This window comes from Takifugu rubripes, chromosome 10 (assembly GCF_901000725.2).
Source record: "Takifugu rubripes chromosome 10, fTakRub1.2, whole genome shotgun sequence".
NCBI lineage: Eukaryota > Metazoa > Chordata > Actinopteri > Tetraodontiformes > Tetraodontidae > Takifugu > Takifugu rubripes.
In genome coordinates this window covers 4660717-4762218 of record NC_042294.1, presented here as the reverse complement: position 1 = coordinate 4762218, position 101502 = coordinate 4660717, and the positions used below count along the sequence as shown (strand labels likewise).

The 101502-nt window shown below is 42.3% G+C and overlaps 2 protein-coding genes across 2 annotated transcripts; one reads left to right on the top strand and one right to left on the bottom strand.

Annotated features, from left to right (window-relative positions):
* Positions 1-6347: 6347 nt before the first annotated feature.
* Positions 6348-13132, bottom strand: pex2 (peroxisomal biogenesis factor 2). Its single transcript, XM_011607824.2, has 2 exons — positions 13018-13132; positions 6348-7818 (listed from the first exon to the last, which is right to left on the bottom strand). Exons 1-2 carry the CDS (start codon positions 13019-13021, stop codon positions 6854-6856), a joined length of 969 nt encoding a protein of 322 aa, XP_011606126.2. The 5' UTR covers positions 13022-13132; the 3' UTR covers positions 6348-6853.
* Positions 13133-13244: 112 nt separating this feature from the next.
* On the top strand, positions 13245-89004 carry LOC105416987 (trichohyalin-like). Its single transcript, XM_011607835.2, has 23 exons — positions 13245-13707; positions 15349-15498; positions 30258-30335; positions 43417-43536; positions 54557-54634; positions 54842-54991; positions 55586-55666; positions 56564-56731; positions 58817-59065; positions 59152-59382; positions 60450-60551; positions 60701-60777; positions 61072-61216; positions 62249-62486; positions 67605-67689; positions 69617-69728; positions 78970-79079; positions 79149-79223; positions 79835-79928; positions 80006-80046; positions 84119-84221; positions 87302-87518; positions 88556-89004. The coding sequence occupies exons 1-23, from the start codon at positions 13678-13680 to the stop codon at positions 88579-88581; spliced, it is 2760 nt and encodes a 919-aa protein (XP_011606137.2). The 5' UTR covers positions 13245-13677; the 3' UTR covers positions 88582-89004.
* The last annotated feature ends 12498 nt before the right edge of the window (positions 89005-101502 follow it).

Here is a 101502-nt window from a genome sequence, read left to right as displayed (position 1 = left end):
ATGTCTGTGGATATTTTTGTGGTCTTCCTACACAGCCACGTTCCTTTGTGATTCCATGTGGCCTGTTTTGGTGTAATGACAATCTACTTCCTCCCACTGCGTGGCATCCCCCCCCCAACCCGCATGTCACATTCAAATGCAGCCATGTGCAGGTGATGTACTCGGGAAATGCTGTACTGTAATTGTGTCGCTCGGTCTTCCTGCGGTGAGGCAGACGCTTGCTGCCCGTCTGTCTGACTTCAATGCACCGGAATTACCAGCAGAAGGGAGGGAAAAGAGATGGGGTACCATTAAAATGCAAAATCACCACTGTGGCGTAGTGCGGCACCTCACTCCCTCACTACTTCTTTGAGGCAGCCATCTTATGATGGAACGAGTGTGTGTTTGATGGCGTGTGAGGCCCTGTGTGTGTGTGTGTGTGTGTGTGTGTGTGTGTGTGCGTGTGTGTGTGTGTGTGTGTGCGCGTACATCTATACTATATGTCTGTGTTTGATAGAGTGTAGAGTCGAGCTGCAGTAATGTGAGATGGCGAGGGGTTGGCAGGTGTATGTGTGTGTGTTTGTGTGTGTGTGTGTGAGTGTGTGTGGCAGGGGTGATAAATCAGAACAAGGTAAAGGCTTTTTAATGCAGCGGACCCCTCTTCCAGCCTCCATCTTCTGTCAGGGCTCAGTAAAAGATGAGAGTCCCCTGGGGAAGAGCACTAGCCCGCAGCATAGCAAGACAACGCCGTGGGTCACACACTTAAATGCACACAGGAGCCCAACACCTAGCCACCGACTAGGACTTGTGAATGAGTGAATACATGAATAACTCTCTCTACTGAATGCATGAATATATAAATAAAACTTTCCACAGGAGCTGCACTTATTGATGACCACCCCCTCTCAAAATAAATGTGCTTTTCAAATGATTTCCAAACGAATTCCTAAATGATTTATGGCTAGTGATATTGCATTTATATCAGAGAAAATATTTTTCCACAAAAAAAGAAAAAAAAATCAGAATAGATATTTGGTTCATTTCCACCCATGCTCCTAAGGTCAACCAGAGTCTCTTGTCGATGATATGCCTCGAGTCTTGAAGCAGTGCCGAGTTTTAGGGGGCCGGATATGAAAAATATGTGGAATTTGCCAACATCTGACAATGCTTAGCCGCCAATATAGCTCCTGTCTGATAGAAAAATGTGTTTTGAATTGCAGAAACTTTCTTTTTTTCTCAGAGAACCATTTTTTTTCCAATGTGAGGATCCTATAGAAATAAGGACTGATATAACTATTGAATTTTGCCAGGAGATTGTTGTGGATGTTGCAGAGACATCTCCGGCAGCATCGCCTAGAGGACAAGCGTAAACATTTTAGAACATCATACTCGACAACAGACCAAGAATGTCTGTCAAGGCCCAATAGAGTAACGGCTGATACACTGGTGAAGAGGATGAAAGCAGACGCTATAAAAATGATTTTAAAAAAGTGGATTTTAGGCGCATTTTACTTTTGGGTAAAAAAAACCCCTCAAAATATGCAAAAGATGTCATGTGTCAGCAGACATGTTAAATATAATATAAAATATTCTACATGACATGTATATCTACTGTCATATATAGATTTGTTTGCCTTTTTTGTTGGGTTCTACAGGAATATTTCACCTGGTTCCACCAATTCTCCAGCATCCGAATCGGACCTCATCAGGTTGCGCCATCCTTGATGATTAGCTGAGGTCTAGGTGCACGTTTGTGCGTGCTCATAATGCTTTCAAGTGCATGTGCCTGTGTGCAAATGTGGGGTTGAGCAGGTTAATGTTAGTTGACACTGATCTCCTGGAGGAGATGAGGGTAGCATTGAAACCTTCATTGCAGGTATCCATGGCAACAATGCAAATAAACACACACACCCTTACCCCAGCTTGGGCCATCTCCTAAAGACTCCAAGATATACAAATATACATTATTATTATTACTATCCCGTGGTCACATAGTTAACAGGTTCAGGCTTTTTGCGCCTTTTCATTGTTGCCTACGTCATTTAAGAATTCCTCCCGTTACCTTGGTTAGGGAGGAATTTCATATTATCTCCATGCTGGGTTAATTCTCCTCTCCTGACCCACATGAGGACGCTTCACTGAAAATATTTTAGTTGCTATAACCATAAAGGTGTTGCTGTTTCACATGCACCCATCCTCATCTATGCTCTGCATATATTGTATGTCTGTTTTTTTGTTTTTTTTGGTGTAGGGAAGGGATGTAATTCTAGTGAGAGTGACAGGGGACTATCAAATATTTATGTCACTTTACATGCGGGCCTGCTTGTATATGATTACCTGTGTGAATTAAGGGCCTTGTAGTTGCATTGATTGACATATGATAGGGTAAAAAGTTCAAACTGCACGATCTTCCTCTGCTGTTGCTGACAGCTAATCAGACCTTTAGCAACAAATATCCATTCATGGAAATCGATGTAATATACAATAAAGTCTACTATTTTTTGTAATCTTCGTATCATTATCAATACAAATGAACATTTTAATATACATACATACATACATACATACATACATACATACATACATACACACACGCACACACACACACACACATACACACACACACATATACATACATACATATACATGTACATACATACACACACACACACACACACACACACACACACACACACACACACACACACATATATATATTAGTTCCAAATCGATAATAAAATGTATAAAATGGTTATTAAAATTTCACTTCTCCTTACATATCTTATGTTTGCCCAGTTATTTATGAATATGAATATTCTACCACAAGGTGGGTTTGAGCATGCTTCCTTTTTCATCTCTTTGAGGGGAAATAGCAGTAACCACATTGTGTCCTGTTCCACATTCCTGGACAAGCAGAGGTTCAATCACATTTGCAGAACTTATCAAAATGTTCAAAGAGCTCAGCTGGTGCCTTAAGCCTCAGGAAATTCACTGGGACATCTGGAGGGATGTGTGCAGATCATTGCTCATTTAGTTTGTTCAGGGCATCAACAGGAAGGACTGAGAGGACTAAACGCACGCGAAAGTCAGAGCATGCACATACGCGCACACACACCAACGGCTTTGGAACGTTCTACAGGCGCGCCACAGTGCACCTGTGTATAATCTCTTCTGATGCCCTCTGGTTATTGGGCCAATCCCCTTGCTATTCCTCACTGGGCTCATCCAGCGGGAGGACCAGCCGGGTGAAGGTTGCGTCCGACTCTTCAGCCCTATCCCAGGGGTTAGACGATGTGAATACCAGAAGTTGAACAGTTGTGTTTTTATTTGTCGTAGTCAAATACCTCACTTGTTTCAGTTCAATAACAGTCTGGGAAAAGTCTTCAGATCAGACAGTCATAATGTCTTTAATAAAAAAGAAACTTTAAAGTAAATAGATTCAGATGCTGGATATAATACCTAATATTGTGCTTATACAAATCTCCCCTGACATGTGGGACGGTATGAAGGAGTGCTCTCTGGATATCTTTGTACCTGAGGTGGAGTAGGTGGATGCAGCCTACATTGAAACTTTTTAAAGTTATACAGTGGCATAACCTTTATTGACAATGCAAGCCTTTTTGTCTATTTTCCCTACCCTAAGAGCAGCCCTTCCAAAACACAAGTACAGGTAAATGTATGGCTCCTGTATTATCCTGGGCCTTGTGAACAATGAAAGCAAAAGCTGAATTCTATAAACTGCCAAATGAGCGTGGCTTGGCCGCTCTAGCGGCGTCAAATATAACCAGACAAAACCTCAACAGCGTGATAAAAGCTCAGGAAATTACTTCCTTATTTTAGATGTGATTGATTGCTTCCCTGACCTGTTAGACCGAAGAGGTGGTTAAGAGGCGAGGCAGACTAACATAATTGGGCCCGATGGTATCCAAAGCCCGGCAGGTGTTGCAAGAACTCTCATAACGCAGGTACCCGAAGCGGCTGTAGCCTTCAACTTGACTACACTCAGGATTTCACTACCTTCCAGGAATACTAGCGTTTCATGTTTGGCAAGTCTTTTATTGAATTTATGAAATATGAGAGATACTTGTAACTCCTGCTGACATATTGGACATGCCAGGAGAAAAAAGAATACACGGTAGAGTCTGCAGTGTCAACAAATAAATTGTGTACTTTTGTTTCATCTTGTCCTGGCACAAGAAAGAATGTCATTCCCTCCTTAAAAGCAATGTCAGTTGTTGGAAATATCTCAGCATTTTAAAAAGAGGCCCAATGCCCTCACCTGCAGAAAAACAGGTAACAGGGTCATGCTATGTAAAAAATGGAATCTTAGGCGGATTTTTGCTGGAGCGCAAAGGCACAGGAATTTGCACTCTGTAATTTCATTAGCGATGCACTGGGCTTCTACGAGTCCTTCTAGCTGCTTCAAATGAAGAGGTAAAAGCCAGGCATAAGCTTAAATGACAACAATTTCTGAGAGAGAAATATTCATGTGCAAATCAGAGCTATTGTACTATCCTTATTATTATCTGGAGGCTGAGGGCTCTTACCAATTAAAGAATACCACAGATGGATTATTCAACAAGCATGCACACAAACCAACCTACAATAGGTAATGTAAAGTACCTAGTATTACAGAGCCCAGAGAAGAGCTTTTTACTTTAAAAACTATTTAATCAGGAAAATCAACGCCTTACATCAAAGAAATGGAGATGAGGGACAGGAGGATAAAGAGGCTCATCAAAAAAGGAGATCTAGTTAAGGATTCAACGCCCTAATTCCCTTTCTCTTAAAACCTTCGTCAGAGGGGGCACGGGGCCAATTTGCTCCCTAAATGGCTGCGTGTGAATGTGCAGATTGCTTTGCATAGCCGCTGGGGAATCTGGGCTTCTTCCTCTTTTCTGTCTCCACACGAAGCCTGCGAATTAGAAAAGATCCAAAGACAGATAGGCTTAACGGGGCCCTAGCTAGCTTCCTTAAGTCCAGAGTTCTGTTCCAACTTTCAGCTAATTCAATCCATGGCCCAACTCAATTAATAGGCTTTAATGCACTGTCTCTTCTTTATCTTTTCTCTTTCCTGGGGACTGGGGACTTCATTTAAGAGTTGCATAGTAATATCTGCAAAAAGGATTGGATTTGTAAGTTTGTCAATGGTGATGTGTCACAGTGGCATTAAGGTTGATCTTATATTCATCTAAAGCTCAGGCATCTCTTTCATTATTCCTGCCAGGGAACATTACATACATTCATACAATGAAATGCATAAATATCGACAAATGCACACTGTATATGCAACGATATTTGACTCTTTAGTCAAAACGTCCTTGATATGAGGGAGGACCCCTATGTATGCCAAAACCAATCAAGATCTCCAGCTAACCCCACCTCTAGGTATATAGTTTTATTCCAACTAGGGGCTATTTCAATACGTCCATATGAGCCTTAAACCATGCAATTCATTATTTTTGGCCTTGGATTACCACCAAGGACTTATACTCTAAAGGCCTGCAGAGGTTCTCAGTGAAACGATCATATTGGTCAGAAAGGTGAATAATTTAAGCTCAAGCAGGAGGGCAACTCCGTATTCTTTCATAGAGACAAATATTTCACACTTTTCCTCTTTGCTCAACATTAACCTCATCTGAGTGCAAATGTGTGTACGTCTGTTTTGAGCCTGGAGATCAGAAGCCGGCTCTGTGCATTAGGCTTTCTATCACGCCTGCAGTTCCGATTGATCGGCTTGGCAATCAGCAATTAAGCCCTAGTGATCAGAGAGGGAGGTGGGAGGAGGGAATGAGAGATGGAGGTAGCCAGCATCCCCCTTCATTCCCACCCATATCCACTCGTCAGCCAAGGAAAGGCTTCACTCAGCTGGGGTGCATTTGGCCAGGGGCTGGGCTCACTTGTGGAGGTTAACTCCAGCATAAATAAGCATCTTTGGACTCATTACAGGGATTAGAGAGTAATTCGCCTGCGAGGAAGGAGATGACTGCCTGGGTTTTGGTACAGTTTACTACAGTCTTATAGGGGCGAGGGCCCAGGAGATTACAGAAAGAGAGAGACGGAAAGGCAGCAGAAGAGAGAAAGGCCAAGGGAAAAGAGGGGCTGGTTGTCAAGTGTGTGTCTGTGTATGTGATTCAATCCAAGCCCCCGGCTGCCCCCTTGATCTTCAGCATGTTGGGGTGCTGTGAAAATGGATAATGGGAGTCAGAACGACTGGGCCTGTCTACAGAGAAGTGTGCTGATTGTTATAACTTTCCCTCATCTCTTTCTCTCTTCTCCACTTAACGAGATAAACACCCAAGAGGTAGCACTCTATCAATTTTAATGATGTTGAAACACAATTTAGGCACAAAAAACACAACAAATGCTAATTTGGCCATGATGAGAGGCATCAGAAATTCCTCTCATTATTTATTCAGCTGACTTTCTGCATTTTTCATCAGAACAAATAATCCCATTTCAACAAATACACGCAGCAAATTCAGAGCATAAATCAACACAGACACTCATCAAATATATGCTCTGTGCGGTTCTCTGCAGTCCACTGCACCAAAGACAAATAGTTCTTTCCAAAGTCCAGCTGGAGAAAAGGAAGGGGGCAGAGGAGAGTCAATACAGAAGCACATACATTAAACATGGCAGGTCTATGTGTGTTCAGGAAAGACACAGACATAATAAAGAGCGAAGTCTGTTTATAAAGTCTTACAAGAAGACTATGTGATTCTTCCAAAAATGCTCAGAGGGACCGTTAAACACATGTTGACATATACTTTATTCCCAAATTAAAAAGGTTGGGCTTAATCAACAGTACATTGAATCATTCATCATATATTTCTATTTGTTTTGCCCCCCCATTTTTGACAAGTCCAGCACATCACTTCATCTCCACCTGTATCCTCAACGGTTCAGGCTGGCTGGCCTGCGCACCACATTTTGGACAGGTGAGGTAAGGCTCTGCAATGCTGTGGCTTTTGATGCAGTAGTAACAGAAAACATGGCGACATCCCACCATATGAGGCATGGTGGGCCACTCTCCGCACAAACCACACTCTTTCAAAAGCCCTTGTCCTTCTGGTGCTGCCTGTGTATCTGTCCTCACATCTCCAAAAACAAAAGAAGACACGATAGCCTTCAGTTGGCGCGTATTGATCAACGGTAACAGGAAAATGAGGAATTCAGAAAAGCCGTGCCACAGGAGCTCACGGTTCATATACTGGTATGTTTCATCCCGAACCACGTTGGGCTTGCTGAACACTGCCTGAGCTCCCACAATCCTTTCGGCCAAGAGCGGGTGCTGACCTTTCTTTAGGAACACAAAGAAGTTGATGAGACTTGCAATATGAGCAATGCTAGAAACAAGGTTGAAACATTTGCGGAGTCCTTGTGTGATTAAGCTGACGTCATGTTCAGACACAGACCCGCCGGCGCTCAAACCCAAGCACAGTAGCAAGCTGTGGGAACGTTCTTGAAACCAGCGGGCACCTACGTTAAGCAGCGCCAGACCCCATTTCTGTCTACGGGATAGAGGTCTGTAACGGGTCACTGAAGAAAGAAGGTTGTGGTAGCGCAGACTCAGTAAGGACTGGCCCACGGTAGTGCTGTTCGAGTACAGAGTGAACCTCCACACAAGCAACTGGAGCAAAGCTCTTAGCTCGGGCTCAGCTGGAGTCAGAAGACCTGGGCGGCAATTTTGAAAGCACTGGGAGAACTGGGTCCAAAGCAGCTGCTCAAGGGCTGAGTCTAGTTCAAGGGCATCCAGTTGGTTGATGCGCAGTACTGGAGTCTGGTCCGAACCAGAAAGCCCAGATGCCTCTGTTTTGTTTGCATTTCTTTCTAAACCTGTTGACAAATAGGGAAGAAAAAAAAGATTTTATTAAGTGTTCTAAGTATTTTCAGGTATAGGATGAAGCAAAAGCAAAAAACCAAATTAGCTAAGATTGCACTGGATAAAATTGATATGTTTAAAAAAAAATAATCAATTGATCACCTGCAGTCTAACTATTGAAGAACAAATAGTTTATGCTGAATAAAGCTCAGAAGGTGAGGGTGATTTTGTAGGAAAGGTTATTTTCTTTTTACATCGGAAAGGAAATCACTTTTCACGTGTAAATACCCATCCTTAATGCAACCTTTTAGCTGTGCAATGCAGTGGAGCGGGGGTGTCTTAGTTCTTTCCAATTTATAAATACACACAAACACCCACACACAGGAGGTGAAGCCTTGGGGCTCTTGGCGCCTGCTCCCTCTGGAGATAGGGGTGTGTACAAATCACATCACCAGGGATTAGGCTAACGGCATAGTCTCTGGTACACCGTAAACATCCACCAAGAGTGGAACAATTTTTCCTCACCCTAGAGTCAAGTCCATATTGGAGCTCGCCATTGTGAAGTCCGGACTACTTTGTGCTACAGTCCCCCCAGTTTTTATCTGGCCGTTCCTCACATGAAACGCTTAAGAAGTGGGGAGACTAACTAACACAAGGAGAGACAGAGCAAGAGGTGCACAGAGAAGAGGAGAGAGAGGGAGATAGATGGAGGGAGAGAGACGGAGAGGCCTTTTTCTGACAGTGGCTTTTGTGTCTTGCTGAACGGGATTTGTCACGAGGCTTTAAAAGAGATTTCAGCAGGGTAAATATGGCAGTTCTGACAGAAAGAGAGAGAATGATGGTCACTTCAGTCACTTTCAGAGGAACTTAGAAAAATTTTCTCATATGTGGTCACAATGTTTGAGTTTATTGTGACACACAGGACCCTATGTCGGTTGATGATGCTTAAATAGAGCCGGGATACACACTTCCACAAAGTTAGAATTAGCAAATGAATTAAAAAAAAGTATGAATTCACATTTAAGTAAGCATGTGTGACTAATGTCCTGAGCTGCATTTGAAATGCTGCCATGTTTAGCGATTAGAACCTTGCCAGTGATGGAAGTTGAGTTTGGATTAAAAAATAAAAATAAAAGAGAGGTCTGAATGAGTATGGTAACCAATAAACAGTTATCATCTGTGGTAGCTAAATCTTGAAGTTTTTTTCCTTGACAGGTATAAAAACACAGATTATGCCTGTGTGTGTGTGTGACTGCATTTATCAGGTAGCAGAGAAGAAGGCTTGATCTATGCAGAGCTTTAATATAGGAGTTAAATTAATCTATCGGCCCATAGTTCCACACACAAAGGCAGGTGGTGGAAATCCCTGTCACAGCAGCGGCACTCTCAGGAGAGTAAACCCAGCCGGGTCCAATATTCTTTTCAAAGCCTTTTATCGAGCAGTTTACAAGTTATGAATGAATATGTTTTATTTGGGGAAACACTGTATTGACAGCCACCTATCAATAGTAATGTGACTATTGTCAAGGGTCTGTCAATATTAATGTAATTATGATGTAGAGGGATCAGAGGGATGCCGGAGTCCGGGGCCAAGTAACATCTCCTGCCCACTGCCATATCAATAGCTGGGATTGCTATTGACAGCTTCCCTTCAGACTTGGAGCACTTGCCAAATATATAACAAGCAGAGAATTCAGTCAGTGCCAGGTTGCCTATAAAAATGATGCATTTGAATTTACAGGTTCGCCTTTTTTCCCCCCTGTGAGTAACTACTAATCAATGTTCTTTATGTAACATTTAAAACTCACAATCAAAGGCAGTGTGTTGTATAGCTGTGCATTTAAGTAGGCTACAGGAAATGGCATGACTGCGTTGCATGTAAAGGGGTGTTTTATTTCCACTGGTTCTTGGGTGGGTCAGACACAACATGCCTTCTCTTGGTGTAAATGACAAAAGAATAGAAGTAAAATGTAGGCAGATGAGGAATCAAAAGGAAAAACCCAAAAAGAATGACCCAAAAGTGTTTTTGCAACAAGAAATATCATTTTTGGAAGGAATATTAAAGGTTATTTTGAGTCAGATCACTTTCTTTAAGCTTAACTTTTTCTTTCCGTGGAGACAAACATGACTCAGGGCTGACAGCCATAGCTTCCAGACTGGAACAACAACAACAATATTCAAACTCACACTTCAATAGCATCAAAGGTTTTAAAAAAGGGAGGGGGGGTGCATGACCAGGGTTGTGAACGAGACATGAGGCAACAGAGGTATACGCTGCATCAGAGGAAGCCTTGCAGCTGCAGCAGGTCCTCTGCAAACTACAGTAGACAATGAGGCTTAATGACAGCTAGGATATGCAAAGATGGCTGTGCAAAAAGTCAAGCACATCAGAAACCTCATCATGAAGAGCTGAGCTGGAAGGTCTGAACATCATTCTACAGTCAAGGGGGGGAAAAAAGTAGAAACTGAGGGCACAGATAAAAATGAAATAGGATAGAAAGGGATACAGATAAGCTCAAACCTCTTCCAAGGAGCTGACCTTGGGACTGGCGGTCACAATAAAAGAGGAGGGAACAATCCTGGAGCATGCACGGCTCAACTGCAGCGTCCAGGGAATAGTCCATAGACAGGGGAAAGGCTAAATTTTCCCCTTGACCTTGATTTTGGCATCAAGGGATAGGATGATGGGTGTTTAGGGCAAGGGGCTACTGGGAAAGTGAAATACGTCAGGAGGATTGTGTGTTGCCATTTATTCGGGATACAAGTATTCTGAAGAGACACATACCTGTCAGATGTATGTCCACCAGTCTGGATTTAGCGGTGGCATGTGTTTGGCTTCAATACTTCAAATAACCGTAGTTATATAGTGTACTTGGCATAACATACTATTTGTTGAAATAACACATGAATATTCACTTTGCTTTCTTTGAGTCTTGTAGCATTAAATGGGTTTAAGATTGGTGAAGTGTGCAAGATTACAGTAGTACTATTTCTTTTCTCACTCATGTAAATTAATTTGCGTAAAAGGCCCGGTGAATAAAACCTATTTCTCTGAGCACTCCTGTCGTACTCCCATCCCCCCCCTCACTTTATTGCCCCGCTTTTCTCCAGGAAGGTGCGTGGGCCTATTAGCTACGGCCTGCTAATGTCCTCACTACGAAAACAGACGAGAATGTCAGATTTAAAACTTCGAAGAGAGTGATGTCATACAGCAGGACCGCAAGGCATTACAGGGATGCTAAGATTACCCAGGCGGCAACCAGACTAATTGTTATGAGTCCGTTTCATGAAAAATGAATGTGTGCAAATGCACAGAGGAGTCTTCGGGCTGTGTGTGTGTCACACACTAATGCTTTATCAAGGCTCTCCTGTTTCTCTAATCACCCAAGACTCCTTCAAGCCATGGGGCGAGGGCCAAGTTAATGCCTGAACACAGAAAATACGCATCACTCCATCTAATGCATGGAAAAAGGAAAAAAAAAAAGCAGTCTGCTTAATCTCGGTTTGCTCCGAAGGTAAATTATTTAACAGAATTAATTGATTTCATGAGTATGACAGTTCAGTATGCTAAGGCTGTGTGAGTAATAAGTACAAGGGTTTGGAGAAAAACAACTTAAAATGTAATGAAACATTTAGAGGACAGAGAGCCACAATGAATATGAAGGAAAACACAGAATTAATATTCTGCACCAAGGTTGTGTCTTTTTAAGGAGATCATCTGGGCCATAGTTCTTGTGGAAAACATTACTAAGCTACACAATATTTAATTAGCCTCCTCACCTCTCTTTATGTTGTAAAAAGCAGGTAAGTTAAATGATAAAACATTCTGCCACTTTTTAAATATTTGTGCAACTACTTTAAAATTGCAGTGGAATTACCTGATATGAAAGAAATGCGAAGGAAAAAGTTGCGCATTGTGGTCTTTGTGGCTTCACAATGTACCTGCTAAACCATCCAAATGTGATTCATGAGTGCAGTCCGTTTTTTAATTACATCAACTGTCATGTTTCTTCTTTATTGGTAGGTGTATTGTCAGTAGAAGACCTTCAGTACAGAATTATGTAAACATTTCTGAAACCAATTTATATCTGCTTCTTCAACAAAGTTGTTAAATGTTAAGTTTCAGAAACTACAACTAAGAAAATATTTTTAAACGTGTGTTTAATGCTTAAAAAAGCATTTTGACCATTTAATTAGTAAATTGAATATATTTCCTCATAAAAGAAAAAAAAAATCATTAGAATGTAAATGTTGAGATGTTAGATACCTAAATAGGTCTTGAACAAGGAAAAGCTAAAAAAATAAATAAATAAAAAGTTATTGTTAATATAAATTTGAGAAAAACTAAAAAAGTAATAGCATGATCATTGTCAGAGAATATATCTTCATCCAGAAATTTGGTCTGCTAAATAAATGCAGGAAGGTGAGATTTTATAAAGAGGCACAAAAAATGTCATGTTTTTAATTGCTAGCACTCATCTGGGAACTATTTAAATGACCTCATAACCCAGGAGTGATATCATAGCCCAATTTAAATTCAGTGAATACCTTAAAACACTCTCATTACACTAAGTGTTTAGCTCCAGAGAGTGCCTATTCTTCAATCTCGTGTAATCAGCCAACTGCTCAATATTCACTACTTAATGACACCATCTCCTTTTTTTTACCCCATGCCCATCAGTCTTTAGCAACAACAAAAGCCAAATCTGCTCCATTTTGATAATAAGGCAAGAGCATTATGTGATAATCACAGTGGGGATTAGGTTTGGAAGGGGTGTATGAGAACAGTGCAGTCAAAGCCACACGAAAAGAGAGATATATGCACGAGGCAGATAAGAGCAGTGGAGTGATGATTGGGGTGAGAAAAATAAAATCTCTTGAAAATCAATAAGATCAACTTTGCCTAGACTCTTGAGGCAGAGTGTTTTGATCTTTAGCACTGATTATTTGGGAAAATGGTGGAATTATTTTTAACCAGCTCCAGGAGGATCACACGCAGTCACGAAGTTAGGGAGTCAGAGTTGCATTTGACAAATGCATCATGCATTCTACACATCTATATACACCTGGCGTTATTTTACTGGTAAGATTAGGAGGTGATAGGCGTTGCTTCAAATACAAGATCGAATAGGATAGGAAAATAAAGTTAGACTTCACGTGAGAATATTACAGACATAATGTCACATCAATCAAAACAGCAACGTTATATTTACCCATTTCTTTTCACTGGGGACTGTGGATCTTTCTAACCAGTCCTGAGTGTCCATAACAGTGGAGTCTGAGAGGACCACGATGTATTTCCGGGTTGTGTAATCAAAGCCCGCCTCTTTCAGAAGATTCACCAATGAGATTAGCAAACGTCACACTTATGAGACGCTCAGTAGGATTTAGCCAATCAAGTGCAGCTACCATCAAGGCAGAGGTAGAGCCCAGAGGAAACCGCTGGCAATTATTACAATTGAATTTTATCCGTTGTTGAAACGTCACATAGCGACCACAATGTTTTGTAAATAAGCGATTACTTAAACTAAGTAACTGAGACCATGGTGCACACCGGTGTGCATTCAAAAAATACCAATCAAAAACAGCAGGTACTGGCAATATCGTATTGTGTTATGATTAGGCTTAGGAGTCCCTGCAGTCTCTGAATTGTGAGAAATGTGATCATAAGTCTTCCTTTTAAGATTACATCAGATATTACCACAAGCAGTCAGGAGAATACTAAAAGTTGCCTTTCGACAGAGGTGAGCTCTCGAATGTAGCACAGGGTTAGAGCCGAAATTAAAAAATTTAGGGATGCTGTGAGAAGTTTCAACAGGATAAGAAAGCTTCTAAATGAGTTCAACGAAGTTTATCGACAGAGGATAGCGTGTATGGAATCAACTCTGGAGGAACTATATCAGGTAAATGCTCTGAGATGTTGGATTTGGGTATCAGTCTCTGGAGGTGTGGGTTCGAATCCCACCGTTGCCATCGTATTTGTAAGGGAGTGTTTAAGTGTTAAGTTGGAGATAATAACATTGTCTCTAAAGAAACTGTGTTTAAATTCAAGCTACTCAAACTACCCGTAATAGAAGCAAAGTGTATTGCTTTTATAGCAGGGACCTGATTTGTAATAATAATTTAGATCAAGTTAACACTATAAATCATTATTAAAGAATCCATTTAAATGCAAAATGAATGCAAGATTTGTAGGTTCCATTTATTGTCATTAGGTTATCATTCATCCAATATAAACTGAAGCAGCATCCTGTCCATTCTGACTTGGGTATCAGAAGATGACCTCAGTCCTGTCAGATAAATGACAGGAGGAAGCAAAGGGGTGCTTTCATAAAGCCACAGCACTTGTAACAGGTGGCAAATTGCATTATGTTTCCATCTAAGCAGCAAGGATCAGGAACACAGATCCATGCTCATATTTAAAAAAGAGAGGTTTCTAATCATCAAGATTGTCATGTGACATCATTTAGGTTCAAAATGTTGCCTGTGTGAGATAGGTTGTGCATCAAAGCAAGTGTAACAAGATTTCAGAGATGGGTTTTGGTCAGCCAGCCCCAGTCGTGGGCCTCCTTAACAAGGTTATGTGTTAAGAATCCAGGAGCTTCCAAGTTCTAAAGGTTGATATAAGCAGTTAGTCATAAAGCTTGTCCTTTGAAAACAAAAGACCCATTCACCCTGAAGCCCTTGTATTTTTATAATGGTTCTAAATACATCTAAAAATGAAGATAACTTAAACTCATTTTGGAAAATATATCTGAAGGTACTTTAAACTTGTAAACTAGAAAGAGTAGAGAGGGAACTAGCACGTTATTTAGGATGGTCTATTTATTTTGAGTTGCACACCTTAAACCATGAAACCAACCCCAAGTGTTTGCTTAGATACTGTCACATCTTGCAGTTTATGAAGTTATTTTCCCTGCAGCTACGTATTAGTGTGATACTATGCATCGGTGGGCGGTATACGCCACTTGTTGACTTTTTGACTGTAGGGGACAGACATTTATGAACAAAGATGTACTGGGGCTCCTCAAGGCAACAGAATCATGACATTTACTTGCATTCCCCTCTTTTATCAAAGCAGCGATCACTGTATGGGTGTTCTGTCTCACCACCTGTAAAATAATCCCTGTATGGAAAAAAGGAAGATAAAAGGCTCAGCTGAAAGGATGTGAAAGTATGATGATGCATTATGACAGGTCTTGAGAATATTGGGATGTCCTCATTTTGCTAAAACAACTACATTTGTACTCATATGGGGTTTGAAAAAGCACCAGCTTCATCTCCATCACCTTGTATATATTGCATACACCCTTCCATATGCAATATATACTGTGTGATTGGCTTGAAATATTGATGTACTGTGCTGTATTCTGGTTAAGGATATCTTTTATACAGGTCTTTTTCTTGATAGAACAAATCTGCTCAGTGCTTTTGGTGAATTCTGTTGAGTTTTATTTGTTTTATTTTATTTATTTGACCCAATAAAGTAATTTTACTATTTGAACCATCTGACCCAGTGTAACATTGCTGTGTGATTATTGCAGAAGAAAGTGAATTTCCTGCTGCCATGTGTGAATGACCTTGTGGACCAGAACCAGGTGCTGGTTCAGACCATTGCTGATCTGCAGGTGGAAGCTGACGACAACGTGTCCCACGGGCTGGAGAAGCTACACAGCTCTGGCTCTGCTCTGCAAGTAAGATTTTACAGGCTGTTATGTTGTACAGCCTCATTTTCACATCAGTGCATTTTAAATTCATTTGCATCTCAACTAAGCTATTTTTGCTCCTTTTTGTTTGTTTTTACAAAATCTGGTTAAAAGGAGAACCATCCGCACACAGATGACTTGAGGTTCAATGTTGTCCTTTTCCCTTCTTTTGTGTCACCCTAAGCAGAATGTAGTATTTGAGTCCTATGGCTTTTGGACTGAAAGGAATGAAATCAGTATTCATACCGACTATGATAACTACCAGATAAATCCAGGAGCAGCTGTTGTTTAGACAGAATAATATCAAGAGAGGAGGTTACAGTCATCATTAGATGAACTTTGAAACACAAGGTATATGCAAACTGGTATAGGTTATAATGTCGTTGGCTCAGGTTCTTCCATTTTCTGGAGGATGTGAAGAAGTGTTGCATTTTCTTTGCGAGATGGAGATGGAAAATGGAGTGCAAAAATGCTTGATGGAATTTTTCTCCCTTTTTTTAGATTGTTTGAGCTCACTGCAGGACAATAAAGACATCATCATTACTTGATGTGGTGACCTTAAGGTATTGTTCCATTTTCAGTTATGTGCAGGCTTCCATCAATATTCACTCTTCTGAGTGGATGTGGCACACAGAGAAGTAATTATGGTCGATTATACATCAGTACTTATCGGCCATTATGTGGAAGGTCAGAGGGCGAGCTTTGTATGCTTTTTTCTGCACCGGTCACAAAGGTCTTGCTATGCTTTACATTACTTGAGTCAAAACTACATTTGTACATTTACAAATCTTATAGCTAATCTCAATGGTGATGTTTTAGTAGTATAAAAATAATGACGTTTAATAGAGGGACTGTATTTAGTTTTGTGCATTGATGAGACAGTATTGAGACCATCCAGTGTGGTTTTTCCCAAACCAATTTTTATAAAGAATAATCAATATTTGGAATTCAGTAAAACAAAAAAATCTTGGTGTAACTAATTAGCCTGCCGAGAAGTCTACAGACCTTCCCAATGGACAAAAAATGGGCAAATAAACTAACAAACGTGGGTGGGCACGAGTAGCCGAGTAGCTTAGCACTGGAAGTGTATTGAAATGCTAATCTCTAGAGAGCGTAGAAATGTTGTGTAGCATCTTTATATTGTCTTGAATTTGGGCAAGTAAAAAACTCTGATCCCAGCTATAAAAACAAAAATAGCATCCAGCCTTGCTGAAAGTGAAGTTATTCAAATGAGCTTTAAAAACATAATTTGCATCACTATCAGGCTTTTTCCGGAGTGTTCGAGTCTCCATTCTCGCCCATCTTTAACGACATTCTCTGTTACTTGTGTGTTTTAGGGACTCAATTGCTAAACAAATACAAACAAATGCACTACTTCACTCAAGAGTCTATTAGGATAGTCAGGGGACAACAGTGTATTTTCTACCCTGATGCCCATAATGTGAAATCCAATCAAATGAAGAGAGGAGCATTTAGAAGTACTTATGGACCATTCCACCATGTAAACAATGCAATAAGACCTGTAATAGGAGCTTGGCTACATCTGATTGAATCGTCCTGTACGGTATTGTTGATGTTTCAATGGGGTTGAACTGTAATGGACACTGAACAGAGTTTGTTCTGTGGACATAATGTCATGAAACCCAGGGCTTGTTTTCTCTGCTCTAGACTGGTGCAATTAGTTTGTTGTCAATTTACCATCCAGAGGCAGACGGGTGAAACGTTACTGACTTCACCAAACGCAACAGCTTAAGTAACCTGTAGCAAAAAACGGTAAAGCTCTGTAAGGGAGGATTTTTCTTGAGCGTGCTTTGACAAAGGTTTGATTTGAAACAATTTGGCAAACATCAAGCGAATGTTTGCGGTCTGAGCCATCTGAAGGTTCAGAAGCATCAGCAGCCTTCATCATGGTGGCATTATCATTGTCCTTGGAATTTGTTGGTTCGTAATAAACAACCGTTGAGGTTCCTCCTGTCGCCTACCTGTACTACTACTATACTACTTTCTGATCAGACTAGTTATATTGCTCTGCCCAGACAACCTTGCTTCACTCTGCCTCACCTGGGTTGTCCCTCTTATTCCCCTGTTTAAATGAAGAACTACTGCCTCTCAAAAAGATTATAGTGTTGCCCAATGAGAGTTGATGTATCACGGCTTTGTCAATGTGTCTTGTGTGTATAGATGTGCGACACAATAGCGCGAGCACAGAAGCATATGAACGATGCCATCATGTCATTCTGCATTACTTGAGCCATTCTAACAGGCTGCACATGGTGAAAAGTTGGACTGTAAATATGTAAAATCTCCTGATCTGAGCTCCAGGCTTTCTAAGAATAGCCCCCAATTAGTGAAATAAGTTTCTAAAAACAAAAAAATCAGTAGGTTCCAAATCTCATTATGGGGGGGAAGGGTCATTTTTTTCCTATTTCCTCATCTAATTTATTTCAACAGCTTGAGCCCAGAGAAAACTGAACAGCAAAGTGTAAATAATTAGTAGAAATGATTCTGATCACATGCATTTCATAACATTGACGTGACTTTTATGTAAGCTCAGAAAAGATCATCTTGGCCCATTGAACGCCCCCCACCCCTTCTTACTAATAAATCCCAAATGCTAATCATGTGTACATGTTTAACATAGTGATCTGGCCTAAATAGCTTTTTGAGTCGTTTAACACGGTTATGGGATCATGACTGTGTTGAAGATGTGTACTATTTTGTTTCTGCTGTGGATAAAAGTGGAAGTATCCTTGTGCTTGTTATTGCTCCTTGTTAATTGAAGAGAGGGATGACAGAATGTAATTTTTAGTTGGAAAGACGGAAATTCTAACAAGTAAAATTTATTATATGGATGCCTGAAATGTTTCCAACTGCAATGAAAGCCTCCTTTTGTATATGTGTGCATGTGTGTGTATGTGTGTGAGTATGCATTCATGATTATTTATGACATTCCCCTTGAAAGACAGAACTAGGGCTATTAAAATATGATGATTCAAGGACCAAATGAGTAATACAGCTTTATTTATTTAGACAATGAAGTGATCTGGACTTTGACCCTGTTGTCATGAAGTTGAATCCACAAAAAATGTCACTCCAGACCTGAATTACTACCTAAAGGGATTCTTAGGATCAAGTTAAGAAAGTAGACTTCACATCCAAAAATACTGGAGAGATGCTTTAATGTTGATTATCCTGCAAGATCATTTTAAAGCAGAATTGGTGTACTTTAGTTTTAACCTGGCTTAGCATAATAGCGAAAGTGTCACAAAAATGTTACAAAAAATGGAGGTAATCTCAAGAGAGACCTGGAAATGTGAATATAAGATTTCTGAAATAGGCTGTGTGTTGGGACGTAGGGCAAACCTCAATGTTTATAGCTTCTTGCTTTTGGAAATATACTGCAAATTACCTCCATTATCTCTTCTAGGTGCTGCAAAGTCCATACTTCTGCAATTAGGGACGCTTTTTTCATAAATACAATGTATCCAAAAATCCACATCTTATATGTTTTGAGGTTGCGGGTTTGAAATCTTGCACTCTGGAGAGAAATTGCCATGCGGCCATTTCAGAGCTGCGCCCTCCCACCGTTCTCTCATTCAGGATAACAGATGAACAACAGAACCTGAGCAGGCGTCCTTTTGACCGTTGATGCTTTGTCGTCTTAAACCATCTCTGATCCTCTGTAGCTGCCACCTGTTTGAGAAGTTTGAAGCTACAGTCAAATCTATTTTAAAAACATTCTGTGAACCCTGAAACCTGCAACATCCCCCATGCTCGCTATCTCTCTCCATCTCTCTCTCTCTCTTTCTTACAAACACTTGCTTGGAAGGGGTCACAAATGAGTGCAAAAGCAGAAGAGGTCACAGGGTCGTGATGCTTGATTATGCTAATGTTCTTGTTAATGACTTTGCTGTGAGTGATAATTGATTGTCTTCATTACCATATTAACTTCACTACCCCCCATCCCCATCACCACCATTCATCCCATCTCTCCACTCAGTAATGGATGCTCCCAATTGATCCTTCAAATAATGTACTAATTAGCTTAATTAAAATCAATACAGATGCCAATACGTTCAAGGATGCCGTCTCTATCAACAGGCAAACGATTCTTCAGATCAGGGGGCCGATCTGTTCACAGCGAGAGCGAGAAAAGAAAAGGGAAAGTATTTTGAAAAGAAGCAGACAAAAACAGACAACCTGGCAGAAAATTAGACTGCTGTCCTAAAATGGCAAAATGAATGAAGTACAGAGTAAAAACGAGAGCGGAGCAATGGCGAAGACACGGCGGCCTGAGAGAAGGAGGCTGAATAACCAAAGGAAGGCAAAGAGAGGGGACGCTAACTGAGAAAGAGAGGGTGAAAGAGGTTTCTAATGCTGATTTATGAGCGCTTGACTGTCATTAGCTGGAATAAATGGCTTGGAGGAGTGGCTGGAGCATTACTCCCTGTACAGGATACTAAGTGCATTGTAAGGTCAGCCATAAGGCCAAACTTACATATGTAGTGCTCTGCCCTTGTAAACCTTTGGGAATATATCAGCATCAGGATGGAACTCAAGGTAGTCTGTATGATACACTGGGTCGGCTGTGGGGCCTTCATCTAGACAGCAGGATTTTATTAATTTCCATTCAAAATTGTCACTCTGAAATGATTCACGTGTTGGTTATTATAAATGTGTATAATTTACACAAGTTATCAAACAGAAGCTTTCAGGTTTATATTGAAATAAACCAAAGTTGGGCATCAATAATATATAAAGGAGTGAGTGGTAAAAATGAGCAAAATTGCATTTTAAGTTATGCAACTTAAATTAAGTAATATAACTTCATTTAATTGCGCTGGTGTATGAATTTTATGAAATATGCTTGATGTGAAGTGACACCATCTTGGGATTTGTAGTTTCTAATCTTGTTTATTCCTATGTGCATCATTCCAAGCGATGAGGTGCTGTCAGCGGCATCTGAATCATGACCTCTGCATGCATGTGGAACATTTGGGATATTTGTTTATTTGCTTTACTGCCAAATGCACATCAGGGTAAAGACACAGCAGAGATGCTGTATTATCTAACTTTGAGAAGAAAAAAGGAAGGCACTGCGTAACATCATAGAGGGTCATTGAGTTCATCTTGATGTCATGTGACATCTTCAAGGCTCTTTTCCATGCTAACCCGTACATACATCTCTTGCCATTTACTTCAAGCGTAATCTGGACAAAATTAAAGTCCATATTTTTTTATACATCCTAATTGTAATCATGGAAGACATGACATAGTGGGAGAAGATGCTGATGTGTTGCTTCAAGTCACTGTCACCCTCGTCGAGTTCTCTAATCCCGTGACTCATACACTCACGTTCATGCTTTTGTTTTTTCCCTCCGCTCTTGCTTTCAGCTGACCGAGCTGCTGACAAAAGCTGTGGGAGAGGGGCCTGGAAAAAACACGAAATGATTGCATAAATGGACAGCTATTTTCAGATATCAAAGAAAGCGGAAAGAAGGAAATATAAAGTGGGGAGAGAAAGAGGGGGGCAAACGACTGTCCTGGGAAGAAATGAGAGATTGTGCTGTGAGATGGGTACAAATGAGAAAAAAGAACAGGAATGGAGCGGAGGACACAACCTAAATGTCCTGCTTAAAAGTCCATTCTTAGAACATCTGCTGCCGTTAAACAACCAAGAGACGTCATGTAAAAAGTGAGTAAAGATTCAGATTCAGATTCAGATTCAGGTCCTTTATTGTCCCACACGGGGAAATTTACAAGTAAAGGCACAGCACATGTACGTGCGCACACACACACACACGCACACACGCACACACACACACACGCACACGCACACACACACACACACACACACTTATATTTAACCTTTCCTGTAACCAGCCGGTTTACCCAGGTCATAACCTTTACAGGGCTCATTATCATAGATGGCAGGGCTTTTTATAAAGCTGAGACACTGGTGACACATTACTAACAAATCGCTCTCTCTCTGTCTCTCTCACTCTCTCTCTCTCTCTCTCTCTCTCTCTCACACACACACACACACACACACACACACACGCACACAGAAATATGAGACCTTACTCCAAACACCAAAGCCAGCCGCCTCTAAATTGCACCCACCACTCAGCCATACATTCCTAATCAGCTAATGTTGTTTCATTGCATATTATTAATTTGCTCCTGTTTCTGATTTATCTGAAGCTCTTTACATCACACCAACATTTTGTCTACTTTACAGTTCAGTGAGGTAAAGGGGAGAGGGAGCACGGGCCGTGCGCTTTTCATGTACTTAGGGGATTGCATCCCTAATGAATGGACCGGCTGTTTAGGCATACATAACACGGCCTACTACTCACCTTAATAATGCAAGCAGGTCGTAACTCCTGCTAACCCAAGGGTATTTAAGGCATGCACGCACACACAAACACACAGTGGACCTAAATCAGCCCCTGACCTCGATGCACGCCTGCTGTTCTTACTGTCATACCGAAACCAAACTGAACTGTGAATTACAGCGAGGGTCTTTTTGCGCATTTGTACTTAATTTTTCAGTAACTTCACGGTATGCAAGGTTGAAAAATTACTTTTCTTTAAAAAATAATTTGTTCTTTTTCACTTTTTGCACGTACTTCAATGCCTAGACGTGCTAGCTTTTTACTCTAAGCAGGACATAATTAAAACACCCACATCCCTAGACTTTAAACACACACAGGCACACTAAAGGCCTTGTGTTGACCTGTAAGTCATCGCTCTCAACATTGATTTCCTTTTCCCACGGTGACCTGTGTCACCACGGCGATAAAGTGGCCAGCATTTCCCCAGTTCTGCTGGGTCTCTCGGGCCTGGATTCAAATTTTTCCTTTTTCTGGAATTATATTCCAAAATTACCATAATACATAAGCTTGTTTGCAGAGGGTGTCCTTAACATGTATATCATATGTAAGCAAATATAGCAACAAATAAATAAACATGTTTTAGCATTATAATGTACCTGTCATCATAATCCTACTTATATTTAACAAATAACTGTTTATTTATTTATATATATATATATATATATATATATATATATATATATATATATAATTTTTTTCTTTTTTTTTTCTCTGTATTTGGCGAATACATCCTACTTAATGCTGAAGGGTTAATGGTGAAGTTAAAGAACTTGTTTCCTGAGCAGGAATCTTGCAATTCTTTCCCTACATTACATCAGGAGAAGCAACTGCCTCGTCAGTTTCATTTTGTAAAGGACTTTTATTCATAAAATTGCACAAATAACCTCGAAATCTAGTTCCAGGAAAAATCTCTCAGTGGGCATGGCTGAAAAAAGTGTGTTGCAGGTTGTTTACATGGTTATTTGATATGAAACACGGGGGTAAAAGACTATGTGGAAGGAGATTTGATTTGTGCATAGATCCTCTGTTGAGTCCAATCTCTGTGCTCATGTTGCGTCTTAATTGCTTGGCAATCTGCTGATTTAAAATCAAGATCGATCTTGAAGAAAGGCTTCCACCAACATTTTTGAATCAAATTAGATTGCAGTATTTAATTTTGTCTTACACGTGCTTACGGACGTGGCGTAACCTAATTGATTAGCTGCTGCATACCTCATGAGCAAACTAACAGAGCGATGTAGTCAATTAGACGGCTGCTAATTAGACAAATGACTTTGTGCGGCTTTTCATTTAGTGATGTATTTTAAACAATGTAATCTGAGTTCCAGCCATTGATTTTATGTTTAAAAACGCACAACAGGGCTTCCTAAACTGGAGCCAAGTATGTGGATTGCTCTCCAGTGGTCAGCTGCTGTATAGATGGTTCTATCTGCTGGTCCTAAATGATTCCTTTTAACATCATCACCAAGATCATCAAGTTGGAAATTCTGAGCTATCGCTTCAGCACCTCAGCCCCTTCGGGCCGACAGACTTTATCACATCTAAAACCCTTGACAAACTCATTTGCGACACGGAGAGCTTCCTCTATTAAGTGGTGATTTAATTAAAAGGTCGTGTCAGTATTTGCCGACTTGTTGGGGTCTGGGTCACGGGATCGGCAGCTCTGGCTCCCACCTTCATAAGAGGGTCTGACACTTAGAAATTGTAAACATATTGAATGTCCAACAATTTTTATTAACTTTTGTGTGCTTGACTGTTGCTTTCTGTATATGGAAGGATTTCTAAGTATCTAAAATTGCATTTTCTCTTAAATGTGTTGATAATGGAAGTTGATTATTTCTGTTAACGCAACAAAATAGATTTGTAGAACTGTGTGGTTCAACTGCTTTGTGTTAAAAGAAAAAATCCTCAAACCAACATCAAATGTTGCTAATTGTGAATGATATTTTTAAAGAGGTTGTTTTCAGTCTGTCTCAGATGTCTGGAATTCCTGTGCTAAGGCTTTTGCTGGATGAGCTTGTTGGGTCTGCAGCAAACATCCCATACAGGTATGAACATGGACGTCTCCTGACTGCTTTCTATCAACAAGGCAACTTATGTTGCCCCAGAAACTTTACCGTGAGATCACAATATATAAAACTTCTTTGTAGTAACTTTAAGCTAAGTCAGACACTCATCTGAGCTCCTCACTGGGTTCATAGATTCTGTTTCTCTTGAGGGAGTCGGAGCTCCTTTGGGAATTGCTGTAACACTGTTGTCCCCATGGCGATATGCAAATCCCTGTATGATATGATTCCTCACCCTGTGGCACCCAAATTACCTTAAAGTCGCGTTCCCTTTCCCATTTCAGACCCATATCTAAAGAAACAATTTAATTTCAAGTTTCCCAGATCTTTAAAGGAGTGAACGGGAACGCGTCCCATCTCATTTTCAGTCAGGAGCAGAAAGGTGATTTAAGTTACAAGTAAGCCAAGCCGGAATCGCTGGTCTCGCACAATGTGGCACAGATGAACGCCTGGCTGCGCCCATCCTGAGGACCACCCGGAAAGGTGTGATGGATCCACAGTCAGCTTAGGGATCAGGGGATTTGCATCACACCTTGAGCATTTTAAATGGCTGCATATGTGATAATAATGAAAAAAATGATCCTGGGTAAAAAAAAAAAAAAAAGTAAATGAAATGAGTAAATCAGGTCTTAGGAAATGAAAATGACAGACAAGTTGAATCAGTGGGAGAGTGTGTGTGTGCTTCTTGCCACCAGCGTCAACATTAAACACATCAGATTGAAGCCACCCTCCAGGGTAGCATCACTCAGCCAGGTGTGTGTGTGAGAGTGTGTGTAAGAGTGTGTGTTTACGGTAAAAGCTGACTTTCATCTACTTCTCCATTTCCGCATATATTTTTTTGTTTATCTACAGGTTTATTTATATATTTTTTGGCTCAGATAGTGTACACAACACACACACACACACTCTCTGATCCATCGATGTATTGATGTGTGAGTGGGTGTCAGTTTTCTTTTATTTTGTATTTTCCACCTCCCATTTTTAAAAATTATTTCCTCCCAGTATAATCTCCTGCAGAGATCCTTTTACACTGGAGTTAACTTGAGTGCTGTTTTTTTTTTTTTTCTGCCACCAGCAGTCAAATGCTGAGAAGTTAGTTAGGGGGGAAAAAGAGGGGAAAATCATTTGGGAAAGGCAGGAACTGAACTTATCTCAAACTGTACCTGGGTGAAGATGTTCTATTTCCAAACTTTTCTTTGTTAAGCTGAGAAATTAGATGTTTCTACTGCTCATCGCTTCACTTGTGTCTTTGTTATTGTCCAGCTGCAGTCTCTGGTGTCCCCTGCCAAGTTCTTCCTTGCAAGGACAGCGATAACACTTTTCCTCCTATCTGTGTCTCCATCTCTCCCTTTTCCCCTCCCGTCCTCTCTCAGGACAGGGGAGCGTATGTCTCTTTTTCTTCATATTGACTTTCAGGCTCCTCTCGTCCTATTAGGCCAGACTAAATAATCAATATGAGGTCCTGGTGGGCTGCAGACAGGGACACGTTGCCGGACAAGTGTCTTGCTCATTAACACGCAGCGTAAGAGGTATGACGCATCTCGGAGCCTCGCCTACGCAGACAGGTTCTGTCGGCTCTACAAGTATTAAGGTTTTAAATCCTGACGTGACAAATGTGGTGGGTGAATCAGTCGTTTCAATCACATGAGACTTCATGAATCGACGCCCGGTAGGTGCGTTTCCTGGTGTCAAGTGCAAAGCGGCAGAAGGCCCCTCCCTCTCCTCTCAAGTCTTCTCCCCTGCTGTTCTCCCAGCTGGTGAGTTGTGACATCTGCAGCGCTGTGACATGGATAAGCAGCTGCTAGCGACGGGATGGGGAAGGGGGTGACAACGCAGGGGGAGAAGCGAAGAGGAAAGAGCTGCCTCAAGGGAGGAGGGGCTGACAACCAGCAACTGTTGGGCGAGGGAGGGGGGTGGGGGGTTGGGGAATCAAGTGTGCGAATGTACACGTGTGTGTGTATGTGTGTAGGCGTGGCAGCGTGCCAGGCGGTGCCATCTGGCTGCTTGACAGAGCTCTTCTCATTAACAGGGAGGTTAATTGCTGTGGCAGCACCCAGCCTGTGTCAAACATCACCCCGGAGACATGAAGGCAACAGACATCCTACATGTTTGTGACCACATTGATGCTCTGTGTGTTTGAACGTTCCAAACGAACGTCGTTAAGATGTTATGAACTATTTTCCTAAAGTATGAGTGAGCGATTGTATCAGGGTAATTGAGTGTCCTTGTATTTGTTGGAGTACCAAAATACTAATTCTACTAGCAAAGTGAGGATATTCTTGTGAAGTTTGGCTGGCCTTCTTAACTTCAAAGGACTGTTTGAGGTTTAAGACCTGAATTAAAGTTGAGGTTAGAGGTGGTTTTAGGTCAGGCTCAGGCTCAGGGGTGATATAGGATGGGTACAGTTGGGTTAGGGAGAGGTTACGTATTATGTCTATATAAGTCTACCACAAGATAAATACAAGGCTGTGTGTGTGTGTGTGTGTTTGTGTGTGTGTGTGTGTGTGTGTGTGTGTGTGTGTGTGTGTGTGCGCAAGCACGTGCTACATGCATGTTTATATTAGTCCTTTGAATTATGTCTTGTTGCTGTAATGATGTAGAAAGAATTGGGTTTACATAGCCAATGTCTATAGCCCTGAGGGCGCGCACACACACACAAACACACACACACACACACTGGACAGGGGAAAGGGTGGCAATTTGCATGTTATTACTGCATATTCATGACTAATTTTGTTAGCCCTGCCTAATAGGCCTGAGTGACAGTTTGAGATATCGAGAGCCTGCTTTAATATTACACTTTCGTTCACTCACACACACATACACACACACCGCTCACTCATATTCAGTCACCGTGTGCTCTCCGTCCACACAGTAATCATAACAACACTTAAGGCTGCAAATAGGAAGTCCCTGTTCATCTGTTCGTTTGACACTCTGCCATTTGTTTAGCCAACTGCGCTGTGCTGTGTAATATTACAGTTAATCATTTGTGACTTGCATAATCACACACTAATATGCACATACATATGCACAAGTTAAGATTAATCCATTTACATTTTGACCCGTTCCAGATCAGAAATGGTCCATATTTGCTCCGAAAACATATGTATTTAATTGAGGTTTATCCATAATATGATGATGCTGATCAGCAAATATAAAGCCGTCAGCGCTTTTGTTAATGGTCATTTACTTTGGCGAATATGTGTTTTTTAAAGGCCTTTAAAAGTCAAAACAGAATTTGTCGGTGTGCTTTCACGTTATATGGCGGTTTAGGAACTTCCTCCCTGCTGAGCAAGTAAAAATAGGGATGAAATTGGCTGCAGTTATTTTTCATTCAAAAACCTTCTTCCAATTTTCTGCTCCTTCCTATTTTAGACAATTCTTGTTCAAAGATTCTCCCTTTAATGTGGTGTAATTTAAGATTTCTGTCTTTTTCAACCCCACCAAACTGACAGGAAAATAAGCTTTCAAAATTCCATTTTCACCTTTTCAGTCCAAAAGACCCGGAATGATAAAAAAGGAAACACTCTAAAAGGTTTAGTCCTTTGGCAGAAAGTTGAGGAATCTAATTTATGCATATCTTCAGGGAAAGATTGTCTTTGTCTACACATTTCTGTACATTAAAGCTTCTGAGAACAGTTTTTCTACATTCTTTTGAAACATTTTCTCTGGGAAACGCTCAACAGTGATAATTCAGAGTGAAAATAAAAGTGAATTAGCAGCACAGCACAAACACACTTCCCTATTCTCTTGCAGAGATGGAACCCGACTAATCCAAAGTCAGGTTTCTGTCTAACGCTCTCCTCTGTGACTCCATTTCACACTTTTTTTAAAGCGAAGGATTTAACTCTCAGCGCACTCGATCCACTCACATGTCACTTTCGTCAAACCTTGCCTCTCCTCCCCTCCGTGGCGCCAACGCGTAGATGCGCTTGATCAAATTTGAGCATTTTCTGTTTTTTTTTAATCTGTGCAAAGTTTCATCAGGATAACTTGTGGCCGCCAGTAAATGTGAAATTCTGCTCCGTCTTCATCTTTTCTCCTCTCGCTTGGGTGTGTGACAGCTGTCATTGGCTGTCTTGAGTGTGTTTAAGATATTTACACCAGTAAGGAAACACACACTCGCCCGCGCACGCACATGCTTGTGTGATTTTTAATTAAACTGTTGAACGCATCACATCTCAGACATAAACACGTTGTTTTGAATCATCTGCTGATAAATGAGAACCTCTTTAATGTGTTTTTACAGGACATATTAGAAATGCAAAGTTGTTTACACAAATATTTGGTCTTTTCTCAGTCTCTCCACTGTGTTTTTGTTCCATTTGCCACAGTCGTTGTGGCAGTCGCTCCTCTGTGGGTGATGCCTGTGCTTTGGATGGCCTGACAAGCCGGCTGCACACCGAGGACACCCTCATGCACGATCTGGAGAGAGAGCTCAGTTTTCAGCCAAAGGTGATCTGCTCCTTCTCTACGGTGACTTAAAGCTACCAAAAATGCAATGTTCATATCTTTCCCAATCTGATGTTTTAATCAATGGTCATATAGTAGCTTATGCACTCATTTATTTTTACAAATCAAAATCACCTTCACGACCTAAACAAAAGTTGCTTTCTTGTTATTGTTTAGAAGCTCGGCTGCGAAGGCGGAGGAGACTTTTAACGATATCGTTTTGGCAGCTGCGCTCCGAGCGCTCCGTGTGCAGCCAGGTTTAACAGGAAGCTGCGGCGTGTGTGATGAATTAGCAGCATATCTCCGAGCCTGGGGTAACAAACACGGCATCGACGGCCAGGATTAAGACAGGGAGGTTTTTACAACCTTCCCACACCTCCTTATAAGGTGTCACTAAATTATACCTACTGCTGTTTTACTGTCTTCTGTGGCACACACACACACACACACACACACACACACACACACACACACACACGCACACACACACACACATATACAGTGATTTGTGCTTGTGGTAAACCAGGCCCTGGTTACTGTTTGTTTATGCAAGCCAGCGACTTCCCTTATTTGCAATGCCACTAATTAGCGGTTTATGCGATTACAGAGTGTCGGCGACGCCAGTAAAGCGACTGCGGTTTATTCTGCTAATCACATTTTCAACAAATGTTGATTTATTTTTTCATTACGCCTACATTTGTGTCCGACATGCGCATCTGCAGCGCAGATGGTGGGATGCATCTGCCTCCACAGACTCGCATAACTCGATAAAGATGATTTCCAGGGGATTTCATCTGTGTCAGCGAGCTTCTGCGAACCGAGGAACTTTACAGAGTCTTAATTAAAACAATATTAGCCTAATGTTGAAAACAATGAGTGAATCTATTTAATCCCTGTGTATTCTCAGTTGTAATGATGATGTGAGCTACTTAGCAGTTCCCTTGATCCCAGTCTGTTAGGTTGCTGGAGTCTAGCTTCACGCAGGAATCAACAGTTTTAAGCTAAGCAGCTCTAGTTTTCTGTGGAGCAGGTGTAGACACAGGTCAAATAGCTTCTGATGGTCCGAACCAGGTGTAATAACACTGCAACACAAACCGGGATAGCAGAACAAAGTTTCTGATTGAGTTTCTTCTGATCTTCACTGGGAGTTGATGCATGCAGCATATTCAATCCATCCAGTTTTAAAGCAAATTAATGGGCTGCTTCAAGAAACAGGTAGATTAAACATACCAGAACAAATTTTTGCCCCTCATATCCAAAAGAATAGACATACAGGTTAGTGACTTCACATCGCTTTTTCTTTTATTACCTGAACTGGAAAAAAGTGAGCTGCATTATCCATATCCAACTTATAGTAGTTACAACATGGATTTATTTCATCACTGGATTAATAGGAAGTTACTCTAATCCCTGACAAGTGTACTTTAACATCGGGAAATGAACGGAAGCTATTATTTTTCTGTTAGTGGAAGGAGGTTTCTTAGCCATCCGTGTCCATTCAATTAAACAGAAAGTGTCAGAAGGACAAATGAAAGTGTTTGATTGGAGACAGGGTGAAGCCGCTGGTCATGTTAAAGTTGCTGTAAACATGGGCCAGTGAAGAGGTCTTTACACTTTTAATGGAGCCGAATGGACGACAGCCTTTACTAACACACCTGTCAGTTAAAGTGATATTTAAATTTGACTTGCCTGATTCTGATTCTTTGTACTTGTCATTTTGAAAGGTAGGAGCGACTCCGACGTGACTCGAATTCTTCCTTTTGTGACAGTTGACTGGTCCCAGAACGTCACAGTAACTGAGTCGTTTTCTTCTTTGCTGCAAATCCAGATGAAGGAGATCACCCAGAAAGACGGCACCGTGAGCGAACGGCGGCTGCAGCAGGAGGAGGCCGACGCAAACGCTGAGGTGGGACGGGACTGTTCATTAAGCACAGCAGAAGAAGAAAGTAAAGCACTACTAATTAGAATTAAAATGATTTATTCCACATAATACTGTATTGCTAATTCCCACTGCATCGATTCAATTATTTCTTTCATGGCCAAGGGGAATGGTGCGTTATCTACTCATACAGTTAAACATTGTGGCTTCAAAGATGTAAAATTAATCGCCCGTAGGCACAATATCCCTGCAATGAACAGTCTTTTGTTTATTTACATGAAAACAAAGCGATGAAGTCATGAGCTGAAAGTTGGTGTTTTAAGCTAGCAAGGCAATGGTCCACAAGCTGATTACAAAACAGTACATGCACGGCAATGACACGACAGTAACACGCATCTCCGCTCAGTAAGTGGTTCCGGAATCCCGGGTTGAGACTTTAGTTCTGCTATGCATTCTGCTATGTATTAGCATCAGTACCGTAACACCAGATAAAAACAAGCAAAAAGGTGCCTATTGTTGACTAATGCCCTTTGTTTACTGTTACTCTGGGGTTTCTATAGCAACACCTCAATTACTTTAACTTTGGTAAATTATATGTCTCCAGACTAATGCAAGCCGCATAAGCCCATTTAGCAGCTCACACACACACACACACACACACACACACACACACACGCACACACACAAAACAAGGCATGCTGAGGCTAAGCTCTAAACTATTAGCACACCTTCATTTCACATACATGGGTACAGTCATCTAACAATCTTTGCTATAAATTTTCTCGTCTCCAGATTATCCGTTATGTTTTGTTGTGTTTATTTGGTTACATCTTGACAACAAATTGTACACATGTATGCTCCTGTGACATGGGGGTGGGGGGGGGCAACAAAAAAACTACAAACACAACACTTGGTCTTAATTCAGACCTCAGACTGTCTGTCCTCTCCTCCACCTCCGACATACCTTCCTTCCATCCTGCCATCGCACCGCAAACCGCTCCAAATTAATCTGCAAAATATTGATTCGAGGAGCGAGGGTGGAGGGAGTTGGGGGCGAGGTGCTCGATTGCGGCCACATATTAATACGAACAGGCCGCTCTTCGTCTCTCCTCTATACTTTAAGATCCTCATATCTTCATAATTGATTAATGTTCCTTTGTGAAGTGGAGATGAATAATACATTAGTGGGCCTGCTGCACCCTCAGGCTGATGAGAAAATGTTTAATTTCAGTAAATGTAGCACTCCCGCTCCCTTTCTCTCTTTCATTTTCCCTCTTTGGTTATTTGTGGGCCTTTCTGGTGTGTTTGTGAGTTTTCGGGAGAGTGGCGTTGATTTGCTTTTTTCATGTTTACAGTGAGCTCAGAGTGCACGTTCAGCATCACAAACAAAAGGCAGCATCTGCATTTGCAAACATAAAAGAATAAATCGACAAAATGAACTCGGTGTTGTCCCGTTAAGTGATGCTGCAAGAGTTCTGCAACTTTACAACCTGGTTGGGCGTCTTTTTTAAGTGCTGTTTCATCCACTGGCAATCACAGAGGAGACAAATGGGCCACAACCCCCCCCCACCCACCCACCCACCCACCCTTTTGATCCGGACGAGTATCCTTTTCATCAGCCTGGCGGTCTTTCAGACGGGCGACATGTGACAGTTGCTGTGACTGACGCAGCCCGGTGCGACTCGTCTGGTTAACGAGGCTAATTATGGGAGACGGCAGCCGGATGACGGCGATGATTAGGGATTTAAGAGCTGCGGCGTGGCACACTTGGAGCGCGAAGGGTTGGCGAGAGCTCGGGGGTGTCTGGCACCTGATGCTGAGCATCTGTGTGTGCACAGCTGATAAATGATGAATTGAACACATGCCCGCATGTACACCCACCGGTCTCACTTCATGCCTACTTAGCCCTGCCTCATTTTAATTTGAACTTCTGCCAGCGATCACACACACACACACACAAACACACAAATGCTACTTAAACCCAGAGCGCTAATTGAATAAATAACACTTATCTGTTAACAAGCGGGCTAATTAGTTATGCTAATCAGCCTTGATAACCAAATTAACCTTTGTTAGTGTGGATTTATAGGCCCTGGAGCATATCAGACACTTAAGAAAACACATTTGCCTAATTAGGTTTCATTGACGTAGACGAGCGTTGGGATTTTTGTGCCTGCATTGTTCTGCTTCTCAATGAAAGCTATTAAGCTTTTTCCAAGATAATAAGTGTCGTTTTATTCATGTAAACAGTATTTTTTTACCAGCAGATATAAGCTTATATGCACTTATACCTCTCCCCTCCCGTCCGTCTGTCTCCCATTAGACACCACACGGGCATGTATATTTTCTATGGCTATTATGGCAGATTAAATAGTGTGTGTTTATTCAGGGAATGTCTGCCTGTTCCATTAGTTTATGTCCTTGGAAATACAATTTGGCCTCAAGTTCCTTCCATTTATTTGAAACCTTCAGTCAGCTTTCCTGTCCTAATAGCAAGTCACGTTTCCTCTTGTTTTTGCTCCCCGCTCATTATCCGCAGACGGCGTTTAGAAAGGAGCAGGAGAGAGGTTTGGAGGTGGAGAAAACAGGCAAAAACCCGACCTGAACCAAGAAAGACAAAGACAGATGGAGTGAATGAACGTGGAGAAGGGAGAGAATGGCACTCTCCTTTGAACCTGACCCCTTCTTGTGGTTTTAATGAACGGTGAGGCGAGAGCAGGGACGGGAGACAAACCAGACAAGAGTGTCTTTGTTGCAGCCTTGCAAATGAGAAGAAACAGTGACAGATTTACGTCTCGCAGGAAGGCCCTCAGATCTGCGACGTCACCCCCCCACACCAAATGTTCTGGCTCTTAATTAATAGCCCAGGTTTCCTCACGTGCACGAATATGTTTGTATTTATTCATAGATACATGCTCATCTGTTTTGTCCGCCGCAGCATGTGACCACATGCACATATGAATTTCATAAAGGGCAATAAACAAGCTGGGTGTCTTTATTTATGATGCGCAGGCATGCAGAGTATCATGCAGAGTTTGTACAAGAGAATTACTTTTGAAAGAGCGGCACTCATGGGCTCCTCTGGTGTGGTCTGCCTGGCTGATAGGGGACAGCTTCAATTAAAACAAAGATGATAAAAGCTACAGTGCGTGTTCGGAGCTGAGGGTCTTTGAAGACGCTTCCTCATCTTAAGGCTTCTTTGTCAGCTACATAATATCTATCTGTTGTCTATTTTTACTTCTCCCTCTTGGTATTTTGAGAGTGTGATTTGAAGGCTGGAATCTGAGGTGAATTGTATTTTTTCTTTAATGCCTGACAATTTATGCCATGGTGCATTTACTAGCATGCTAATGTCACAAGCTTGACTCCAAAATCTGCAGAACCATTCTTGTATGGGGGAAGCTAATATTAGCTCATGCTTACGTCTGCTGAGTCATCTCCTCTGTGTCCTTGGCTTATTAGCTGATTTAAGACTGATTAGATCAGTCTTAACACGAGCATGTACTGTCACACGCACTGTCACACGCACCAAATTTGAATATTAAAATGGAACTGCCTGACCAGTGTAAACTAGATTAATTCGATATTAGCTGCATAGAGGTGTAGCTAAAACTGATGACGGTGCATATTTTTTAATGCACATTGCGGCATTTAAAGCCATTTATGACATTAGCCAAAGCTCATGTTATGCAAACACATTCAGCGAGTCAAAGGCACTTACGCTGAGATTACCTGATCCTTTTTCTCAGTTGCCTTCATTTGACTTCATCGGATCATCAACACGGGTATTGATTTCGCATTTGATGGAGTTTTAGTGAGCCACATTGTGTATACAGCATCTATAATAACACACCGTGTAAGTGCATTGTATGTTTTTCTCCAAAATCTGAAAATAATCCCCCAAACCTTTAACTATCCATCTCAGAACATCATTGTAAAATAAATCAATAACTTGAAGGAATTGTCCTTTTCAGGTGTGCTGGGAATCTGACCTAGAATCCCTCCACCACCGCCTCTCTCTCCTCATCCTTGCTGTTGTGGTGCTGTTGTCGTCAAAGCGAAGGCGCCACGGAACCCCTAAATCTGTAGTTCAGCTTGACTGTGAGCTATGTGATCAGTATAGATCGCTGCATCTCACTTCCAGGTAGTAGTCCTGGTAAACAAAAGCGAGTTGTTTTGCTGTCTGTTAGAGTCTGAAAGCAGAGCGTCATTTTCACTTAGCGCTCCTCTCGCTTGACGGACCCGGTACGGGTGGGTTCTTCCACCTCTCTTCATGTGCCTGTGTGACAGACTCCTCTCAAGATGTTAATTCCTCTCCCCTCTGTTGTTGTCATGCTTACACCAGCAGCGTCTGTGCCGGGGAGAAGAAGACATATTGGTGTTAATGAAAAGCCCTCCTAAACTCTCCTCCCCACATGAATGTTTAAACATGCTTGTCATAACATTCATCCGCTCACACATGACAGCTAGCATCTGCAGCTGCCTTGCTCGCCCTCAATATTTTATCATGCCATCTCCCATATCCCCACTCCGGCACAATGGCTGTGTGTTAGCAAACTGAATTATAATGACTCAAAACAGGCTGTGTTCAGACTCTCGCCAGCGCAGGCCATACATAATGGATTCCGCAACACCGCGGGTCTCATAATGGCACAATTAGTCTAGTCTTAACTACACAAGGAAGTGGAAAGGGCCAAAAAACGAGGGAAATATAGCCATATAAAGAGGGGATAATAGCGGGGGATGATTACGGACAGGAAAAGAACAAACGGAGAGAAATCCTTGCGCCCGTATACAGCGTGCTGTTCAGATGCCCGAGAGCACGGCTGGTCAGCAGTTGTGACCTTGGCGGTTTTGACAGCAGAGACTCACCATGGTAACGGCCGGTGCACAACCCGCAGAACAGCACTACCCGCTGCACCCCAGCATCCCTCCTCACCCGAACACACCCCCTCACTGACAACTTGATTGGACGCACGATTGAAATGTCACCTCGTGCACCTGCTGTATGTGAAATGAAATGAAACGTGCAGTACTGGGTTGGACAAACAATCAGAAATTAGCTCTCTAAGAGGACGGAGTCGAAGATGAGCCTTATATTTCTGTGTCTTCCTTTAAGATGGCGGGAAAAGGTGGGGTCACCACAGTGATGCTGGAGCATCAAAGCAAGAGACTTGTCGTAGCCGCAGAATCCGGAATCTAATGAATATTAATGTGGAAGCAATTACCTCAGGGAAATGTTGTCTGGAGGTTAGCGGTGTTAACACGTGTGTCTCACCTTTAGCCAAGTAGCATCTGTGGACTGATGCATTTACTTTCCTCCTAACAAACCCATAACTAAATCAGGTGAAAGTGAACAGTCCAGCACACCTTTTTCCTGAAAGTACTCTTTATGTCTTTATGTTAAAGAAGTCGATCGGTAAAATGTGCTGCTGGATGTCGACTAAGGACTTTTAAACACATTTGAAGCCACTAAACACAAAAGCACACTTTAAAAATCACATACGAGAACATTTTCATATTAGTCGTCATCGTGGGCCAAAAATTGAGTAAGGCTCCCATTTTTCAACGCTGCAGCAGTTTTGAAGCGCTTTGTACTGGCGTATTGTCTAGTTGTAAACACACACACACACACACACACACACACACACACACACGTGCCCACTGATGGTCCCTCGCTGCTGCTTATCTGCATAAGTGACTGTGGCGCGCTCAAAGCCTCTCGCTCCCTAAAATCCTTCTAAATCAGTGTTAAAGCCCTGATAATAGACCTCACTGACCAATTGATTGGCCTTCTTATGTTTACAGCTCACTTTAATTGCCTCAAAAAGTACCATTTGTCAGCCACGTGTGTCCATGCGTGCATGCAAGCGTGCCTGTCCATCGACAAAAAGGCCCATTGATTTATCAGCATCAGGATTTGTCCCGTTCACCGTACATAAAACCCCCTGCATACGTGCAGCTCAAAATGGGAAATGGCCCCATTGATTCCCTTAAGTTGGAGCCCAAATGCTAAAGATTTTTGGATAAGCTTTCTCATTATTTAAGCTGAAATCAATAAGGGAGAGCATGGGTCTAATGAATGAACGGGCCACAGATCAGATGGGGTGTGCTCATCCCTGGCCTGTCCTGGTCGATCCGCACCAGCGTGCGCGAGCTCGTGCACATTTTTTTGTGGATGAGAAAGCCCGAAACTGACAGAACAAATTCAGTTCCTTGGCATCTTAAAAGATAATCAGGAGGTTATTATTATTATTATTATTATTATTATTATTATTATTATTAGTATTAGTATTAGTATTAGTATTAGTATTATTTTACACATGTTTATTGTGGTTATTGAAAACCAACTAAAATAAACAAAACAAAAAATAATAATTGCAGTGAAAATGCATCATGTGGTTTCATCTGTCTTCATGTGGTCCAGTTTTCCTAGGGGGCATCTGGGCCGTTTCACCTTATCTTCTTGCTTCAGACCCAAGACACATAGCGACATAGAACTGGAAGTGAACATGGTGGTGGTCCATAAATGAAGGATGCTTTCAAACCAAATAGTGGGGGCTCACTGCTTTTTCAAACAAGGGCAAACCCACAAGTAAAAGGTGATTTTTTCCAGAACCACTTTCAAAGCGTACAAAACTCGCCACAGTCGCCACTCGCGACTGCCTTTGAACGCTTCTCGAAACAGCCAACACCTAGAAGTTAAATATAAATCTGCTTGAGAAGGTGATCGGCAAGTGTCGGCCAGCCAAGTCAACACACATTACACACGTGTCCTTAACGATCACAACTTTCTGACTGACTTTCAAGGTTTTTTTCTCCATTTCCCCCAGTTTCTCGTCACATTTTGGCGGTGGGTGCCGAGAATGGTTTTCCTGTTTCCTGTTGTGGTTCAGCTATTTACAGGTGCTTTTGCAAACTTGAGCCCAAACTTTAGTAATCATGGCAACAAAGACGGATGTCACAACAGTGACTAAATGGCCCCATTTCCAGCTGGTAAACTCCCTCCCCATCCCAGCGTCTCTCCCCTAAGGTGTCCCGCCTTTTCCAGCTCATAAATATTGAAGGTGAGAGCTGATGAGATTCACAGGCAGTAAAGGAATCAAAATCTATTGTTGCGTGTCCTTTTCCCGTGTAAAGTTTGGATTAAATGTCACACATTAGCATGTGAACTTTTAAATGAGCTTGTTTGCTCTCCGTGGCATGGGCCATGTAAATACACCAGCTTGAGTACGGAATAGGGGATCGCGTTGCCTAGGAGGTGGGCATTTACACGAATTAGGGGAGGCTAGGACATGTTTGAGTGTCGCACTGACAATTAGGGCCACAGTGAGGGACTTGGAGGTCCTCCAAACGGCTCTATTGACCGGCCGATGCCTCACACCTGATGTGTCTGATGGGAAACGCACCCTCAGAGGGAGATGATTGACAGTTGCCCCCAGAATCACATATGCTGTAAGAATGTAGCACAAGCTCAGAAAAGTTGGAAACTACAATTCTCTGAAATCTTTCTTTTGCTCTGTACCAATAGTTTGTATTCTTTTGAGTTTAAAAGCAAAGTGTTGTAATACGCACATGTTCATGCAGCAGCTGTGCTGGGTTCTCTATTTTTTCTTTCACAGACTCTGAATCTCTTTGTTTTAAAAGGTAAGGGTGCTTTATCGACGTAATTTCCTCTCAGCGAAGGGCCTCGTGTCTGTAAAACACATTAAAATCTTAATGCAATCTTTGCAAACCCAGGAGCAACGTTATTGTTCTATTATACTCACTGAACAACAGCATCCCGTCCTGTTTATCAATCCAATATCTCATAATGTGCTCTCTGCTGCCCGGTCATTTTGAATATAAAAAGATCTCACAGTCTTATTGTGTCATATTTCCTATATTTAGTTTTAATCTCTTGTTCTGACATGAATCTGACACACCCAATATGATATTTGATTACCTTTTTTTTTTTTTTTGAGTTTTTTCGCAGTCTCCAGGTGATATTGGATACATGTGCAGAGCTGGTATTATGTTGGCTATTTCATCTGGGTATAAAAATGATTTAGTGTGTGCTCTGCGCATGGTGTCATTGACTAGCTTTAATTTCACTGTGAGGGTGGGTTTTATTACTGTGCTGCTCTCTGAGTGTGTGTTTGTGGGAAAGGCGGGAGGGGGGGATTAATGTTTCTGTGCGTGAACTCCATTTTCATTTTTTTTTTAGCTGTAGCATTTGACACCTGTGCATATTACCCAGCGTCCTTAGCAAGTACCTGTATGGCAAATCACACACACGGACTGAGCCGGGCCAGGATGGGCCGGGCCGGGCCAGGACGGTGGTCCGGGTGCTGAGGAGCTGAGGGGCTCTGCTTTGCCGTGACAAACCATACTTGTGATCAAATGCTACAGAGCCATAATCATGTTTGTGCCACTGAATTCTTTAACCTTTCCCTGACCCGACGGAATGCCAGCCACCCAATCACAGAGCCTAATTGAATCAGCCTGCACGATACCCCACCCGCCCCCGCACACCCTCTTTTTCAAACTGATGAAAAAAACAATGAAATTGGGGGTGAAAAATGAATACAGGAGGGAGAGGTAAAAGGAGGGAGGTAAAGCCGGAGACGATGGCCAGGCAGAGCGCTTTTTAAAAAAATGCACAGACGTGATCACACGAGACGGTCGCACCATTTCCAATCCCGTCAGCAGAACAAGAACAAGGGGGCAGGTTTCGGGAGGGGGGTCATCTCTCTCACAGCCCAGTCAGAGGACATCTCTTAAAGATAATCTCTTTTCTTTTTGTGCAATTTTCCTTTAAGCGGCTTAGTGTTTACCTCCAGGATTAATATTTTCTCTGTTATTAATATTGCTCTGTAATGAGGAAGGTAGCGGATGCTGTGTGGCCGCCAGGCAGCTCCGACCATGTTCAACAAAATAAAAACAGAAGCAAGAAGGAAGTTTTAAAAGGCGGACAGAGGCTGCAGGGAAGGGGTGGAATTGCAATTGAGGCGTACTTGGCTTTGTGTAGAGGGGTGTGTGTGCACCGCTGTGCACGGGACCCTCCAAACATGCAAGTGTTTGTTCCCTGTGTTGATGTGCTGGCGTGATGGTGCCTTCTGATTGATAAGGTGTCTGCGCTGGCTGCAGATTGCTCTTGCTGATTGCTTCTGAGAGCTCCAGCTGATTTATAATCAGAGTGGGATGAAGGATTGAACCATGGATTGCTTATCTGTTTAGCACCCTCACAACATAAACTGGCAAATTACCATGATGAACACACACACGCACGCGCAAAAAAAGCAATAATCTGGACCTTATTAAACACGGGCACACAGTCATATAATTGTAATTTTGCACACACGTTTATGCTCTGCACCGAACATAAACAGGATTATTTATCAGCACAGTCACATGTTCTTGATTAGCCAAAAGTGCAATCAGTCTCATTTGTTTCAAGTCGTATTTGGTTGTGTGCAAGTCGCAGTTAGCTATTAGAATTTTCTTCAAGGAAGTCTTCAAGCTGCTTATTTTCCATTCTATTTTAAATCCTTATGGATACACAGTATTTTTTTTTTTGTGTTTGGTGTATAGTTTGTTTTTTGTATCATATTTATATATGATTTCCAAAACAGGAGCTATGTTTAATTGGGGTAAAGCACAGGTGTAACATGTCAGAATAAATCCACCAGCGTAAAAACCATCAGCTTTAGATTCTGACAGCTTTAGTATTAGTATGCCCTCTCTCTTTCTCCCTCCTCCCTCTCTCTCCATCTCTCTCTCTACCTCCTCCTCCCACCACCCCGTTCCTACTGTTTTTTTTCCTCACCCCTTCCCAGTATTATCTACCTCAACCACGGCTGTGGAATGCACAGTGACAAAACCATGAAAAAACTCAACAGTACAGTAAAGGAACATGTTTTTTACACACACACACACACACACACACACACACACACACACACACACACACACACACACACACACACACACACACTAAACATCTTTATGAAGTCTAACCCTAACATAATAAATTACCTAGCTCCTTATCCTCACCTTGTTACTCAACCATAACCTAAACTCAAATCTATCCTCCACCATAAAACCATTTCTTAACCTTCCAATTGCTCTTTGAAGTTGTGAGGAGCAGCAAAATACCCCCCCCCCCCCCTTCCTTGCAAAAATGCCCTCACTTTGTTAGTAGAATGCGGATATTAACTGACTTACTGAATATGGAGCAAATTCAAGTGCACATACATACACGTGCACTGATGAATGGCAGCAATTAGATGGGGAACCCAAGCATGTGAGGACAGAGGAGAGCTGAGGGGCTGCAACCGCCACATGAAATGTGTGTGTGTGATTTTTTTTTTTTTTGCCTGCATTTGGGAGTTTTTTTTATCACTCTGACACACAGCCTGCCTACATATCTGCAGTGCTGCTCATGTTGTCAAACCGCAGCTGTGACGCGACAGTGCAAGCAATCAGGTCTCAAATACAGACACCACTGGACTGCATCATTATCACTTTGCAAAAATGAATTGATAATGAGACCACAGCAGGAAAAGAAACACTTTGGCATTTTTGGCAACAGAAACAACAAAACCAATAAGTATGATTACAGAATAAAAGAAAGAAATCCATTGGCTCTCATTGCTCAAGTTTCCTTTTCATTCACGCACTTCTTTGCCAAAGAAAAAAATCTTCTTAAAATCAATAACATCTCTGTGTACCTCAATCCAGCTAAACAAATCTCCATCCTCATCTCGGTTTCTGAATCTTTCCCAGAACTTCCCGGCTTTTATTTGACATTTTAATGACTTTTATACTCGTGTCTCTTCCCACATAATGCACAGGTAATATGGGCTTGTCTCTTAATCATTTTCATGCAGGAAGCCTTTCTTTCATCTCTGGTTTCATATTGTCTCCAAACTTGTGCAAGCGCTAGATGAGACGGCGGCGGCAAATTTGATATTCGCTCGTCACTATTCATTATATACAGTAGTCAACTAATAAAACACAGTCGAGTCAGATTTGGTTCTATAAAAAGACATGAGAAACATTATAAGCGCACTGATAACAAACATCTCCAAACCAGCTGTTGTTGACAAGAGAGGTGGCTCATTTTCAGGCTTTAAAGATGGGAAGGATCCGCATTTCCAGGAACACTTCAGGTGTCAGTTTTTGTTTTCATCTGTTTGTACAGTTGTTATGTGTGACTACAGACTCATGCAGGGTTTTTGCCAACTTTTTGCTCTTCAGACTTATTCCCTTCCCAGTGGGTGTGTGCATATTTCCTGAGCAGGTGTGTGTGTGTGTTCAGATTAGTATTTATGACCGGTAACGGTGTGTGTAAGACACAGCCGCTGATGAATTCTGCCACTTCTGTCTAGTTACACCACAAATCACCCCATATTATAACCCCTTCAGATGCAAATGGTGGGCCTTTCTGTGCATGCACACACGTGCATGTGTGAGAGACCAGAAGAAAAAGAAAATGCCTGAATGCTGCTGTTATTTACATATATACTATGTGCACTCTGCTCTGCCCATGTGTGTGTATATTATGAATGAGTGAGCGCACGTGGGCGTGTGTGAGCAGGGTAGCCCAGTATCGCTTGTGAGCTCATTTCTCTCAGAAATCAAAGTTAAATGGGTCATCTATCACAAGGATATGTGACTGGGACACTTCTCTCTAGTGTGTGTGCGTGTGCACGTGTGTGTTAGTATTCTCAAAGCCATTCTCAAGGTGTGTGGTGCAAGGGCGGCAGCTGTGTGCGTGCACGCGCGTGTGTGCGGTGGTCACTTGTCTTTGCCTGTGCCATGATTAATGGTTTACATTGGGCTGTTCAGCCATGCATGTTTCTCGGTTTATCGTTTTATGCTGTCTCCAATTAAAGCTCCATAACGTGAGTGATGGCTTCACGCCATTGTCCATCAATAGAGGCCATCAGCGACCTCATGCATCCAGGATATGGAAGCCACACACTAACTAATATCCTCTTGTGCCACACAGCCTATGGCCAGGCCGTGTGTGCATATGCAGATTTCTGTGCATGTGTCAGCGCACTTGATGCGGAAAATATAGATTTTTGAGTGATCAAACATCACTATGTTTGTGTGAAATACACTCTGTGCACATGTGCTGCACACTGTCATTTCACAGACTATTATTTCCTCAGATAACTGTAATGATATTAGGCTGATGTGTAGATTAAACTGTCCACAAACAGCAGCTGGCTGATGTGGAAGGCGTATTTCCATATATTGCATATTTTCATCAATCCCTGTGTCTTTGTTTGTTTAGTTTGTTTGTTTGTGTTATTGCCCTAATGTTTTCCAAATGTTAGCATGTTTTCATTAGCACGTTTAGCATTAAACTGGTGGTCTATGCTCTGTTTCATAAATGCTTAATCACACAGACAAAACCCTCCAGAGTTCTACATCGTGAAGCTCAAAAGCATTAAGCATAGGTTTGCCGCTCAAGTTGTGGGAACGAGCGTGTAGAAGTGTAATAATGGGACAATTCCCTACAAACATGCACATATTTGTAACATGTGATGGCAATGATTGCACCATGCATAATGTCCAGCTGGACACAGGCTGTAAATGGAAAAAAGATAATAATAACTCAGCCATCCTGTAGGCTGCCAGACTGTGTCTCTGTCTTAGCTATTTGACACCTGCAGAAAAAAATGAACTGTGGTTATCAGCAAATTAAAAAAGGGGGTTGGGGGTGATTTAATATTCAACAGTGCCTGGAGGGGCTGGGGGAAGGGTAAAACAGCAAACCTATGGATGAGGGAGGGGGGGGTGAGGAATGAAGAAGGAAATTAATCAGTGATATCATCTCTGTGGGAGTTTAGCAAAGCACCGACCTCAGCGTTTACTGGTTTTGATGGATCTTCGGGTGTCATGACAGACCAAATTCACCAAAAAATCACTGATCAGCCGATCAAGATCGTCACCTTCATTTTAGATTTTGTTTTTATTCATGCATGTTTGCACATTAAACTCCCCTCTGCTGTTAGCAGTTTTAGCCTTCTTCCATACATAACAGCACAGGCGTAATCACCAAATTTGACATTAAATTCATTTTGGATGCAGATAAACGTGTCGTGTGTTCCAGGCGGCAGCTGAAATGATGTCTCTGTGGAAGAACCTCAGCGTGTTGTTTGATAAAAGGATGGAAGAAAAGGAGATGATGATCAACCAACAAGCTGAAGAGCTGAATGCAATAAGACTAAAGGTGAGTGGCTTAAAGGATTTCTGCATTATGCATATAAAAACTCTCCACATAGTTTATACATAACCAGTTAAACCAATTAAAATCCAGCTGCTTCAAGTATATTGGCTGAATTTCTTTATTTGTATCAGTAAACTGTAAAATTGTATCACGTTTCCACCCACTCGTTTTGTCCTCTATTCAGTACAGATTACCAAAGTCACCATGGTGTGTGAACTTCTATGATTCAAAGCAGCATTGAAACACGACCCCTGAATGACACACAAACACTGGATCTGCATATTATTGTGCTTTTGATTGAATGCCAAGGTTTCACTGAGACAAACATCAGAGTCAAATGAAGCGAGCACCTGTAGCGTGTGTCTGTGTGTGCGTGTGTGTGCACGTGCGCGCGCTTAGCGAGACAGAAAAGCAACTGTGAAATCTGCACCTGTTAAATTCAATTAGTCCTCTTAATGTATTCATGCCAGCTGCCAAAAAAGAGGCAGCCGTTAACGAGCTTGTTAGATCAATTAGCTAATTAATTATCTGTAAAGCGGTGGTTTCTCAAAGAGCCACGTCTTCATTATCTGACGTCTGCCGCCTGTTGGATCGCTGGAATGAAAGCAGATGATAGACACTTATGTTTGTGTGTGATCTTTGGGATTATGCCGTGTTTATATGGGAGGGTGCAGAAAGATGAATGACTATATTGTAACATGTGATGCCAATGATTGCACCATGCATAATGTCCAGCTGGACACACAGGGTGTGTGTGTGTGTGTGTGAAGTATATACTATGTACAGTATATATATATATTCTATACACTGTGGCAATGGCTTGCCAATATCTGTGCATATTGCAGTGAAAGGTTATGTGGGGGCCATCACTCCCATAGGTAAAGACAGAACAGTCCTCCTAGCCACTTTCTAATCTGTCTTTTATTAGAAGTTAATATCTCGCCTGCTCTTTCTCACTCCGCACTCACACCTGCTTAGAAATGGCCACGCTCCATCTTTTTAATTCAATTATATTAGCCACCGTCTCTTACTCTGCGCTCATAACTCTATAACTCACTCAGTGTCTCTCTCTCTAGCTCGCTCTTTGTCTCTCTCTCTATTTCCAACCCCAAACCCTTCTCTGCTGTCCTCAAATGTTCCATTTCTATTCATAATCCAAGATGGAGAATAGACTTCGGTCAGTCAAGGATTTGGACAAGTCGCTCTCTTTTCTCCTCTCCTCCTTCCGACTGGTTGAAAACACATGATGGCCGAAAGGAGCGCATAAAAGGGGAGGCGAAAGACGGAAGCAAAGCAGAACGAGGCAGGGGGTCAGGAGTGAAGGAGAGGACCCCAGGGGATACACTTTAATTGCTAAAGTAATGAGCCACATTCAGACCAGCATTTTGCTATCAATGGGAACTATAGACTAATGTAATTGTCCAAGACTTAGGCTCCAATTTAAAAAAAATAAAAAAAAATAAAAATCTGAAATCTGAAATTCTTTTTTGCCATACCTTCTCCTAAAGCTCTTATACTTCCACTCTTGAGAACTAAGGCTCCATACAGAGGATATGCAATCATCTTATCTCAGTATGTGTAATTATGTAACTAGAAAGCTGCTAATTTTCCCAAATATTGTGAGTTCTAGCCAGAACTAATACTTCAGTTATTTGGAATACCTTCATGGAATCTGCCCCGTATGTTCCTGGTCTTGTGCTGGAGGGTGAGCCTGGGTGAAAGGATCTCTGCTTTAGTCGGTAGATTATAGATGATAATTCTGATTAGACAATCAAGACGCTTGGAGAGATCTGAGATTTCTTCCTTTAATGGGGGTTGTTCACCTTACAAATACCTGTACACGTTAACCAGTACCAGTAGTATAGTAGTTCATATGTATAGCTGCAGTGGTAATGCAAGGTTACAGGTACATTTTAGTGGATCGTTTTAACGGCAAATTCTAAAAAGACAGTTTGTTTTTGCCCTAATGAAAAGGATTATTATGCTGCTGTACAGGAATAAAATCAGAAACCTTTAACATAATAACACTCATGGTTTATAGCCATTTTGCACAAACGTTCCCCCTAATCACATTTCTGCCCTACCTTCACCTTCTTGTCTGTACTAAATCTAATGTATATAACTTGTGTACAACTAAATGTGGTGTGAAATAAACATAATGTGTATCTATCACACCCAATTTTTAATAATATTTACATTTTATTACACTTTACATTCAGGAACACATTTACCATAAACTACCATGTAGCATAAGGTTATAATGAGTAATTTGAATGTAATTAATACAGCATCACTATGCTGTCAATACAAAGGTTAATAAGCAGGTAGTTAATGGTTAATATGCTTTCCCTAATCTAAAGAGTTACCAACCATTCTGATGTAACAATCTTTTTTGTCCATCTCATAGTTTATCAGAGACAATGTAAACACACCACATACATTAGCATTTTTAGAATAGCGTCCAGTCATGATGCATTGACAGTGACGCTAACATTATTCATCTTAGCTTAACTGCAGGGCAAGACAACATGCAAACAGACACTAAAACATTATAACATTATAACTACTTCTGTTATGGCGTCCATGAAGGGGTCCAGCACTTGACTAAAAAAGAAATGGTCACAGTTCGTGGCAACCACCGCTTCCATTGGCAGTCGTACACCAAATGTGCCGCGTGTCTCAAAGTAAAGGCCTAATAAAAACAGAGTTTTTATTCTGCTGCATTTGTTGTCTTGCACTGTTAGCAATTAAATCAAAAGTGTCAACGTGGCTTGCAAAAGATATTGATTAAAATGCCACAGAGACATTTATTTTTGCTTCTGGCTGCATTCTTGCTGGACGCTCAGCTGGACACTTTGTGGATGCGTCTCAACACTGATGTTATGTGAGAAATTCTCTCATCAATAACACATGTGGTCTTAATCCCCTATTTCTAACATCTCATATTGCTTTGTTGCAGCTGTTTTTTAAGAAATACCTTAAATTTTTACTACTTGAATGACACAAATGCAGTTTATTGCCTTTATTGCAGCGATCTTTGCCTTTAGAATTGTTTTTACAGTCAGAATCTAAGGAAGTATTCCATCCTGTCAGGATCATTTCCATCTAAAATGCCTTTTGTGTTCTACTTTTGCTGAAACATGTGATTTAACTTTTAAAATCTCATGTTGGGCCTTTTATGATTGGTGAAACAAAAACTGTGATTTCCCCAAATCTTTTCTAACTTTGTCTGACCTTAACTCTTTAAGCCTCGTGTTCTTATCACCCTAGGGTGGGTCAGGTGGCAATCATTTGACCAACATTTAAAAATGGAAGAAGGATACTTGTTCAAAAGGCTTGTTTTATTTTTTTAATGCCAAAGAAAGATACATTCACACACATTGACAGGTCCATAGCATCAATAGCTTTTCAAATATTACATAAAAGTAGGAGTATCCCATATCTTGGAATGAAATTAATATCAAATGAATTAATCAAAGAGCAAATTGTATTAAGCAGTAAAAAACTGTCATGTTTTCTTATTTTTAAATATGAAATCTATAATATTATACCAGGAAGACCCAATGTGATGTAAATGTAACAGCCCAGATCTTTGATTATAAAGAGAAAAAAAATAGAAATCTGTTGTATGCGGTCCACTTGGCCTATGGTGTGGCAACCCCATAATATCCCTTTGAGAGAAAATGGATCTGGGATTGTATAGTGGGATAATGATATTACTGGCGCGGATTTTAATTTTTATTCAGCCATTGTCTGTGGACATGTTCTAAATCTTGCGGAGTCCTTGAGCGCGTCTGCCTGTATGTAAATGTGATTGCGGCTGTGTTTGTATCTGGGTAGACTGTTGGCTGAGCCTTCTGAGCAATCCAACACAAGGCTCTTGTATTCACCAGTAATGAATAAGAGCCTTGATTTGACCAGGGACACACACACGCACACACACATTCATCCATGGGGTGAGGAGTTCAATCATTGTCTGCAGACATAATCAGCCTCTTTCTCCAACAGTAATAAGTTAGTGCTGCTCGGTAACAAAGCAACTTCTATTTTATTTTAATCTCTTAATAGTTGGTAAATATTTGCTACACAATGGCACAATGGTTTATTATTAGGTCAGCAAAAATTCAGGAGAAAATCATCAAATTTGCTGCAAAGGGGAGAAAAGAGGACGTACAAGTCTCATCCAAATTAATTAAAGGATACAATTGTGGCGCAAAATTTTGCAATTTTCAGAAAACATTAGTCTTCTCTCATGAAAAAGGACCTGTTTTTTTTTTTTTTAACTTGCACCTGGACCAGGACATGTTCCGTCTCCGAGCCACACACCGCTCTCTTCTGAAATCTTTGACTATGAAGGAGAAACACACACACAACATCTGGTCCGAGACAACACACAACTCAAAGGCAGCCTGGTTTCACTGCAGCGCAAAGTACGAAACACACACACACACACACACACACACACACACACACACACAGGTATGGAGCTCCTCTTTAAATAAGGAACAGAATTGGGCAACCTTCTCTAAATCACGTGCAGACAGGTACATTTGGGAGTTCTCCTCCTCTTTTTTCCTTCCTTCCCAGTGAATCAGCTGTCTGTTTTCCCCTCCTCCGCCTTCCCTCTCACCCTCTGTCCATATTTAATAACTCATCGCCACCATCTTAGCTCCGCCAAGGGCCGCCTTGTTGGATAATAAAAAATGTGAGCTCATTTGAATATCACTTAAACAAGAGAAGGGCCAGGAGTGGGGGAGCTGCACTTCCTTCACTTGTACATTCATTATCCACCTTTCATTGTCTCCGCTCTTTGTTTTTATCCCTCGTCCCCCTCGTCAGGTCTCACCCTCACTCCACTAAGAACCACTGGGTAATGTATGGGGGCATTAAAGAGTCATATGCATGATGAATGGAATGGCCTTTATGTTTCTCTCCTTGTCCTTTTCCTCTCTTTGCTATAATTCTCTCTCTTTCTCTCCGACTGTTTTATTCCTCTAAGTCTTTGTTTTATCTGGAACTCAAAGCACCGACGGTATCCTTGACCAACCCGAGGCTATTCAGCAAAAGACTTCTTCTCAGCTGACTCCAGGAACACTTGACTTGTGCTGTTGCCACCCTTTACTCCTACTTTTCAGAAATAGAAACTTAGGTTTCCTCCTACGTCATTGATAGAATTGTATTATGGCCCATGTGCCATTTCAATAAGCTCACCTTCAAGTGTTGCACACCACTGTTATAGTCTTTTTCCATATAAGTGTCATCAGAAATGCCCCCCCCCCCCTTTTTCTTTTAATGACAAGAAGCCGGTTTGTGCAAAATCATCTGTTCAGGAAAATATAGTGTAACTCAGAAATCATCTATAAATCTGGAGGATAAAAACCTGAACAGTGGCAAGGAGGAAACGTGGAGCAGAACCCTGCTGTTATTGGAGCAGACCAGGATAAAACCTCAGACATACATCAGGATAAAGCATGTATTGATAGAATTTCCGAGGTTGAGTACACATTAGTACACTAAAAGAGCTTTGACGTGATTAAAAAACATCTTATTATAATTTTCTATTCTCCAAAAGGACAGTTTTACTGAATATATGTACAGGTTTACAAGAGAATTTTATTTCTGCGCCAAATTCCACAGGATACACTGTATCAATAGAACTGCATGTAATTAAAATCAAATTAAATTAAATATATCCAAAGAAACATGGACTTGACCCAACAAGGAAAGTGTTCGTTTTTCAGATTCCTCTCAAAGTTCCCCATAATAGGGATGTTTGGCCTAATTGGAAAAACACTATACAAGTATAAAAATACTGCAAACTGTTTCAAGGATGGGGAGGAAATGGCAGCAGTTTTTTCCTGTTCACACCTGGATGTGGAGACTGAACCAGTGCTGCTCAACATGTCAAAGGAGGAATTTCTATTAATGATGAGATGTGATATTTCCCAAGGCCCCTTGTTCATGAAAGCACTTTTTTGTTCCGTGTTTGATGGTAGACAAACAGATGGAAGACAAACAGAATAAGGACCTCCGTTCCCCGTCAACCAAGGTTGGCAGCGAAAGAAAATTCAACCCTGTGGTTCTTTTGTCTTTATGCGTTGTCAAGTTATTTTATTAGTCCTGCAGCAAGGCAGCAACTGTATGGTTCCTCCATTTATGACAAAGACTTTACGGCGTTACTTTCCACTGCTGTGGAGACCGCCAGAATAACACCCAAAACATCCCTCCTCCTGGGTCTATCTTTAAAGAAGGCTTGCCTGGATTTACCATTCCTCACCTCGCTGTTACGAGCAACTACGAAAAAAAACAAAAAAAAATACTTCTCTAAACGTAGAAACACAGAGCCACATCTACAGAGGGAACTGACTCGTGTGTGCCGCAGAGCAGAACAGAAGGTGATTGGTCCACTTCTACCTATTCTATCAGATCTTTTCCTGAATATCACCGAGCTGTTGCTAGCTAAGTATCTTTCGTGATTCGTTCACGAGCTTCCCCCACAAGGTGACGTTTTTTTTTAGAAAACATAACAGTGAGCGTCAGCAAAATGTGGTTAAACCCAAAATATATATTTTTTTAAAATAGAGATGAGTTAGAATATTCACTTTAATGTCCCACATTGTCTTTTCACACAATGGGACCGATAAGAAGGTCGTACAGGTGAGGCAATTCATTTAAATATTCAATTTTCAAATGTTATATTCAGTGTATGGCAATGTCTATTTCTTTAATGAGATTTGTAACAAGGGTTTAGATAATGCGTAAAGGGATGGACTGACACTTCAAAACATATTTTAGCTAAAGAAGAATAAATGTAATATTTTTCTGCACGCCGCTCAGAGCAGGTGAACAAACATTTGTAGCCAATGATGCTTTTTAGTCCTTATCCTTTGCCCCTTTATCGTGTCAGAAAAATGTCACAAAAGCCTACATGTTTAGTCTTTATTGGGTTCTATTTAACCTTCAGTTAACCATGATGGAAAGATACTTTTAATTCAGCCATTGGTGGAGTTCAATGGCTCGAATTTGCTAAAAGGGAACTGATCACACAAGGTTCAGTCCTTTTCAATGGCAAAACTCTTCACTGACAATACTTATTTCAAAATCTTTTTTAGCGGCCAGTATTGAGGTCAGGATTCTGTTGGTTGTCACTGAGCTATTGTCACAAGCCTTTTTCAATTTGTAACACTTTTGAAAGGCTATATGCTTTAAAGTTCATATTTTAATTTAAGGAAAAGACCATATTTTTGACCCTTGTGCCACTGTGTATTTAGCAGCTTTGCAAGTCGGAAGAATCTTGCAACGATAAAGTTCCAGAAGATTCTTTTTACGTTTCTTTCATGTACATTAATATGAAGTGTATGTCAATGTCACGTTTTGAAAAGATCTAACTTTTTGTGTAATTTTTAATGTCGACCCTCAAAGCTGTTTAAAATACCTTCCCTTGAGCCAAAAGCTAACAATGCTGCTTCAAAGACTCATATGATGCTTTAAGAGTTCAAGTATCATTTGCAACATATTTGTGACTCCCACCACTTCAAGAAATAACGTGTTTGGTCGTTATCATATCGAATATCTCGGATTGAAATTCCTCAATGTGCGTTTGCACATGCTCGTTGTTTGATGGCTTCCAAAGCTGTAGCCATACGTCTGGATGCATTCAAAATGCATTTGCGATCAATCTGATCACTCAGATCACATGATGTGCACCATATGTAGCCCCATCCTTCCATAAAGTGAGTTCATATGTGCGTTGCCCTTGTCTTCCAAATCTGACACGATGCAACATAGTGAAGAGGAACATCACGAGAACGGCCCGCAGAAGATAAAACAGACAAAACAAAACAGACTGACTAGCACGGTGTTGACTCTTGTGTGCACCGCTGTCTCATGCATGTTAGAATTCTCCTGTTGCCTTTGCACAGCAAGTACAGTTCAGATAATGGTTCCCAGTTGTCCAGGTCAGCTGCTGGGACGTCCCACGTTTGGGACTTTTAGTGACGTTATCAGTAAAGATAATGTTTTGAGTTGTCTTTCAGTACGTGTCCTTGGCATGAGACGGTTGTGATATAAATTGATAAAAATGTAATTTTTTAATTTTTACCCGCCCATGAACACATCTCCATCTTCCAGGAACTCCCTTGTTACCCTTCAGTCCATCTTTGGGAATGTGTGTTGGTGCACCTTTCATGATAATTATTTTCCCTTGCAGCTACAAATGTGCAGACATTAGTGCTCTAATTGCAAGTCTGCTCTCAGTCCCTGCTCTCATCATTGATGCTTGTGTGACGGGTCTGTAACTGTTATTACATCAACAATATGTCTTTAATTAGAGGCATAAATAAGATACATTTTAGCAAAATGCCCCTTCTTATTCCCATACCTCTTATTTATGTCCTTTCTTTGTCCTGTCCATTTTCCTCAGCGCCTCTCTTCAGCTGACCTTCTCATATTTGTCATGATCATACACATATCCAGATGTTGCTGCAGACTGAACATGTGGTCAAAGTGGTTTTACTCCCGCCTGTAAACTTTCCCACTGAGCAACTTGAAAGAAGCCATTAACATGACAAGGGGGCTTTGTCTCAGAGATGATCCGGGGTTTTTTCTGAGCGTCTAAAGTCACCCGCACATCTCGGGGAAGGCGAAGGGGATTGGGGGGGTGAGACTCTCCACATGGATGGAGTTACTGTGAGAAGTGTGGATAAAAGAGGTTGGAGGCTATAGAAATAACACCTTCTTTAACAAATGGGTGTGAAGTTGCAGCTGATTGGACTGCAACTCAAAGAATGATTTGGTTGGAGAACATTTCTCTAAATCAATGATTTTTCTGAAATCATTCCGAGTACACCACTGGGAGCTGATCAATTACTCGAATATGCACAGAGCGCCTTTAAAGAAGAAAAAAGAAGTCGGCAAAAGGGAAAGAAGACAGTTTGAGGTCCTGAGCATCTTTTTCTCATTTGGGTGTAGCAGGAGAGTTGCTTGAGGTTTTCAATGAAATCTAATGTTTAACTTTAAAACAAAGCCTGTTAAAAATCTTTTCTGCTCATGACGTCCAGGCTTTGTTGTTGGTTGCTAACACTGTGCCACGGCATTTCTGCACTTCACATGGGCCTTTGTTTTGAAGAGTTTGCACCCGCTGACCGTCCATAGGTTCTATTAAGTAAAAGCATTGTCAAGGGCTATTATTTCGATATTGACGGAGGGAAAATGTGAACGCAAATCAAAATGGAAGAAAAGAAACAGGAGAACACAAAGAAGTGCGGCGGAATGTTGTAGAACATTAGCCACACCAAAGATGCCTTACGAGCATTGGAAAAGCTTACTGATTTTATTTTTTTTAATTTTTGCTTTGCTTTTCACTCTTGATCTCTCATTGCGATTTTCTTTCCTTGCCATGTCTCTTTCACTCACACACACACACACACACACAGACACAGACAGCCATTCTTCATGCCCAACCCCCCCCCCCCCCAACTGTTCAAATATTATTTCTCCCTCTCCTGTCGTCCTCTCCCCTTCTTTTCTCCCCCTCTTTATCTTGTCATTGCCTGTCAGGGGGGATTGTATCTGTGTGCCGTGTTGTGTGCGTGTGAATCTGCGAACACACTGAGACTGAGATGCACTTAAGAGCTCATTGATTTAAAAATACCTTCGATATTGGAGGTCCCCTCCTGCAGATCCGTTCAGAAGACTACGTCGCGCGTGCACGTGTGAGCGTGCGTAGATATGCATGAACCAAAGCTCCACTCCAAAGTTTCTCCTTAAACTTTGTGATTGACCTAGTTAGTGTATCGTTTTGACAAGTTGTCTGTTTTGACACGACATCCTCCTGTGTTTATCTACATCCATTCTGTCTGTCACTTTTTCACACTGGGAATACGCACACACACACGCACACAGCCACATGTGCACACAAAGAGAAATCAAGCTGAGAATTTGATATAAAGTAGTTGCGTTTGGTGGAATGAATTTGTGCAACAACTGGTCTTTTTAAATATTATTTTTATTCCATTTTTATCTGATAATCCTGACAGAACTTCCTGTCCAAACTACCACTGCTTTGATTTCTTCACTCATGATGTTATCGGCTTTTTCTTTCTTGCTGTAGCTGGGCTTTAGCCTGTTTAGAGAGCTTGGCCGCTGTCAGCTGTAGGTGAGAGGTCAAAGAGCCAAGTTAACTCCATCAATCCCCCAAGACAGTTGACAAATGAGCCCTCAACTGTGGTCAAAACAGTCCCTAGATCATTTGGGACAGAGGTGGAATGGGAAAGGGAGCGTTTGACTGTGTTTGAGCTGAATGTGTCAGTAGGAACCTTGTTGACAAAAATTCAACTTTAAAATAAATCAAAACTTCAGTCTGGCTGCATCATATTTAGTCTTAAGTCTGGAAATGTTGTTGTGTGAATATTAGGTGATTTTTGCCTCTCAGTTGAGGATTAAAAATCATTAGTGTCATACATACATTATAAAGTCTATCAGTTCAGATATTGACAGCCCATAACAGCAAACACCCGGTGCTTTTGGCTGACCTCAAAAGAATCTTGACGAGATGCAGACTCGGTAGACGAGATAAAGAAAGCCTAAAACATTTCCCCAGCAAACTTGTGAGGAATCACACCCACATGAAAGCGCACGCAGGCACACAGACGCATACATTTGGCGCACAACTGAGGTGGGTAATTAGGGGAGGTCACCAAGGAAACAGACAAACACAAGCAAATATAAGATATACTGCATATTTACAACAGCTCTCTGTGTGAGCCGCCATCCCACCCACCTTTACCTCCACCATTACCTTTCCCCAAATATGAAAACAAGCCTGGAATATTTTATCTCAAGTTTTGTAAACAACGACCGCCGCTCCCCCGTTTCCAGAGATATGGGTTTGATTATTTGGGGAGATGCGATCCTTAACATAATGTAACTTTGCCAAATATCATCAAAAGGCCGCAGAGTTTTTTAAAATTAAATAAAAGAGAACTTTTTTTTAATGTGGGATGAATGTACTTTTGTTTGTCAGATCCAGAGGATGGAGATGTGCACGCTGCTGGCGGAGCTCTCAGAGAGCAAAAAGCAGCACTTGGAGCATCATAACGAGGTAGCAAAACAACAGCCTGATTACCGTAGTTCTCCCTGGTTCGTGATTCAAATGATCAGTATTATTAGTCTTTTTGCTACTGTTTGTTTTATATTGATAACATAATGCTAATGCAATTCTCAGAGTGCTATTTAAAGTTATAGTTGTGGTTGGCATGAAAGATCAGAAGCAGTCATCATGCGGCTCCGCCTCACTGAGGGCTTTCAGTTACTCCAAAGAGACGAGGACCTACAGAAGCTGGGCCAGGAGAGGGACGAGCTGAGGGCCATGGTGGCCCTTCACGTCAGCCGGGCCACAGAGACGCTGGAGGCTGATCTGGCTCTGTGCCAGGAGAAACTAAACACTGCACACCTTGAGGTCTGTGTGAAGAAGCTTAAACTTTAAAATGTATTTATGTATTAATGAAAAACAGAAGCAGTTTCATGAAAAAAATTAGCACAAAGCAACATTGTTCACACCTCTTGAAGAACTGCTAGGTGGGATATTCCAGGACCTTGAACTTCTTTGTTGATTTAGAGCTGTGCTGCAGGTTGTTGTTGTAAACAAAATAATGAAAATCTTCACAAAAAGTTTTTTTAGAAGGTTTTTGCGCCAAATTTACATTTTTAGCTCTCTATTGCTCCTTCCAGCCTGTTTTAAGCCCTTGCCCATGGTAGAGACGGGCACTTCATATCACCATAGAGATCTTATTTTGGTGCTGTGCTTTTTTGATATACATTTACCATTTTCTCTGGAGGTCAGATTTCATCTCTCTAGATGCCGTGGGTTTGACTTAGTCCACAAATGAAGAATTCAGTTTATTCGAGCAGCAACCGTCATTTATTCAAACTGAGTTTTTTGCTTTTGAAATTGAAAAGATTGTCCCTTTTTTTGTGTGTGCAGGAAGGTTTGTTAACAGTGTGTTAAAAATGAGATCCCAGCAGGTTAAAGTGCTGCATGTGTTCCGTTTAGGTTCGAAGCAGGAATCAGCTGATCCTGGAGCTGAGAGCTGAGATGAAGAGTGAACAAAAGTTTCAGAAGACACAGCAGCAGGTATGATGATACGTGTGTGAGTGTGTTGCAGTGTTAAGCTTTCCTTGGGTTATGATATAGCCATTTTAAAAGACTTCTTTGAAGACTCATAGTTTATTTGGTTGCCAAACAATGAACAAAGTCTCTGGGATGGTGCTTTTTAGTCCGTTGCTGCAATCATTGGAGAGTGCCTCCATTTTTGTCAGTCCCATAATATCATTCTCTCCTGCTAGCAAGATGAGTGTAAAGACGCAGGATACGCTGTCAGCTCACGCTGAAGTCCTCACTTACAAGTTATACAAGGACCACAGACGTAACATAAGATCCCCGGGGGTTGTTGTGGTTGAGCACTTTAAATCATCTTATGTTTCTAAAGCATAAACACACCAGTTGTTTAAACCAGGTCTAGTTGATGAGATAGATCACATTTTGTTTGTGCAGAATCTAAAGAAACTTTTTGCACAAGTTGTTGAAAATAAGAGAAGTCAGCATTTCCAGAGGTTTTACACTGTTTTCCTTTTTCCCTTTCATATGCCAGAGCTAGGTAGAGTTAGCAACCTTGTGTGTGCACTTGTGTGCAACAGTGAACTCCTTTACACCTACTGACTCACGCACATTTACTCAAGGGAAGATCCCAAACCAGCAATGTCTACTTTTCGCTACCAAGCACCTCCATTAAAGTAGTGGGAGGCAAACACCCTTCTCAAAAGTTCGTGCTAAGGAAAGGGGAATCGTTATTCCTTCATCTCCCGTGCCCACATTTTCCCAGCTGGTTCTGAGACTAAACTGGGAATCTCACTGACTCAAACCTGATTCCCTCACGTTTGCGCTCCCGCCGTGACCTCTTTCATCCGCATGTACTGCTCGGTAAAGTGAATCCTTTCCCAATTCCTTTTGGTTTTCTCACTCTTTTTCCAGATGGCAGCACTGGAGGGTGAAGTGAAAGACTTGAAACGCAAAATCAGAGGACACCAAGTCGAGGCTTGCGAGTTAGACAAAAAGGTCAGCAAGAGCGAGAGCCTTAAAGCCCAGAAGGAGAAAGAACAACAGCACCTACACGATCAGCTCCTTTTAAGACAGCAACAGGTAAGAAAGCTGACCTGAGCGTTCTTATCTCCATCTTTGGGAGGGGAAATCTATTGATTAGCTGTGCTCAGACCCAGAGATTCAAAATGTGATGCAAAGGGCCTGAGCTGAATACAGTTGTACAATTATGAGGTCAGACAAATGGAGATACCGGTCGTGAAGTTCAAATTTAATTCAGAATCTCAGACTGAATAAGCTGCGTTCCTACAGTGAAACAGTGGAGGGTGTCGGTTCAGTGCACGACTACACAAATTCAGTTGTATTTATGTGTCTGCCTGCTTGTGATGTAAATCAGAGCTGAGAGCGAAGCAGTTATTCTTCTGTCAGCAACAAAAAGCTAATGTGACAGGCTTTATTAACCAGTCAACCTAAATATATTCACATCAGCAGAATTAACACAAATCGGACCCAATCGGGAGGAAAAAGAAACATTTCACTGGATAGAAAATGTGAAGATCTGCCCAATATTTTTGTTTGTTTGTTTCTCATTTTATTGTTGCTAGACAACCGAGCAACTCTAACCTGTCATTGGTCAGGTTTTGTTGCCAAGTAACTGACAGATATGCCTTTTTACATTATTGTATGTGACTCAAGAGGACGCGCTGTTCCGAAGAAGCATGCACATAGGAACAAGGACATGTTGCTCCGTCATGAGTTTCACTACCCAGTGCTGAAGGTCCACAGCCTCTGCTTTGCCCTCTATACTACTACATTCTTTTTTTGTTGTTATTTTCACCTTTTCTACCATATATTTGCCAATCAAGGTTATTGTTGTTTTTTAATTAAATGTATCATTTATGTAAGCATAGGGTTTCCTACCCTACTCTGGAGGAGTTTGTAGCTGACAAGTGTTCTGTTCTTTGTCCTCCACAGAATTTCAAATTGTATTTTAAAACATTTATTAAACAAAAATGGTGCCTGGCCTGTCCCCTTCACCAGCTTGATGTGTAACAGATTGTTTTGCTGGTACAATCTTTAAGTCCACCACCAATGTTAAACATATTTTTCCCACTGTGCTGGTACATGGTTTAAAGAAAACCCTGAAGGCTCCCTGTCTCGTATGTTCTCCATCAGCACTCACATCCATGCTGTTAAATCACCATTAAATACATACATTTATATTGTAGTTTATACTGTAATTATATAAAGCAATGTTTTTTATTATAGTTATTATTATTTGTTTTATTTCCAAATTCAAGGCATGTGGAGCGGTTAAGTCTTATGCTTTCTTTTCACTTTCTGATCCCCGCTAGAGAGAAATCAGAAAATAAGAGGATAAATAATTAAATAAGAGTTAACTTGGTCAGTCATGTGAGGGCCAGGCAGCATCATCATATTTAGTTTAGGCTTGTTTGTTTCCACAGAGAATAATGTCCTTATTATGGTCACAAGAAAACCATGGTGTTCCCATTACGGCTTGTTATCAGGACCTTTCATCGAGTAATAGGAAAATGCTGAATGCACCACTGGTGTTGCGTACAACTATAGGTCATATTGCGTACGACCTTGAGCTTCTCAGTGTTTGTATGATCATGTGTGCAGAATGCAAGTGTGACACTTTGGTGCTTATAGTTGATTCCTCTTTCTCCCGTTGGGTTTCCTTCCACTCAGTCATGCTGCCTCATGCCCAGTGTTAATCCCCGGTTAAACCAAGCTGTGGCGAACTACTGAAATCTAACTAGTTGGCTGTCATTAGTCCTAAACCCTCGTGTTCTGATCCAGATTAAAGTAGGATTAATGTGGATGAACTCGAGATGAGTGTTAGAGCGGGTTTAACTTTCTCAACCCCTCTGCTTGAAAGGTGTGCTGTGGTAGGATTCCTCGCGTAACACCGGGATTAAGCTTGGTTTTTACTTCCTGGGTTCACTTTGCACCCTAAGTAAAGTTACTGCAGTCATTTTCACTAAATGGGCCACTTTTCAAGAAGATTTAGCCCTAATAAAGCATCATATTATGTATTCCATTATATAATTTGACTATGATACTGATGTTAATGCTGTAAAGTTATTTTATGCTTTCTTACAGGGACTCTGACTACATTTGTTTCAGTAACTCATTTCAGTAACATTTTTATGTTCTTTTAAGAAAATTTCTTGCATTCAGGTCGAGACATTTGAAGAGAAGCTTAGAAAGAGGGAGGCTGAAGGAGAACATCTTCATCAGCAGCTTGAAGGTAAAAGGAAGAAGCTAAAGGATGCATGTTCACAGGCCGAGGAGCATAAAGAAACAGCAATGATTTATAAGCAAAAGTACATGGCAGCAATAGAAAAGGTGCGTAAGATGCAAGGCCAGATGGAACATTTGCAAGAGGAACTCCAGTACTCACAGCAGAAGGTAGAGTTTATACATGTATGCGGCTTTTTATTAGCATTTGTTTTTAGGCATCCAACATTTACAGACTGTATCTTTGTCCTATACAGCTTAAAGAGTCTCAATCAGCAACTCGCTCAGTGCGGGAAGAACTCGCTGAGACGGCGCAGTGGTACCGGGATAAGGTCACCCAATGGGAAAACTCGCAGGAGGCCCTGGACCAGTTGACGGATGAGCTGGAGGCCAGTCAGAACCTACTGATGGAGAGTCAGCAAAAAGTAAATCACCTGAAAGGCGAGACAGAAACCCTGCAGGAGCAGGTAGACACGCTTAAACAGCAGGTCGGCACCAGCACATGTATAGGGACATATGAATTATACACACCCAACTCAGGGTGGCCTGCCATCTTATTTTGTAACATTTGATCAAAACACCTTGTGTTGCTTCACTATTGTCATGTAAGTGAATATATGGTCATGTTCTTTTTAGGGAACATATATGTGTATATAATTTTGGCACATGTCACTTAATCTTTTTTGTCCTTTTTTCCCCTCAGTTTTATATTTACTACGTCAGGCAACAAATGAATCATCTTTATTACAGAGAAATTTAATTTGGATGAACTTAAGCACTGCCGCCAAGGTCAGACGGGCAGAATGTCATTTTAATCCAATCAACTTTAATCTGTTGGTTATAAAAGAGTTAGGCTGTTGAAGAATGGCTGTATCTCAGACCTTTTATTACGCTGGCTAATGACTTTGATTGTGAGGCGCCTATCAAGAGGTTAGTTCTTATGAACCTTCGTGTCCTGATAATTCTCTACCCCGTGCCGCCAATGGCCTCGACTGACTGGAAATTCTTCCATGTATTCAGTGCTTGTTTACCAGGAAATACAAAAGGACAAAAGTGAAATACTAAGATAGTTTTAATGAGCAATTTAGTAGGTGAAAACCGAGGAAAACACTCAATATGTCACCATCCCATGAATGCAGCAAGAAGATGAATTCATGTAGAATCTCCAACTTCCATCTCCCAGCATGATGTTTCTTTTTAAAACAGGTTTTGGAATTTGGATGTGTTAAACACAGCAGCGAACAGGCTTCCACAGACTGTTGTATGTTCAGAAAACACAATGAATGCCATGCTTCATTAATTGAGAACCACGGCAAGTTTTGCACAGGGACTGTTGCCCATTGTGCAAGACATTTGCTCACTATTTAGATGTTAATGTCGTTTTTAAAATCTGCTGAGCTGTAAAAATCAAGGCTAAACATATATGTACTGTGTCATGGATACTATGCAATTAGGCTTTCCCTTGATGATGTTCTATGAATCTACTCTGAACTTTATCTGTCTTGTTTCTGTTTATGCGTGTTGAATTTAAGAGCACCTTTGTTACTGTGTGTAGAAGCTGACTCTGGAGTGTGACCTGCGGCTGTATCAGCAGAGTCATTCTCATCCTGACAAGGAATACCTGAGCCTGCTGAGACACAGGCAGCAGCTGCAGAAGGTGAGGTGATGGGTTCTAGTAAACCTGGATTCATCTGCATACAAATGCTGGCTTGACTTTAGCTCCAAGTCAGGTTTCTAAGAATTAAAATAGCGGCATTCGTTTGCAGTGTGATATGGTTTTTGTGCGTGTGTGTGTATGTGTTTCAGAGCTGTGCTAAGCATTTGGAGCGCCTCGCCGAGTGTGAAAAGGCTATTCTTCAGATGAAGTCAGAGCTGGAAAGACAGTAATAACCGAGTCTATAAAACCCTCATTCTCCTCAGCTCATCTTGGCTTCTGTCCTTGTCTCTCTTTTAATGCCCTCCCAATCTGCCTCCACCCTTTGTCACCCTCATTCTCTTTACAGCAGCAAAAGTGTCTTATAGCCTAGCACAATATCATTCTACACTGCAGGAAATGTCTTAAAGATGTTTAAATTTCCATCTTTTTCCTCATATTTTCTCCGACTGGCATCGTTGAATCGCTATCATAGTGCAGTTTGAGCAGCCTCCTAACTGTTTATAACCTCTTGTCCCCTTAGAGTCGGGGAAAAATCATCTCTGAAGGAGAGCCTTGCTGCCTCGCGCCGTGCACACATGAGCGACCGCAGCCAGCTGGAGTCGGAAGTGCAGCGCTTGACACAGGAAGTGGCACATTTAGAGCTTGAGTTGGCCAATGCCCAAAAGGTATCAAAGTGACCTGTCCCTGCTGACCTGTCCTCTAGCCAGGAGACAGTGGAACAACTTTTACAGCTTCACGTTAAAGTCGTATCCAGAGCTCCTGTAATTTTTGCCTCATCATTCTCAAAGCGAGTCCCCGACAGCGCGTGACTAACTCAGCTCCAGGTGTGAAAAACCGCGCTCGTTAGCGTATCGCCACTTGTGATAATGCCTTGATTGCCTTGCCATTAATTAAAGCAGCAAACATGCCAAGGCCGGTGAAACTGACTCCAATTAAGAGCTCAATGGGACACTAAATATTTAAATTGCTCAAAGTGGCGATTGTAGACTGGCAGACTGCCAGCATGAATGGCAGTCATACACACACTGTGTTTCTGAGCACGAACACGTGTGTGTGTGTCGGGGGTTGCTCAGTTTTGCTCAGTGATCTGAATGCGCGTTTGATTTTACACATCCTCATCCTGCGCGTGCAATTAAGCAAGATCGCACCCTCGCAGATACGCAATTTAAGGTCATATATTTCCATCTCGCTCTGTCTCATTTTCATTGCAACATTTTGACTTTTACATGTGCGGCTATGGGGCTGGCTGGATGTGCACCTACACACACGTGCACATCCTGCCAGCACATTCGCACAGGACTGTGAAACATGTTCCACTTTTCATTACAGATGATTTGATCTGTAAATTCCTTCAGCACATTTTAAGTTTGCAGCCTTCAGTTTTATAGATGAATGGCCAAGACAAATAATTTGTATAATGGTTTGTCCTCCTCATCCATCAGCAGGAGGTTCCCTCATATGTGCCTGGGCCTTCTCAACGTTTCCTCCTGCTAAAAAGGAGTTTTTCCTGCCATTGTATCTTGTTTTGGGTTTCAGACTCTGGCTTTCTGTAAAACACCCAGAGACAATTGTGATTGAAACAGATTCTATGTAAATAAAAATAAATTGTAACTGCATAGTTTTGCAGTTGTTTGGTGTACTTTTTAAGCAAATCCTTAATCTGTATGCACGTATCTGCCCCCTCACTTGTGCCACAGGTGCACTTTGCTCTCCTCAAACAGTCAGAGGAAGAACTGAAGGAGGCCAGACAAGATGCGGTGAGAAGCAGCGCCGAGGCGGGCATGCAGCGCGGAGAGGTGCAGAGACTTCAGGAAGAGTTACTAAAGAGGGAGGAGGAGTCGAGCGCCGCCCACAAGGAGCAGCTGAGTCTGAGGAGTCACGTGAACCAGCTGATGGGTCAGCTGGAGGAGCTGCGCATCCAGCACCAAGCCGCCGGTAGCCATTAGCTGCTCATGTCCGAGTCATCCAGCCTTTGATTTCACTTCATTCAGCGTTGATGTGCAACATGATTCATGTAGAAGTATATGTTTTTCAGAGCGATGGAGCACAGCTCACACCTGTGCGGCTCAACAGGTGGTACAAAATCACCTATGAAAACCTTTACGCTGTCACTTCACTTCTGCTTGTTTTTCTTTCTGTTTGAACTTTCCGCAAAATCTCATCTGTTAGAGCCATACGATGTTGTATAGGAGCTACAGCACGTCCTGTCCTTTGTTGCAGAACCAGCCACTTGACTGTTGGCTCAAATTAACCAGCTGTGGCTCAATGCTGGCTGTCTGCATGCAGCGTTAACTCAGACACACACACACATACACAATCACACAGTAGATAGAGGTTTGACTTAATGGTGTGCTGCTTTAGCTGTATGGTAATGATATGGTTGTGTGGGTGTGTGTCTGTGTGTGTGAGTGCGCGTGCACGTTGCCTAGGGTGGCCTTTGTAGTAGTGTCAGTGCAGGAATGGTGATGTCTGGGTCTCTCTGGGCACAGAAATGTCTCATTAAGAATTAACGTACACATCTACGGTCACGCCAGGCAAACACCTCGCACACACACAGCCATTCCCCCAACTCCCACTGCTTTAATTAGCACGCACGCACACACTCACTCTCAGAGGTACACACACACACGCTCACCTATTGTCCGCAGAGAGATGAATCTGAGGTCTCTCTCGGTGGCAGACAGCGGCCGGCTCGCTCACCGAATACTGCTCATTAACAAGATAGAGACAGAAGGACAACGCTGTGCAGCTTGGCCTTTGTCTGTGATCAAAACGCATTCCCTCAACTCCACGCTCAACACAAAACCACATATTATTCAGCTTTTACCTTCAGCAAATACAATCCAGTGGCGCAGGGTGCATTGTGATGACTTAAGAAGAGTAACGATGCGTTATTATAACAAAGGAGATGTTGTTTACATGGTTATAGCATTGACCCGAATAGAATGGGTGAGGAGTTATCTTCAGAAATTGCTGCCATGAACAAAAGGTATTTTTATTAATTTGAAGCCCTTGCTGAGGTCCTTACTGTATAATGAAAACATTCCCTTGAATGGCACTGACTCTCTTTTGTTGCTCTATAAACATATAGAAAATACAGATACAGTGCAAAATAACTGCTGTACCATCTGAAAACTGTAAAATAAGTATACATTTATCAGCCTTTTTTAAGATTACAAAGCAGCATTTTGATCTTTATGCCGTTAATATTGCAAGTGAAAACATCTGAAGGGCACAGTTAATCACAAATACAACATTAGAAGGTCACTTTTGCTCCATAAAGGGGACCTCCAAGGTCCTCCTTGGAAGCAAGAATAAGCTTCATGGGGCCAGAATAAGAGGGTGGGTTGGGAAGCAGAAAGGCATCATGTAAGAGAGGAACATCTGTAGGCACCTGGACTCAATCTGAAGTGAAGGAAGAAGCAGGAAAGGGTGAAGAGGTGGAAAAGGAGAGTGATTAAAAAGCAGAGAAGGAGAAGAAAACAGACCTCCAAAGTTGGCTTATGACTGGGTGTCAGATTTACTGTCACCTTCTGACAGTTTACAAAGCAATTTTCATTTCAGAGGTCTGTTGCAAAGATAGTAACAAACCACTCCACCCACTGTGTGCGACCAAGACTGGATGTGTTTCGCGTGCTCAGTCTCTACTGCAACTGTATTTATCTAAAAGGATATGATAATGAATATGTTTTCTTGGTGAGCCATTCATAGTCATTTTTGTGAAGTGGCAACATTTTGGCTGGTCTCACAACATCCAAGGACCTTGTGAGGCTTAAGACTTGGTTTTAATCTTCGGGTTAGAATTGTCTTTAGGTTAAGGGGTTATTTGGGATGGTTAGGGTGAGGGTGGGGCTGAGTAATGTATTATACCTTATGAAAATCCCTACTGAGATAGAAATACAAGGATGTGTGTGTGGGTGTGCATTGACTAATTATTATCATTTTGTCACAACGCTGTGTTACAACTGAAATAATTTGTCCTAAGGTTGACTGTAGCATAAAATGAATGGAACGCTGTGAAAGGAGCAGCATCAACAAAAACAACAACACATTTCCACACATGAACTAAAACAGAAATGTGATATTACCTCCCCTCTGAGCTCCTGATGCACATCTGCCTAAAGATGATGAAATCATTACCGCGCACGTGTGTGCGTGCGCCCCACCGTCCAATCTAGCTCCCTGGATGCACACATGCACGGGCCTCTCTCCTCCAATTCACCTCTATTACCAGCTATAATCCCATTTCACACTCTATCGATCCCCAAAACTGTTGTTCACCAGAACCAGCAGCAAACACTGGCATTTCTCCCCATCATTTCACCACCATTGTTCTTTATTACACAAAGACCCCCTCACACACCCCACCCTCCTTCTCTCAGAGCAAACTCAGGCCCGCTCAAATATGAATTATAAATGTATGGCTAATAAAAGAGAAAAGGGGGAGAGGAAAGAAGCGAGGGAAAAAGTGGAGAGAGATGGAGAGAAGTGGTTGGTAGAAACATCAGAGAAAATGACTCCTTTACAAGAGTCTATTGATCAGTTTCTATCAAAGGGGGATGTCAGACATGAGATTACCTGGCAGTTTGAGCATTAGGTGCCGTGTGTTATAGCCCCGGGCCCTTGTACTGCTGCCAGAGGATTGTAAATAAAGCGGAGAGGAGAGAGCAAGAGGGGAGAGTGTTGGGGTGCATGTGTGGAAGTTTTTGTCTCCACGTGTGTGTGTTGTGAGTTTTTTCAGTACGTCTCATGTTGTATTTGTGTGCATGGTGGTGCGCAGCTCTGTGCCTGCACCTTTTGGCTTATACCCAAAAGCAGTGTTGCAAGCCCATGAAACTTCTGAAAGACTGAGTCTTGGGAGGCTTCGGGATGTCTCACGAGAACACCTTAGCCCGCTACGAATCCCCCAACAAAGCTAAAGGAAGCCCCCACGAAGCCATATGAAGCTTTTATGAGGGCCTGGCAGGATCCAGCCTACCCCCAACCACTGATTTGTCTAGCCGGGTTTTCGTCCTTCTCATGTTAAAGGTTAGCAGTGCGAGTGGGCTAATCTGATCGCAGATCTGTGATTATAGGCCCGACGCCATACGACGAGCTTTGAAGCTAGCACCAGCACACCGAGCGCAGAGATGGAGAAAGCGAGGGTTAGATTATGGACTAATGTCACTCCTTTAGCTGTGAAGCCAGTATAAAAGTGTCAAGACGGTGGAACAGACAGGAGCCTGAGACCTTTGACTGAGGAGTAACATCATAACTCACAAAGCCACAAAAAACAGATCACAGATACAGAGGACTGCCCTGCCCGTCGGTAAATACGATTGATTGCAGTGAAAGCCACAATTCCTCCCAGCAGGTTTTTCTTTAATATGGAATATTTTGGCTACATTTGGCCACCAGTCCAGCTAAACTCTCAAAGTACACATAATATAGCAAACACACAGTCCATGCATACACGAATCCTGCTTTTGTTCAGTTTATTTAGTATTTTTTTAATAGATCTTCTATTTTAATTCATGGGAAAATATTCTCCCCATTTAAAATGCCCTTATGCTTCAGCCATTTGTGCGTGTGTGTGTGTGTCTGTGTCTGTGCATACTTCTGGACTGCAAATGCAAGTGTTTGTGTAAATGGTCAGTCTGCAGCTAATTGCTCTCTCTGTGGCTTCCCCTGGTGGGAGGTGTCACTGAGGTCACCATAAAACTAATGACTTGAATGTGAATTTGATCTCCACCTCAAGTTTTCACGTCTCTCTTTTATTGATTATTGAGATTCACAGCAAACTTTAACCTTGAGGTTCAGTAAAAAAGCCAAGGTAGGGTACACACACACGTACGCACACACACACGCACACATACACATTTAGTGTGTATAAAAGTGTTTGTGCATCATTAAATATTTAGCAAATCGGTTGCTGCTTCCATTTTCCTCGGGCTTCAGTTTAAACAGTTTGGATGCTGCAGGATCATAAATTAATCATAGTTTTATTAAATGTAGATTTTCTTTTTCTCTGTTTCTTCTTTTCTGTTATTGGTTTTAGATCACCTCCCGTTCACTCAACCCCAGCGATTCTCAGCATAGAGTGATGTGTGTCCCTAAATACATCACAGCAAAAAACATTTACTTTATTTCTATTCCACACCGTTAAACCAGACACACACACAGACACCAGCTAAGTCAAGGTCCATCCTGTAAATATTAAACACACACGCTACACACATTAAGCTCTACATATTCAGTGCGTGCAGCTTCTCAATATTCACTCACTTTGGCCACCAAAGGTTGACATTTTATGTTATATTCAGTCACTCTTGAATTTAAGGGAAAAGGTTTTGCTAGTTAGAATCATTGACTCACAAAACAGGTGCCAGGAAAGAAAAGATAAAGCAAGGAAGCGTAGCAGAAATTTCAAATTCAAACACAAAAATGGTGGAGGGGGCGTCGAAAACAAACCCACCCAAGGAACCCGACTAGTGGGTTAGTGTGCACAATTGACAATCCGAGTGTAGGACAATGGGCTTTTATTACACGTACTGTAGGAAAGGAGGATGTGACTGAAGGGCTGCAGTCAGGGGCTGCAGTGGGCTGCTCAAGCTAAAGAGTGCCATCTATCGACTGAGTCTGGGAGCGCGTCTTTTCCCTGCCAACAATGGGCTCACTGGCCCGTCTGGGAAGGGTGCACAACTTTCTGTACTTTCACAAACACATTCGCACCTCATGTTTTTTCACACTAGTCAAACTTGAATTGATATTAATCTTCAAATCTGCAGGTCACATCTAATTTTCTATTGGCTTTTTCTCGCTAGATGGTGTAAAATACCTTTTTTCTTTTATATATTCATTTCTTTTAATAAGCTAGCTCAGCTAATCTAAAGCAGCTCACTGACACAAAAGTATTATTATCTCAACTGGAAAATGAAAAAAAATTTCCTGTCATGTGGTCATTCAAATTAGGCCGATTCTCTATTGGGCCTTTAGCAACAGGGTGTGAAGTGAACTGTTGCTCTTCATCTCACACTTTTTCCCTCTCTCTGCCTCCCCTTTTCTCCTGCTCAGTGGAGGAGTTGGCAGCCTGTGCAGAGGAGGCAAGGCAGATGGAGGGGCGCGTGAACGAGGGGAAGGAAGCGGAGGGGAAAATCAGGTAGGAAGCTGGAGAGGAAGAACTGATGTTAGTCCTCCTCCTCTCATCAGGATCACATCGTTGCATTTACATAGTCGACCAGGACGTTGGTGTGAATCTAAGAGACAGAAAGTAAACCGATGTCAGACCTCCAGTTGACCCCTGCCACCGAGGCCACGGCCATGACCTCAGCGAGCACGTATTTCCCAGCTCAGCGTGTATTGTGTCTGCGTGCATAGTTGTGGTCACAGCCTTGGCTCCAACGGGACCTCGCCGCCTCCTTCTTTGGGATATTCTCAGATACGAGCCGTGGAACATTTGTAAACAAGCAACAAGAAAGGTTTTTAGAGGTGGCACCCCAAATTATTGAGCTTTATTACATTCGAAGCAGTTTTAAAGCACCGAGTAGTTAAACATCCACAGTTTCTGCGTATTATTTTCATTTGCAGGATTAAGCTGTTTACTGTTAACCTGATATTATCTAATAACGGCACAGACATGAGAGGTTTTTAAGCAACAGCAGCATGCTAATAGCTTCCATCTGTGCTGTGGGAAATCCCCTCCTTTCTCCACAGGATGCCTCCTCTTTTCTTTACTTAACTCTCTCCCACTCTGTTCATCCCATCACACGTTCCCTCCATGGGCCAATCTATCAGGGATTTTTCTTTCCATTTTCTTTCGGCCGTTCTGCTCCTTCTTCCAGCTTTTACCCCATTAGCGGCTGCAGCAATTCTGTGTCCAGACACGCGCAATCAACTTTAATTTATGTGCATTCCAACTTTTAGCTTCGTCCTCATATTAAATCTCCTTTTCATAATTTGAAAAGATAATTAAATTGCCGGTCTTGTTATGCCTTTTACACCTGCGGCTGTTGCACAGAGTTCTAATGAAAACTGTACTTTGAGATTTATTACAACCACAAAGATTTAGCATCTTGGAAGAATAATGTTTGGACACCAGCTGTAAAACTAGAGAGCGACCCCTAGTTCCAGAGAGTCTGAGGAATGTCTGTTTTTCACTGTCTAACAGACAAAAACCAACCAATAAGTAAAGGAGAAACCACATCAGTCACATAATGTGAGTAAAAGATCCGTCAAGTTTTATGAAATGTTAATTGGTTCTTGCACTAAAATCTGTGGACATCTAAAGGAGACAATTACATCTATAGTCAGCAGTTTCAAAAACATTAATAAACTGATTAACTTTGCACATTTTTAAATGTTTGTTATCATTGTTGGTCAAGGGTAGGGGGGGCGTTGGGGGCTGGGGTGGGGGCGGACTGTCGAGGCTCGCCGAGCCGCCAGAGCGAGGCTGCGGAGGGAGGTTTGTGGAAATGGTAATCATTTGTTGTATTGATCTCACTGTAGCTAGGGCAGCATGCACACACACACACACACACACACACACACACACTGCAGACACTAACTGACTCTCATACACACAGGCACACCGTTGCATGGCAGAAACGGACCCTTTTATATTGATCCCCCTTCACATTCCCTTAGCTCAACTGACACACACACTCAAACACACACACACACCACTCAAACACATACACACGTGTGAATTGTATATTACAATCTCACTCACATTTGGGTTTTCGGGATGCTAATAATTGCACTTTAAAGTTTACCCTTTTGAATAAAAACACATTTTTGAGTGAACAATCTGTACTATAACCTCTAGTGAGCTACATGTACATTCATTTATACAGTACTCTTAACTTATATGTTTATCACATGACTGTTTGACGGTTAAGGTGTGGTTTTAAGGTTAAGGTTCGAACGGGTTTCAGTGTGGGTTAAGGGTTTGGTTGGGATAATTAAGGTTGGGAGATTAGTTGGGACAGTTCAGGTTAAGGGGAGCCTGGAAATGCCTCTGAAAAGTCCTTACAAATGCAAACGTATAAGTTGTGTGTGTATGTGCGTGCCTGTGCGTGTGTGTACAGGTCTTTAGCTGTGAAGCTGCAGACAGAGGTGTCAGAGCTCAGGGGGAACCTCCAGCAGGGCGCTGATCACAGACTCCAGGCGGAACGGGAGAAACGGGAGGCACAAAACAAGGTACAAATATCTCAAACTGGAGCCTCTGCTTGCAACAGTGTGCCTTTCTGATTGTGTCAGTTTGCTCTGAGCTGAACACTGAAAGATTCAGTAAATAAGTGCCACTGAAATGTAATTATCCAGCCACTTCTCCAGCTGCAGTATTGATCTCCATCTACTGTAAAAGTGGGATTTGTGATCAGGTTTACTATACTATACAAACATTAATGCACATATATTAAGCTCCCGGTTGCTCTTCGTGCCCTCCAAGGTCCCCCCCCCCATCCCCCGCCTGCAGCCCCTCTTACCTTTCAGATGATTAGTGGCGTATATCTACTGCTAGAGCCTGGATTATCTTGTCCAAGACAGGAAGGGGTGTAGGCAAGGCCTAAACCTGGCAAGGTGATTTGGAGCGTTAATTCCTGGGTGTAATATTCCCTGATAGTCCCTAATGTTCTGCCTGTGAGCGGGGGGGTTGGAGTGGTCTCCGGGGAGAGCGGTTGTCAGTGCTGAGCTGCCACAGTACAAAGACAGAATGGATAATTAAGGGTAAAGCTAGGACAGGGGAAGTGATGTTCATTTAGATTCGACAAACTCTGAATTCTGTCTTAAGCTGAAGCTCATGGCAGCGATTACGGATCTTGATCTTCTTCCCTTTCTGCTTTTTTTCTGTTGTCGCCATTATCGTGTTCTCATCCCTGTTTTCTCACTCCGTGTTCCATCTCTTTCGATTCTTTTGCTCAACCTTCCTCGCCCTCACTCTTTTCCCCTCACCATGTCCTTGTGAATAATGCAGCCCACATAGCGCTCCCGTCTTTTTTCTCAACAATACTGATTGCCTGGAGCCAGTAAGACCCTGACTTACTGTAGACCAGTTGATTGGTCAGTCAGTAAGCAGGCTTCTGTCAAAGTCCTCCTCATTTGCTTCACAAAAGTTGAAAATCTTTCTCTCCTTTATTGTCTACTGTACGATTTGGCATTTAACGTATCGGAGTCCATTGAATCACACTCAGGGAGGCATGCATGCATTTATAGCACATCAGCTTATAGGTGCATATTATTTTGGAGATAAAATATGAACTTCCATATTGATCAACTTGCAAAAATGTCAAAATATAAATAAGTTCAACCTAATGATAGAATGTTTATATAAGCCTTTTCCATCCAGACAATTACTTTGATACCAAAATGAATTATTGATTAATCATCACTGCGAGTTAACAACCACTCATACTTTTTTTTTTACCTGACTGGTTTTAATTTTCTTATTTAAAATAAAACCATCAATTCCCTAAATTCTCTGAAGTTGAGAAGGTCAATATTATTTCCTGTTTCCCTTAGCCCAGCGAAACAGACTGAAACAGGATGGCCGCTTGTGTGGTTCTGCGGCTAAAACTCATTAACCTGCTAAATCTTCATTCTTAATAAGAGCTTGGCTGTGATGGGTTTCCAGAGGTTCTCTGACTGGGAAACACCTGATTTGGATCCCACATAACCTGTAGATTCCAGCAAGCCGTTGCCGCAGTTTCCTTTCTTATTCTAGAGCTTAAAAAGCTAAACATCTGTTTCGATATTTAGCAGATTAATATGTCGGTGTATCAATCTTCTCCTGCTGAAGAAGGAAATAAAGAAGATATTAACTAATCCTTGATGAACAGAAGTTGTTCCTCCAACCACCACTGACATGGAATTTAGACCCCTCAGTTCTTTGGTCAGTATTCATGGAACACAGAGGCATTTTAATGCACAGCAAATGGCAGTCGACATCAGTTTGTGTGTTTTTGAAGGAGCAGATGAAAGAATCTTAAGAGTCAGGTGAAGCACCACTTTTTGTGCTTCGGCTGACCTCCTGCAGCCTTTAAAAGTCCGTCCTTGTCGTGTAGCATCTCATCAGAGCAGGGGACATGACTCCAGAGTGTTTAAATACCGTTGCGATGGTGGTTTTGACTATGACTCCTTCATTAGGTCCCAATCTCTGTTATTGATCAGCAGAGGATGAATGATCCACTGGCGGGGAAAAAAAACTCAGGGGTTTGAAATGGTAAATGGTACACAACAGTGGCCTATAGAAGAAATCTATATTACAAATTGCCTTTGCACAGATTGCCGTCCTTCCGCCTGTGAATGATTTTGCATGCAACACTGTGTATGCGTTTATGGGATGTGTGTTAAAGTTCAGGTTGCTAGTCTTTGCATGTTATCCACTGGACACAGACAAGTCTCTCTTTATTCCACCTGTGTCCTTCTGCACAGGTTCAAATTCAGAGTTCTGGTAAACAAGAGGCCTAATTTTTGTGGCGGCTCGTCTCCTCTCCCTCACCCTCTCTTTTCCACACATATAGACTCATTAGTGTGTTTACCTCTATTTCTTATAGCATGGATTAAACAATTTACAACAGTTTTAATGAGAGGATTTCAAAAGGCAAAAAGTTCCAAAAAGCAACTTTACCCAGTTGCCTTAAATGGTTACAACTGATGTCATTCTGGGGGAATACAATTAGAGAGGATTTTAATCACTGGGAGACGGCAGGGGATCTGACTAATGATTAGAAATGCACTGGTCCAAACTTTGGTGTCCTTGACCAAGACTCTGGCGCTTAATCATTGACTGGTTTGAAATTTTGTGCAGTATTTGGAGTAAGGTCCGTTAAATGGCTCCAGTTTCCACCACGTTATTTAGCAAGCATCGGTAACGCATTTGTGCGATTTCAATGGGTGGCAAGAAAAGTTTAGCTTGGTGATTCTAAAAGTGTCTGCACGCACATCAGACGCGTGTTCCTGGATATCTCTCATTATACCTGATCGGGGACCTGCGCCTGGCCTAATTGAGACCACCCTAGAGATCACCTTTTGACAAACTCACAGGCTTAATGGGGACAAATATAATGGAGCTCATTTATTTAGCTGATGAATAAAGAGAAGTGGACTGATTATCTGACTGTTTAACTATGGAATGGACCTTCATATTTGTTTAGTGTGTGTGTGTGTGTGTGTGTGTGCGTGTGTGTGTGTGTGTGTGTGTGTGTGTGTGTGTGTGTGTGTCGCGGGGGGGTGCTGTAAAGAACCCAGAGACTGAACCCTCTCGTTGGAGGGAAACACTGCCTTTTAACTGGAAGAAACCTTGAGCAGAACCCTCTCGCTGAGATCTCTCATTGAAACGTCCTCCTCGATTGTAAAGTATCTCTATTAAATGATCCAGCAGCAGAATAATGGGAATTTATTAATTTATTTTTGTGTGTTGCTTTTTGTATCGGATGGACTCAAGCACACAACCTGAATTTATACGGAAAGTGGATAAACTGAATATCAGGCATCTTTTTTTTCCCACAAAAAGCATTCGATCATGACTAGTAAAATATAAATTCCTCCCCCTTCTGCACATCAGTCTTGAGTTGTGTTTGGGTGCTCATGCAGTCAGCCAGGGTAAATCCAGAATGCACCAGTCATGTGACATACAAATGTCAGCGCTTCTACCAACTCTGGTTGATAAACCAGTGGATTAACATAGAAATGGATTCTCTTCAACGGGGCATCATTTACAAGCCTTCCAATTTGATACATCGTTGGTGCTGTCGATAGTTTCAGATTTGTTTTCTTGCAAGTGCTCTGCAACTACAGACGAACCAATGAATGTTTAGTCTCCAGTTGCCTCTGTGAGGATCCGAGGTTGGGTGTAAATGCCCAAATTCCATTTACAGTGGCATGCTGATCAGGTATTTGAAGACCTTCTCACATTTGCAACCTGCCTACTGAAGGCCTTTGAGGACGGAATGCACAGAACACAAAATGGGAATTAGGTCAAATTACCCTGTTTATATTGATCAGGCAACGATTGACACGGCGTGTCAACAGCAGACCGGGACGCACCGGCTGATATCCGCGATAACATGAGGCATATTACCAAATTGAGCTGGAAGTTCAGGAACAAACCGGATGGCAACATAACAGACATGACTTCTCATGGATTTAGCGCGCCCCACCCATTTTTTGACATTGGCGTTGCAATTTTTCCCCTTTTTAAAAATGCAACATTGGCGAGACTGTGAGATTCTTGTAAATGGATTTTAAACAGGTCCAACCGCCTGTGAAAACCCACTTTCAGCTGCTAATTGTAATGTGAATGTGCCACGAGCCAGATCTATGTACACATCCCTTTACTGGATTCAGGCCCAGGGAGAAACCAATTGTCAAAGTGCACAACCATGGTTCCTGGTCTAGCTCACACTGAAGTATTGAAATTAGACATTCACAGGGCCCATAGTCATGGGGGGGTCATAGGGTTTACTCATGCTGAATCTGCCTACTAGGCAGGGGAGATGTCCCATTTTGAGCAATCTGGAATTGGCTCATAATAAGCCGCAATCAGTCAGGCTTCAAGAGGAACTTCAAACATGGCAGCCACTTGTACATTAAGCAGTGTTTTGTTCGGCGTGGAGGAGAGCGAGAAGAAAGCTGCAGCTGTGGAGGAGCTGTGCAGCAGATGAAAGTAATTAAAGGAGCCATCATCAGCATCATTAATATGCTAGATCTGCTGTGGCCTACTGAGTAGTCTAATGGAGAACATGTCACGATCGTCACCATTAGGGAGCGTGAGACACACATAAACACACACGCACGCAGTGTTCTAATGTTGGGTCACGCCATGATTATCACCATTAAACTCAGAGTGAGAAGACCTGCTTAGGAAACCTCATTCTCAACCACCACCGTACATAACACACACTCAAACCTACAGACACACACACACACACACTTACTCACACACACACACAGCTGTAGATCTTTAATTCAGGCCCTGTGAGTGAAAAGTATGCATATTTAAGTGATGTCAGCCCTGTTGAGTCTTGTAATTAGACAGAATGGATGAATGTTTTATAAAAACGTGTTTAACAATAAATGTGTTCATTAATTTGATGAGGGGATGTGCTCTGATGAGCTGGAACTGAGTAATGACTCATATTCCGCAGCAGCAACAACCCGGCTACTTTCATTTTTTCTGCCTTTTCTTAAAAAAAGTTAACTTTGAATCATGTAACTTTGAATTGTGTTCATCACTTGACCTTGAACAGTTTTGCTCCATTTTAGTGAAAATATATTTGTCCTCTTCTGTTAATGTGCAACTACCCCCGCCCCCCAGTAAGGAAAAGATGGAAAATCCATTATGTGCTCCAGACGTCACAGTTTATTTATTTATTTTCTCTGTTTTCTGGTGTGCTTTGTGGTTTTTCACGGAGGTTTTTTCAGATGTATGAATTCAGAACAGTCCTCTATTCTTAGTGAAAGTGTGGGTCGCGATCTGTACATTTTTGTCTATTCTAACAGAAGAAACTACCACAATTATAAATACTGTAAGAGCAGCGGCAAACCTCCCAGATCCTCCTTTAGCACTGTGCTAGACGCCTCCTATTTTCCTGCTGCAGCCCTGAAAAGACCAAACTTGGCTATAAGTGTGCCCCAAATGAATTCAGTTGCCCCTTTTAGCCCCCATCATCAGCTAAAATATTTGTGCAACAAAACCAATCTAAATGTTAAGCAGGTACGCTACCTTCCCTCCCGCCTCCCCTTGCAGTCACACCTCCTTTGTCCCCCGTTTCTCCAAACATTCCTCCCTCTTTCTCTCGGCCCTCTCTTTCTCAGTCACCCCCCCTCACTCCTCTTTCACCGCTTCCCCCACAGACTGAGGGTGTGTAATTTAGTCCTAATCACAACATCAGACTAGCGCCGCGATTTACATCCCTCCACCAGCCGAGCCAGTCAGTCAGGAGGGACATGTTAATGTGCGACCAGAGGTAATTACTGTCATTATAGTGTGCAACAGATCCCCCTCCCTCGTGTACATGTGTGCGTCTGCGCACGTTGAGGTGGGTTCAGACCCATAACCAGCGCGTTTTCCAGTCTCCTAACGGCACGGTTCAGTGTTTTTGTGCGTGTAATTAGCATTAGCATGAGGGTTTCACGTGGAGACACCTCTACAAAAGCAGCAATGAAATCACTGACAGGCGAGGGAATCACGATATTTCTGCCATCGTCCATAAATCTCATTACGATTGACGCTCTGACGCTGTTTGCTCTTGAAAATTAAATGATTTGCCTGGCGTAATTTCATTGTTCCCTCAGATTTTCTTTATTGCTTCGTTTGTGGAAATGCAGCCCTACCAGAATCTAAACTTAATTAAAGCTGTAATTTTTCATCATGTCGTGGAATTTGAATTATTGATTAGGCATCAGTCATCTCCACAGTCATTTCCTTTCATATCTAAGGCAGCCTGTTCATTTGTACAGCCTAATTATTTGGCAACTGGAAAATCATTTACATCATTTACTGGTTTCTGTTTGGTTGTCACATCAGACACAACTCGATTTGCTTTTTTTTAACTCAAAAATGACACTTGCTAAAGCCATTCCATCGTCCTGTGATTTGTTACTGGAATTCCTCGGAATCTGGAGCGAACTCGAGCGGTCATCCTTTGAACCGGGGCAGCCTGGGGCTGACGGGGTGCAGGATTAAAGTCTGGCCCCTCTTTGATAAACTCGTAAATAAAAATTTTGACCAGCGGCAACACAGAATCAGTTTCACTTCAATCTCGGCCTGACAAATGTTTGTCCGATGTGGACGCAATTTTATCAACTGGCAGCTGGCTTCAAAGAAAGAGAAAAGCTTTATTTTAATGGACCATCTTTTGTCTTTTCTCTCGTCTTTGGTCTTATCTGTCTGGAGATTATTATTTTGTCCCACTGACGCGTTGTGAGGATAAAATGAAGCATAATTGTTTTTCATTGCTTTTCTGATTACTGCAGCATTTTTTGCCACTCAGCTCCCCATTATCAGTGTCTTCTCATGCCTGTGCAGTAGTTTACTCCCTCACTGTGGTGTTTTCCAGATAAACATCAACAGCACAACATTTTGGCCGGCACTTACGCTTCAGATTCACCTTAATCGTGTGTATTTTGGGGATACATAACTCATGGTCCACATATTGGAAACTTTAATACATGTTAGCTCGGGTATTTTTTTTTTTTTTTTTTACAAGAACGGGTGGTCTATAAAGGTGTTTCCATGGTGATAAGGGTAATGTGTCAGGGTCTCCAGAGTTCAGGTCCAGAAAGGTGATAAGCAGATGGAAAAGTCAGCAGTTTGGACGGTGCCATTCCATCCCATCCCAGTTTTCACCCCTCATCCCATCTACTCCTCTGTCAAATCTTGTTTTTGTCTGCATTCACACATGTTCTGCATTTTTCTTCCTTATACCAAGTTACTACCTTTTACTTACCTTAGCAGAAATGTTAATTGATCCTTTTTCAGAGAAAGAAAATGCTAGTGTGAGAAAACAGATGGAATTATCAGACTCATACCTGGATTATACCGTAATATGAGTAATATAAGAGGAGGTTCATTGTTAAGAGCCTTGAAATCAGGGACCACCTGGAACCACCAGGGACCATCAGGAACCATTTAAAACAGATCACAATTGGAATGATGTGTGTTTAGTGTCAGTCAGCAATCTGCAGGTTATATTAGGTGGTTCACTCTAACATATGCTAGTGTGCTTGTCTAGTTGTGATCAACTGAAGGTTTCTCTGCATCTTGCCTTCTTAAAATAAAGGAAACACCATCCATCCACATTTTATTATTTATTGATTTAAAAAAAGATGCATCACTGTTTTGGGGGATTATCAGAAAAGACTCCTGACTACTTCCTTTGGGCTACAGATGAGGATAATAATGTGTGTAGAGCCAGAAGGAAAACCTGGGCTAGTATCAAATGTCCTCTCAGAGCTCCTAACTTCGCTGAAATATTCTTATTAAGGAGTCTTAAGGGGGATTCTGGAGTTCCCTGAGAGCGTCTTAGCCAGGAGGGGACAGAAACTTTGGGGACAGAAACCTTTGAAGAGGTGTGATTGACCCTGTTGCTAGGTGACGAGGTGTTCTAAAAGCTGTGATTGGATGTTACTAACAGAAAAAACAAATGTGCTCCTGAGACTCAGCAAAATTCATTGAATTGTCACAGCTTCCAAAGGTTTGAAAGTACCTCATTCAAGTGCTGGATATTATATTGATTTGCTTATTTTTATGTTTACTGACCATGCTGTTAGTTTTACTGTTTAATCTATTTGACATTAATGGTGGACGCAATTACGTTGAGTACTGGCCTCATTGTAAAAAAAATAAAAAATAATAATAATAATGAAATGGAGAAAAAAAGCAGAAATTCAAACTGGACAGAAGAACAGAGACAGAAAGGAAAGAAGAGAGAGGAAAAAGAGAACAAAAACTTCTTCAATATGTGGACGTCTCTCCTTCCTTTCTTTGTTTAAGACACTCTAGGCTTCCTAAAAGTTCTCCTCACTCCTAAAAGTGTTTCTCTTAAGGAGCTCTCTTAAGGCCAAAGATGCTTTGTGAATAGCCTTTGTCTTACCAAGGAAAAATTCTTATATAACTCCTAAAATCTGACGATTCGCTGTGAAAATGAGTCCTGATGGTCACACACAGAAATGCTTTTTATTTACATCCACAGAAGTGAGTTCCAAATCCAAAGAGTGAGGATGCCTAGAAGTAAGCGTGGAAAACAGCCCCAAAACAAACTAGAAGACAAACCAAGCTGGCAGACAATACTGCCTTCACGTGTTAAAGTGGACAACAATGTCAATAAATCAATAAGACAACAGCCATCCAAATAGCCACAACAGAGATCATTTGTCACCTTAAAGAGGACATACAGCATTATACCTATTTTCAGGTATTTATTTTTCATCTTGGACTCTGGTGGAGCAGCTTGACGCGATTCATCACCTCCCCAAAAAAACTTCTATAGATCATCAGAACAGAACGGCTGTACCCCTGTTTTCAGTCTCTTTTCCGCCTCCAGCTGAATTTCCCTGTTTCAGTTTCCTCTTTTTCTTTGTGGACCCTCTGTCTGCTTGTTGGCTGTTCAGGATTTTTCTGAAAGGGAGCTGAAGAGGGGGATGGAGGGCACCCCATAATGCCATTGCTACATGGTATAATGAGTGGTATTGTTTTTTTTAACATGACTCAATGTTAAAAAGAGACCAAAAAAAGCATATTTCTCCTTCCCGCGAGCTTCATTAAGGGCTGAAATTAATTAAAGATCTTGTAACCGTTAAAGAATGTTACAGGTTTAAATTTTCTAAACCATTCAATTTTAAACAGGCTGGAACAATCAGTGCCAGAGGCTAATTTAAGCTCATTAGAACACTGAAGCTGCGAGCCACCCGAGCTAACGGTCTTTTCTGTGTCTTACAGATGGACACGCTGAGGTCAAAGCTGGAAGAGATGCAGGATGACAATCAAAAACTCCTCTTTGAGAGCAAGATGGTCATGAAGAATGTTACTCAGTGGATATCTGAACAAAAGTATGTGTGCCTCTTTTTCTAAATCTTGTGGGTTTGGGTGGATTTCTAAAGGCCCAGTTCTTTTCTCAGGGTGTCCAGTGAGAACCTCTCTGTCCAGCTGGAGGCACAAACCAAAGTGCTGCTGACTGTGACTCAAGAGAAAGAGTAAGTGATGTCTTTAAGCTAGCAACAGGTGTATCGTGGATCTATTTGTCATGTGTCGTTGCGTACCACATCTGTATGCACACATCTCACGCCTACACACACTCACATGCTCTGGCGTGGTGTTTTACTCTTTCGTGAGATCAAAGCGGTCTAGCTGTCTCACAACCCCTGGGGTGCTATACCTCCCCCAAACCCCACTGCAAATGTTTACGTCTTTGCTCTTCCTCCCTCCCATTTTTGTTTCAGTTACAAAATGTATGTTCTTGAGTTGTTCTTATGCTGAAGCCGAACCTGCCGTATTGGTTGGCTTCGTGCCTGGTTCTTCTCATCCTATTTAGAACTGGCTTCTGATTAAAACAGCGACGATATCAATACGAAAATAAATAATAAGAAGAAAAGAAAGCCTCATTGTCTGTTAGTGTAGCACAGATCATGTCGAGCTGCTTGTTAAAGGACTTTCTGGAAGCAGAGGAACACAGACCTCATTGTTATCGTGTAGCAGCATAGTTGTCTTCCATGTTAACAAGAGGTTCATGATGAAGATAATAACCGCGTCTGCCTTTTGCCTCAGCCTCGGCTTGCATATTTCTCTGTCTCGCTCTCTTCCACAGGCACCTTCTGGAGGCTAACAACAGATTGAAGTTGCAAGTGAAAAGACTAAAAGAAGTTGTGGATGAGAAGGAAAAGGACACGGAGCGCTTCAAGGTGAAAGAGCGCTTGAAAAACGCTGGAGCTCAAACGGAGGAGCCTTTTATGAACATTTGGTGTGTTATATTTTCCAGGCTTACATCAGGAACCGGGATGTGCGACAAGACGAGGCAACGTGAGTGGTCACCTGCGTGTTTGCCTGTATGTTCATGTGAGCCAGTTTCCACCTATCAACCGCTCGTTTTAGCATTCACAGGCAACAAAAGTGTCAGCCGGCGAGCTTGGTGCTGAAGCCAGGACAAAGCTGTTGACGCTAATGACATCTGGAGTGCCAAGTTGTGAATGAAACACCCCAGGGGCCCCCTGCCACCTGTGCGAGCTTGTCTGTGTCAAGCTTTTTCTTCACTGTGAATATGTTACTCATGCTGGGCCTTATTTTGACAATAATTACTCTCCAATCGAGGGCCGGTTCTTCTTCTGTCTGCCTCCACCCTGACTGTCACGCTGCATTCATCAACAGACAGGAAATATATTTATTATCTTCATTAAGACTATTAAAAGCAACATAGCACAGATGGGATTAGGTGGTGGGATGGAAGCAGGATTGGAGGGGGCATCTGCCTGCAGCGGAGCTTACTATCACCCCCCCAAGGTCTTCCTCATTAACAACCCCCGCCACCTCGCCCCGATTTATGCATGCACTCTTGTCCCACCCCTCCCCTAACGAAGCACCAGCCTCTGTTTCCAAAACGGATCAGATTTGTTTTGACTGGGGTAACTTTCCGACGCTATTCAAAGCTGTCAGTCATTTTAATGATATCATTAAGGGGCCGCGACAGAAAGATGAATAGCTTTTCTTTGTCTTTCCCTCATAATTGTAAACGAGAGAGAGAGAGAGTTGATGTAGATGTATGCAGAAGAGGGGTTTTGATTGAGCGAATGTAATAACACAGAAGGAGATAAAACCAGTGAATGAAAGACCCTTCCATAGTGTCTCTCCATCTAGTCTCCTTCCTTTTCTTTATTATGAAGACTTCTAATTTATTTCATTTCATTATTGCACCCACACTCGCACACACCCTCACAATGCCATATGTATGAAAATTATGAATCTATAAGGCAACAGATATGTCATGGGTTTCTCCTGGCAGCTGTATACATCTGGAGGATAAATCTCATTACTGGTGCCAAAGGGGATATTTTCAGTGTCTCCCACCTGCCACTATCACTGGCAGCCATCAACACGGCGCAAAGGTTTTCTCATTAGATATGCCTTTATTAAAGAAATTTATTATGATTACACGGCCCGCCGTTCCAGTATTTGCCGAGTGTCGCGGCTTCACCTCTCGGATGGCATTTCGTTTTAGCCCAGACGGCAGAGAGGTGAGGAACCAGGAGCAGAGAACATCGAAATTTGGACCGTTAAAAAGAAACGAGGCTTGGTGACATTTAAGTGACAATACTCGGTTTAGGTCAGTTTCCATGCTGTTCGATATTGAAGCATGTAGGCCATGTATACTTTGCGATTTTTTTATTGATTTTCTTTTTCAGCTTGTGTCAAATATACTGTAAAACTTCAATTGAAATAGCCAATTTAACACAGATCTCCCCTCCTGGCGGGTGCAACCACACGTTTTTGCATTTAAATACAACTAGAATCCTGATTCTGTTGCTGTGACGTGTAACACGCATGTTTGTGCTGCTTTAAACAAACAATCAGATCAAACTGGTATTTTTAAATCTCTGCTGAGTAGTTTGTAAATATAATAATGTGTAATAATTGCAGTACAGATGAAAAATAACACAATAGTTTCTTTTGTACTGTGAATCCTTGGCATCATGTTACTGTATTACACAGTGTTGCTCTGTGGTTTTAATCCTTGGAACTATGTGATGTGCAAGAGTATACCTTTACCAGGGTTGGGGTTCGCTAACCCCAGCGCTCATTTAGAGGACAGAAGTAGGTGAATGCTACTTCGTATCATCATTTGTGATCACAAGCCTTGACACCTTACTGGTGTCTAGTGTCAGATGTACTTCTATGTTGGCATAATTGCCAACTCTTTACTGTCGTGGAGTCAGGAGGATGCTTCTTCCCTTCCTCTTCCTTTCTCTCCCAGACAAAAGTGTTTAATTTCACCAGCAAGGAGAAGAATGAGCTCTGAGAAAAGCTTCAAATGCAGGGCCAGCGTTGGATTTGTGTCAAAAACATGTGGCAGAGACAAAGAAACACTCAAGTAGCACGTCTTTCAACAGCTATTATCCTCCAGGCGCAAATTAATTAAATGATTCATCAAACTCCTTCACATTTCACCTCATATTATCTTGCATAATGTTGGACTAGATTAGCATCGCCGCGGTGAAGGCTGAGATCGATGCAGTTTGCTGTGGCTGTGACACAAACCATGTAGAGGGAAGAGCTTGTGAAGCACCGGGCGCCATCAGTCGCACTGCTAACAATGTGCTTCCAATTAAGAGCAGCCCATGATCACAGCAGGGGGTTTGTACAAACACAGAGGAGTGAAGGGGCAGAAAAATGAGGAGACAAGACAGTCGAGCCTTGCATAGAATCTGAGAGGGAAGCAGTAAATAAGAAAGATGAGGAGAGATTGTGGAGCGCAGCCGTGTAGTTTATGGCTGAGTTTAGAGAGCGCGACAGCTTGTGCTTTGACCCTAATGACTATAATTACACACGCGCTGATTGGGTTAGACCGCTAATTACACCCATCCTGTTTGCGTGTAAACACAGAAGTACGGGTTTACACAGGCGCGGTGCCAGAACGCACAACGCGTGCATAAATCTCACACGGCGGCGGCAGTGGTGATGTTTCATGATCTGCTGCCGAAGAGCACAGTAACATTGAGGGAAGCATTTAAATCATGCAAAGGATCGGCGGAAATTCGATTTTATGGAGCATGCCTCCTGTTCTCTTTCCCTTGGCCGCATCAAAGGAAACAGGGAAATCATCGCTTTTCTGAAGATCAAAGGAAAAAGGCAGCATCGTGCATATTAATGCTCTTTGTATCATCATTATGGTGTGAAATTAACAGAGTCAAAGGGGTCAGTTGCAATTATAACTGAAGTCACTCTCAGGAAATGAAGTCTGTTCAACGGAAAACTGTTTACATCGGCCGCCGTTAGATTGGGTGACAGACAGGAATGTTAATTCTATTCTGGAAAAAAGGTTTTAATATGGAACTGTATTTCTTTCTTTATGTTTTTGGGAGCATTTTAACACTGACAATATTCCAAAGTCGCTGGATATGTTTGAGAGATTCTATATTGGGTTGGTTTCATGTAGGCTGAATCTGTTTTTCCCATTAATGAGCTTTATAAACTTTTCAGAGTCTGTCCTTATATTAGCATCTTCCTGAAGTGCCTCTTCAGATTTTAAATGCTTTAACTTATGACTAATAGGGCCAAAAGCGTGTGTGTGTGTGTCTTTGTGTGTGAGCCACATCCGTGGAGACAATAATGTCATTCATTAGCTCTCGAAGAGCGTGCATCTCTGCTCAACTGGAGCAAAACGGGAGTGGCGTTCCATCCGCCGCTCTGATAGAATATCCCAGCTTGCTTTTTTTTTTCGTCAGGAGAAAATTAACATTGGAGAGGTACAGTGGTGCTGTAATGGCCTAAGAAGTCTTCAATAAAGTATTTAGACATTTTTCCCCCCCAAATGCTAACTGGACAGGTTCAGTGGGGCATGAAAGGAAGGAGCGTAAAGCGGGGGGGCAGAGCTCCTCAGCCCGAACAGAGCACCATTATCCACTGTCGTTAAATTAATAGACGTTCCTTAAGTCAGCCTTGGCTCTGAGCATCATAGCGTTTGTTTGTGCTTCCACAAAACCTTTTTAATAAACAGTTCAAATCTTAAATGGTTTCTTGTCCTCTTAATGTTCCCTGGCTCCGCTCGCCTTCATTTTGTTTTTGTGGGGGTTTTTTTCCTGGTTTTAGTCTTATAGGAGCGGTTACTTTCCCATCTTTGACTTTAGTATTAAGTTATAATGACGATGTTATAATGAAGATGATGTACGCCAACTTTTTATGACCCAGATTTTATAGACATTTGATTGAAGCTGTGGTTATGGGGGTGGTTATGCAAACGCATCCCATCATGCAGAACTAGCGTGAGTGAGTTACTTTAAAATGACACATATCAACCTGTTCTGTTTGTCTTTAAGGCTGCATTCTTACAGGAATTGCTCAGATTTGTCCCAGAGGTGTTAAAATTCACTTTTTCTTTCAGCCTGAAAGCACAAGGGTGCGTTGCTCTAAACCTCAACAAAATCCAGGACATGCAGCTATGGCTGCGACAAAACCTCGAAGCCATCGGAACGCTGAACCAACAAGTAAGAGCATACACATACACACACATCCGCACTACCGTTTCTACAAACACTTACCCATTATATAGCTCCTATTTCTAACCAGCCCAGATAACCCCTGACCCTGACCCAGTTCTAACCCAACATTGTCTTAACCTTCAAACAGTTCTTTGTGTTTGTGCAGACTCATCAAAATGGTCCATTTTGCAAGAATGTCCTCACTTTGCTTGTAAAATCAGTATTTTGGTTCTCATTATGTAGCAAATACGAGGAAACACACACACCTGTCAGGTCCTGAAAGTCCTTTTACCCCAACACACACACACACACACACACACATACACTGGCCCACCTGCTGTTGAGCTTGCGCAGAAGAAGTTGCTTTCATGCGTCCAACTTCAAAAATGCACACTCTCTGACATCCATTTCCTCTTCCTGTGATAAAAGGGAGGAAAGGCGAGGGCGGGGCAGGGCGGTGGGGGCAAATTGTATCGGGAAAAAGTGGCGAGGTTCCTTTCTGCTGGTAAATGATTTGGCTTTCATGAAGCTGAGAGAGGGATGTATATCAATACGGGCGCACTGATCTCTCCGTGACAGCGTAGGGAAATGGCCTGCTGTGATAAAACAAGGTGGGGGTAAAAAACACAGAGGAATATTCTGAGGGAAGGCTGACATTTTTTTACTTTCTTAACTGCGTAAAAAACTTCACAAGAGTCAACAAATCACCAAAGGAGAGCCAAATCAAAGGCTCCTCAGCCCCCTCGGTTCTCCAGGGCCCAGGGAAAGGCTCACCTGACTTTAGTTAGTGCGTAGCAACGGCCTTGCTGATTGATGGAACACGTGGTGAGCTAGTACTTGTTGAAGTTTTCCCTTTTTTTTTTCCTGATAAACAGCCTCGGTTGTTATTGTTGGAAAGCAAGTGAGCGTCAGCTGCACATGTGATCCAGAAGAAGGAGCAGATGGAGAGACAGAGAGGTGTTGTTTAACAGGTCAGGTGTGTAATAGCACCTCTTAATCTCTAGTGTGAATCATTACACATATCAATCCAACACGGACAGTCTGCAGGCGCACAAACTTACAGCCGCGGTTAGAAGGTAAAGATATAGACAGTCCATTTGCACGGGAGCTTCCCTTTACTCTCAGCTGGACACGTCCTCAGAAACCCACTTCAGATATCAGTCAAGGGTTTGGATGCCTGGGTTTATCTGCGTGAAAGCTGTTAGCTTCTTAAATCAGATCTCTGCTTTGCATCAGTCTCATTTACTCATCCTCACAAGGCGCACATTAGTGGCAGCTTTGTAACACACGCACACATGACGTTCTATCAGGCTGCCAAGTAGATTTCATGCAGAACTTTGAAACCTCGTACAAAATTAGATGTAAATTAAGCTATTTCCCTGTCATCTGGAATGAAGATGAACATTAGCAGGGGAAAAAGCTGTGATTCTCTCAGGAATTGACTAGCTCCAGGCGCACTGTTGTCCTTTTGCGTTCAGCTAATGTCCAGTTTCATGCTTTTGGTACAAATATGGGGGGGAAATGGACATCGATGCAGCAGCTGATCAAAAGGTTGAAAATGACATAAGAAAAATCATCTGTGCTGCAGGTAGATCATATTTTTTAAGCCAAACGTTTGTATCTCTCTCTGCTTTTTATAATTCTTACTAAAATACATTAAAATCATTGAAATAGAAACGAGCATTTGAATGGGAAAAGTGCAAATTTGCATCCACACCATTAATGAAACTGTCTCCATGTCTCTTCATTTTCTCTCTTCTTTAAACACCCTTTTCATCCAAACATATGCTGACCAGTTCCCCCGCCCCGTGTGAAGTTTCAGGACACAAGCTGGGACTTTTTTTTTTCCAAATTCCAGTTCCCTCCTGGGCAATTAGGAAAGCATCCTGGGACATTCAAAGATGGGGTGAATTAAACAAGCCCCTTTAAATTTGCAATCAATTACTAGAAATTCTATCGCTTTGGGCCCAATGTAAGAAAGAAGGCAGCGTTTTCACCATTGAAGATGGAAATCTTTACGCATCTCTGGATATCGACGTGCCGTCGGCTCCTGGAGGGTTAAGCTGGGGACCTCGCCTTAACACTCAGATTTATTGCAGTGTGTGTGTGTGTGTGTGTGTGTGTGTGTGTGTGTGTGTGTGTGGGTGTGTGCGTGTGTGTGTGTGTGTGTGAACAATGTCTGGAAGGGTAATGTTAGCAGAACCGCCCGGAAATGTGTCTGTCTCATCTCCGTTTGTGTTTTCACTCTCTGTCTCTCTCTCTCTCCCCAACACACACACACACATACACACACACACACACACACGGCCAGACATGTCAATGTGACATCATTCTTTAACCGCAGCTTTCACACAGACACGCACGCATGCTAAAAAACAGATGTGGATAAGTGCAACTGTCATTACCCGATGTGTCTCTGTGTCTCTCTGCACTTTAATTTCTTATTTTACTCCTCACGCCGCTAAAAATACATAATTTCAAATGTTTTATTCCCTTTTATCCGTACCTTATTACAATTTTGGCCTGACACATTTTGCATATAATTACCACGCTGTAAAATAAATGTAGTTGCTTTTTTCTCCCTCCAGTCAGTCGCAGAAGTGTGTTTAACTCACTCTTCACCCCGCCGAACCCAACAGCTCTGTAAAAAAAAAAAAAAAAAAAAAATCCTCAATTTTGTTTGTCTATAATTGTGTTTCAGGAGCCAAATCATGTTCTGAGGCCGCGTGATTTGTTTTGTGTCATGGATGGTTTTGTGTCAAATCGACCTCTAATGAGCGCTCAAATTGCTTGTTTTCATGTAGAAATTTACACCGTTTGGTGGCTCCCACTTGCAACAGTGTTCAACCCCGCTGCAAATGTGTTTCTTCCCCTCCTTTCCATTAAAATTTTTGGTTTAGTGAGCATGAAAGCAGCATTTACTCATCGATTATACTGGTACAGCAGCAAGCTCATCCACTGGATACCTCGCTGAATTTTGATGGCTGATAGTTATCGTCTGATTGAATCCAGTAGACTAAATAAGTCTGATGTTCAAGCTTAAATATTAGTTTCTTTGTCTCCTTTCCGTCTTTCTGTCTTTTCAGTTAAATGCCCTCAGCATGGAGAATGATGTCCTGCGTAGGCAGCTGGAGGAGGAGAGGTCTATGCGACGGCCTCCAGCTCCTCCTGCCTGCCAACGGCGTCAGGTCCGTACCTCCATCCCATCGCCGCCCTCGACCCCTGAGCCGGGACGTGACGTCAGGGGATGCCAGCACGTCTGTAACCCAAAGCCAGCTCAAGGAGGCGGGCCAAAGAGCCCCGGTGAGTCTCAGGCCTTTGGATGAGGTGTTCAGGACTGGAAGTGTCAGCGTCTGGAAGCAGCTCAGACTGGGATCACAGGCAGAGATCAGACCCAGTGAAACCCCCGAGGACTTTGACCTACCTCGACTTCTTGACCCCCAGTCTCTCACTAGGGAGTGTGCTCAGTATGAGGTTAATGTCCTCCAGGTCAAAGTCAAGTCCCAGGATGCCTTTTGCCAGAGGGGGGCCTCCAGAACCAGCGAATGATGACATTCCATTAAAAAAATGCTCAGAACTCTCCGTCCAGCTATGACGTAGATGCACTTCTTCCAGGAACGCATTTACATTTACGTGCATCTTGGAAGGCTGCAGAGCTCGAGCGGTAGCAGCTTCTGACGTTAACCATTACTCGCGCAAAATAAATCAAATTCTTGCACTAAGCGTTTAAATATTTTTATGTGCTGGCACTTTCCGACGGTTCTGATGAATAATACTTTTAATTGAAGTGAAATTAAGGAAACAGAGCACACCGACCGGCCACAGATTCCTCAACGTTGATTAATGTGTGTTTGGCCAAGCGGGGCGAAGGCACATCATCAGTTTCGGTAACGCTGTCTCTGATTACGCCGCAGCTGCTCGCCATGTGTCCTGCTTCTGCTACGCCAATGTGGCCGTTCATTGTGCGTCTGCATGCTTCTGTCTCTCCCAGAAATGCCTGTGGGTGACAGTGTGCTATTGTACGATTAAGTGTGCGTTATCGTGGATTTTCTTTTTCTTTTTTTGGGGGGGAGGGGGGTGGTAATTTACTTTCTATACTTATACTTATACTTAAAAAGGTATCAACTGGGGTCTCTCTGGTCCATGCATTCATTTTTTAAGCATCGTCTTGATTTAGTTATGTCATGGTTTATGACAGTTACAGGATATAATAAAGAAGTTTTGCAAACTGATAAAGTTGTAGCGATAGCTGAAGCAGGCAAATCAATATAGACATTGTCTGAAAGTATGAAGCTGGAACAAGAGTGTTCTTAATCCATACTGACCTTCTGTTCTTCCAGGATTCATGGTATCGCGCTCAGCGTGATTGTACAAGAGCGAAGACGAGGACAAAGACGTAAATATGCTAACTGGAACCAGAGAGGGATCATTACGCTTTTATAATGAGAATATGCTGTCTGGAGACAAGACGTCTGCTGTCACAACTGGCCTCCTCATTTTATCATGGCTGTCCGTCCATTGTCTCCCCCACCTGTCTCCCACACAGGCGCAAATGTCCCTGAATGGTTCCATGCACTAACGCTCATGTAGCCAATCAGGATGACGTACTTTTTAATGATCCCAAGTGCAGCCACGTGTCCTTGTTAGCTTACTTTTTCTCATCACCCCGTCACGCATAAAAACACCCTCCTTTTACTGTATGCGCAAACGCACGTTCCCACACGCGCCCGCTCACACAGCTATGATCAGTTATGTTCTTTCAGACGTACACATGCGCACACTTACGCAAACTTCCTCCACAAACATGCGCGCTCGCACCAACGGAGCAGTCATTAAAAATAAAACCATGGGCTTTTTGAAAGCTCCCAGGACTGAGGGAAAAAGTCAGCAGCGCAGCGGTGAAAAGAGTCCCCCTGGAAACAATGAGGAGAATGATCATTTGTTGTTCTTGAAATCCCGGTGAGGTTTCTCAGAGGTTAAGCTTCCCTTTGATGTGTTTTTAACTCGTTTCAGCACTGCAGAGGGATTAGTCAGCCTCTGTGTGTGTGTGTCTGTATGTGTGAGAGAGAGAGAAGCACACAAACGCACACACACACACAAACATGCACATTCACACTCAGGCATACAAGGTCTTAATTTCCACACCGTGAGTTCTTTCCCTCACATAAGTGGTAAGCGCAGAACAGGCTTCCTAACCTAATTTCATCAAATGAGAGCGAGTGGCGCTTCAATGCCGTGAGTGTGGTCCAGTAGAAACCTGCGGTAAACCGGCAGAATGTTGCACGTCAGGATTTTCTCTGTGTTTTCCATAAATTAGCGCTGGTTGTTTGCAAAGAGCGCCGGGCCTCAACCACGGGAGCGAGACACCCAGAGATTGCAACTCTCATTAACGTGTTAACACCGCATTAGTTGAACCCTATTTCAAGATAGAAAATGCACGTCTGCGTTTGTTGCTGGGCCGACCTGGTCCGATCATCTGATGAGAGTGCTTTCATTTCCATTCTGGTATCCACTCGTCACGTTACAAACGGTCATATTATCTCTAAAAAGTCAGTAGGGGAACAAAGACTGAGGATAAAACAGAAGTGACAGGAGCGCTGGCAGCACATCTGCTGCAAACTGAGGTCAGTAAAACAAAGGAAGATAGAAGAAAAGTTAATTTTTTCCCTCCAAAGTTTGACTTTTTCTGTGATTACTTTTTATAGCCACACTATAGCGTGCTTCCGCTCCGCTGGTGCAGGCTGTAGGTGTTTCGTATTCAACGATTCGTTCTCACGCTGACAAGTCTCAGTAGAAGAACTCATTACTTCACCCACACATTTACTCATTATCTGCTTTTTTAAAATTTTGACACATAATCAGGGATCACGTTGCTTCATCCAGTGATTTTTCTCCAGATAATTAATATCATTCCTTGTATCCTGACTGAAGGTGAAAGTGCATGAGATTTTTCAGCAGTATCGATTACAGCGACTTTCTTTGGTCTTTAGAACACAGTCTGGTCAAGAGTCCTGTCGTTTTTCTAAAGTTACCCATCCAGCCCACCCAAACCCATCTGAGCGCATGGCAAGTTTTGATCAAACTTCCCTTCATCTCTCCCACGCTTACATTTACATTTAAGGGTGTTTAAAAATAAGGCCTATATTTCATGTAGTTATAACCGCTTCAGTTAAACTGCTGCAGTTTAACGACGGTCGCTGCTCCTGCAACGCTGCCAGTAGACACCCTGCATTAGCAAACAACATTCATCAATTGATAAATACTTTTTAAAAAATTGTTTTGCTTAATTCTGCCATGCTGGAGCACCCCTTGATCTTTATTATGAGTGACGGACCATCCGTGCACTTCCCAGGCCTTGCTTTCTCTAGCCATTGTGAAATATCATCGATGTGTACCACACCATCAAGCATGCATCAGCTAGGTATCCCACAATCCATTTCACCTCGGGGAGGAAAATACATCCTACAAAGTGCGGATGTCCAAATATCAAGACTTACTTCCTATTTCCTAAATCAGGGCTGTCCAGATCTAGTTCCTGGTGGCCACGATTCTGCTGGGTTGGACGTGTCCACCTGTGATCCCACTTTCCTTGGTGAAAGCATTTTCTGCCTGATTGAACAAGAATCTCAGCTGGACTGTGGCGCTTAAAGACTAGGACTAAATAGTGCACTACAAGGGAGTACCTTGTTTTGTAGGGCCGTCTGAATGTTAAGTAATGTATGACATCATTCCCTGCAGAGACGCAAGGGAAGCTAACGTGACACCATTTCAATGTGCGGCTTAGTGTCGGGGATTTTTTTACCTTATCATTTGGTCGTCCACTCACCCCTGCTCCCTACATAGTGAGTAGGAGGTAGGGAGCAAGTGTGTGATTTTGAACACATCTGGAATGTGGAGCTAAAGGACATTCGGCTCCATCTCTGATTAAGTGAAAACCTGACAGCGTCTCTGCATGTTGTTGATTTTTCATGGGCTTTTCTTTCGCATGATAGGGTCTTAACTTGCATTTGTAGATGAAGTGATAAACCGTGTCTGGTCGTAGTGTTCCCCAGACCATGTAGTAATATCCTCCACCAAACCGTGTTGCTTTTAACGCAGCGCCGCCCGAGGGACCCGAGGTCATAAGCATTCAATTTAGTCTGTTCATCTTTGTCCGGTATGTGAGGAGATTTCTCCAGATTCGTTGAATCTTTTAATGATTTTATGGGTCGCAGATGGTGAAATCCCAAAGTTCCTTGCAATTGAACTGGGATATTTTGTGGGAAAACTTGCCAGGACAGTTTCTGACTGTGTCCCCCAGGAATGTACCCCATTGCACAAAAGTGATCCCACCTATTTGTCTGTACCACATCTCATCCAAGTTACTTTAGAGGTTAACAGGTAATGTTTTTCTTTACCCCACATGTCGGCCCCCGTTTACACAGTGATGGTTTTAGTTTCCTTTACACCCAGCAAATGTTAATTGATGCAAAATGTGCATTTGTCAAACAATTTGCCATTCCACCCCAGTGTGTGAATCCCACTTAACATTTTCCTGGCATTTCAACACTTTCTTCTTTTATTTTCTTCTTTAATAAATTCTGTGCGATTGTCTTGAAGTTATATTGCCAACTAGAGGCCTGGCCACCACACTACAGCATGTTCAGGCCTTCCAGTGTTTATCATTTCATTGTCCTAAAATCCATCAAGGCAAAAGTAAAGAAATGAATGGATACCGTATGTTCGCGACTATAAGGCGCACCGTATTAAAGGGCGCAGTCTCAGTTACGGGTGCTATTTCTGTATTTAACACATACATAAGGCGCACCGGATTATAGGGTGCGGCCATGGTAAAACCTACCGGTATGCTAGCTTAAAACATGCATGCTAGCATGTATTCAGCAATGGAACCCTTTTTCGATCCTCATCCACAAATCTATCAAAGTCCTCATCTTCTGTATCCAAAATGATACGAAATGGATTTTGCGGAAGCCGAAAAGCATTTACAGAGTTTTGAACTCGGTGAACACATAAGGCGCACCGCATTATAAGGCGCCCCGTCCATTTTGGAGAGAATTTAAGACTTTTAGGTGCGCCTTATGGTCGCAAAAATACAGTAAATAAAAAAACAACTTCTGCATTTTCAAAAGTTGTTCATGAACAGAATGAGATGCTTCCCAGTGTGGCGTATCATTGATAACCTTGCTTACCTTCATCCATTTACAGTTGAGATGAAGGTCTAATTTGTGGGTATGGCACCATTATTGTATTCTTAGATTCTGATTCAATTAGACCAAGATTATTTACAACTGATGAAAACAAAGAATGGACGAGAAAAAGGTGCTTGTGTAAGCACTGATGTTTGCTGAAATGATCAATGATTATATATAAATTTTGGTTAAGAATGCATGATGAGTTTATTCGGGGCTTACCTTATAAAGTAGGAGGGTGGGTCAATCCACCAATTCAAAATGGGTATTGGAGGTAATGGAGTCAAACAAAAACACTTCCTACGTCATTTCTTTGGGTGTTAAAACTTAAACTACGCTGTGTGTTTAGCAAATGCAACACTGCAATGCTTGAACATAAAATCTAAAAACCACAACACAACATTTGTTTCCACAAGCAGCAATTATTGATTGGACTATTAAATGAAACCAACACCCACTGTATGAGACAAACACTCCATCATGTGATCACCCTTGGAAACAGCAACAGGGACTTAGCAGCATTAGCCTGGTAGGCGTACACGTGCTGTGTCCACCGGAATCTCCATATTCTTGACCGTTCGGGATCCGACTAGAGCGTGTGTTTGAAAAAGTTATGCAAACTTTGTTTTTCGTTGGCTTTTTGAGATTTTCCCTGGAAAGAAACAAGGCTATTAGCCATCTCAACCTGCTCAAGCCCCCACTTTACCCTGAAAATTACCCTTAAAACACATTGAAAAAGTAAGCACAACACTTTTGTTGAACTGCAAAGGTCAATAAATACTAACCAGACAGATTACAACATTGAACACTAAAAAAGACTCCGGGCCTAACGCCAAGGGTATATCATTAAATTAACCCCTGATTGTATTGCACATTTGACAAAAAAGTCAAATCTGACTGAAGACACTCGGCCCAGCACTGGCCCAGCACTGGATGGATCTTTGATGGATTTACAGTTTTTTGTAGTTAATCTCAGTAGGGATAAAGGTAGCATAAACCATCAAACACAGTGTATTTTAAAACATTTATATGAAGTATGGCAGCACAAAGGGACATGTGACAGATCCTCTTGTCTGTAGTGCTGTTTTTTATAGTTATGTTGACCAGAAAGATGATTTCTCAAACTAAGTATGCTACGTTCCCTCGGGGTGGAAAAGGAAATAGGGGAGGGAATGGTACACCAAGACAGAAGGAGACCCGGGGGGATAAAAAGATTACAAGACAATTTAAAGAAAAGGCAAAAAGTTTAGAACTACCAGGAAAAAGGGAAGAAAGTGGAGGATGGGGGGGTGAGGGGGTGAGGAGACTGACAGAGGATGTTTCCAGGGAATTAGGGGGAAGTTGTGTATGAAGGAACGATGATGCGGAGGACGATCCACAAAAGGGACTGATGGTTAGCGGTTTGGGGGAAAGAGCAAAAGGGTTAAAAAGGGAGTATGAAAGTAATGGGACATTTAGGGAAAGGTGGTGGGATGGAGAAGAATGTGAAAGGTGAGTGGGGCGTGCAAAGGGGCCGGACTGAGCACTGGATGAATTGGTGGGGACACTGATTTAGTGAGGGGAAAGAGAAGAATGAGAGAGGAAAAGAAAGAGAGTAGTGAGAGATTTAGTGAAGAGAGGGCACCAGAGAGGAGCATATTGTCCTTATCGGCCTGCTCCAGAGAGTCTGCGCCCTAATGGGGCCGGTGTGAAGGAGAAGCGAGCACCAGGCCTGATGCTACCTGATTAGCCATCGACTCAGGCGCACATCAAAAGCTGGGGGGAGTGTGTGGAAGCTGTGTGTGTATATGTGTGTGTGTGATATTTTGCCACTACAGTTACATTAAAAGTAACTTGAATTGAAATCTGGTTTCCCCCAATTAAAAGTCATTTTGGTGTCCGAGCTGCACAAACGTGTGTGTTTGTTTGTGTGCATGCGTGTGGGTGTTTAAGGGCTTGTATGCATGCATGATCTGAAGGTGAGTCGTTACCCCATTCAGCGAGACCACAAATGAAAGTCCCCTCTCATTCTCCCCCCACATGCAGGCCATTTTCTTCAACCTTGAAACGGGAAGCTGCTCTGAATAAGAGATCCTCGGAATGGTACAGCATGATGGGGAGGAGGGGTCAACCAGGGAGGAGGGGTCAACCGGGGAGGAGGGGTCAACTGGGGAGAAGGGGTACAGTTGATAGAGGAGGGTGCTGCCAGGAAGAAGACGTGTCATTTCCTGCCATCCTATTGTGTATTAGCAAAACTAAAATATTAGCTAATTACGCCATGGAACCTTTCGCATATGTATGCGTTTGAAATTCAACCCTCTTGGCCAACTTTTCCCATTGTCTGCCCACCATCATACACACCCAAACACACACTCTTAAACACATTCATGGTCATCTTCCCTACCTCATTGGTTTTATGTTTTATTCCAAAGCAGCCCCACCGCTGCGCCTTAGACCTTCATTAGTGCCTCTCCTTTATTTGCTTCCATATTTCATGTTTTTACTCATCTTTCTCACATATGTTCACACACATGCTCCCTCTTTGTTTTCCCGCCCTTCTTCTCTTATTTTCCACTGTCAGACTCATTCCAACCCTTTGTTTCATTCCTTCCGCATGCAGTCTTCCACTCAGGCGCCTTCCCCTCATATCCCCCTTTTATCTGTCACTCTTTTCTCATTACTCCTTTGCTATGTTTCATTAGCATACAGAGTAAGAAGATGGCGCTGTGGGTAATCTGCAGAAGTCGGCGCTGACAAAATGGAGGGCGTCGTGAGAGGTCGCGGTGCTGTCATCAGCTGCCAAACCCGCGCTGACGCCTGCCTGTCACACTCTCGCGCTAACGCATGCATCGGCGTGCAGGCGGGAGAAAAAGAAACGTGTATCCATAATCAGGTGTGACACATCACTGCTTAAATGCCTCAATCTCACCCGACAGCCACGTACACACGTGTGGCGTTCCTGTCATGGACAACCGTGACGGGGACAGACATTGACAGGTATCTTTGTGTGTTCCACGCTGCACCTAAAGGCGGCTTTAATGATTAGCGCTGGTTTGTTATGCTTTTTCGTCCAGTTGTTGAGGAGATCAACTTGTCAGTGTTTCCTGTCAGGAAGCGTTTTTGAGGATAAAGGATGGTCACAACTTCCGTTTAGCTTGCATTAGCTTACATCTGCAACAGAAAGCTGCCTTCTGCCTCGCGATACTTCTGAACCATCCACTCTTAGAGATGGATGGATAGATAGATGGATGGCAAATGGTGTATTCAAATCAATACTAATTGCAAATGTATTGTATTTAAGAGAGAAGGTAAGCATTGCTACTGACGGTATAATGGAGTGCTGCTAAGAGTGAAAAGGATCCAGTTGGGTTTGTGACCCAGAAGTGTGTATGGATCAGTCAAATAGAAGTGTGATTATTGATGCCCCAGGTTAAACCAGAAGTCAACATGCATCCATCTTCTTCTCAGTCAAGGTCAGAGAGGGCACTGGGACCTGTCCATACGGTTGTCAGACAAAAGGTAAGAATACACCGTGGACATAATCCAGATCCTTCTTGAGGGCGCTCCGATCACTCACGGAGAAAACCCTGACAGGCAGCGACCACACAGAAAGGATGTGAGCTGGGGCGTTAATCCATTTTCTTCCTGCTATAAGGCAACGCTATTAGCAAGTCAGCAGTTTAGCGCAAATTAGCTTCTTAGCTTAACTCTGTAAATTGATCTTTTTTGGCAGAAAGAGAAAGACTTGTGTTCTGACCAACACGTCCACTGCATAAAGTTGACAGAAGTGGAGAAAAAAAACCTGCAAAAGCCAAATAAAGTGAGAGAAACAGGAAGGAGAGGACAAACAGAGAGTGAAGGATGAATTCCTGTGAGGCAACAGTAGCTCGTATTGGTGTGTGAGCCGTCACTAACAGTGTCCCCGCCATGGTTATGAGTTCTTGCAAATACTTTGGTGCTAATAGACAGATTATGGAACGAAACGGAGCATGTCCTGAAATCCTCTTAGCAAGACTCTGCTGTTTTTATTTATTTATTTCCTGCCATATTCCTTTCTTCCCCTCTCGTGCGCGTTTGCTACGTCGGTGGCCTTAGCATTGTCTCGTTGAAGGCGTTTCATGTTCCGTCTGACGCTCAGCGGGTGCTGTTGTCTCTTCCTCTCTCTCTATCTTTTCCTGTCTGACACATTTTCAAAAGGCACTTTATTTATTGTCCCTGGGGAGCACTACATTATGCATTAACCTGTTCAATTATGCATTCATTTATGCAGCCGTTGCCTTATGTAAATGCACTTTATGATTAAACAAATTGTTTCGCTGTTTGGCCGTGTGTTCCCCACGTTGAGTGTTTGCCAGTGACATCATGCAGCAATAGCAAGAGACTTTGAGCCTCGTGTGTGTGTGTGTGTGTGTGTGTGTGTGTGTGTGTGTGTGTGTGTGAGAGAGAGAGAGGGCTGTTTGTGCCCTATTAAAGTGATGAAGGAGCCTCAGAGATTAAAAAGTAGATCCTGTGAGCTGTAAAAGGCGAGAGGGTCACATCAACTACCTTCAGACTGTATGCATATGTAATGTATGACCCAATCACAAGGCCTTTTTTTAATTTATGAAGGATTTTTATTAAGGATAAAGGGCTTCCAAGCACTTTCCAGAGTGTTGAACATTAAAAAGATGACCGGTTCGTATTAAATGTCAGTGTTTTTTTTCTTTTATCTAAATACAGAAAGGTGGCAGCAGAGGTCATCAGGCGGTCTGACCCTGTAAATGCTCAAAATTAGCGTTCACGCTCTAATTTTCACCTGAAGGTTATTTCTGATGTTCTCATTTCTCTTTTTTTTCCTCATAACTATTCAGTGTCACTCTGCGACGTGCTCAGTGATTTTAGGATTTCAGTAGCTTCGGAGAGAAATGAAAAGAAGTCAGATTTAATTTAGAAAGTAAGACTTTGCTTCGGCCATCTTTCTTCCCCAGACCCAAACCTGCTGTAGCGTTTCATCCATTTACGTGCACATACATACTTTGTGCAGAGGCCAGATTTTTAACCCACAGAAGCTGCATCTGGAGGGAGAAATCCATATTCGATGACTTGGGAGTGATTTGCTGGGACTTTGGATTAATGAGAGACAGCAGAGCTCTGAATACACAAACCAGGATTACTTGAAGTGTTCTTCAGGGTCTGCATTCATGTTTGTGTCTCACAAACCAGGACCTGGGTTTAAAAGAAAGAATAATTAGAACCAAATAGAACTTCCAGAGGGGGCTTCGTAGCTGAGGCCTGTAAAGTCTAAAAGTAAAAAGTGGCTGCAGACAGCTTAATCACTGCTACAGATAGACTTTCCTCTATCTGACAAGAGAAATGAGCAGCCGTTTAAGACAGATGAACTGTGTCTGGTCTGCGGGTGGACTTATCGGAGGTGCAGCCACACCTTTGATCTACTCTAGCATCTCCCATTGGTCTCCACCATCTGATATAGGCTATCAGATTCACTCGCACCCGCTGAGGGATGAGGAATTTGAGACAGATGGAATATGCATCCAGACACCTTGACTGTACAGTCGCTCTATTTTTCCTGCCGCGCTTTTGCCTTTCTTCTCCCCACACGTGGCCACTCCTCAATCATGAGGCTGCACCGCTCCGACCCTGCCTCCCCTCCCCCTCCTCCCCTCTTCCTCTCTTCACCCCTGTGTCCCGCCTCGCCTGCCTCCTGCCACGGTGTGCATCGCTCTCTCGCTCCATCTCCGGCGGGGTGTTAGTGAGTGATGGAGTTTTAGTGGACCCTGCAAGCAGTCCTGTGGTGTGTGTGTGTGTGTGTGTGTTTTTTCCGGTGCCACACATCACAGACAGAGCATTAGCCCTTTGCACGCTCCAGGAGTTTGGCTTGGCAGAGTACCAGGCCCTGACTTCCTCCTCCCTGGCGCTCCTTTCTGCCAGCAATGGCCAGATAAGCTACCTGAACCTCACATGGAATATGCATGGAATTACAAGCGTGTTTATTAACCTGTTTAAGGTCATGCGTGTGTTCCGATCACTTTTCTGAGTGCACCCAGACACGGGCTGATGTAAAGCTTGCTTATACTGTCTCTTTTAAAAGAAAGTGCTCCCAACTTGCTTTATTTACATTATATCCTCATTAGAGGGCCCTTTAATAAAGCCACAGAGTTATGGTCTCCTCATTTAGCAGAATTTGAAGAAACATGGCGGAAACGGCTGGACCGAGACGCAGGATGACGCCTGTGTTGGTGTGAGAGTGTGCCTGTCGCAGATCGCCTGCGGCACCTTCAGTTCCGCGTGCTGTAGCTGATCAGAAGCAGATGAGCACGGTAATCTGGAGTTCTGGATTGTCATCATTATTACACCACTGTGGGGTGGAATCAAGGACTCATTTATTTCTCGCCATATATTAATATAATAATAATGTCCATTCACGGACGTCCAACAGTCTGATTGTAGCACATGGTGTGTTAAGGTGTTTTCTTCCTCATCCTCAGACTTGTGGCCATTAGAACACAAGGATGAAGGCGCATTTTGTTTTGTCCCCAGACGTGTGTTTAAAAAAAAAAACAGGTTTATTTTGACTGGTGGCCTGCTGAATGTAGCAGGGCCTCCAGAGTCACTATGGTAGACATATAGCCTCGGGCTGTGCCACACGCCGCCCGTGCACGACTGTGCTTGATGTAGCAGACGTGCGCATCCACATATCAATACACAGCGCGCCTAGGAAGCCTGCATTTCAACCACGCCGCTTTATTAAATAGTAATCATCGAAAAGCTACATTGGCGTAATTTATTGGATCTCTAATAAGGACAGAAGAAAGAGGCACACGCGAGACGCTGCGTTTGGACTAATTCCTGGACATTACTTTAGACTAACGCACATGTGAAACTGCTCTCCTGGTGGTATGGCAACAGAATAATTTATCAAAGGAAATCTCAGTTTTATGCCGTGCCACCATTGAATATGACCAACACTAAAAGATGCAATGCTTTCATGTAATATGTATGAAATTATGCTAATACACAACACTTTGCATTTATATACTGTATGGTCGGTTGGAATTTTTACGAGCGGCGCGTGTGCTAGCGTTGAATGCTTGTATACGTAGCACAACTCCAACAAAACAGAATCGACGGCAGCTTTTTCATGCGAAACGGCAAATTTAAAGAGTTGCCGTGCAACGTTGAATGCCGGTTCACTCCGGTAGGAACCAGATTTTCAGCATTTCCTCGTGTCCCCGCTAATATTTTACGAGCATCGGCTTGAGCGGGAGTTTTGGCGGTAAACCACAGGGTAATACGTTGGCAGTCACACTCACATCTATAATAACAGAGATCTATAGCTCAGTATGTGCTGACCACCCAGAAACCATTACCCAGTTATAAGAGACAGCCGTATGCTTTTAAATGCAGCCATAATAGATGATTAGAAGTATAATCATTCTCCCCCACATGCGCACATTTGCATATTACAAACATTCAGCACGCTGGTGACACCTCAGTAGTCACATGCTCGGCTATACATCTATGATAATGGTTAGCACACTGATGATCAGAGCTATTTACTTTAAATGGGTCATTATCGGTGGAAGACTCTACCTTGGCGATGGCGATGAGGGCTTTGACAGATATATTGCCGAGTGGGAATAGGTTGGCGATGATGAGCTGCAGAAGTGTGCCACCATTGTGTGCTTGCACTCCCCACTCGTGTCTCCCCACCTCATCGTCGCTTCACCTCTTTGTCCTTTGCTTCAATTTACGAATCGCGTGTCAGGAGCAGTCAAGTGCTGCCATTCTGCTACACAACAGCGCTCCTCGGAATACTGAAAGACGACAGTTGGAAACGTATTGGTTACACAAAGTCCGTGCTGTTTTTTTCTTTTTCCCCGTTTTTTTTTATTTTTTTTATTGAATTATGAAGAATTTATGGTAGCGATTTGATCTGGTGTATCACTTTCGGCGGAGTTCTTGTTCTGCATGTTTCAGATATAGTGCAGCACTTGAGCGTTTGTCTCTTTGGGGAGTTGGCAGGGAGCAGAGCATGCTGTGAGATGCTGCACGCCTCCTAATCACAGCTTTGACTCTTCAAAGAAAAATATGATGACTCAAATTCATATTTGACACGGTAATAATAAAACTACTTAAAACTATAAAGCGTCTCCCAATTTCCCCCGTTTTGGTAAGCCTGTGTTTATCTCCCCCATTTTAATTAGTAAGTGGCATTAATTTCTGCTGTTGCTTTTATCGCCAATCATTTACAAGTGCAGGGATGATCATGTTAATATTACAGAATTATGGAATACATTCCCAAGGTTAATTAGGTTGTTCTTTTTAATTAGGACGTATTTCTGAGAACTGATGTCTTTTCAAGGAGAAACGCAGGCCATCGGGCTGGAACAGGCTGTAATCAACAGTGCCCTCTAGTTGTCGGAATTGCAACTGCACCATTATATTATTGTGCTTTGTTATAGTGGTTGTATGAGGTTGGGATTCACAGGGTGCTTGAGTTGCCATGCACGCGTAGGCATGCATGAAAAGGCCAGTGCAAAAAGTTCCACCATAGAGTTATTTGTTGCTCAGCATGTGTGATCTGTTAACTATTACATAAGCAGGTTTGACTATTCTGCTGCTCGTTCCTTCTCCAGGAATTTCTATTTCAGAATTTTAAAAAATGCAGCTAAATCTAGAGAATATTATTCTGTTGAACATGTCATTATTAATAAATTCAATATCGATCTAACTGTGCTGTTAAATATTGTGTAGAAACGTGTCTGTTATTGTTTATGCTAACTTGACTGATATGGCGGATTTCAGCTAGTGTTAGTGCATTAGCTAAATCAGGCAGAGCTTTGGGATTTGCTTTGCATTACGCATTCTCCAGACTGTGATGGCCTGTGAAGTGAAAGGATTTAAACATCAGTAGGTTGTAATAGTAGCACACAGTTTTAACCATCAATCAGTGCAACAGTTCACTCACAGAAGCCATTAAATCCATCCTGTCATGTCATGGGACCTCTCACACTCACCGGAGGGGGATCTAAGTTTCCACGGTGAATTAAAATGCATATTTATGCATCCCTAGTTGTGTTGTCCTCAAAAGGGTATGGAAATCTTTAATAGTTTTGAAT

What these genes read in the sequence shown, in the direction of transcription:
- LOC105416987 (XM_011607835.2), top strand. Translation starts at nt 13,678, where the DNA reads ATGGAATCAACTCTGGAGGAACTATATCAG. An exon ending in TTCAGAAGACACAGCAGCAG is followed by an intron (nt 55,667 to 56,563) that starts GTATGATGATAC and finishes CTCTTTTTCCAG; the next exon opens with ATGGCAGCACTGGAGGGTGA. An exon ending in ACTGTGACTCAAGAGAAAGA is followed by an intron (nt 79,224 to 79,834) that starts GTAAGTGATGTC and finishes TCTCTTCCACAG; the next exon opens with GCACCTTCTGGAGGCTAACA.